General features: G+C 44.4%; 1 protein-coding gene and 2 pseudogenes across 2 annotated transcripts; all 3 read right to left on the bottom strand.

The window, feature by feature from the left end:
* Positions 1-7,398: 7,398 nt before the first annotated feature.
* On the bottom strand, positions 7,399-36,372 carry LOC102281961 (cytochrome P450 2B11-like; annotated as a pseudogene).
* Positions 36,373-36,521: 149 nt separating this feature from the next.
* Positions 36,522-53,583, bottom strand: LOC102282243 (cytochrome P450 2B4). Of its 2 annotated transcripts, XM_005890612.3 has the most exons (9): positions 53,370-53,578; positions 47,666-47,828; positions 47,368-47,517; positions 45,879-46,039; positions 44,250-44,426; positions 43,632-43,773; positions 41,909-42,096; positions 41,595-41,736; positions 36,522-37,623 (listed from the first exon to the last, which is right to left on the bottom strand). In XM_005890612.3, exons 1-9 carry the CDS (start codon positions 53,538-53,540, stop codon positions 37,433-37,435), a joined length of 1,485 nt encoding a protein of 494 aa, XP_005890674.1. In that variant the 5' UTR covers positions 53,541-53,578; the 3' UTR covers positions 36,522-37,432. The 2 variants fall into 2 exon arrangements, with proteins under 2 accessions (XP_005890674.1, XP_070243763.1); XM_070387662.1 differs by lacking the exon at positions 41,595-41,736 and having other exon boundaries at positions 53,370-53,583.
* Positions 53,584-106,441: 52,858 nt separating this feature from the next.
* The window catches only part of LOC102288061 (small ribosomal subunit protein eS26-like), a 20,139-nt pseudogene continuing 1,326 nt past the window's right edge, over positions 106,442-125,254 (bottom strand).

Genomic DNA, 125,254 nt, shown 5'->3' with positions numbered 1-125,254 from the left:
CACAGGCTATGTCCACCGGAGTAACCAAGGGTGAGAGCAATGTGTCCTTGGGCTGGGCTAAAATTTCGACTGCATCCTGTTGACCCACAGTCTCATGGGAAGGAAGGGAGCCCAAAGAGTTGCCTTGTGCGTGTGTGTGCCAAAGTTAATTACTGCTCATTAGTATTCATAGCTCATCTCTGAGTGCATAAACATCTCTGCCACATTGAATTTGGATGGTATTTGCTTTGTCCAGTGAAGTGAGGGCTCAGTTTTGCATGTCATGCTGTTTTCTGTGTCTAATATGTAAGATAGAGCCTTCATTAGCTCCCATTCTACAAGACTCTCATGGCCTGGGATGAGCATGCTGCATGTGCAGGAAAATAACCTTTTGATATTAAGTCACTGAGATGTTCAGAGTATTTATCACACCTTAGCCCTGCCCTGACCTCCGTAGACCATGGCTTCCTACAGGGCTTTAAGCCAGTCCCCTGTCCCCTGAGGTCTCTCTTGTTCCAGTTCTACAAGAAAGAGAATGATTCAACATGAAGACATTGACTATTTATTTAAGTGGTCAAAGGAAAATATAATTTGATCATTTGATAGGAGCTAAGAAAATCATTGTTAATACTCAGTATAACATCCTGGTAAAAAAAATTTTACAAGGAAGAACTTGTAAAATAGAAACAAGGTATTTCCTTAATTTGATTTACAATTGATAAAAACATATGGTAGAATAGCTGTAAAATATTTAGAATACATCATAGCCAGCATTAAACTTAATAGAGAAAATAAAAACATTCTCCTTAAAGTTAGGAATTAGAGGAGATTGCTCACTATCAGTACTATTTCTTCACATGATCCAGAAGTGTTAGGAAAGCATGACATGTGACTTTAGCCTAAGAAACATTTAAGTCAAAATATCATCATTTACAGATGTTAACACCATTTATTAGGAAAAGAAAAGAGAATAAATGAAAAACTGTTAATCATAAACATAATATAAGGAATTTGTTCAGTTAAGACAGAAATATGTACCCCAAAACTTCAGTGGATTTCTGATATACATATTAAAACAATTTAAAATACATTAGAAGAGTGCTCTGTACTGAAATGTGTCTTCCCCAAATTTATACCCCCAAGGGTATAAAGAAGACTTGATGCTTTTGAACTGTGGTGTTGGAGAAGACTCTTGAGAGTCCCTTGGACTGCAAGGAGATCCAACCAGTCCATTCTAAAGGAGATCAGTCCCGGGTGTTCATTGGAAAGACTGATGCTAAAGCTGAAACTCCAATACTTTGGCCTCCAATACTTTGGCCACCCTTTCTGCCATAAGGGTGGTGTCATCTGCATATCTGAGGTTATTGATATTTCTCCCGGAAATCTTGATTCCAGCGTGTACTTCTTCCAGTCCAGCGTTTCTCATAATGTACTCTGCATATAAGTTAAATAAGCAGGGTGACAATATACAGCCTTGATGTACTCCTAAAATTGAAAAACAAAAATAGAGTTACAGAACAAAACAAACATATGTTTACCAAGGAATAACAGGTGGGAGGGATAAATTGAGACTAGGATTAACATATACACACCACTCTAGATATGCTTCTAATGAGCAGTCATGTTTAAAAACAACTGGACTATATGATGATCTACTTTTATCTAATTTGTTTCACTTTTTCTATTTCATATCCAGTGCCCCCATTTCATTTTGTTTATGTTCTTCAATTTCTCCATCTGCTTTTTTATCTTTTTTCTCAAAGCTTATCAAGTGTAGTAGAAAAGCTTTTGTATGTGTATGTATATCTGTATAATATGTATACTATATTTATTTTTGAAAACTTGTGACTTTTTGCCTAAGTTAAAAATTATGGCATTTTGATTCTACTTGTTTGACTTAATATGAATAGAATGCTAGATTTCTAATTAAAAAATAGATTGCAAGAAGCAACAAAAGTTTACTGTATAGCATAGGGAACTATAGTCAATATTTTGTAATAACCAATGATGAAAAATAATTTCAAAAGCAGTATATGTGTATCTGTATAACTGAATCACTTTGCTGTGCACCTGAAACATTGTAAGTCCACTATACCTCAATAAAATATAACATATACACATTAGTATAAAAATAGATTGCTGGGGTCCAGCCCCGGCTGATCCAGGGTATTCAAAGGGGAGACGGCGTCAGCAAGGATCAGGATACAATAGCTTCAATTAGATATTAATTAGAGATATAAAGAGTAATAGAATGAGGATAGCTCAGTATGAAAATTCAGTGGAGAAAAGAGGCTGAGTAACTTGGTTTATGCGGGAGACCAATAAAACTTCAAGACAAGAAGTTTGCACCACTTACGTAGGCCGCAGGCATCCTTCTGTTCTCCCGAAGGAGAGGAGACACTGAGGCCTCCCTGGTCGGATCTTAGAAGCCCAGGCATAATTAGTAAGCATGGCGGGTTCCACGCTCCAGATGGAGACTCAGCCAGAGTTTGAGAGAGAGAGCGACATGGGGAGACCAGTCTTTCGAGGAACTGATCCCAACTCTTTATTTTCCAGGGTCTGTTTTTATACACTGAGGTGTTATACAAAAGTCACGTGGGGACAGCAGTCCTGACTTTTATTAAAGTCAGGTGCTTCATACAATTGTATACAGAGGTCTTAGGGGTGTGACATCATCTTCTGGCCAGGGGGCCTGCTGACAATTTATGACCCTCTCCTTGTGACAGCAGTCAGTCAACCAGAACACTTATTTCTCCAAGGGTGATTATTCTTAAAACAGACGCCACCTTCCAAAGGTACCAGATAAAGTTACATTCCTATAGGGTGAGGGTGTAGTGGGTTTTAATTAAGGAAAGAATTTGCTTAGCCTAAGGTCTAACGTGATTAATATCAAAGGTTAATACTTATTTCTTCTATATATTCATTAATGTGTATAAGGGCAGGGGATGTGGAGACTTAGCAGTAAACATTGGCTCAACAAATGAAAAACCCTTCACCAATACAATCTCTAATCAGCCCACTATACTTATACTAATGGTTTTCTAACTTTTCTAAGGAACCTGTTTTTAGAAGGTTTAAAGCATCTCATGCCTCTCACGGTTGGGAGGCTGTGAGCAATCACATGTGGCTGGACAAGCCTGTGAGGCAGGCTAGAGAACCTTCAGAGGAGTTTGTAGGTTGAAACACTCCTGTCACGCCCAGGAATTATTATTAACTGGAGCTCTAAGTTAACTCCTTCTCTGAAAGAGGTGGTGAGGGACAGCCCCCCGTAAAGTCAGAGGTGTAGGTGAGAGCACAAAGTAGTAAAGTAGGCAGGCTCTGGTTATGGGGGTAGATGCTCGAGAATTTCCAGGGGGACTCCTGAGGCTCGATCCCGCCTTTGCGTATGTCGAGCCTCCTTCCTCATGACCTTTGCCACGGGCGGAGTGCCTCATGCTGGCCCCCAACAATAGATAACTAATAAGAAACTACTGTAGAGCACAGGGATCTCGACTCAATACTCCATAATAACCTAACCTATTTGGAAAAAAATCTTAAAAAGAGTGGATATATGTGTACGCATAAGTGATTCATTTTGCTGTACAGCAGAAACTAACACAACATTGTAAATCAATTATACTTCAATAAAAATTAATTACAAAATACTGCACAAGAGGCATTAAGGATGAGTTCTTCCACCAGACCATTCAAAGTATTGATAATTATTATCGTCAATCTTTATTATGACTACTTTTGAACACTCATTTGGCATGTATTATTAAACTGTACTGGGGACTATATTAAAAGTCTTTTTTTAAAAAAAAAGAACAAGATACATGCACCCCAATGTGATTGTAGCAATATTTGCAATAGCCAAGACGGGGAAGTAACCTAAATGTGTATTGACGGAGGATTGGTAAAGAAGATATGTTACTTATATACCGAGGAATATTACCCAGCCATTAAAAAAAAAAGAAATAATGCCATTTGCAACAACATGGTTGAAACTAGAGATTATCATAGTAAGTGAAGTTAGATACAGTAAGACAAATGTGTAATAGCACTCTATAGAATCTCATTTTTTTAACAAATCATACAGATGAACTTATTTACAAACAGTAACAGAGTCACAGATATAGAAAACAAATTTATGGTTACTGAAGAGGAAACATGGGTGGTGGGATAGGATAAATTAGGAGCTTGGGATTAATATACACACACTAAAAAATACTTTCATACACACTACTATATACAAAGTAGATCACCAACAAAGACCTACTTGTATAATACAGGGAACTCGACTCAGTATTCTGTAATAACCTATATGGATAAAGAATCTGAAAAAGAATAAATATATGATATATATATATATATAAACTGGATCACTTTTCTGTACACCTGACTAATGCAACACTGTAAATCAATTATACTCCAATAAATTTGTAAAATAAAACCAGTACAATACTGTAAACCAGTTATCCTCCAAACAAAAATAAATAATTAAAGAAAAAAATTTTTTAATTTCTCTCTCCACCCAACCTTGTCTTCACTCCTTCTCATAAGAATTCTGGTGGCTTCTCTATCGTGTATCTAGGGCCAGATCATGGCTGGAAGAAGACAGTCCCCAAGGGGGCCTGGGAAGTCACACCCGAACTTGACCCCCAGGTCCCTTGCTTCCTCAGCTGTTTTCCATCCACCCACCTCCTTTTCCCCCACCCCCACCTGCCCTTTCCATCTACCATCTGCAATGACTTGAGGAGGCCCTTCTGATCCATTTGCAAGACGTTTCCCGGGAAGGGCAGAGGTCAGGGTCCAGGGGGGAGGTGGCCCTGGGAGGCAGGGCGGCCCCAGAGGAGCAGGAGGCCAATGAAGAGAATGAGGAGCAGGATGGTGGAGAGAGCCATGGTCCGTGCCTGCCTTCGATCCTGCTGTCTCTCTTAAAGGTAGTCTGCTCCACTGTTTGTTATTTTGCCCTATGGGTGGGGAAGGTGTGCCAGGATCCTACCTTGGCAGAGGTCCTGCTAACTCTCCAGAGACAAGAGGGAGCCCAAAGTTTGCAGGAGCTGCAGAGGCCATGAAGTTTATCATCTCAGCAGATCCTAAGCCAGCTCCCCACGGGCCCCTAACAGGCTGGAAGTGTCTTGGTGGGTGATGCCCTTGAACAGAGAGCACATCCCCCAAGATGGTGGGAGGCAGTGTCAGCTCCAAGAACATGTGGAGGCTGGGTACAGTGTGGTGGCACCACAAGGGCAGCTCTCAGACAGTTTTATGGGCTTGTGGCATTGCATCATGAGGGATGGAGGTTAGCTGGCCAGCAGAAGTGGGGTGTCCTGTGCCCGCTGAGGATGGGCATCTGTGAAGAGTGAGGTGTGGAGGAGGAGGTAGGGTCTGATGGGAGACCTAACTCTGTGTGGTCTGGGTTTGGAGGGTTGTATTTTTAATATATATATAATTTTATTTATTTATTTATTTTTGGCTGTGCTGGATCCGTTACTGCACTTCTTTTCTCTAGTTGCAGCGAGCAGGAGCAAGGGTTGGGGGGCAGAGGTGGCAGTTCAAGGGTCTTCTCACTGCAGTGTCCTCTCTTATTGGGGAACTTGGGTTTGAGGCATGCAGGCTTCAGTAGCAGTGATACGTGGGTTCAGTAGCCGCAGCTCCTGGGCTCTAGAACGCAGGCTCAGTAGCTGTGGTGCACAGGCTTATTGCTCCACCAAGGAGATTGTGGGATCTCCTTGGACCAGGGATCGAACCCACATCTCCTGCATTGGGAGGCAGATTCTTTTACCACTGAGGGACCAGGGAAGCCCCAATGGGTTTCTTGACTCATTCATTTTTCCCCATGGAAAATTTTATTTTATCTTATGTTATTTTGCCACACATCACGGCATGTGGGATTTTCCCCAGCCAGGGGTGTAACCCAGTCCCTTAGAGTGGAAGCATAGAATCTTAACCACTGGATCACCATGGAAGCCCACTCAGCAAATATTTTAGATGCCTGTCATCTGATACACACTACTCTAGGTCCTGAGAGTATAGTGATGACCAAGACAACAGGTTTTCCCTCAAGGAACAGGCATGGAGGTGTGAAAGAGAATTCTCACTTTTTTGAGGCTCTTTAGTGACCTGACAATAAACGGTTCACAACTAAGCTGGCAGGGATCATCACCTGCCCCAGGGATGTCAGGCTTCAGATTATTTGGGTGGCAGGGCATTAGGAGGGAAATACAGGCAAGGAGGTCAAACCAGTCAATCCTAAAGGAAATCAGTCCTGAATATTCATTGGAAGGACTGATGCTGAAGCTGAAGCTCCAATACTTTGGCCACCTGATGCGAAGAACTAACTCATTGGAAAAGACCCTGATGATAAAGATTGAAGGCAGGAGGAGAAGGGGACAATAGAGGATGAGATGGCTGGATGGCATCACTGATTCAATGGATATGAGTTTGAGCGACTGAACTGAACTGACAGGGACTCAAGATCCCTATATAGAGCTACACAGCTCAGGGGGCATGGGCTGATGGGGCCTTGATGGATGGAAGGAGGTGGGAGAAGCAGGCAGATGAATAAGTGGGGGGTCCACTCTGTGTACACCTATGGTCTACAGTGTCAGTGTACCGCAAAAACACCACACTAAGTGAAAGAAGCCAGACATGAAAGACCAAACATTTTATGATCTACTTATATGAAATGTGCAGAATAGCAAATCCATGGAGATAGCAAGCATTTGGTGTTGGCAGGGGCTAAGCGCAAGGGTAACTGGGGATTGACTACTAATGGGTACTGAGTCTTCTTCTGGGTGATGAAAGTGTTTGGAACTAGATAGGGCTGGTGATGGCCAGGATTGTGAATGAACTAAATGCCACTTCATTATGCACTTTAAACTGGTTTGTTACCAGAAGTGAACTTCATCTTCATTTTAAACTCTATCTTGGGCACAGAAAGGAGTTGTGTGAAGAGTTTGAGTTCAACAGCCAGGGACCCAGAGTGTGAATCTCGCATCTCCACTTACTAGCCAGATGACCTCTGGCTAGTTTACCAGTTTACTAGCATCTGTTTACTCATCTATATGATGGGCATGATCACTTTACCCACTGAATGGGGCTACTGAAAGGACTCAAGCGAGCTCATGGATGCACAGATCATGGAGCCCAAGAGTTGAGAAAGGGAGGCTGTGGCTATTCTCAAGAGGGGAGAAGTCACTCAGGGTGAACTGTAGCCTTGGAGACAGAAGTACAGAGAGATCCTGAGCCAAGTTGCAGAAAGACAGAAGGAGGTGAGACGTAGATGGGATTTCACCATGGAGGTGTCATCCATGGAGGGGAGGGATGCTGAATCACAGCACAGTCTCCTCAGAGGCAGGAAGACAGGGAGAGAGTCCAGCGGCCACTCTCTGCAGAGGTGGGGACACACATGACCCTGGTATCCTTGATCACCTTCCTTCAGCCTCTTTGACGGGGCAGGAACTGGATCTGGTAGACTGAGGACACTTTGCCCACTCCACTCTCCTGGAGAGTCTGGTTGATGTCCTCAGAGATCATGGGACTGGCCATGGAGAAGTTCTGGAGGGTGATGGTGAAGAAGAGGAATAAATCTGTGCAAGCAATGCCTTCACTAGCACAGAACAGAAGTTCACAATGTGGACACAGGATGCATGCACATTCTTTGCCCTGTCACACCCCAAAACCCAGACACCTCTGTCCATTGCAGTAGATTTGTATGGGATTAGCCTTTAACTCGCAGTTACAGTAGACTGGTAGAAGACTACCAAATCCTTTGAAAGCAGTTGCAAGTCATTGGGTGATGCACCTTGCTTATTTGTAACAGAGTTTGTAACTTCTGTTCAATTTTTGAAGAGTTCTGTGGCCCCACAGAATATAAGAAGATATTGCTGCTTGTGTGTGTGTATGTGTGCATGTGCATGCACACACATCTGCCTGCACATAGGTGTGTGTGTGCACTCTGTCATGTCCAACTCTTCACAGCCCCATGGACTGTAGCCCACTAAGCTCCTCTCTCCATGGGATTTTCCAGGTATGAATACCATTTCATTTCCAGGCATGAATATCATTAGAAAGTGGCAGGTTGCTGCCTAACTTCAGAATATACTACAAAGCTACAGTCATCAAGACAGTATGGTACTGGCACAAAGACAGAAATAGAGATCAGTGGAACAAAATAGAAAGCCCAGAGATAAATCCACGCACCCATGGACATCTTATCTTTGACAAAGGAGGCAAGAATATACAATGGAGAAAAGACAATCTCTTTAACAAGTGGTGCTGGGAAAACTGGTCAACCACTTGTAAAAGAATGAAACTAGAACATTTTCTAACACCATACACAAAAATAAACTCATAGTGGATTAAAGATCTAAACAGATCAGACCAGAAAGACCAGTTTCTTTACAGTAAGACCAGTTTCTTTATAGTAAGACCAGAAACTATAAAACTCCTAGAGGAAAACATAGGCAAAACACTCTCTGACATAAATCGCAGCAAGGTCCTCTATGACCCACCTCCCAGAGTAATGGAAATAAAGGCAAAAATAAACAAATGGGACCTAATTAAACTTAAAAGCTTTTGCACAACGAAGGAAACTATAAGCAAGATGAAAAGACAGCCTTCACAATGGGAGAAAATAATAACAAATGAAGCAACAGACAAAGAATTAATCTCAAAAATATACAAGCAGCTCGTGTAGCTCAATTCCACAAAAATAAACGACCCAATCAAAAAATGGGCCAAAGAACTAAATAGACATTTCTCCAAGGAAGACATACAGATGGCTAACAAACACATGAAAAGATCCTCAACATCACTCATTATCAGTTCAGTTCAGTTCAGTCACTCAGTCGTGTCTGACTCTTTGCAACCCCATGAATTATAGCACACCAGGCCTCTCTGTCCATCACCAACTCCTGGAGTTCACTCAAACTCATGTCCATCGAGTCGGTGAAGCCATCCAGCCATCTCATCCTCTGTCATCCCCTTCTCCTCCTGCCCCCAATCCCTCCCAGCATCAGAGTCTTTTCCAATGAGTCAACTCTTCTCATGAGGTGGCCAAAGTATTGGAGTTTCAGCTTTAGCATCATTCCTTCCAAAGAACACCCAGGGCTGATCTCCTTCAGAATGGACTGGTTGGATCTCCTTGCAGTCCAAGGGACTCTCAAGAGTCTTCTCCAGCACCAGAAAAATGCAAATCAAAACCACAATAAGGTACCATCTCACACCACTCAGAATGGCTACTATCCAAAAATCTACAAACAATAAATGCTGGAGAGGGTGTGGAGAAAAGGGAACCCTCTTACACTGTTGGTGGGAATGCAAACTAGTACAGCAACTATGGAGAACAGTGTGGAGATTCCTTAAAAAACTGGAAATAGAACTGCCATATGACCCAGCAATCCCACTGCTGGGCATACACAGCGAGGAAACCAGACTTGAAAGAGACATGTGTACCCCGATGTTCATCGCAGCACTGTTTATAATAGCCAGGACATGGAAGCAACCTAAATGTCCATCGGAAGATGAATGGATAAGAAAGCTGTGGTACATATACACAATGGAATATTACTCAGTTATTAAAAAGAATGCATTTGAATCAGTTCTAATCAGGTAGATGAAACTGGAGCCTATTATACAGAGTGAAGTAAGTCAGAAAGAAAAACACCAATACAGAGTATTAACGCATATATATGGAATTTAGAAAGATGGTAACAATGACCCTATATGTGAGACAACAAAAGAGACACAGATGTAAAGAACAGACTTTTGGACTCTGTGGGAGAAGGCGAGGGTGGGATGATTTGAGAGAATAGCATTGAAACATGTATATTACCATATGTGAAACAGATCATCAGTCCAGGTTCGATGCATGAGACAGGGTGCTCAGGGCTGGTGCACTGGGATGACCCAGAGGGATGGGATGGGGAGGGAGGTGGGAGGGGCGTTCAGAATGGGGAGCACAGGTACACCCATGGCTGATTCATGTCAATGTACGGCAAAAACCACTACAATATTGTAAAGAAATTAGCCTCCAATTAAAATAAATAAATACATTTAAAAAAAAAAGAAAATGGCAGGTTGCATTTTCTACTCCAGGGTATCTTCCCAACCCAGGGATAAACCTGCATCCCTTGCATCTTCTGCATTTGCAGGCTGATTCTTTACCACTGTGCCACCTGAGAATCCTCCACATATAGGCAGGTTCATATTTCTGACTTGACATTTTTGATGCCTGTCATGTCTAATGTGCGAAGAACAGCACCTATTTTGTAGGGCTATTATGAAGATAAAGAAGTTAGTGTTTGTCAAAATTTTTCGAGTAACACTTAACCCACATCTTCTAGGCACTTTTACAGGTTAGGATACATAAGCTCACGAATATTTGGAATGGAGCTCCCAGCTGGTTCACCTCCAGTAACTGGTTCTGCAACCAGGCTTTTCCAAAACAGCCTGACTTCTGCTTCCTCCTAATCAGTCCTCCCCATCCCTGGGGCTTTGCAACTGGACACCCTTTGGCTCTTTCTCTCTGCCGATGGCCATCTCCTCAGTATTTTTATATGGCTATACTTTCTGCCAGGCACTGTTTCTCTATCTGTCTTCTCTTGTTCCCTTCCTTGTTCCTCTTCCTTGTCCTCGCCAATCTTGTTTAACTCCCTTTGTCTGTCTGTACGGGTCTGATTCTCTCTGCAGTGCTCTCATTTTTCAGTATTCCTGTACAGTTCCCTCTTCTCTCCTTCAGTGTTTCTTCATTGCTCCTTATATCACTTTCTCTTTTCCTCTCTTTGTCTTACTCTGTTTCTCTACCTTTTATCCCTCCTCCACCTTCCATCTTGGGCTTCCCTTGTGGCTCAGCTGGTAAAGAATCTGCCTCCAATGCAGGAGACCTGGGTTGGATCCCTCGGTTGGAAAGATCCCCTGGAGAAGGGAAAGGCTACCCACTCCAGTATTCTGGCCTGGAGAATTCCATGGACTACACAGTCCATGGGGTTGCAAAGAGTTAGATACGACTGAGCGACTTTCACTTCGCTTCACTTCACCCTCCACTTTCTTTTATTATCTCATATTCACTCTCTTTCTGCCATCATTTGTCAGTCTCTTTCTGCCATCATCTCTCCTGTCTTTCTCTGTGTTCCTCACTCCTTTGTCCTTATCTGTCTGTGTCTGTTTATTTGCCACATCTCTGTCATTCTCTAAACTTCAGAAAGGACTCATGGATGGAGAAATTGACCCTCAGCTCCCCGACCCCACGTGTCGCCTGATTCTCATGAAGATGAAACGAGGGAAGAGGCCATTGCATTGCAAGGAGCTAGGAGTCCCTGGTCACTGAAGTCACCTGTGAGATTCAAGATTAGGGAAGTGATGCTGGGGTCTACCTTTCTCCCCAAGGAGAAAGACTCTGGGCATTGGGATTTTTTCTGGATGGGGTCAAAGAGTGGAGAATGGGGAGAGAGAGAAGCCAGAGCAGGTCAAGATCCTCCTGACTTCCCCCGATAATCCCCACCACCCCGCCTCCAGCTCCCCCTCCCCACCTCCAGCCCATCCCTGGCAGGCAGGACAAATCCAGACTCCTCCCCATGTCAAGGCCCCACCCAGCTGAGCTCTTCACTGCTATCTTCTCGAGAAGGAAATGACAACCCACTACAGTATTCTTGCCTGGAAAATTTCATGGACGGACTGAGAAGACTGGTAGCCTATAGTCCATGGGGTCGCAAAGAGTCGGACGCGACTTCTGTAACCGGGTCTTCCAGAGTTCTACTTTCTAAGATGGGCCATGCTGTGTCCACCTGCAGGCTCTGCCCTTGCTTCTCCCTCTGAAGGAACACCCCTTTCAGTGGCTGGTTGATACTCCCCATGATGTCATAGCTTAGAAGCCCCTGCTTCAGGTAAGCTTTTCCTCACCGATCCACGAGGGGGAGTCAGTACTTCCTATTTTATGTTCCCAAAGCCAGCTTTAGCGCACTTACCACAATTATGATTAATTATCTGAATAAGAGTTGCCCTTGGTCTTTCCTAGTGGCTTACTGGTAAAGAATCTGCCTGCCAGCACAGGAGACATGGGTTCCATCCTTGATCTGGGACAATCCCACATGCCTTGGAGCAACGAAGCCCATGCACCACAACTGCTGAGCCGGTGCTCTATGGCCCAGGAGCCGCAGCTACTGAGCCACCGTGCTGCAACTACTGAAGACCTTTAGAGCATGCAGTCTGCAACAAGAGAAGCCACCACAATGAGAAACTCGAGTACTGCAGCTATCCCCTGCTCGCTGCAACTGGAGAAAAGCTTGGGCATCAACAGAAGACCCAGCATGGCCAAAAAAAAAAGGAAAGAAAGAAAATTATTATTTAAAAAATGAAAAGTTAAAAAAAAAAAAAGAGTTGCCCTCTGAGCATGTACTTTAGCCAAGCAGTTTTAAACATATTGCAAGCAGTCGTTTAATTATAGGTTATTTTGTGACCATGAATTATGCTCATCTTCCCTACTGGACTGTAAATTTCCTGGGGCAAAAACTGTGTTTCGATGTGACTTACCTGCTGCACTACCTTCAAACCCCAATAAAATATTTGGGATCAGCATAGTGCTCAACAGATATTTGATACCAATGTGTGTGGAGCTTCCCAGGTGGCTCAGTGATGAAGAATTTGCCTGCCCAATGCACAAGAGACACAGGTTCGATCCTTGCGTCTGGAAGATACCCTGGAAGAGAAAATGGCAACATACCAATCAAGAGGTTAAAAGTAATTGCCCAAGGTCTAGCTTCCCAAGATGTGCTTTAGGATGTGGTTTCACTTCTCTAGCCCCCTCTAGGCTTGGAGTGAAGATGGGATGGGTGAATACAGGTAAAGCAACTGGTGTAAGCTAACTGCCCCATGAACTAAGACCTCTGTTTGTCTCAAGGAGACCATGGCACCTGTACTCTGGAATGCAGGTCCAGCCTACTTTTATTGGCATCCTGAATGTGGTCAGGGGGTCCTTATTGGCGGTTAAGACTCTACACTTCCAATGCAGGGAGTGCCATTTCAATCCCTAGTCAGGGAACCAAGATCCCATATGCCCCACAGAGTGACCCAAAAATTTAAGAAACAAACCCAAACAAACAGAAAGTGGTCAGGGTTGAAGGCATCTGGTTTTTCAAAGTAACCCGGATCATGGAGAGCAGAGCTCAGGATGGGATAGACTGCTGTGCCCTGAGGGGAGGGTCACAAGATTAAAAGACACTTCCGTTCCCTCTCCAACCCACCCCCAGACATAATGAAACAAGAGTGAGTGATCCAACCAGAAGAGTTGTTGTAGGAGGCTCACGCAAAGGAGATATGGGAGCCCAGTAAGGTGCTGTACCTTCAGGAGGATGTACCCTCAGAAATGAGCATCTTTAGTATCCATGTGGGACACGCCAATGGAGATGAGGTCCGCAAATCTCTGAATTTCATGGATGACTGTGTCTGTGTATGGCATTTGGGCTCTGTCATCCAGGGCTGGAGGGCAATATGAGCCAATTACCTGGTCAATCTCCTTGTGGATTCTCTCTGCACAGAAGCGTGGGGCGAGTGAAACTTGTTTATAGAGACATTTCTCCAGGAACACTGCTTTCTATGTTGGAACACAGTTCAGTGTTCTGTGAACATTAGCCCATTCATTTCCAGGCCAATGAAACCAGAAAAACCTATAGGAAATGGTTAGATTATTGACGCCCCTCTGAGTAACCAGCTTGTAACAGGAGGCGAAGTGGAACAATTGTAAATTTCTCACCTGTTGGTATCTAATGAATGCTATGGATACTCTCCCAACATGCACAGGCAAGCATGCACACACATGTGCACCCACGTTTTGCTCAGAATTTCAGACTGAGAACTCAAGGTATGAACCTGTAGAAACTCCTCCTCTAAGAAGAACTAATATTTATTGTGAGTGTATTATAGATGTGCCAATGTGCTAGGTCCTCAGGAATATAATAATAAAACAGATCAGTGAATTAACCCACAAACAACTGGAAAAAATAAATGAATACATCAATCAATCAAGCAGTGGGTCAATTCATGAATGGAAAGGCTGATGAATAGAAGAATGTTAATGAATGGATATATTATTTCCTTATCAAAGATCAATTAATCATTTATTAATAAATGATCCATAGACAAATAAATAAATGAACATGATTAGCCAGTAAACCACATGAATGGTGGATGGTTAAATTTATGGAAGAATAAAGTGAATGAATTGTTTTAAAGGAATAAATAGAGGAATAAGTGGGTGGTTAGATGGATTGAATAATAGATATATAAACAAAGGGAGAATAAAGGAGTCAATTACTAAGTACATAAATCAAAAGATAGATTGGGTGAAGGATGAATTGAAAAACTGGATGATGGAAGGATTAGGGTAGGTTACCTAGTTTTAGAAAACTATGTGGATGAATGAATGAATAAAGGGACCAATGTATCAATGACCATTCAGTGAATAATTATTTTAAAAGATCAACAGAGGAATCAATTATCCAAATAAAGAATGGAAGTGTATGTCCTTAGATGAATCATAGATGAAAGAATCAGAAGATGAATTAGTTTAATTGGTGAATCAAAGAATAGACAGATGGATAAATGGATGGGTCTATCCTTAAGTGATGGAGGAAAAGACATTGACAGCTTCTCTCTCTTTCTCTCTTTTTAGCCATGCTGTTCTGCTTCCAGGATCTTAGTTCCTCTGCCAGGGATTGAACCTGGGGCCAAGACAGTAAAAGCACTGAGTCCTAAACACTGGACCACCAAGGAAACCCCTACATTGGGAGATTCTTCATTCATCCATCCACCAACTAGGCTGGCTTAGTTTTGGAGTCATTCAGAACCTCCAGTGCTCCAGGACTTCCCTGGTGGTCCAGTAGTTAAGACTTTGAGCTTCCAATGCAGGGGGCATGGGTTCAATCCCTGGTGGGGGAAATATGATTGTCTTGCTATAGGGTACGGCCAAAGAGGGAAAGAAACCCTACAGTGCTCCTGGTATAAGAGGGGAACACTGCCTTTCTGGTTCACAGAAGACCACTAGACCCATTTCTGCAGCCCCCAGAGGGGTCAGAACGCCCCTCCCCCAAGTGGCTGTCCCCAGTCCGCCCACCTGCAACGTGCAGGTATGTGAGTATGAACAGGAATCCATAGCGGAGTGTGGTGCTGGTGGTCTCAGGGCCAGGGAAGAAGAGCAACAGAGCAGTGACGATGAGGTTGCGCTCGTGGCACTTGCTGTTGAAGTTGGACTTCTCCTGGGTCCAGAGGCACAGGGTTCATGTCAGGAGAGACTGGGGCCCTGCTGCACATACATGTCTCTGGGTCCCTCCACCTCTTTCTGGGTCTCACGTCGTCTGGCCCTTTTTCCTTCCTCTATGCTCAACCATCTCTCTCCTGCCTCAGCCTTGCTTGGTTGCAATCCATCTCTCCATCTCTTTGGTGTATTTGTCCCCCTTCCTCTCCCAGCTTCTTTCTGCCTCTGTAGCTCTTTTCACCACTTGCTAATGTTTTTCCCCTTCAGAATCTCCCCTCACCAGATTCTTCTACTCCTTTCTCCTCCCTTCTCACCCCGTGTCTTTTTCTCCTCCCCTCCCACCACCCATTGCCTCTCCAGAATCCCATTGTATCCAAGCAGAGCAGGCAGGAGTCGATGAGGTCTGGGAGGAGCAGGGTGGAAGTAGGGGGGCGCATTGGGGTCCAGGGTTTCATGGGTCTTCTCCACACCATGGTCGATGAAGGCGTTGACTTCCTGCAGGTTTTTGTAGACTTGCCTGTGAGCGCCAGGAAGGTGCTTCAAGAAGCCAGAGTAGAGCTTGAACCGCTGTGAGAAAGAAGGGGCTGTAAGGTCCTCCCGGGGCTGAGCTAGCAGGTCACAGGGAAGGCAGCCCTCCTGGCCCCCAGAACCTTCACAAGAGATCTGTCTCCCTCTGTCTCTCTCTCCATCTCTCTGTCTCGGTGTCTGTCTCCCTGTGTCTGTGTTTCCCTCTGTGTTTCTGAGCCCCTCACTCACTGTTTCTGTGTCTCCTTTGATCTCTTATTGTCACATTTTTCTCTTTGGGCATCTTTCCCCCTCTCCTCATGTCTTTTTGTTGGTCTCTGCCCGCCTCTCTTCCTCTCCTTTCCACCTCTCCTCATCTCCCTGTGTCTCCTTCTCATCCACCCTCTGCCCTGCCCCTCTCTCTGTCTCTTTCCACCTCTCGCATCTTCTTTGCTGTGTCAGATGTTGATAACATAATGATTACACAGGATAAATTTGCTGACTATTTAAGACAATTTATGTATTTAAGAGCATATCTCTGTGTTTGGCTTACAGAGAAATGTAATACCTAACATCAACAATTGCAAAAAAAGAATGCAAAATTGTATAAAGTCTGATGTAAAATTCCTCCTTCACCTGTCCTTCTAGACATAACCATGATTAACTGTTTAGCAGATCTCCTTCCAGACTTTTGATTCCCTGTGAGAGGAGAAAAATGAAACCATTGTTGGCCTTGTGCAAATACTCACCTGAACCTCCTTCCAGCTTTTCTGGATCTGACTCTCCACTAGGAGGTCATGGGAATTTTTATTTGCAACATTCATTCGTGTGACTCTGACCCGCACTCCCAGTTGAGAACAACAGCCAGTCAGACTTTTTCAAGTTTACCTTTCAGCTTAATGTACCATAGAGGTATTTCCAGGTTAGTTGAGAAAGAGAAGCTTTATCATTCTGTTTTATTTTTATTATTTCTTTACTTATTTTTGGTGATGCTGGGTCTTGCATGCTGTGCACCAACTTTTCTTTAGTTGCGGGAAGTTGGGGCTACTCTCTGATTGCGGTGCTCAGGCTTCTCACTGTGCTGGCCTCTCTTGTTGTGCAGCACGGGTTCCAGGAACTTGGCTTCAGTAGTTGTAGCGCAAGGGCTCCATAGTTGTGGCACACTGCCTTCTTTGCCCCAAGGCATATGAATCTTCCCAGAATAGGGATCAAACCCATGTCTCCTTCATTGGCAGGTGGATTCTAAACCACTGGACCACCAGAGAAGTCTCTATTATTTTGCCTTAAAAGAGGAGCATGTTGCTTTGTAATCTGGGAGGAAATTTTGTATGGGATGTTAGTTCCCTGTCCATGGATTGAACCTGTGCCCTGAAGTGGAAGCACAGAGTCTTACCCACTGGACCACTAGGGAAGTCCCCAGGAGAATTTTTTTTTTTTTTTAAGATATAGCACTCCCCAATTTAAAAAGCCATTTATCTTGTATGAAGCTGAAAAACAGGGCACTGCTCTGGGGGTCCTTGTACGAAAGCTAGAAGTTCCTAAGCCTATTGGCTATTTTTCCCAAACAACTGGATTCCATGGCCTGAGGGTGGCCTGGCTGCATCTGGGTGATAGCTGCCCCTGCTTTATTAGTGGAAGAAGCAAACAAGCCCACCTGTGGACAGCCACCGGAAGTCCAGACCCCTCACCGAGGACAAGGGATTCTGGAAATTAAAGGCCACCATTCGTTAGCTGGAGGCCACCTTACTGAATACCACGCTTTACTTCTTGACTTCCCAGATGTAACCTTCAAAACTTGCCACACCCTCAACCCAGCAACACTAACGCCTACTCAGGCCCCAGAACTAAGACATTCCTGCCTTGAAACCCTTGACTAGGTTTATGCCTACGGATCTGATCTTACTGACCAGGCCATAGAAAAACCTGAGGAGGAATGGTTTACTCATGTCAGTAGTTGCCTTAAAGATAGAGTTGGGAGGGCTGCTGCTGCTGCTGCTAAATCGCTTCAGTCGTGTCCGACTCTGTGCGACCCCATAGAGGGCAGTCTACCAGGCTCCGCCATCCCTGGGATTCTCCAGGCAAGAACACTGGAGTGGGTTGCCATTTCCTTCTCCAATGCATGAAAGTGAAAAGTGAAAGTGAAGTTGCTCAGTCGTGTCCGACTCTTAGCGACCCCATGGACTGCAGCCCACCAGGCTCCTCCATCCATGGGATTTTCCAGGCAAGAATACTGGAGTGGGGTGCCATTGCCTTCTCCATTGGGAGGGCAGGCCATGCTATTATGAACCCTTATACTTCGTAAAAGCAAAACCTTTATCAGTAATACTTCATCCCAAAGGGCTGAGCTAATAGCCCCAACTTGAGCCTTAACCTTAGGGGAAGGAAAGATTATAAATATATACAGAGACTCAAAATATGCCTTCCTTGTCTTATACATGCCCATGCTACCATATGAAAAGAAAGAGGATTTTTATATGCAAAAAATTCCCCTGTAAAATATGGACCTGCGATTTTACAGCTCATAGAAAGGGCTCAAAAGCCAAAACTAGTAGTAGTTATTCCCTGCTGTGGACACCAAAAGGAAAATTCACAAATTACCCAGGGGAACAAAAAACGGCAGATCGGGAGGCAAAGAAAACAGCCACAGACCTGATGACCATTAAAGATGTGTGTGTGTGTGTGTGTGTGTGTGCGCGCGTGTGTTTAGTTGCTGAGTCATGTCCAACTCTTTGAGACCCCATGGACTGCAGCCTTCCAGGCTCCTCTTATCCATGGGATTTCCCAGGCAAGCATACTGGAATGGTTGCCGTATCCTTCTCCAGGGGATCTTCCTGACTCAGGTATCAGTGGAAACAAACATGGAGAAAATTTGACAACAAGCTGCTAGGCTTCAGCAGACAAATAACCACCAATCCTGTTATTTAATATAGGAGAGAAAATTAGAAACTGATTCTCTACTTTGTTCTACAGGATCCTATGAGGTTTAACAAACTTGCTGGCAGCAGGTTTTCATTTTCTTATAACGCTTTTTCTTTTCCAGTCATACAAATTCATATTACTACGTATGTCTCATGCTCTGTTATCTACCCTACTGTGGTCAACCTATGACTAAGAATTTTTGGTCCAATAAAGACATCTGGGACCAATAGGTCCAGAACTTCCATTATAAAAATAGAGAAACATATTAAACTTGAATCTCGAGATTAACAAAAATATATACCAAAGCAGAGTGGCTTCTTGAAAGGGGTGACATCGCCTCCCCATCTGGTCAACGGTTAAGAAAGCCCTTCCAACGTTAATGTGGTTCCTTTCCTTTCTAGACCCTTCAAGGCTATTGTTGTTCTTCTTTTCAGCCCCTGTTTGTTTAAAGGTTAGGTTAAGTTTGTGTCTTCCAGGCTCCAATAGTTGGAACTAAACCTTATGATTACTCAAGGAAATCAGCCCATTCCAGCAGAGTGGTCCAGGTCCCTACAGGTCTGAGAATATTCAGTGAGGGATTCTATAAGCTAGGGAAGGCTAGGGTCTCTCCAGCAGAAAGAAGTTTCAGAAGAGGAGACAGTCAATCCCTGACCCCTTACGAACAACAGTTTAGAATGGGTCAGGGGAGATGAGGACGACCTGGGATCTGGATGCTTCACCTCAGGGCTTGCACTTGGGCACACCTCTCCTCCAGCAATAAAGTACAAAGTACCTATTTGTTGTTCAGTCACCAAGTCATGTCTGAATCTTTGCAACCCCGTGAACTGCACCACACCATGTTTCCCTGTCATTCATTATCTCTGGGAGTTTGTTCAAACTCATGTCCATTGAGTTAATGATACTATCTAACCACCTCATCCTCTTACACCCCCTTCTCCTCTTGCCCTCAATCTTTCCCAGCATCAGGGTCTTTTCCAATGAGTTGGCTCTTTGCATCAAGTGGCCAAAGTATTGGAGCTTCGGCATCAGTCTTTCCAATGAATTTTCAGGGTTGATTTCCCTTAGGATTGGGCTTCCATGATAGCTCAGTTGGTAAAGAATCCACCTGCAATGCAGGAGACCCCAGTTTGATTCCTGGGTCAGGAAGATCCGCTGGAGAAGGGATAGGCTACCCATTCCAGTATTCTTGGGCTTCCCTTGTGGCTCAGCCAGTAAAGAATCCCCTGCAATGCAGGAGACCTGGGTTCAATCCCTGTGTTGGGAAGATCCCCTGGAGAAGGGAAAGGCTACCCACTCCAGTATTATGGGCTGGAGAATTCCATGGACTGTATAGTCCATGGGGTCGCAAAGAGTCAGACACGACTGAGTGACTTTCACTTCATTCCCTTAGGATTGACTGATTTGGTCCACTGATGAAGGAATACATAAAAGTGGTTTTTCCACATAACACAATACTATTCAGCCATGAAGGAAATGAAGTACTGATACCTGCCAAAATGTGAATGAAACTTAAAAACATTAAGCTAAATGAAAAAGCCGAAACAATCACTTCATGTATAATGCCATTTATATTAAATTTCCAGAATTGATGAGTTCATCTGAAAAATAAAAGCCAAAGGCATAGTCATGGTTGTCAGGGGTTAATTGGAGGAGAGAATTGGGGACTGACATGTTAATGGCATGGAGGTTTTTATGGGGTGATGAAAATGTTTCAGAACAGATAAAATTGATGGTTACACAACATGATTGTACTAAATACCATTGAGGTGTACACCTTAAAATTGTTATGGTTAATGTTAAGATATGTGAATTTATCTAAAAGAGAGAGAGAGCAAAGGGAGAACAGATAGCCATTGGCCAGAGAGAACAGAACATTATTTTGGTCTCATGGGTTTTAAAGGATAAAATCAAAGAGGGGAGGGAGATATTTAGAAGTCACACAGGAAAACAGCACTGAGGGCTGGACTAGCCATTTCAGTTTAAGGAGAGAGGAGGAGGGCAGGGGTGAGCAGAGTAAATGAGACAAAGAAGGGAGGCAGCAAACCTGGTGCTGCTGCTGCTGCTCTGGGTAAGCTTGGGTCTAAATCTTGTCCTCCTCTGGGGCTTCAGTTATCCAGACTGTGCTAGCGGGGTGGTAACACTGATATATTGTAGGTATTTCTTGACCCTGAAATATCCTCAACAACACAGGCCATCTGGGGATGAGGGTGACTACAGCAGGCTGGATGATGGGGAGACCACAGAAGGGACTTTCCACAGGAGAGAGTGAGCAGGGAGGAGTCAGGAGCCTGCACATATTAATTCTGGACAGAGGGAGGGGCTGCATACAAGGACTCAGAGGGGATCTGAGCCTCTTCCTGCCTTCCCCCTCCCCTGCAGGGTAGAAAGCTGACCTGGAACACAGGGGGCAGTCTCCCCAGCCCATTCACCCCTGGTGTAAGGTCAATGTTCACAGGGGCCTTGGGAAACCCCAAGGAGAAATTCTGCAGCAAGAGGTAAAGATGAGGAAGGGCTGGAGCGGGCCAAACTCTCACCCAGACAGAGGCATTTTCCTGCAGGTGTAAGGGAGACAGTGTCAATGAGGAGAGCCCCACAGAGCACTTGGTTGCCCACTGTGAAAATCTAAGGATATTTGCATGCTCATTTACATAGATTTACATGTCAAGCACTTCTAATTCTATGTTGGTGATGGTTAGTTGCTAAGTTGTGTCCAACTCTTCACAACCCCATGGTCCTCCGTCCATGGGATTTTCCAGGGAAGAGTACTTGCCGGGAGCTGGCATATTGCATATTGAGTGCATATTGCATATTGAGTGCAGCACTTTCCACAGCATCATCTTTCAGGATCTGGAATAGCTCAACTGGAATTCTATCACTGCAGGGAGCCAGCACGAGGAGCTCCACCCATGACAAAGGTCTTGAGGAAGGAGGCTCGGCATATGCAAAGGCGGGATCGAGCCTCAAGAGTCTCCCTGGAAATTCTCGAGCATCTACCCCCAAAACCAGAGTCTGCCTACTTTCTGCTTTGTGCTTTCACCCACACCTCTGACTTTACGGGGGGCTGTCCCCCACTACCTCTCTGAAAAAAGAGTTAGCTTACAGCTCCAGTTAATAATTCCTGGGTGTGACAGTGTTTGAACCTACAAACTCCTTTGGAAATCCTCTAGCCTGCCTGAATAGGTTTTTCCGGCCACATGTGATTGTTCAGAGCCTCCCAACTGTGAGAGGCAGGAGATGTTCTAAACTGTCTAAACACAGATTCTTTTGAGTAGTTAAAAGATTGATTAGAAATTGTATTGGTGAAGGGTTTTTCACTTACTGGGCCAATGTTAGCTGCTAAGTCTCCATACCCCTTACCTACTGTGTCCTTGGCAGTGTATTGATTGATACAATGGGTGTATAGAAATGTAAGTAGTAGCCTCAATGTTTGTAACTTTGGACCCTTGAGTTAATTCTTTTCTTGATTGAGCCCACCTCACCATTGCCCTATAGGAACGCAGCTTTGTCCAATGCTTTTTTGGAGGCTGGTGCCTGACTTTGGAATAATCACCTTTAGAGAAATATGTTTCTTAAAATGTTAACAGGCCATGATGTAAATCACCTGAACTTTTGCATATGATAAGTTTGAAAGCCTGGCTTCAATTAGAACCAGGAACTGCTGTCCTTGCATGACTCCACCCCTTCCCCCATTATCCTCTATGCATAACTTATGGTATAAAAACTACTTTGGAAAATAAAGTGCGGGCCTTGTTCACCGAAACTTGGTCTCCCCATGTCGCGCTCTCTCTCACTCTGGCTGAGTTTCCATCTGGAGCGCGGAACCCACCATGCTTACTAATTATGCCTGGGCTTCTAAGATCCGACCAGGGAGGCCTCAGTGTCTCCTCCGGGAGAACGGAAGGACGCCTGCGGCCTACGTAAGTGGTGCAAACTTCTTGTCTTGAAGTTTTATTGGTCTCCCGCGTAAACCAAGCTACTCAGCCTCTTTTCTCCACTGAATTTCCTCACTGAGCTATCCTCATTCTATTACTCTTTATATCTTTGATAAATATTTAAATAAATAGGTTGCCTATGCCGTCTCTCCTTCGAATACCCTGGATCAGCCAGGGCTGGACCTGGGCAAGTACTGGCGTGGGTTGCCATTTCCTCCTCCAGAGGACCTTCCCAGAGAGGGGTAGAGGGGAGCTGAAACCTCTGGCCTACTCTGGTGTAGGTGGGGACTTGGCTGATCAAATACTGACCTACTTCTACCCAGTGGATACATGGTGCTTGCTCTAAGCTTCTGAGTGTCCACACTCTTCTGGTCACTTCAACCCTCCTCCCAGCACCCTGGTCCTGCCCACCATCAGCAAGCAACAGAGTCAGCCTCCCAGACTCAATCCCTACACCCCAACCCATGGAGGTACTGTCTAGTCATGCCCACATCATGCTTGATAGAGACTTTAAATAACACCCTGCCCACATTTGCACCCATTTTTCTGACTCTCATGACCACTCCTCACATCGTCCTGCCACACGGGGTCAACTATCACCAATGGGTCCATCTAGGTGGAACCCTGAATATCCTTGACCGACTTCAGCACAGGCTGTGTCCACTGGAGTATCCAAGAGAGGGACCAGCATGTTCCTGGGTTGGGCAAGAGTTTCAACTGCATCTTGTTGACCCACAGTCTCATGGGAAGGAAAGGAGCCCAGAGAGCTGCCTTGTGTGTGTGGCCAAGTTCATTACTGTTCATTCATTAAGTATTCCCAGTACATCTCTTGGTGCATAAACTTCTCTGCCACATTGAACTTGGATGAGATTTCCTTTATCTGCTGAAATGAGGTCTAAACTTATGCATGTCATACATTTTTCCCTGTTTCTTCATATGTCAGGAGAGAGTCCCCACTAGCCCCCATTTCTACATGACTGTTATGGTCAGGGATGGGCACGTAGCATGAGCAGGAAAATAATAACCTTTTAATTTTAAGTTGTTGAGATATTCAGATTATTTATTACAGCCTAGCCCCGCCCTGACCTCCGCAGAACATGACTTCCTACCGGGCCTTGAGCAAGTAACCTGCTCACCCTGCCAGCCTCTCTTGTTCCACTTCTACAACATAGAATGATTCAACACTGAGACAGCGACTATTTTTTAAGCGATCAAAGGAGGAAGACAATTTGATCCTCTTGACAAGAGCTGAAAAGATTATTGAGAATACTCAGTGTAATATCTTGGTTAAAAATTTAAAAAGAATTTACTGTAAAATATGGAGAAAAAAACATTTCCTTAGTTTGATTTACAGTTGAGAAAAATATATGGTAGAGTAGCCATAAAATATCTGGAATAGGCAATAGCCAGCATTCAGCTTCATAGAGAAAATAAAAATATTCTCCTTAAAGTTAGGACTTGGACAAGATTGCTCACTATCAGTGCTATTGCTTCATGTGATTCCAGAAGTGCTAGTCCTTGATATTAGGGAAAACATGACATGTGACCTTAACATAAGAAACAATTAACTCAAAATATCATCATTTACAGCTGCTAACATCAGTTATTAGGAAAATCCAAGAGAATAAAATGAAACATTATAAGGTATAAAAGTAATATAGGGAATTTGTTCAATTACGACAGACATACACACCCCAAAAGGTGAGTGGATTTCTGATATACTTAGTAAAACAATTTGAAATGCCTTTAGAAGAGTGCTCTGGACTGAAGCCTATCTTCCCAAAATTTATATGTTGCAGTCCTAATGCCCACGGCGGTATCTTGAGAAGGGATCTGGGAGGTAATTAGGTTTAAATTAGCTCATTAGGGTGGGGTCTCCCTGAGAGGAGAGCGTTCTTAGAAGAAGAAGTAAGACCACGGTCCCCAGGCTGCATGCGAATCCACAGCAAGATAGTGGCCGCATGCAAACCACGAAGAGACCTCACCAGAACCTGACCATGCTGGCTCCCTGATTGCAGACTTGTGGCTTCCAGACCTGTGAGAAAATAAATTTATTTTTTTTAAGCCACCCAGTCTACGGCATTTTGTTATGGCAGCCCACAGCTGAGCTGACAAAGAGGCCCTACAAACAATAGCCACAATCTTCTCCCATGTTTCTTAGGAATAAATTTAGCAAAAAATATGCAAAACCTAGTTTTAAAAAAGTTCAAGATGCCACCAGTGGTACAAGGACTAAATGAACACACTATCTTTTATCTGCTTCTGCTGCTGCTTAGGACATATCAAAAATGGGCTTCAGGTGGTGCTCATGGTAAAGAATCCGTCTGCCAATGCAGGAAACATAAGAGACACCTGTTAGATCCCTGGGTCCTGGGTCGGGAAGATCTGGAGAATGGCATGGCAATCCACTCAGGTCTACTTGCCTGGAGAATCCCATGGACAGAGGAGCCTTGCAGGCTACAGTCCATAGGGTCGCAAGAGTCAGACATGACTTAGTGACTAAACCATTACTATCAAAAATGGAGATTTGGCAAAGCATCAGAATCAAAATACAAATTTAGATTAATCCTAGTAGAATCCCAGTGGGATATTTTGGGACTTTGACAAAATAATTCTAAAATACACTCAAGAAAAATAAAATGTGTTACAAAAAAAAAAAAAGGAAGAGTAATGTCCCCTGGAAAATATTTAAATATATGTACAGATATAATATTAATAATTCAAAGAATATTATATAGCTGAAAAAGACAGATTAGAGAATCAGTGTGGATATGGATTATTACAAAAAAAAAAGAACCCCAAAACAGAAATAGACCTGAGGAGAATAACCACTTCAAATATGATGAATTTCAAGTCAGTGGCCAAAACTGAATTATTTCATAAGTGATGATAACAGAATAATCCTAGGAATGCATTTTGAATCAGGGTTAACCTAGGACTGAATATTCCTTACATTTCTGTGCCTTAAGTGTCTCATATATCTCACTCTAGTCTTGCTTGTATTTTTAAATATGAAATCAGCTAACAAGAAACAAATTAAGGAGTTTTCTTTCTTTTTCTTCCTTTCTTGTTACTTTTAATTAAGTTACCTACCTCTTATCTATTTACCTATCCACCACCTACCTTTGTGTGTGAGCAAATATTAATAAAACCATTAAAGGACATTCTCTGTAGTACTAATAGGTCAGGTTTAGTGATGAATTACGGACGATTTTCACTTTTACTTCATACCTCATTTTTTGTATAAAAATGAGAGAAATGTCATTATTTAATTTTGAAAGAAAAATTATAAACACCTTTCCCCATTCTTGCCACATAGGAGGTGCTCAATATTGGATCATTTATTTGTCTGTTCTCTGTGTGCAATTATGTTTCTCTGCCTCTCACTTTATCTCTATCACTGACTGAGTCTCCATCTTCCTTCCCCATCATACATCATCCCTATCCTTCCCCCTCACACTATTCTTATCTCTGAAGATGTCTTGCTTTCTCTTCCCTTTAGACTCCTCATCTTCTCCCAAACTGTTCACACAGGGTTTGGAGTTGGATCAAGAGAGTCACATACAGAGTGGGAGTGAGCAGACATTCCCATGGGGGAGAAAGAGCATGACTTACTTATGGAGAATGGAATGAAGACTTGTGGCTTCTTGAACTTCCCCTGAGCATCCAGGAAGTGGCCAGGGTAGAAGGCATCTGGCTTCTCAAAGTGGCGTGGGTCATGGACGGCAGAACTCAGGATGGGGTACACAGTAATGCCCTAAGAGGACGTCAAAGACAAATGGGCCCACATGGCCATCAACAAAGAGCGGCTGGATTTTCAGCAGATAAGGAGCTTCACTTACTGTGTGGCTCTATAGTTGGTGGCAGGAATGTTGAAATAATTCTGCCCTAGTTGGTCAATAGTGTCCCATCCCTCCAGGTATCCTCACCAACCACCCTGATTCCTTATCCCCAAGACCCCTGGGTCTTCTTTATGATCTGTCGACTGAAAGGTTCACATCTGACTCAACAGAGCCCTGTAAGAAGCTGTCTCCAGGACTTCACACTGGGGCCTGAATATAATCAGATGGGTGCTGTTCATTGGGCAATTTGATACTGTTCATTGGGCAAATTGATACATTATATCAACTTGATACACAAATATCAGGTGTATCTAGATGCACCTGATCACCTAGATATCTAGGTGATACACCTAGAAACACCAATACTCAGTAACATAATCAAGGATGAAGATAAGAGTTAGAACATAGGCATTGACCTGAAAAATATATCTACAGAGTATGGTTATATTTCAAAATGAAAGCCACACACACAAATTGCAAATTACATTGGTATGGACATAAAGACCAGAGGGGAAGGTGACATGAATGCTGGACACATAAATTGCATAGTAACAGATGCAGTAGGAACCAATCATTGTGTTTATAGGTATATATAAACATATGGGTTCATATAAAGGAGAGATTATAACACAGATTATAAAACCAGTCAACTGTATCAGAGCAGATCAGATCAGTCGCTCAGTCATGTCCGACTCTTTGCGACCCCATGAATCGCAGCACGCCAGGTCTCCCTGTCCCTCACCAACTCCCGGAGTTTACTCAGACTCAAGTCCATCGAGTCAGTGATGCCATCCAGCCATCTCATCCTCTGTTGTCCCCTTCTTCTCCTGCCCCCAATCCCTCCCAGCATCACAGTCTTTTCCAATGAGTCAACTCTTTGCATGAGGTGGCCAAAGTACTGCAGTTTCAGCTTTAGCATCATTCCTTCCAAAGAAATCCCAGGGCTGATCTCCTTCAGAATGGACTGGTTGGATGTCCTTGCAGTCCAAGGGACCCTCAAGAGTCTTCTCCAACACCACAGTTCAAAAGCATCAATTCTTCGGCGCTCAGCCTTCTTCACAGTCCAACTCTCACATCCATACATGACCACAGTCATAAGAAACGCTGGACTGGAAGAAACACAAGCTGGAATCAAGATTGCCAGGACAAATATCAATAACCTCAGATATGCAGATGACACCACCCTTATGGCAGAAACTGAAGAGGAACTAAGAAGCCTCTTGATGAAAGTGCAAGTGGAGAGTGAAAAAGTTGGCTTAAAGCTCAACATTCAGAAAACGAAGATCATGGCATCCGGTCCCATCACTTCATGGCGAATAGATGGGGAAACAGTGGAAACAGTGTCAGACTTTATTTTTCTGGGCTCCAAAATCACTGCAGATGGTGACTGCAGCCATGAAATTAAAATATGCTTACTCCTTGGAAGGAAAGTTATGACCAACCTAGATAGCATATTCAAAAGCAGAGACGTTACTTTGCCAACAAAGGTTCGTCTAGTCAAGGCTATGGTTTTTCCTGTGGTCGACTGTATAACAAGTTTCAATAAGTACATGGTACTTTTTTCAGCAAACATAACATCTTGTAAAGGTGAAAAAAGAAAAAAAATACAACAGAGCAAAAGGGAGAGGACTTTTCTATTTCTAAAATCTCCCTCCCTCCCACAAAAATCTGGAAATAAGAATTCTTCTTGTAGTCACGAACCTGACACAAACCATAAGACTGGAGGTGGCCAACACCTTCTAACCAATAGTCTGTGGCCCTCTGGTCTCACATTATTATTTGAGACCAGATTATATAATATATATAATGAGAGATAATAATTATCTCTCATTATTTGGGAAATAATATCCCCGGAAGTGAGTGTCCCTGATGACAGAGTAGGGTAGGCCAAGTGGGACAGAGTCAATGAATCTGAAGCTCATGGATGACAGCATCTGTATAAGGCATGTTTACCCGATCTTCCAGTGCTGAGAGATGGTGTGCACCAATTACTCTGTCGATTTCTGCCTGGACTTCCTCTAAGGATGGTTAGGGTGGGAGGAGGGTATGTCAATAAATATCCATAACAGTGGACTCAACCAAGTGACCTAAAAATGACCTGCAGCCTGATGGGAGGATCTTGTAAATTCTTTACTAAAGATGTTAGGCTACCATTCCTTCTTAATGAAAGCATCAAAAAGGAAGTTAGAAGCTTCTTTGAGGGAAGTCTTGTGTGATGTTTCCACTCTAGTTACAACATAAGGATAACTTGGATAAAGATGGGTGGGTGGAAATTCATTCAACACTTCAGGATGTGTTTTTTTCTTTTCAGCTAAAAATGAGTTGCAGGTAAAACTGGTGTCATCTCTTTTTGTCCCACTCACATGCTATGTAATTTTATATACGTCATTCCCCACTCTGGCCTTAAATTCATTCTTGTGAAATAACGGTGTCTGATCAGGTGAGAGCATCTCCAAGTCTGATCTGCAGACCATTAACTTGAATGGAGGGGCTCTTTAATTAATTGTAAATGGGCAATATACTTCAGAAAGTCAAGTTTTTTTTGTCAAACTCAAAGAGTAGCTGTCAAAAACCATGTACTTTCGTAAACTGGCGTAATCCACTTCAAATGCTTTGTGCTTTTATTATAAGCCCAAATAGCAGTGATTTTTTATTTTTCAGACTACTCAGGACAAAAGTTATTTGTCTTAGTTCATCAGACAACCACCTTCCAGTATGGCCTCAGGGACACTCAACCCTCCATCGTCCCCACCTCCCATAAGCCCAGCTCACCTAAAGACATCAGGATTTTTAAGGAGTAGAAACCCATAGCTGAGAGTGGCGCTGGAGGTCTCTGTGCCAGCAATGAACAGTGAGAGCACTGTGTTAAGGAGATTTTTCTGGTGAAACTCACTCTCAGGATCTGAGTGCTCCTAGAGACAGTGATGGACGCTTCTTAATGTCTCGCCTTGCAAAGATTTCACTTTTTAGAGTCTTCTTCCCTCTCTACCAGCACCACATTCCTCTGTGCCCATCATTCTTTTTCCTGGTCTGTTTTTCTCTAGCCAAGGCCAATAAGATACTAAAGGGTGAGCTCTGGAGCCAAAGCTCTGGATTTAAAACACAGGTCCTACTGTGTGCCTTTATGCAAGAAATAAAAATTCTATGTGCTTAGTTTATCAGGTGGGTTGTCATGATATAATGTATAATAAGCTCAATGGGCTTCCCTAGTAGCTCAGATGGCAAAAAATCTGCCTGCAATGCAGGAGACCCAGGTTTGATCCCTGGGTCAGGAAGATCCTCTGGAGAAGGAAATGGCAACCACTCCAGTATTCTTGCCTGGAGAATTCCAATCTGAGGAGCCTGGCAGGTTACAGTCCATGGGCTCACAAAGAGTTGGACACAACTGAACGACTAACACTTTTACTTTTCAAGCTCAATGAATGTAGAGTTTAAATTGTTGATATTGTTGTTCTCGTGTTGTTGTTTTTCTGTCTTTGGATGTCATTGCACTCCTGTTTGGCCCTTGCAGCTGACATTCCAGAGATGCGAATGAAGACATTTAACAACTGCCAAGCTTCCCTGGTAGCTCAGCTGGTAAAGAATCTGCCTGCAATGCAGGAGACCCCACTTGGATTCCTGGGTAGGGAAGATTCCCTGGAGAAGGGATAGGTTCCCCACTCCAGTATTCTTGGGCTTTCATGGTGGCTCAGTCAGTAAAGAATCTGCCTGCAATGCTGGAGACCTGGGTTGGGAAGATTCCCGCTGGAGGAGGGCATGGCCACCCACCCCAGTATTCTTGCCTGGAGAAGCCCCATGGACAGAGGACCCTGGTGGGCTGCAGTCCATGGGGTCACAAAGGGTTGGATACCACTGAGCCACTAAACACAGCACAGCACATGGCACATGCCAGACCAAGCAGAACAGCCACTGGTCTCTATCAATCTGCATATACGTGGAGCCTGACCAATCAGAACAGACTTGACTCTGTCAGAACTGGGGAAGGAGTGAGCTGTGTCTCAGAGAGAGCTTACTGGACACATGTTAACTGCTTAATTACCAGCTCTTTAAAGGCTGCTGGGAGGAAGGCTTGGGGAGGCATAGGAAAAAATGGTGGGAGATTATGGACCTTGGCTTTCTTGCTAATCCTTAGGGAAATATTTCAACATTTAAAAAACATGTAATCACATCCAAAGATATTAGTTCAATGTCAGTACAGTTTCCATCACTCCGTTTCCCATCCCCAATGCCCATCTGGGGCAGGTCTTGTTTTGTTCATGCAAAGCAGGAAGGAATCCTTGAAGTCCTTAGGGCCACTGGGATCCAGCATCTTCTGGTGCCTCTCCCTGTTCTCAGTGATAAAATATTTCACCTCTTGAATCATGCTGTACAAGCATGTGTGTGTGCCAGGAAAGTGCTTTAAAATTCCCCGGGGAGATTTCCAACACCTACAGGGTGCAGACAAGGTCCCAGAACCCATTATACTCGCTGGACTGGTTCTGTGAGTGTTGATGTTCTGAGCTGCACATGTAGCAACAACAACAAAGGCTATTATTTACCCTGCAGACTTGGAAGGTGTGCCTCCCACCTGAGCATACTCACTCACACACATACACTGACACTCACACACACATTCATACACACACACAGTGCTGCATGGACCTCTGCATCCAGCCCCAGTCACCGTCTCATCTGCTGAGGTTTCTTCTCTCGAAGCCCATCCTTGTCCAAGGCCTGATTCTGACACCCAGACTGACGGATGGCTTCACCTGGGAGGGGTCAGGGCTTGGAGTGTGCACATAAAACTGATCTCTCAATGCCTTCTGCCTTTGGTGATCAGGACAGAAAGCATCTGACCTCTTCCAAGGGTCTACCCACCCTGATTCCTGGCCCACCGTGGAATCTTTAGCCTCACCTGGCTATGGAAGGAGCTGATAATGACAGAGCTTTCATTCATTAAATGTAGGAGCTGTAATAATTGAGGGGCCTGGTAATTAAAGTGCTTGCCAAAGACAATGGAGGAGATGATGTTCGCAGGGATGGAGTTCAAGAAGAAGTGGGGATCCAGGTAGGTCCCTGAGGAGAAGAGGTCTGTCATGGGGGTGCCCTGTATTGTCCTTCCAGGAGACTGACCTGACTGGTGCCAGCCTAGCTTGTTTGATGGTTTTCCTCTTTTTTTCTTTGCTTTCATTGTTCCTCTCTGTCTCCTATTTTTCTTTCTGGGAATGTCCACATCTGTGTCTCTTGTAGTTTTTCTTGCTCTCTGTCTTGGGCCGACTTTCTCTGGTCTTATCTTTGACTCTTTATTTCAGGCTCACCCCTTCTTCTCCGTTCTCTCTCCAACTCCCCATCTACCCTTGACCTCACTGACACTCCATGTTCTTCTGACTCTGTATCTCTCTTTACCTTTATCTTTGTATGGCTTTTTCTTGCAGTTTCTGCTCCCAGATTCATTTTGCCAGTGTCCTCAGTATCTCTGTCTTTTGTTTTCTCTCTGTCTCTGGTCTCTTGTGCTTCTGGCTGCTTTCTCTGCCTGTTTCTCTCTCTGTCTCTGCTAGTCTCACTTTGTCTCTCTCTCTACCATTTTCTGTTTTTCTGTCTGTGTCTCCTTCTCTCTATTCCTGAACCTGTCTCCGCATTTCTCTCTTCTTCTTTCTGTCCCCATCTCACCCCCACCTCCACCCAGCCCGCACTCACCCTGGGATTTCCGAAGCTCCTCCACCAGACACTGAGACTCCTCCTTGATTCATTCCTCAATACTGTGCTTCCCCATCCCAAAGTCCTTCATGGTGGTTACAGAGAATCACTGTAGAACCTTCCAAGACTTTCCATTGGCAAACCCACACCTGATGGTGGGGCATGAAAGAAAGGTTTTGAAGGCGCATGGGATGTTCCCTCCTCCCCTCCCTAATCCTCACCCTCGTCCCCCACTCACCTGATCCCTGGAAGACAGGGTCAAGGATGGTGACTTGCACTCGGCCAGAGAACGCCTTGGCCTGATCCACCAGGGCCTCCCTCATCACCTCGTACCCCTACAGGATGACAGCAGGCCGAAACCCCAGGTGAACGGTAAAGACATCCCCGTATTTCTCCTGGAGCTGTGAGGGCAGAGTCCAGGTCTCACTCTCTAACTCAAGAGACGGATCTCCACCTAACCCCTGGATCACACCTCCCAGTTAGCCTACCCTGCAGGCTGCAGCCGCATCAGGGAAGAGCAGAGACTGGAACTCTGTGGTCTCCTCCGAGCCTCACATATATTACCTGACCCCGAGTATCCTCCTCTCTTGGCTTTTCCAAGAGCCCTCCTAGCTTTGCTTTTAAGAATTACAGAGACTGCTACATCCAAGCTATAGAATCTCTCCTTCTCAGCCCACACGGGACCACAGCTCAATGTCTCAAGTCTATCAGAATCTCTCTCTTCAAAGGAAACCCTCCTACACTGCTGGTGTAGCCACTATGGTGCAGCCACTGTAGAGAACAGAATGGATGTTCCTCAGAAATACTAAAAATAGAGTTTCCATATGACCCCGCCATCCCACTCCTAGGCATATGTCTGGAGAAAACCATAATTCAAAAAGATACATGCAGTCCAGTGTTTACTGCGGCACTATTTACAATAGCCAGGCCATGGAAGCAATGTCCATCCATAGAGGAGTGGATAAAAAAAGTGTGGCACATATATTCAATGGACAATTACTCAGCCATAAAAGAGAATGAAGTAATGCCATTTGCACTGACACAGATGAACCTGGGATTGTCAAACTGAGTGAAGTAAGGCAGATAGAAAAGGCAAATATATGGTGTCACATATACGTGGAATCTAAAAAAAATGGTGCTAAAACACCTAGACACAGTAACTGAGTCACAGATGTAGAAAACAAACTTATGGTTACCTAGAGGGAAAGTGGGGAAAGATAACGTGGGAGACTGGTTTGACATATACTCAGGATAATATACAAAATAGGTAACTGATACGAACTTCCTGCATAACACAGAGAAGTCTACTCAGTTCTCTGTAATGACCTATATGGGAATGGAGTCTAAAAGAGAGTGGATATATATGTGTGTGTGTGTGGCTGATTCACTTTGCTGCACCAGAGACCAACACGCCATTAGAAATCAACTATTCTCCAATAAAAAATTAATTAAAATTGTGAAACAGAAATTGTCACACAAAAAACATACTTACAGTAACCAAGGATAAAAGAAGGGAGGGATTACTTGGGAGATTGGGATTAACACATATACATTAATAGACATAAAATAGATAACTAATAAGAATTTACTGTACAGCACAGGGAACTCTACTCAATACTCTATAGTGACTTATATGAGAAAAGAATCTTAAAAAGAGTGTGTGTGTGTTAGTCACTGAGTCATGTCCAACTGTGATCCCATGGACTGTAGCCCACCAGGCTCCTCTGCCTGTGGGATTTTCCAGGCAAGAATATTGGAGTGGATTGCCATTCCCTTCTCCAGGGGATCTCTCAACCCAGAGATTAAACCTAGGTCTCCCACACTGCAGGCAGATTCTTTACTGTGTGAGCCATCAGGGAAGACCATAAGAAGAGTGGATATATCTACATGTATAATTGATTCACTTTGCTAGACAGCAGAAACTAACAAAACATTCTAAATCAACTATACTCCAATATAAAGTGAATTAGAGAAATGATACAGGACTTCTCTGTGGTACAGTGGGTAAGAATCCTCCTGCCACTGCAGGGGACACAGGTTTGATCCCTGGCCCGAGAGGATTCCACATGTTACAGAGTAGCTAAGTCCATGTACCACAACTACTGAAGTCCGTGTGCCTAGAGCCCGTTCTCCTCAACAAGAGAAGCCACCACAATGCGAAGCCCACACCCTCAACTAGAGAGTAGCCCCTGCTCTCTGCAACTAAAGAGAGCCCACAAGCAGCCTCAAAGACTCAGCTCGACCAAAAATTTTAAAAATTTTGTTTAAAAAAGAAGGTCTTAAGAAGCAACTCTTTCACTGCACCTTCCAAAGTACTAATGATCATTATCTATCCTTACTATGACTACTTTTTGAAAACCCATTTGGCACTTGTTATTAAACTGTACAGGGAACTGTGTTAAAAGTTTTTTTTTTTTTTAAAGAAAAGATTCTGGCACCCTAATGTTGACTGCAGCACTCTTCACAATAAGGAAGAAACAGAAGCAAAGTACATGTCCATTGACAGAGGCTTGGGTAAGAAGATATGGTGTATGTATACAGTGAAATATTACTTAGCCATAAAAAAGAACAAAACAATGCCATTTGCAGCAACGTGGATGGACCTAGATTATCAAATGAAGTGAAGTAAGAAAGAGAACAAGTATCTTATGATGTTGTTAATATGTGGAATACAATTTTAAAAAATGATATAAATGAACTTATTTCCAAAATAGAAGAAAGAGTCACAAATGTAGAAACAAATTTATGGTTACTGAAGAGAAAATATAAGGCAGAGAGGCAGGACAGGATAAATTAGGAGTTTGGGGTTAACATACACACCCATCTATATATTAATATAAAACAGGTAATCAACAAGGACCTCTATATAGCAGGGAACTCTACTCAATATTCTGTAATAACCTATATGGGCAAAGAATTTGAAAAGAATGAATATATGTATATGTTTAACTGAATCACTTCTCTGTACATCTGAAACTAGCACAAGAGTGTAAATCCACTATACTCCAATAAACTATTTTAATTAAAAAAAACAAAGATACTTCTTTCTTAACTCAACCCATCCTCCACTCCTTCTCGTAGGAATTCTGGTAGCTTCTCTATCCCATATCTAGGGCCAGATCATGGCTGGAAGAAGACAGCTCCCAAGGGAGTCTGGGGAACCCCATCCAAAGTTGACCTGCCTCCCTGAGCTCCCTTGCTAACTGGGAGCTCTTTCCCATTCATCCACCTCTTGCTTTCCACCCCCTGGTGCCCCTTCCATCTCACTGCCTACAATGACTTGAGTAAATCCTTGGGGTTCATTTTCAAAATGTTTCCCAGGACGGGCAGAGTCCAGGGTCCAGTGGGGAGGTGGCCCCGGGAGGCAGGGCAGCCCCAGAGGAGCAGGAGGCCAGTGAAGAGAATGAGAAGCAGGATGGCAGAGAGAGCCATGGTCCATGCCTACCTTCCATCCGATGTTCCTCTAAAAATGTAGATGTCTCTGTTCTTTGTTATTTTGCCCGATGGGTGTGGAGGTTGTGCCAGGATCCTGCCTTGGCAGAACTCCTGCTAACTCTCCAGAGACAAGACAGAGCCCAAAATTTGCAGGGGTTGCAGAGGCCATGAAGTTTTATCATCTCAGCAGATCCCAAGCCAGCTCCCCACGGGCCTTTGATGGGCTGGAGTTGTGGCCTGGTGGGCGATGCCATTGAACAGAGAGCACGTCCCCCACGGAAGAGGGGTGGTGCCAGCTGAAGGAATTTGTAGGGGCTGCACTTAGGGTGGTGGCCCTGCAAGGGTGGCTCTCAGACATTTTATCTGTGAGTTGCATTGGAACATAAGAGATTAAGCTTAGCTGGCCAGCAGAAGTGGGCCTCCTGTGCCCACTGGGGACAGGGGGTGTGTCTGCGCATCTGTGGAGCATGAGGTGTAGAGGAGGAGGCGGGGTCTGATGGAAGACCTAACTCCGTGTGGTCTGGGTTTAGGGGTTCATTGCTTTTTTCATTCATCCATCAGCAAATATTGTAGATACCTGTCTCCTACCACACACTGCCTCAAGTGCTGACGGTGGAGTGTTAAACAAGACAATAGGTTTTCCCTCAAGGAACAGGCATTGAGATGAAGCAGTTCTCACCTTCTGGAATGATCTCCAGTGATCTGACAATCAATGAGTCGTCTATAAGCTGGCAGGGATCACCACCAGACCCAGGGATGTCAGGCTTCTGATGTTTATTTGCAACTTGGGGCATTGGAGGGGGGATGTCAGGGAATCCAAGACTCCTGTATAGAGCCACACAGCTCAGGGGCCGTGGGCTGAGGTCCTTCATGGGAGGAAGCGGGTGGGAGAAGCAGGAAGATAAATAAGAAGGAGGACCACTCTGTGTAACCCATGGTCTACAACATGGATGTACCTCAAAAACACCACACTAAGTGAAAGAATCCAGACACGAAAGAACACACATTGCATGATCCGTTTATATGAAATGTGCAGAATAGCAAATTCATGGAGACAGCAAGCATTTGATTTTGCCAGGGGTTGAGCACAAGGGAAAATGGGGAATGACTACTAAAGGGTACCAGGCTTTCCTCTGGGTGATGAAAATGTTTGAAACTAGATGATGGTGATGGCCAGGATTGTGAATGAACTAAGTGCCACCTTGTTACACACTTGAGATTGGTTAGTTACAAGATATGAACTTCATCTTCATTTTAAACTCTATCTCAGGGACAGAGAGGAGCTGTGTAAAGAGTTTGGGTTCAAGAGCCAGGGACCCAGAGTGTGAATCTCGCTTCTCCACTCATTAGCCAGGTCACCTCAGACTATGCTGGTCATTGCATGGCCTCTGTTTACTCATCTGTACAATGGGCATGATCATTGTACTCACTGCATAGGGCTACTGGAAGGACTCAAGTGAGCTCATGGATGCACAGATCATGGAGCCCAAGGTGTGGACAAAGGGAGGCTGTGGTTATTCTCAAGATGGGAATAGTCACTTGGGTAAGCTCTGGCCTCAGAGGCAGAAATGCCGAGAGATACTGAGGCAAGTTTTCATTCTTTGCCTCATTTATTTAGCCATATATATATATATATATATATATATATATATATATATATATGTATACATCACTTGTGTAATTCTATTAATAGGTGAAAGGAAGACACCTCCTTGAGTTTAGAAGAGCTGCAGAAGGACAGAAGGAGGTGAGATGCAGATGCGACTTTCCCATGGAGGTGGCATCCATGGAGGGGAGGGATGCTCGCTCAGAGCACAGCCTGTCCAGAGGCAGAAAGACAGGGAGAGAGTTCAGGAGCCACTCTCTCCAAAGGTGGGGACACACGTGACCCTGGTATCCTTAATCACCTTCCCTTAGCCTCTTTGACGGGGCAGGAACTGGATCCGATAGTTTGGGGGCACGTTGCCCACTCCACTCTCCTGGGGAGTAAGGTCGATGTCCTCAGGGGCCACGGGGCTGGCCACGGAGAAGTTCTGGAGGATGGTGGTGAAGAAGAGGAATAATTCGATGCGGGCAATGCCTTCACCAAGACAGATACGCTTCCCTGTGAGGACAGAACAGAGGTTCACAATGTGGACACAAGGCACAGAATCTCGGATCACAGTGTACATCGGGAGCAGATACACATACTTTGCCTTGTCACACCCCAAAGCCCAGACACCTGTGTTCATTGCAACAAAGTTGTGTGGGATTAGCCTTTAACCTGTAGTCACGGTAGACTCTTAAGGGATTTCAAAACTCTCTGAAAGCCAGTGACAACTGTGAGGTGAATGTACCTTGCTCATTTTTCTGGGACAGAGTTTGTAAGCTTCTGTTCAATTTCCAGAGAGTTCTGTGGCTCCAGAGAATGGAAGGATGCTTGACTGTATGTGTGTGTTCATCTGCCTGCACATACAGACTGGTGCATATTTCTGACAATATTTTTCATGTCTGTCATACCTAATATGGGAAGAATGGTACCTATCTAGTAGGGCTCTTTTGAAGATAAAGAAGTTAGTGTTTTCTAAAATTTTTAGAGGACCTGACCAGTTCAGTTCAGTTCAGTTCAGTCGCTCAGTCGTGTCCAGCTCTTTGCAACCCATAGACTGCAGCACGCCAGGCCTCCCTGTCCATCACCAAGTCCCGGAGTTTACCCAAACTCATGTCCAACGAGTCGGTGATGCAATCCAACCATCTCATCTTCTGTCATCCCCTTCTCCTCCCACCTTCAATCTTTCCCAGCATCAGGGTCTTTTCATATTAGTCAGTTCTTCTCATCATGTGGCCAAAGTATTGGAACTTCAGCTTCAGCATCACTCCTTCCAATGAATATTCAGGACTGATCTCCTTTAGGATGGACTGTTACTAAAGGCAAATGTAGTGAGTACCTGCGTTGGTTTCTGGGTGTGTGTAGTGGGGAGTTTGTATGCCAGGTGTGTCTCTGGCCCTATGTATATTTACATGTCTCTGTGTTTTCTCCTTATCTCAGCCTGGGAGCCATGGGCTCCAGGAGTTCTAAAAAAAAAAAATGTAACATTGTGTGCAGGACTGATGGTCATGGGATGTGAGTGGACAGCTTCCACGAGATTCTCAGAGGGATATGGATCCCCCCCACCACAGTTCTAAACCATGAACTTGGAGGGAAGTGAGAACGGAAGGAGCCAGAAGAAAGGCTGAGACCCTGACAGCCTCTCTCTTTTTAAAAAAATTTAATTTGATTTGATTTTTTTTGGCTGCACCGAGCGGCCTTTGAGAACCTCAGTTCCCTGACCAATGATCGAACCTTTAGTCCCTGCTGTGGAAGCCCAGAGTCAACCCCTGGATGACCAAGGAATTCCCCCTCAAGTCTTCCAAGTGGTTAGACTTTATGCCCATTGGAGGTAACTGGAGAAGGGTCTACATCTTCTAGGCTCATTTAGAAATTAAGACACAGGAGCATAACAATACTCAGAGTGGTGCTCCCAGCTGATTCTTCTCCTGTAACTGGTTCTGCAACAACGCTCTTCCAAGAACAGTCTGACTCCTGCTCCCTCCAACCCACTCCTTCCCATTACTCAGGCTCTGCAACTGGACACCCTCTGGCTCTTTCTCTCTGCCCATGGCCGTCTGCCTCAGTCTTTTTCTCTGTCTATACCTTCTGCCAGGCACTGTATTTTTCTTTTTCTCTTCCCTGTTCCGCCTTCTTGAATCTTATGTAACTCCCTTTCTCTGTCTATTTGAGTCTGATTCTCCCTTCAGTGCCCTTGGTTTTTTCAGTCTCCCTGCACAATCTCTCCTTTCCTCTCCTTCAGTGTTTCTTCCTCGCTGCTTATGTCACTCTCTTTTCCTCTCTCTGTCTTACTCTTTCTCAGCCTCTTCTTTCTCCACCTCCCTCTATTACCTCATATTCACTCTAAGTCTCTTTCTAGTGTTATCTCTCCTGTCTTTCTCTGTCTCTCTCTCTCTCTCTGTTTCTCACTCACTCTATCTTTATCTGTCTGTCTGTCTCTGTTTTTGTTTGCCACATCTCTGCCTCTCTTAAAACTTAGGACAAGACTGTTTAATGGAGAAACTGACCCTCACCCACCGCCCAGACCCCACAGGTCCCCTGGCTCTCACTGAAGAAGAACTAAGGAGGGAGGAGCCACCCCTGCTGATCCAGTGGACAAGACTCCAAGCTCCCAATGCAAGGTAACTAGTTCGATCCCTGGTCGGGGAACTAGTAATAAGATTCCCACATACCGCAATCGAGCCTGTGCAGCAACTACTGAGTCCACATGCTCTAGAGCCCCTGCAACACAACACCCAGCGCAGCCAAAAATTTAGAAAGAAATGAGAGAGGAAGCCATTGCACTGGGCAGAGCTAGAGGCCCTGAGTCACTGGAGTCACCGGTGCGATTCAAAACTAGGGACTTGATGCTGGGGTCCACCTTCCTCCCCAAGGAGGAGAACCTGGGCATTGGGATTTCCTCTGGTTGGGGTCAAAGAGCAGAGAATAGGGAGAGAGTGAAATCAAAGCAGGTCAAGACCCTCCCTGGCTCCCTAGTTCCAGCAGAACAAATTCAGTCTTCCAGTCTTCAAGGCCCCACCCAGCTGAGCTCTTCACCCTTCTTGTTCAGTTGCTAAGTCGTGTCCAGCTCTTTGCGACCCTACAGACTGCAGCATGCCAGGCTTCCCTATCCTTTACCATCACTGAGAGTTTGCTCAAACTCATGTCCATTGAGTCAGTGATACTATCCAACCATCTCATCCTCTGTCGCCCTCCTCTCCTCCTGCCTTCAGTCTTTCCCAACATCGGGGTCTTTTCAAATAAGTCAGTTCTTCTCATCAGGTGGCCAAAGTATTGGAGCTTCAGCTTCAGCATCAGCCCTTCCAATGAATATTCAGGGTTGATTTCCTTTAGGATTGACTGGTTTGATCTACTTGCAGTCCAAGGGACTCTCAAGAGTCTTCTCTAGCATCAGAATTCAAAAGCATCCATTCTTCAGTGTTCAGCCTTCTTTATGGTCCATCTCTCACATCCATACATGACTAATGAAAAACCATAGCTTTGACTATATGGATCTTTGTCTGCAAAGTGACGTCTCTTATTTTTAATACACCGTCTAGGTTTGTCATGGCTTTTCTTCCAAGGAGCAAGCATCTTTTAATTTCATGGCTGCAATCATCATCTGCAGTGATTTTGGAGCCCAAGAAAATGAAATCTACCAGTTTCCACTTTCTCTCCATCTATTTGCCATGAAGTGATAGGACTGGATGCCATGATCTTCATATTTTAAATGTTCTTTCACCCTCATCAAGTGGCTCTTTAGTTCCTCTTCACTTATCTCTTCTTTGCCCTTCTCTTCTGTAACCCACATCCCAGTCTTCCTGAGTTCTTTTTCAGATGAGCCATGCCATCTCCACCTTCAGGCTCTGCCCTTGCTTCTCCCTCTGAGAGAACATGCCTTCCAGTGGCTGGTTGATACTCCCACATGATGTCATAGCTTAGAAGACACTGTTTAGGGTAAGCTTTTCCTCACAGACCCACCAGGAGTAGTCAGTATTCCCTATTTGATGTTCCCCAAACCCCCATTACAGCAGTTATCATAATTACGATTCGTTACATGAATAAGAGTTGACCTCTGAGCACTTACTTTAGTCAAGGAGCTCTAAGCCCACTGCAACATTTATTCATTTAATTATAGATTTTTCTGTAACCTTATGACCCATGCTTATCTCCTTTGTTGGACTGTAAACTTCCTGGGGCAGGAACTGTGTCTCTTCATGACTTGTCTGATGCGTTATCTTCAACCTCTGATAAAATGTTCCGTTCATAGTGGTGCTCAACAGATTTGATGCCTGTGTGTAGAGAGGTGTAATTGTGTCCCTTACAGAGCTGTGCCTTTGGGATGTGATCTTGGTTCTCAAGCCCCCTCTAGTGTTGGTGTGAAGATGAGATGAGTTAATACAGGTAAAGCAACTGGCACAAAGAAACTGCTCAATGAACAAAGACCTCTCTTGGATTGTCTTCAAGAGGTCACGGCACCTGCAGTCTGGAATGCAGGCCCAGCTTACCTATGGAGAAGGGCATAAAAGCATCATTTTTCTTCACTACCCCGTTGGCATCCAGAAAGTGGTCAGGGTTGAAGTCATTTGGTTTCTCAAAGTAACACGATTCATGGAGAGCAGAGCTCAGGACGGGATAGACTTCTGTGCCCTGAGGGAGGGTCACAAGATTGAAAGATATCGCCATTTCCTCCCCAACCCACCCCTACACATAATGAACCAAGGGTGAGTGATAAAACCAAAAAGAGGTCAATGTTGGCAGATGAAGGAGAACCCAGGAGACCCACACAAGGTAGAGATGGGAGCCCAGTGAGGTGTTATACCTTGGGAAGGATGTACCCTCGGAAATGAGTGTCTTTAGTGACCATGTGGGGCACACCAATGGGGATGAGGTCCGCAAATCTCTGAATCTCATGGATGACTGCGTCCGTGTATGGCATTTGGGCTCTGTCATCCAGGGCTGGAGGGCGATATGAGCCAATCACCTGGTCAATCTCCTTTTGGATTCTCTCTGCACAGAAGAATGGGACCAGTGAACCTCATTTATATTCCTATGTTGGAACACAGTTCAGTGTTCTATGAACATTGGTCTGTTCATTTCCAGGCCAATGAGCCCAGAAAACATATAGGAAATGGTTAGGTCATTGGCACCCCTCTGAGTAACCAGCTTGGGGTAGGAGGAGCAATGGGAAAACTACAAGAATTTTCACTCTTTAATATCTAATGAATATTATGGATTTTCTCCCAACATACACAAGCAAACACACACACGTGAACCCCAGTTTTGCTCAGAATTTCAGACTAAAAACCCAAAGCTATGAACCTATCAAAGTTCCTCCTCTAAGATGAGTAGAAAATGAACTAATATTTATTGTGTGTATCTTATAGATGAGGCACTGTACTAGGTCCTCAGGAATATAATTGTAAAACACATCAGTGGATTAACCCATGAACAACTGGATAAATAAATAAATACATCAAGCAGTAGATCAATTCATGAATGGAAAGACTGGTAAATGGAAGAATGCTAATGAATGGATGTATTATTAACTTATCAAAGATTAATTTATTACTAAATGATCCATAGACAAATAAATAAATGAACTTGATGAACCAATAACTCATATGAGTGGTTGGATGGCTAAATTTATGGAAGAACATTGTGAATGAATACATTTAAAGGAACAGGTAAACAGAGGAATAAGTGGGTGGTTGGATGGACTGAATGATAAATGTATAAATCAAGGTGAATAAATGAGTGAATTATTAAATAAATAAATGAAAAGATAGATGGATGAAGGATGAAGTGAAAAACAAGCGATGGAAGGATTAAGGTAGGTAACCTAGTTTTAGAAAAACAGATGGATGGATGAATGAATGAAGGAACAGATGAATCAGCGACAAACAGTTCATTCAATGAATTGCTATTTCAAATGATCAACAGATGAATCAGTTTGTCCAAATAAAGCATGGATATATATATATCCTAGATGAGTCATAGATGAAAGAATCTGAGTGCACAGGTTGACTGATGAGTTGAAAGGACAGATGGATAAATGATGGGTCAATCTTTAAATGATAGGAAAAACAGTGGGAAAACAGATTGACAGATTTTTTTTTTTTTGGTGATGCTGCACTACTTGCCAAATCTTAGTTTCCTGACCAGGGATTGAACCCAGGGCCATGGTAGTGAAAGCACTGAGTCCTAACCACTGCACCTCCAGGGAACTCCCCAAATTGACAGATTCTTCATTAATCCTTCTACCAACAGGGCTGGCTTAGTTGGGTAGATCATTCAAGACCTGCACTGCTCGGGGGACTTCCCTGGTGGTCCAGTGGTTAAGACTGCACACTGCCACAGCATGAGGTGCGAATTCCATCCCTGGTCAGGGGCCAAGTGAAAAACAAAAACCAAAACAACCCTCAGGGCTCCTGGTATAAGAGGGGGATGCTGCCTCTCTCATTCACCAAAGACCTCTAGCCCCATTTCTGTACCTGCAAAGGGGTCAGAACCCCCTCCCCAGTGTCTGCCCCCAGCTCGCCCACCTGTGATGTGGGGGTATTTGAGCATGAGCAGGAACCCATAGCGGAGCGTGGTGCTGGTTGTCTCCGTGCCAGCAAAGAAGAGAGACAGAACAGACATGATGAGGTTCTGATGATCGAACTGGCTTTGGGGGTTGGACTTATCCTGAAACCAGATGGGTGGGGTTCACATCAGGGGAGGCCGGGGGCCCTGCTGTCCACCCCTCTTCTCTCCGGGTCCCTCCACCTGGTTCTGGGTCTCACACCGTCTGGCCCTTCCCCCTTTCCTCTATGCTCTGTGTGTCCCACCATCTCTCTATCTCGGTCTCAATCACTCTTCGCTCTGTCTTGCTCTGTTTCAATCATCTTGCATCTCTTTGGTGTGTTTGTCCCCCTTCCTCTCCCAGTCTCTTTCTGCCTCTGTGACTTTTTCACCAGCTGCTGTAGTTTTCCCCCTTGTCCTGTATTTCCCGTACCTCTGTCTCCTCACTACCATCTCCCCGCTCTTTCCTCTCTCCCTCTGCTCCCTTCCGAATCTCCCCTTCCCTCTCCCTCCCGCCACTGCTCTACTCCTTTCCCGTCCCTTCTCACTCTGCATCTTTTCTCCTCCCTTCCACCCCCATTGCCTCTCCCAAATCCCACTTTTTCCATGCGGAGCAGGTAGCAGTCAATGAAATCCCGGGGGGCGTTGGGGTCGAGGGTCTCACGGTGCTGCTCCACACTGCGGCCAATGAAGACGTTGATTTCCTGCAGGTTTTTGTAGATTTGCCTGTGTGAGCCAGGAAAGTACTTCAAGAAGCTGGAGTAGAGCTCGAACAGCTGCAGGAGAGAAGGGGCTGTGAGGCCCTTGCCGGGTTGAGCTAGCCAGTCACAGGGAGGGACAGCCCTTCTGGCCCCCAGTACCTTCACAAGGATCTCTGTTTTCCTGTCTCTCTCTCCATCTCTCTCTGCCTCTCTGGGGTATCTTGGTCTCCCTGTCTCTGTCTCTCTCTCCACCTCTCAGCCTCTGTCTCCCTCTGGCTCTTACTCTGTATCTGAGCCCCTCACTCACTGCTTCTGTGTCTCCTTTGTGTAAGAGATCACATTTTTCTCTTTCTGCATCCTTCCCCCTCTCCTTGTGTCTTCTTGTTAGTCTCTCACCCACCTGTCTCTCTCTTTTCCACCTCTCCTCATCTCCATGGGTCTCCTGCTCATCCACCCTCTGGCCTGTCCCTGCCTACCCCAGCCATTTTATCTGTTCTGCTCAAACCTCTCTCTGTCTCTTTCCACCTGTTGCATCATCCTTGCTGTGTCAGGCGTTGATATCATGATGCTTACACAGAATGAAGCTGCTGACTATTTGGGAGCATATGTCTATTGCTTTGCCTAACGAGAAATGTAACATCTAACTTGTTGCCAACAATTGCAAAAAATGCAGGATAGTATAAATTATAATGTGGAATTCCTCCTTCACCTATCCTTCTAGAGATAACATAGTTAACTGTTCGGCAGATCTCCTTTCAGACTTTTCCCCTCTCTGTGGTTCTCTGTGAGAGGAGAAAATTGAAACCCCATGTTGGACTTGTGCAAGTACTCATCTGAAGCTCCTTCCAGATTTTCCAGGCCTGACTCTCCACTAGGAGGTCATGGGAATTTGTATTTTTGATATTCGTTCCTGTGACTCTGACCTGCACTTTTGGTTGAGAACAACAGCCAGGCAGACTTTTCTGAAGTTTCACTTTTTAACTTAACATACAATAGGGGTGGGGCTTCCCTGGTGGCCCAGAAGGTAAAGAATCTGCCTACAATCTGTCTGGGTTAGATCCCTGGGTCGGGAAGATCCCCTGGAGGAGGAAACGCAACCCCTTCCAGCATTCATGCCTGGAGAACTGCACGGACAGAGGAGCCTGGCAGGCTACAGTCCTTGCGATCACAGAGTCAGACACGACTGAGGTACTAACACTTTCACTTTTCACAATAGGGGTATTTCTAGGTTAATTGGGAAAGACAAACTTTATCATTTTGTTTTAAAAGAGGAGCATGTTCATGTGTGTGTCTTTGATTCCTCTTTCTGTTTCTCCCTCCTCCATTACTCCCTTTTCTTCCTCTTACTCTCTCAGTTCTTGTCTCACCATCTCTCCCTTCCCCCAGGTCTCTGTGTCCCTGTCTCTCTCTCTCTCTCTATGTGTTGTCTTTGCCCCTCTTCTGGCTGGAAGCTGCATTTCCGGTTCACAAAAGCAAATCACCCCTCTCCCCTGCCTGGATGTCCACTTGAGCTCTGCCCTCTCAGACCTGGCTGGACAGGGAGCTGATGAGCACGAAAGATTGGAATAACAACTCCAGCAGCCTCAGGAACTCAGGATCTCTGTAATCAAAGCGTTTTCCAAAGACAATGGAGCAGATGATGTTGGCGGTGATGGAGTGGAAGTAGAAGACAGGATCCTGGAGGGCTCCTAGAGGGAAAGGAGTGGGTGACAGGGCACAGACTCAAATGCCTGGGGAGCTGTCTCTGTGTGACTCTCCTCTGTCACTCAGTCACAATGAATAAAGGGAAACACACACACACACACACACACACACACATCATAACAGCCAACACTCGCTAGCCTGGAAGTTGTGCCAGGCCCTATTCTAAGCACTTCACATATTATTGTATTAAATTCTCATCTCAGTCCTGTGAAGAAGGTGCAGAGCAGGTGTTCAATCAATTACATGTGCCATTTACAAAGCTCTGTTCTCCTGGTTCCTTAACTGTCCACCCTGCACCCCACCCCCTGCCATCTTTTTTGTCCACCTCTAGAGTTCTCTGGTCTTTTAGGAACTGTTCTGCACTTGATTGTTGATGTTTAGATGTGCCAAGCTCACCCCAGTCAGAGGGAGGGTGGGCTGTGCACCCAGGAGTGTCAGGTCAGTGCAGTCTCCCTCCCTGGGTCTCGCCTGGCCATCATCTCTTGTTCCCTTGCACACCCTTTCCTGAGCCTGTCTGTCTCTCTCTAACCTTCGTGCCTCAGTTTCTCTCTGCCGTTGCTCCTTCCTGCCTCTCTGAGTCTCTTCTCTTTTTGGCTCAGTCCCTCCATCTCTCTCTTTCTTCCTCTCTGTGTCTCCATCTGAATCCCTCTGTCTCCTCTGGTCTCCCTTCTGAGTCCCTCCGTCCTTATACCTCTATAGCTCCCTGTGGCTCTGCCTCTTCTTCCCAAACTCTCCATTTATGTCTCAAAATCTCTTAAGAAAGCATCTTGTCACCTCTATATCTCAGACACACGTTTCTGAGGAATCCTAAACCCACCGGAAGTGCCCACCTGACTTCCTAAGAGCAGAAAACCCTGACTGCCCCTCTTGCTCACTGCCAGTTGTTCACCCAAAGAAAGGAAAACACAGTTTGTCCTTTAAAAAAAAAAAAAAATCTGTAGTTTTCTCTTTTTCTCTCTTTACTTTCTTTTTACTGAAGTCACATTTTGGCCCTTGACAGATACAATCAGACCATGAACTGGTTCCCTTGAACACAGGCAATTAACGTGCTATTTACTGTCTGAGTCGTCTTCGAGTTCCTCTTGACACTACACTTCCGTATCTCTCCTGCCCCTGCATTTCTCACCTACCCACCTCTGCCCCTTCTCTCTGCCCCTCTCTCTGTCCCTGCTCCTCTGACCGTCTCCCAAGCTCTGTCTCTTCTCTGTCTCTACATCTCTCTCTCTACCCAACTATACCCTCTGTCTTTGGGCTACAGTCCTCTCGCAGCTTCCCGTGTTTCTCTCCTGCCCACCCCCGCCCCAGGGCTCACCCTGGGATTTCCGAAGCTCCTCCACCAGACACTGAGCCTCCTCCTGAATCCGCTCCTCCACGCCCCGCTTTCCCATCCCGAAGTCCCTCATGGTGGCCAGAGAGAATCGCCGAAGGGCCTTCCAACGTTCCCCATTGGCAAAGACAACACCTGGGGTTTAGGAGAGGCTTGGGTTGCAGAGGAATTTTCAAGGAGACTCTGGGTCCCGCTCCACCCTTTCCCTTCCCTTCCCAGCCTCATGCACCCCAATCCCCATCCTCCATCCCCTGTCCCTTCCCAGTGGCCCTGAGGTCCTTACCGTATCCCTGGAAAATTGGGTCAACAACGGCGATCTTCGCTCGGCCAGAGAAGACCTCGGCCTGGTCCACCAGGGCCTCCCGAATGGCCTCTGTCCCGCATATTATGACCACTGGCCTTGGCCCCAGGTACACCGTGAAGACATCCCCATATTTCTGTTGGAACTGCCAAGCACACCCACAGCCAGTGTTGCTATTAGTCAGTATGCACCTCTGTCGCCATCTCCAGTTTTAAACCAGTAAAACACTTGTGTGTGTGTGTGTTAGTCAGTTGTTTCTGACTCTTTGTGACCCCATAGACTGTAGCCCACCAGACTTCTCTATCCATGGAATTCTCCAGGCAAGAATACTTGAATGGGTTGCCATGCCCTTCTCCAGGGGATCTTCCCAACCCAGGGATCAAACCTGGGTCTCCTGTATTGCAAGCAAACTCTTTACCATCTGAGCCACCAAGGAAGCCCTAAAACACTTATATATAGATTGGTAATTAAACACTTGCATATAGATTAATAACTAGCCACTGCCCCAAGACCTTACACCCTAGTCTGCCTTTTTGCTTCCCAGAACCCAGCGATTAAAAGATTAACCCATGATCCAGCCCAGTCCACAGTGTTCGGCTTGGTTGGTGTCTTAAGCAGCGTGTGTGTGCTAAGTCACTTCAGTTGTGTCCAACTCTTTATGATCCTATGGACCATAGTCCGCCAGACTCCTCTATCCATAGGATTCTTGAGGCAAGAATACTGGGGTGGGTTGCCATGCTGTCCTCCAGGGGATCTTTCTGACCCAGGGATCGAACCAACGTCTCTTACATCTCCTGCATTGACAAGTGGGTTCTTTACCACTAGCACCACCTGGAAAGCCCCCTAAGAAGCACAGATGGTTAAATATTCCTATTAATAATTTCACCCAAGCCCAGGTGGAGAAGGCAATGGCACCCCACTCCAGTACTCTTGCCTGGAAAATCCCATGGATGGAGGAGCCTGGTGGGCTGCAGTCCATGGGGTCGCTGAGAGTTGGACAGGACTGAGCAACTTCTCTTTCACTTTTCACTTTCATGCATTGGAGAAGGAAATGGCAACCCACTCCAGTGTTCTTGCCTGGAGAATCCCAGGGACGGGGGAGCCTGGTGGGCCGCCGTCTATGGGGTCGCACAGAGTCGGACACGACTGAAGTGACTTAGCAGCAGCAGGTGATATTAGTTGAATCTGGTGAGATCTCCCTGGCATCTCAACTAAAGAATCATCCTTCTTGGAACTTCCCTGGTGGTCCACTGGCTACGACTCCGAGCTCCCAATGCAGGGGCCCATGTTCAATCCCTGCTCAGGGAACTGGATCCCACTAAGCTTTTGCATGCTGCAGTGAAAAGCAGCTAAGACCTAGCACAAGCAAAATAAATAAAATATTTTTTAAAAAACCATCCTTCTTGTGACCCACCTTCAACCCCCATCTGCCTCCTGGCAATTTGCCCAGAGAACCACCCAACCACTTGGGAGGCATGAAGGTAAAGTGATGGCCTTCTGGGGGTTATCACGAAATTTGAAAAAGTCATAACATCAAGTCTTGCCACTGGGCCAACAGCTCAACAGTATTTATTGAAGCTGGAGGCATGTATGCTGAGTAACTCAGCCACTTCATTCCCAGAAACACACTCAACTAAAATGCATACAAGTGCTCAGCAAAATAAAACACAAGGAGATTCATAGATGCCTTATAATAAAATGCTCTGCAACATAGGGAATAAACAACTAGTGATGAATTCATATCGTGGACTACTATGCAACCATGAAAATGAACAAACCACTGCTGCAAGCAACAAGAATGAAACTCACAGATGTAATGTGGAGTGAAAGCAACTAGACCCAGAAGAGTTCCTATGCCATAATTGTATTTATATGAAATTCAGAAACAGATAACAGGAACTTATGGTGTCAGAATAATAGGAGGGTAGTGACTGGAAGGGGGACTGAAGAAGGTTTCTGGGCATGAGCCAAGTTCTTACGTATCTGTACGTCAACTCTATTAGTATCTTCATTTGAGAAAATTCACTGAACTGAGCACTTAGGATTTGTGTACTTTACCCTAAAGGTTAAACTTCAATTACAAATTGACTTACAGAAGAAGAAAGACAAACAGCATATGATACCACTTATATGTGGAATCTAAACTATGACACAGTCAGGGAACTAAGACTCTGCATGCTGCACAACGTGGCCAAAGAAATAATAATTAAATTAAGGTAACAGTGTAAAAAAGAAAGAAAAAGTGACACAAATGAAACAAATATGACACAAATGAACATCCCTAGGAAATAGAAACAGTTGTTGTCGAGGGGGAGGCCATGTGAATGGAGTGGGAGGTGGGGCATAGCAGATGTAAGCTTTTACATATGGAATGGATAGACAATCAAGTCCTATTGTATAGCACAGGGAACTATATTCAATATCCTGAGATAAATCATAATGGAAAAGAAGATTTTTAAAAAGGAATGCATATATATGTGCAACTGAATCACTTTGCTCTACAGCAGAAATCAGCAAAACTTGGTAAATCAACGATACTGCCATTTCAAAAATTGATTTAAAAAGTTGACTTAAAATTATAAAAAGGTTAAGTGTATTGAAAACTCTCTCACAGTGATCTCTGCAAACTTCCTTTCCTGTGTTACCCACAATCCTTTCACTACACACCCCACCCTATCTTGAAACCAGAGCTGTCTGATTAAAAGGTAAATTGATTAATATCCCTAACCTGTGTCAAACCATCTAGCACTCCTACTACCCTGAAAGTAAGACCTGAAGTTTCCCCATAGTGGACAGAGCCCCCATGATGTTGCCCCATTACACCTCTGATATCTCCACCCACACACACACAGATCCTTTGATTGCACAGATCCAGGTTCCCTGTGGCTCCCCAAACATGCTGAGCTTGCTCCTGCTTCTGAGTTTTGGAACTGATACCTGTCGCTCATTGATATCTTCCACAGGCATCTTTCAGGGTGTCTGATCAGCAACAAGGCAAGATGGAGCCTTTCCTTCGCCACTCATTCTAAAGTAGCTTCAAGGAACTCCTGTCACTTTTAAAATATATATATTTATTTTTAATCAGAGGATAATGACTTTACAACATTATGTTGATTTCTGCCATATGTCAACATGAATCAGTCGTAGGTACACCTATGTCCCCTCCCTCTTGAACCTCCTTCCCACCTCCCGCCCCACCCCACTGCTCCAGGTTGTCACAGAGCCCTGGTTTGTAGCTCCCGCCACTCTTGAGAATATCACCTTGCTTTATTTTAATCACAGTTCTTACCAACCTAATATGTCCTTCTCTGTTTGTGTGCCCTAATGCCACACCACCAATGCCCAGAACATTTTCTGGCACACAGAAGGTGCCCAGTAAGTTACCATTGAATGAATGAATAGATTGAGTATTAATGAGCACTTGCTGTATACCAAGCTCTATGCACTGTCTAGTCCTCACAACTCTCTTATGAGGCAGGCATTCTTATCATCACGACCTCATCTTGCTGAAGAGAAGCTAAGATTCAATGAGTAAGAGTTGAATCTGGAACACAAACCCTCATCTGTCTGACTCCAGAGGATTTGGAAATAAATCATGACACCTACTAACCTACGACCTCTTTCTCTCCCTCCCTCCATCTGTCTCTCTCAACCTCTCTCTCGCTCTCCAAAGACGCAATGAGAATGGAGGATCATGGGGAAATTCCCTGGTGGCCCAGTGGTTGGAATTCCAAGCTCCCACTGTAGGGGGTACGAGTTCAATCCCTGGTTGGGGAATTAAGATCCCACATGCCCACATGACAGGACCGGGAAAAAAGAGGATCACGGACACACAGAGGATCCTTGCGAGGACTATAGAAGAGATTTAGGGGGTCTGGAGCTAGCAAAAATTTATGCAAAATATCTGTGAATATTTGTGGGGGAGGGGATCCATCGTGCCTTAAACTCCCGAAGGATTTAGTGATCCCCAAGTTGTCAGGAGACCCAGGAGAAGGGGTTTTGATCCCTGGGTGGGGAAGATCCCCTGGAGTAGAACATGGCAACCCACACCAGTATTCCTGCCTGGAGAATCCCATGGACAGAGCAGCCTGCCAGTCTACAGTCCATGGGGTCACAAAGAGTCGGACACAACTGAGTATGCATGTGATAACAATAAATAAAATAACAAAGTGTTAGGCACTTCCGTCTATGAAGGAGAAGAAAAGGCCTCCATGCTGGACTCGCACATCCCCTCTGTGAAGTCCCAGGGTGTAAGTACGGACCAGTGCCTTCCCTGGGCTGCCCTCACTATCTATTTCTCTAAGGTGAGGGCGACACCTCTTCTGGCCCACGAGGTGCTGTAACCGAGACCTGATGAATTCCCTCCACGATACAAATAAATCCTAGCCACATAGTTCTGAGTGAAGAAACTAAGTCCAGGTGTTTCCACAAAAGTCGTGGTGTTTACCCTTGTGATGAAAATGAAATAATACCCACTTGGGGGCTCCACGTCTGTGATAAAACACTCTCCCTTAAAATCAAAGGGTGGTCCAGTGGTTAAAAATCCAGTTTCCAATGCAGAGGACACAGTTTCGATCCCTGGTCGGGAAACTAAGATTCCACATGCCACAGAGGAACTAAACTGGAGGGCTGCAACTAGAGAGCGCTTGAGCTCTGAGCCTGCACACTCTAGAGCCCATGGGCTACAGCAAGTGAACCTGGCACACCACAACTAGAAGAAGTTTGCACACCACAACAAAGAACCAGCGGAGCTCAGCAACAACAAAAATTAAACAGATGACAAGCCCAAGACTCAGGAGTGTGGTCACTGCAGGGTTGGGGGGAGGGGACAGAGGCACCTGGGGCTGCTGGAAGTTACTGTCAAGTGTTCCCTAAGCCTAACCTGTTGGGGTTGGGCTCACAGGCGTAGATTACATGGTGCATGTGCTCGGTTGCTCGGTCACATCTGACTCCTTGCAGCCCCATGGACTGTAGCCCCTCAGGCTCCTCTGTCCATGGAATTTTCCAGGCAAGACTACTGGAGTGGGTTGCCATTTCCTACTCCAAGGGATATTCCCAACCGAGGATTCGAACCCACTGACAGGCAGATTCTTTACCACTGCACCACCTGGGAAGCCCATGGATTACATTATTAATACATAAATAGATCATCAATCAGGAAATCATGCCTAGAGAGCAGTGATACAGGACCTGGTAAACACTCCAGTGTCAGCTACTCATTGCACATTAATGTTTATGATTAGTAAGAACTTTGGACTTGGCCTCTCGTTCCATTCTCCCTCCCTCCTCCTCTTTGTCTGGCGCTGGCTGGGACTAATCTTTGTCAGCTTTTGTTGCCAGAGGAGAAACCTATTGACAGGTACTACCACCTCTTTTCTCCCTCTCTCCCAAGTCTCTGCCTTGGGAGAAGGGGACAGAGGAGCAGGGATTTCTATACCCCTGGCTCACACCCAGACACCTCTTCATGCCTGCCTACCCTCTCCAGGGACAGTGCCCACACACTTCCATATGAGCAAGGGACACCTCTGACTGCCTGATCCACCACACTTCAGCTCCACATCCCTTCCTCACCGAACTTCCCACAGCCCACCCCTGAGCCTAGAAGGATGCCTCACATCTGCTGGTGAATGATCCCCAAGGACGGAGGCAAGGAGCCACCCTCAGATCCCGCCCACCTGAGTCTCACCCTCAGGAAGGATTTGAGCAGGCCTTTTCTGTCCATCTGCAGAAGGTTCCCCAGGAAGGGCAGAGGACGGGGGCCAGGCGGGAGGCGGCCATGGGCCTTTGGGCGGCCTCTGGCCAGGAGGACCAAGAGTCCGGTGAGCAAAGCAAAGAGAAGGAGCACGCTGAGCTCCATGGCCGAAGTCCCACGGTCTTCCAACCTGCTGGGCTTCTGGCTGAGCCTTTTATACTAAGCCTGCGCCAACACCCAGTTATGTAACACCATCCATTCCCTGGTGTCCTTCGAGAGTCTGAACTCAAAAGAGAAGGAGCACACACTTCCTGCTCTGACAGTCAGCTGACCTTCTCCCCTGATACCTCTACAGCCCTTCCCTAGATGCTGGCAGAGACACCATGGTAGCAATAACAAGGTCCGCATAAGCCTGTTTACTTTGTGGGTATGGAGAGAACTCGTTGTCTCCTTGCTTTAGCTGTGTTAGTGGGTTTGTGTTTACATACTTTGGTACATACCTGCTTGCGTGATTCTTACACATGAAAGAGGGTTTGTATTTATGTGAACATGCCCATGTGTGTTTCTGTACATGAGTGTGAGTGTGCTTACTCATGTGTCTCTGCACGTGTGTGGACTTGTATGTATTTGTGTGGTGTCTCACACCTGAAAGTGTGTCTGTGTTTTCATGGTGGTAGTGGTGGAGTGGGTCCGTGTGTGTGAGTCTGTGTGTATGTGTGTGTGTGTGTCCGCATCAGACAGTCCCTGTCACTACAGGGCTTGCAGACACTCAGCCTTTACCTCTCCAGCCCCGCTTCCTTCACCCTCCCTTCTGTGAGAGCCGTAGATGGGAGAGGCAGGAGAGGAAAAACAATAGGGGGTGAGAGACAGTTCTGGAGTCTTCAGATCTCTGATTGCCCTGAGTTTTCTCCCTGCCTCCTGCTCTGTCTTCACAGTTGCAGAACTTTTTTTCTGTCCCTCGATGATAGTCTATATGTGTGTGTGTGTCTCTCTCTCCTGCTATCTCTCTCTGTCTCTGTGTCTCTGTTTCATTCCTTAAACTCTGAGCTCCAGGAGCACAGAGACTGCGTGCAGTTTGATCAATGCCCACTGAGCTTGCCTGTCTCCAGAATTCCCCTGAGCTTTTGGTAGGCTCCATTCGTATTTACCAAATATGCTAATGATTGTGTCTGTGTCCACTTGTCGTGGCCTGGGTCTGGGTTTCCACCTCTCTCTGTCTCTCCTCTTTAGACGGAGGGTGGCAGTCTCTTTCTTGCAATGTTAGGCAAACTTCTTGAGGAACCAAAACTCTGATCCCAGCAGTTGAGTCAGACTCCTCCAACCCAGTGTCCCTTGATCTCTTGAAGAGATGGGACCTGTACTTTCCTGACCTTGGAGAGAGGCCACCATGAACTTTCCTCAACCCAGGTCCTGGGTTCTGTTGTGCTGTGTGAACTGGCACTGAACTTGGGTCCTTATTCCAGGACCAGGAACCACTGATGGGGAGACACGAAATGCTTTACATAGAGGAAATCACCTGATCCTCACTCCGTTAATGGAGTGAATCACAGAGAGGTTAAGATCTTGCCCAAAGTCACACAGCCATCCTGTGGTAGCCTCAGGAGTCAAACCCAGACAGTCTAGCTCCAGAGTCTGTTCTTCCAACCATTTGACTAGGCTGCCTTTCTGAGAGAGAGGCAGAGATGCAGAGCAAGATAACAGACAGAGAGAAGCAGAAGGAAAAAGAAACAGAAAGGGTGAGAGGCAGAAGAGGGCAGTACGTTCTAAGGGAAAGAGTTCTCTGGGTAAGTAAGCAAGGGAAAAGCTTGGTTAAACAAACTGCTTTCTTTCCTACAGGACTTCTCAGAGCCCTTAGATTGCTAACATGAGCTGTCAATAACTCATCAAGAGGGGAGGGGACTTGACAGGAGCTCCCAGTCTATTTGGAGGACACATCACAATCTCTTGGGCAAGTGTTTGCTCATCAGGAAAATGTGGATACCTAGCCTATAGGATATTTATGATAATGAAAATGAGACCCAATGTGCAGGGGGCCTGGCCCATAGTAAGTGTTCTATGAATGCACTGTAGCCACAGCGAGAGACACAGAGACTGATGAGACCAAGACTGAGGAAGGTAGAGAGACAGACCCAGAAAGAGAGACTTGAGACATGACTGAGAGAGACACCCAAGACAAGACTATGGTGAGACCTCAAAGGACACAGCAAACATTTACTCACTCACTCAATAAGCCATTATTGGGTACCTACTGTGTGCCAGGCCCTGTTTTAGGCACTGGGGACACAGCAGTGAACAAAACATGGATATCTTCGCTCTCACAGAGCTTACATTCTAGCAGGAGGATCAGATAACAATAAAATGGTGATACAGTCAGTAAATTCACATAGTGACAGGTAATACACAGGCATCAAGCCCTGGGCTGTCCTTCCTGGTTATCTTATCACCTGTGCGCATTCTGTTTGATCAGCATCCACCTCCACTGGGTAGATTATCTACACTGGGTAGATAATCACCCTGGGAGTGTGACAAGTTTTATTGTCAGGAAAGAGGCACACAGGTGGAAATGCTTATACCTGAGATTGTGAAACGACAGGTATGGCCAAGAGGCAGGCACAGAGATAATGAGACATGACGAGGGAAACACAGAAGCCCAGAGACAGAAGGACAGAAAGACAGACATGAACATGGGAGAAATGAAGGCACTTGTTGCTGTAGCTGTTTAGCTCCTGAGTCATGTCCACCTCCTTGCGACCCCATAGGCTCTAGCCCTCCAGAGTTCTCTGTCCATGGGATTCTCCAGGTAAGAACACTGGAGTGGGTTGCCATCCCCTTCTCCAGGGGATCTTCCCGGCAAAGGGATCAAAGCCATGTCTCCCGCATTGGCAGGCGGGTTCTCTACCACAGAGCCACCAGGGAAGCCCTAAATGAAGGCACACAAAGAGACAGCAAAGGACAGACGTGTATCCTGAGAGAACTGGTGAGAAGCTGAGGGAACTAGAGAGGGGGCCAGCGAGGGGACTAGTGGCAGGACTAGTGAGGGACGAAGAAGGGGCTCTGGGCTGAGGGAACCCACAAGGGGCTCGGAGAACTAGTGAGGAGCTGATGGAACTGGTGAGATTCTGAAGGGAAGTCAGGGGCCACCTGAGGCAGACTGAGAGGCTGAGGGTAAAGCAAGGTGACACTCAGGATCAGAGACATAGAAACACAGAGACACGGAGAGACCCAGAAAAGAGGGCAACACTGTGCAATGGGGACCCAGGGCAGCCGCAGCGACAACTGCCTGTCCAGAGACCACGATGGACAGACACATGGGTGGTGGTCTCTCGGGCCACCCCCTGTCACCACAGCTGAGGGCCTGGCAGGGGCCAGTGTTCACGGGGCTCCTGTGCCCAATGCCCACGGTCATTGCTGTATGGCTACCAGGCAGTGTGAGGCCCTGCTGGAGAGGTGGATGCCTTCACTGGGCACACTGGGCACAGCCATCGCCCAGAGGACCCCATGGGTCGGTGGTGAGGTGGGGGCACCCGGCTCAGGGGTCACTTCACACCCAGCAGACCGCCTGCAAGATGCAGCTCAGCCCAGTCGTTAAGTTAGGGCTCAGGCCCTAGAGTCAGAGGTTGTCATTGTTTAGTCACTCAATCGTGTTCAACTCTTTACGACCCCCAAGACTGAGGCATGCCAGGCTTCCCTGTCCTTCACCATCTCCCAGAGTTTGCTCAAACTCACGTCCATTGAGTCGGTGATGCTATCCAACCGTCTCATCCTCTGTCATCCCCTTCTCCTCCTGGCTTCAGTCTTTCCTAGAATCAGGGTCTTTTCTAATGAGTTGGCTCTTCATGTCAGGAGCCAGAGGACCCGAGTTCAAACCCCAGCCCCACCAGCACTGTCTATATGCTGGCTGGTTCTCGAACCCCTCTGTGCCTCTCTTCCCTCACCTGTAAAATGGGGATAATGTCCAACCCCATCCCCAGGGATGTTGTGAGAGTTCGGTCAGGTGTTATACCTACACTTGGTATATACCCTGGTGGTCCAGTGGCTAAGACTCTGCGCTGCCAATGCAGGGGGCCCAGGTTCCATCCCTGGTCAGGGAACGAGATCCCACATATCGCAACTAATGATCCCCCATGCTGCAAACTAAAGATTCTGCATGCCACCACTAAGACCCAGAACAGCCAAATAAATAAAAAGTAGAAATAATTTTTAAAAAAGAAAAAGCAACTTAGATAGATTCTAGCACGTAATACCCATTACACACTTGTTTTCCTGCTAACGTCAATTGAAACATCGAGAGGTTTGCTCCAAATCCTCTTTTGCCCATTCACACGTGAAGGTGCACAATGGTTTCAGAATAATGCTTTTAACTGCATAAGGTTAAATTCCTTAAAGAAGTCAAGCACACGGTGTGGCTGAGTCCCTTTGCTGTTCACCTGTTAAATTATTATTAACAACATCGTTGTTAATCGGCTATGTGCTACGCTTAGTCGCTCAGTCGTGTCCGACTCTTTGTGACCCCGTGGACAGTAGCCTGCCAGGCTCCTCTGTCCATGGGGATTCTCCAGGGAAGAATACTGAAATGGGTTTCCATGCCCTCCTGGTTTTTTGGCTATATCCCAATACAAAATAAAGTTCAAAAGAAAAAAAAAGGCACTTTTTAGGATATCTAATATTCTTTGTATACCATTATAAAGTCTTTTTAGCATAAATAAATGTCAAACCAGAAAAAGAAGAAGTCAATCACACAAAGTCACACATTGCACATGATTCCATTTACATGAAATATCCGGAACTGGCAAATCTGTGGACACAGAAAGCAGATCAGTGGTTGGCAGAGACTATGGGAGGGGAGAATGGGCTGTGCCTACCTAATATATACAGGGTTTTCCTTTGGGGTGATGAGAAGTTTCTGGAACTAGACAGTGGTATGGTTTTACATCGTGTGTGTACTTAATGCACTCAATTGTACTTTTAAAAATAGTAAACCTCATGTTGTATTTGCTTTACCATGATAAAAAAAAAAAAACACCTTAATTCATAAGATCCCCACAAAAATCAATTTTATTAAAAGTCAAAAATAAACCAAATGTGTGATATAGTGCATTCTTCTCAGAAACGTGTTCAAAAACAAGGTCTAGGGGCATCATCTTAGACTGGTGACAAGTCTAAATGATATTTCCAGAGCTGCAATTGAAACGTGCTGTGAAAATATCTGTGGTTTCTGGGACTTCCCTGATGGTCCAGTGGTTAGCACTGCAGCAGGAATGCAGCAGGACTGAATGGGTTCCATTCCAGGTCGGGGAAATAAGATCCCAAATGTTGCAGGGTGTGGCCAAAAAGAAAAGAAAATGTCTGGTTTCCATTAGTGACAAAGCCACTGTTACTGCTGACATGACTGCAGTCTGCCTTCATAATTGGGAAAAAGGCTAAATTTCAGAATGAGTTTAGTGAAAAAGATGCAATTTTTGTTTTCCATCCAAGTTCCTGGGGCCCCTGAAATCTAGGGGTGCCTGGACGTCAATTAAAGACCTCCAGGTCTAGAGGCTTCAAATCTAGACCCTGGAGTCCTGTAAGCCTGGATTTCAACATTGTCTCTGGCACATATTAGCTTTGACAAGTGACTGTCCTCCCTAGGCCTCCATTTTGTCATCTGTAAAATGGGGAGTTTTTATTTTTTTCTCATCATTTTTAAAATTCATTTATTTTCAATGGAAGGATAATCGCTTTACAATATTGTGTTGACTTCCACCATACATCAACATGAATCAGCCATAGGTATACCTATGTCCCCTCCCGCTTGAACCTCCCTCCCACCTCCCACCCCCATCTCACCCCTCTAGGTTGTTACAGAGCCCAGGTTTGAGTTCCCCGAGTCATAGAGCAAATTCCCAATGGCTATCTATTTTACATGTGGTAGTGTATATTCTTCCTTGCTACTCTCTCCATTCACCCCACCCTCACCTTTCTCTTCCCACCCCCACATCCCCAAGTCCATTTCTATGTCTGCATCACCACTGCTGCCCTACAGATAGATTCATCAGTACCATCTTTCTAGATTCCATATATATGCGCCAGTATGCGACATTTGTTTTTCTCTTTCTGACTTACTTCACTCTGTATAATAGGCTCTAAGTTCATCCACCTCATTAGAACTGACTCAAATGCATTCCTTTTATGAGTGAGTAATATTCCTAAAATGGGGCATTTTAAAATTGTTTATACACACTGCATCAAGAATGTGGCTACTCAGTGAATCACACAGGTCACACTGCACAGTAGGAACCATGACCTGGGGTCAGGAAAGTCCATGGTGGCACCTCTCCAAGGTCAGGAAAGTGCATGTTTCACCCCTGTGTTCAAATGCACCACAATAAGACCAACAGGAAACAAAGGTCAGGAAGCAGAAGAGTTTACGATATGTAACTCCCAGTCCCTGTAGGGCACAGATTGAATGTATCTGGTGTTTCCAGTGCCCAGTTGGATGTTTGGGTCATGGCAGGGGCCCAGAAGAATATTGTGACATGAATAACAATTTTCTGGGGTTTAACTGTGTCACCCCCAAAATTGATACATTGAAGTCCGACTCAATGGACATGAGTTTGAGTAAATGGGAGCTGGTGATGGACAGGGAGACCTGGTGTGCTGCGGTCCATGGGGTCGCAAAGAGTCGGACATGACTGAGAGATCGAACTGAACTGAATTGAAGCCTTAACCCCCAGTACCTCAGCATGTGACCTTATTTGAAGATGCATTCATTCATTGCAAATGTAATCAAGTTAAAAAGAGGTCCTTAGTGTGGGCCCCAATCTGGTTCAACTGGTGTCTTTAAGAAAGGGGTAGTTCAGGACACAGACACATCCCAGGGAAAATACCATGGGAAGATGAAGGCAGAGATCAGGATGATGCTTCTAGAAGTCAGGGAACATCAAAGATGGCCAGCAAACCACCAGACATGAGGGGAGAGGCCTGGAATAGATTCTTTCCCATGGCTTTTAGAAAGAATCAACTCTGATGACTCCATGATCCTTGTTACAGCAGACTTAGAAAACTAATATAGACTGGGATGACCCCAGATGGAAAGTCACATGATATATCAGTTTCCTACGGCTGATATAAAAAACGATCACAAACTCAGTGCCTTCAAATAACACAAACATACTATCTTACAGCTTATTTATTTAGCTGTATCATCTTACAACTTTTTTATTTATTCTTATTATCTTACACGTCTTCAGTTTCTAGATGCTGCATCTCTTGGTTCATAGCCCCTTCCTCAGTCTTCAAAGCCAGGAGCGTAGCATCTTCTTTCTTCTCTGACCTCTGCCACTGTCCTTAAATCTTCTCTGTGTCTGATCTTTCTGCCTCTTTCCTTTTTTTTTTTCCCCAGGGGGACACACCATATGGCTTGCAGGATCTTAGTTTCCCAACCAGGGATAGAACCTGTGCCTCCTGCAGTGGAAGCATGGAGTCCCAGCCACTGGACCACCAGGGAATTTGCTCTGCCTCCCTCTTATAAAAACTCTTAATGTTACCTTGGGTCCATCCAGATAACCCAGGTTAATCTCCCCACCTCAAGATCCTTAATGTCATCCCATCTGCAAAGCCCCCTATGCAATGAAAGATATTTTAACATATTCTCAGGTTGTAAAGGTTAGGATACAGAGATCCTTGGCACAAGGTGGGGAGATACTACACAGGACTTTGCAGGCTGGGTCCATGGGAAGTGACCCTGAGATGGACATTCATGCATAAGACCCCTGTTGGTTCTCATCACCAACTCAATGGACGTGAATGCGAGCGAACTCCAGGAGACAGTGAAAGACAGGGAAGCCTGGCATGCTGCAGTCCACAGGGTCACAAAGAGTCAGACACAACTCAGCGACTGAACAACAACAAATTCCTGAGGAAGGTCCTAGGAGCCATGGAATGGCTTTGAGCAGGAGAGTGAGATGGTCAGATGTGTGCTTGGAAGGGATCGTGCTCTGGCTACCAAGTGGAGAGTGGCTGGGAGAACAGCTAGCCTCTCTTGACCTTGGCACAGATACATCCTTTCACCCCACCTTCCTGATTTGCTGCTTGGTCTCCAACATCATCTGTTCCATGATCTTTGACCATTGTTTTGACTCCCAGGATGAAGACTTCCTAGGGCTGCTTGCTGAAAACCTGCAGCAGGTGGACAATTTTGGGGTGAAGGTGCCTGCTGAAGCCACCCCAACCCCACTCGCACAGCCCTTCCTCCAAAGTCTCTTTTTTCAGTTCAAACATCTGCCAACATAAATAAGCCTGTATGCATGTTCAGCTCTTGGTTGGATACTGGTGACACACCAGGAGCCAAGATATACCTAGCTGTGTCATCATGGGGCCACAGTCCAGCGGGGTAGACAGACATGTCACCAAACCTGATAGCCCAGAGGGATCAGGACCATGACAGATTTAACAATCATTCAGTCCATGCTCACTGAACCTGCTATCCTGTGCCAACCTGCACTGACCAACCTGCAGAAGACAAAAGGGTGGCCCAGATAGCCATAGTGGCCCTGACCGGTAACCTTGAACTTTTTTTTTTTTTATTGTTGTAGATGGTTTATTAGTTGACTATACACATACAAGTTTGTTAAGTAAAATGAATGATACTGTATTTTTTTGTGACAACATAATAAAAAAGTATATCTTGACATAGAAAATCCAGCCAGTCATCAGTTTTTTTTTTTTTTTTTTTTTGCTACATTGATAGAACCTTGAACTTTTTAATCAATATAAATTGACTAGAGACCAGAGGAGAATTTCAGGCAAGGCTTTTTGGGGGGCTTAGGCTGCAATTGTTGCGGTAGTTTGAGCATTCTTTGGCATTGCCTTTCTTTGGGATTGGAATGAAAACTGACCTTTTCCAGTCCTGTGGCCACTGCTGAGTTTTCCAAATTTGCTGGCATATTGAGTGCAGCACTTTCACGGCATCATCTTTCAGGATTTGAAAGAGCTCAACTGGAATTCCATCACCTCCACTAGCTTTGTTCGTAGTGATGCTTTCTAAATGTTCCCTTGATATCTCTAATTTTCTTGAAGAGATCTCTAGCCTTTCCCATTCTGTTGTTTTCCTCTATTTCTTTGAATTGATTGCTGAGGAAGGCTTTCTTATCTCTTCTTGCTATTCTTTGGAACTCTGCATTCAGATGCTTATATCTTTCCTTTTCTCCTTTGCTTTTCGCTTCTCTTCTTTTCACAGCTATTTATAAGGCCTCCCCAGACAGCCATTCTGCTTTTTTGCATTTCTTTTCCACAGGGATGGTCTTGATCCCTGTCTCCTGTACGATGTCATGAAGCTCATTCCATAGTTCATCAGGCACTCTGTCTATCAGATCTAGGCCCTTAAATCTATTTCTCCCTTCCACTGTATAATCATAAGGGATTTGATTTAGGTCATACCTGAATGGTCTAGTGGTTTTCCCTACTTTCTTCAATTTAAGTCTGAATTTGGCAATAAGGAGTTCATGATCTGAGCCACAGTCAGCTCCTGGTCTTGTTTTTGCTGACTGTATAGAGCTTCTCCATCTTTGGCTGCAAAGAATATAATCAATCTGATTTCGGTGTTGACCATCTGGTGATGTCCATGTGTAGAGTCTTCTCTTGTGTTGTTGGAAGAGGGTGTTTGCTATGACCAGTGCATTTTCTTGGCAAACTCTATTAGTCTTTGCCCTGCTTCATTCCATATTCCAAGGCCAAATTTGCACAATTGCACTCATTTCACATACTAGTAAAATAATACTCAAAATTCTCCAAGCCAGGCTTCAGCAATATGTGAACCGTGAACTTCCTGATGTTCAAGCTGGTTTTAGAAAAGGCAGAGGAACCAGAGATCAAATTGCCAACATCCACTGAATCATGGAAAAAGCAAGAGAGTTCCAGAAAGACATCTATTTCTGCTTTATTGACTATGCCAAAGCCTTTGACTGTGTGGATCACAATAAACTGTGGAAAATTCTGAAAGAGATGGGAATACCAGACCACCTGACCTTCCTCTTGAGAAATCTGTATGCAGGTCAGGAAGCAACAGTTAGAACTGGACATGGAACAACAGACTGGTTCCAAATAGGAAAAGGAGTACGTCAAGGCTGTATATTTTCACCCTGATTATTTAACTTATATGCAGAGTACATCATGAGAAACTCTGGACTGGAAGAAACACAAGCTGGAATCAAGATTGCTGGGAGAAATATCAATAACCTCAGATATGCAGATGGCACCACCCTTATGGCAGAAAGTGAAGAGGAACTCAAAAGCCTCTTGATGAAAGTAAAAGAGGAGAGTGAAAAAGTTGGCTTAAAGCTCAACATTTAGAAAACGAAGATCATGGCATCTGGTCCCATCACTTCATGGGAAATAGATGGGGAAACAGTGGAAACAGTGTCAGACTTTATTTTTGGGGGCTCCAAAATCACTGCAGATGGTGATTGCAGCCATGAAATTAAAAGACGCTTACTTCTTGGAAGGAAAGTTATGACCAACCTAGTTAGCATATTCAAAAGCAGAGACATTACTTTGCCAACAAAGGTCCGTCTAGTCAAGGCTATGGTTTTTCCTGTGGTCATGTATGGATGTGAGAGTTGGACTGTGAAGAAGGCCGAGTGCCGAAAAATTGATGCTTTTGAACTGTGGTGTTGGAGAAGACTCTTGCGAGCCCCTGGATGGCAAGGAGATCCAACCAGTCCATTCTGAAGGAGATCAGCCCTGGGATTTCTTTGGAAGGGATAATGCTAAAGCTGAAACTGCAGTTCTTTGGCCACCTCATGTGAAGAGTTGACTCATTGGAAAAGACTCTGATGCTGGGAGGGATTGGGGGCAGGAGGAGAAGGGGATGACAGAGGATGAGATGGCTGGATGGCATCACTGACTCGGTGGACTTAGGTCTGAGTGAACTCTGGGAGTTGGTGATGGACAGGGAGGCCTGGCGTGCTGTGGTTCATGGGGTCACAAAGAGTCGGACACAACTGACCGACTGAACTGAACTGAACTGAACTAGGCTGCAATACCAAACAGTGAAAATAGGAAACAAGTTCCTTTGCTCTCTCCAAGGTGCGGCAAGCTGGTTTCTTAAACGGGGTGAGGATAGGGGTGGATAGGTGGATTGGGCAAGAGGTATAGCTTAGGTGGTCTACCCACTCCCTTGGTGGTGCTGTGGGCAGGACGGATCATGCACAGTACCCTGCTGTGCGCCTCAGAAGTGGACCTTGGTTTGTGGCCTCTCTGTATCTTTTTCTTCCTAATTGCCCCAACTGCACATGCGTTCAGTTATTTTCAGCAGCTGCTAGTTTCTTTGTTTTCTGTTGCTCCCGGAGATGTTTGTCCAAGAGCTAGCACTCCAGTAAAGAAAGGGTCCAAGATCCCAGCCAATCTCACTGGGACGTGCCCTCACAGAACTCTCATCCCAGAGGGGGAGACAGAACAGTAACCAGACAGTGACATGTCAGAGTGTAGGGGGCAGGGGGAGCTGATGCTCACGCAGCCGTGGCAGCACAGAGAAACTGCTTGTTATTGTCTGGAGGTCAGGGAAGGTTTTCTGGAGGAGATCACATCCAACATGAAACCTCAGTGATGAACAGGAGTAAGCCAGCAAGAGTGAGAGGAAGGATGGGGAACAGGATTTCAGGCAGAGGGAATAGCATGTGCCAAGACACATTCTCTCCAGGGCTTCTTTTCCCCCCAAGATATGTAGCCTTTTCCCTGCTTTTCTGAGCCACTTTCCTGGTCCACACAGCTGTCTCTTTGAGGTCTTTGAGAAACAGAAGGAGCTTATGGCTGGAGAATTGAGGAAGCATGAGGTCTCCTTGGACCCAGCTCAGTCCCCGGGATTTCATGGATGCCTTCCTCACTCGCATGCAGTAGGTGAGACTTGGAGCAAGATGCAGTGCATTCTGGGATCTATTGGAGCTAAGGGTCTTGGGGTCTGAGGGTCTCATCTTTGGATGAGACTCAAGAGACTTGGGTCCTGGATTTCCCACTCTGCATTTCAGTTTACTGTGTGAGAGGGTACAATTCCCCCCACATCTCTGAGCCTCTGGTTTTCCATCAGTAAAATAGAAGTTCTGATGAGGCAGCCTTTGTTCTAGGTCTGGAACTATAAACGGCTTCATTTTGGGTGTCAACTTTGTTCATCTGAGAAGGATTCTGAGGTTTAGTATCAAAGAGTTCTGTGATTCATTGGTGATGCCTGCTGTGGTCAGAGAGTCAGGAAGAAGTGTAATCAGGGATCTGAATAGATCTTTTGGCTATCTGAAAAGTCTCTTTTGGCTCCTCTCTAATTCCAGCATTCTGTGTTTTTGCATGTAGGAGGAAAGGGAGCCCCCCACTCAGAATTTAGTGAAAAGAATTTGCTCAATTGTGCTCTCAACATCTTTTTTGCCAGGGTGGAGACAACCAGCACCACCCTCAGATATGGGCTCCTGGTCCTCCTGAAGTACCTACCGGTTACAGGTTAGGACCAGCCCTTTCTCTTCTGATGTTGTCAAGCTGGATCAATTTCTAATAACACCTTGCTTGGAGGCTGCGGGAGTGGGGTGGAGTGGAGTACCCATTTTTTAAATTTACTTTTGGCTGCCCTGGGTCTTCCTTGCTATGCATAGGTTTTCTCTAATTCCAGCAAGCAGGGGCTCCTTTTTCTTGCAGCATGCGGGCTTCTCTTTGTGGTGGCTTCTTTTGTTGCCAAGCATGGGCTCTAGGTAGTAGTTGTGGTGCACAGGCTTAGTTGCCTGTGTCATTTGGAATCTTCTTGGGCCAGGAAAATCAAACCCATGTCCCCTGCATTGGCAGGTGGATTATTAACCACTGGACCCCCAGGGAAGACTGGATATCCATTTTAGAGCATGCAAGATGACTGCCATTAATGCAATCCTGGGCTTGAAGCCTGGGAAGTTGAGGGTAGGGGTGGGTGCCCAGGATGACAAGTCTTCCCAAGGTCAGGACTTCCTTTTTCCCACCCTTTTCTAAATGGAGCAGAACTCATACAGCAAGAGATTGACCATGTGGTGGGGCCAGAGAGGTGGCCCTGCCAGGGGTACATGGCCCAGATGCCGCTCACAGATGCTGTCCTCCATGAGATCCTGAGGTTTGCTGTCATCTTACCTCTGGGCATGCCCCGTGCCACCACCCAGGACACCCAGTTCTGGAGATACCGTATGTCCAAGGTACAGACTGAGTATGAATCCTCTGGGTTCAGCTGGTGTTTCCAGTCTCGTAGGTAGAGATGCAAGACTGGGCCTCTCAGTATAAGGTTCCTGGATCCATCCACAGCTTGACCTCCCACCCCAACCCAAGGGGATCTGGGATTGCCAGCTCCCTGATGGAACACCAAAGCACAACCGTTGAGAACTAGGCCTCTGGAGTCACCTAGAATCCCTGCACCTCCACTGCCCAGCTGTTCAATTCTGGGAAAGTGACTCAACCTCTCTGAGCCTCAGTCTGCTCTATGATCCAATGGATATAATAATACTATCACAATACTCTGTATGGTTGTGAGGCTTCAGTGAATTGATGGTACATAGTAAATGCTCAAACATGTTTGCTATTTTGGTTATTTTTCCATCTATCGTCAACACCAAAGCCAGAGTAGCCTAGTAAGTTCAGTTCAGTTCAGTCACTCAGTCATGTCCAACTCTTTACGACTCCGTGAATCGCAGCACACCAGGCCTCCCTGTCCATCACCAACTCCGGGAGTTCACTCAAACTCACGTCCATCAAGTCGGTAATGCCACCCAGCCATCTTATCCTCTGTCGTCCCCTTCTCCTCTTGCCCCCAACCCCTCCCAGCATCAGAGTCTTTTCCAATGAGTCAACTCTTCGCATGAGGTAGCCAAAGTACTGCAGTTTCAGCTTTAGCATCATTCCTTCCAAAGAACACCCAGGACCGATCTCCTCTAGAATGGATTGGTTGGATCTCCTTGCAGTCCAAGGGACTCTCAAGAGTCTTCTCCAACACCACAGTTCAAAATCATCCATTCTTTGGTGCTCAGCTTTCTTCACAGTCCAACTCTCACATCCATACATGACCACTGGAAAAACCATAGCCTTGACTAGATAGACCTTTGTTGGCAAAGTAATGACTCTGCTTTGCAATATGCTATCTAGGTTGGTCATAACTTTCCTTCCAAGGAGTAAGCATCTTTTAATTTCATGGCTGCAATCACCATCTGCAGTGATTTTGGAGCCCCAAAAAATAAAGTCTGACACTGTTTCCACTGTTTCCCCATCTATTTCCCATGAAGTGATGGGACCAGATGCCATGATCTTCATTTTCTGAATGTTGAGCTTTAAGCCAACTTTTTCACTCTCCTCTTTCACTTTCATAACTCCTGTTAAGTCATATCCCTCCTCTGCTTAGAGAGCTTCCCTGATGGCTCAGTGTGTAAAAAGAATCCCACCTACAATGCAAGAGCCACAGGAGACTCGAGTTCAATCCTTGGGTCAGGAAGATACCCTGGAGAAAGAAATGGTAGCCCACTCCAGTATTCTTGCCTGGGAAATCCCATGGACAGAGGAGCCTGGTGGACTATAGTCCAAAGGGTTGCAAAGAGTTGGACACAACTGAGTGATGAAGCACTCCTCTGCTTAAAACTCCCCCATGGCTCCCATCTCTAAGCAAAAACCAAGTGACCCTGCATCGGATGCCCTCCAGTCCCCTCTGTAAGCTCACCTCATGCATTGTCTTCCTAGCTAACTCCAGCCCACTTGGCCTCCTCATTGTCCTTGCATGTTCCGGGGCTTCTCTCATTTCAGGGCTTTGCACCGGGGAAATGCCCTTCACTCAGAGACCCTCATGGCTCACTCTCTCCTCTCCTAGAACTTGCTAGAAGTTACCTTCTCCAGAAGGCCTTCCCTGGCCCTCAGATGAACAAGCGCACAGTGTAGAGAGAAGTGTCTGTCTGATCTCATCCACACAGCGCATTTGCCTCAGTCACTGTGAAGGAGAGAGGAGGCTCATGGGAAGTTGTGTTTTGCCCTGGAATTGCCTGGAGTGAGAAGTCCCAGGTATACGCCTACTCTTGTTGCTGAAACTCAGCCTGTGTTCACCAGTGCCGAATAGAAACATGGAGACGGAATTTGGAGGGAAGTAGAAAAGAGTAGCTTCAATTTCTTTGCCAGGCAAAGGGGGCCACAGTGGGCTAATGCCCTGAAGACCGTGTGGCCCACCCTGGAGCGGGTAGTAAGGAGTTTTATAGTGTTCAGGGAGCAGGATGTGATCAACTCATGGCCAGTACTTGGATTGGTTGGCATCAAGGTAAGTTTCAAGCATCATCAACCTTCTGGTTTCAGCCAGTCTAGGGTCCATGTTCTTGTGGTCGGCAGTTTTCATCTGGGCGGAGGGTCTTCTTTTTCATTTGGGGTGGGGGGAGGTCTTCTTCCTGTAAAAACAGAAACAACATATGAATGTGTGTCAGGCTTTATCTATGTCTTTCAGAGAACCGGGAGTTCGGTGACTCTCTTACATGGCTGAGTTACCATCTAAATTGTTACAGTTCCTTAGCCCAACAGCTGTCCTTTGTTTCTACAGCTTCACTTTTCCCAATCATTAACTCTTGAGTCAGTATTTTGCTTCAAAAGACAAGGGCACCAGGGTCTTGAAGACAGTTTCACTGTTGTGAGCACAGCATGTCTGATGTTGGTTTCCTAGAAATAGACGGCAAGATGGAGATATGCATGCAGGAGTTTCACCAGGGAAGCCTCCAGGGAGTGACCCCCCTGGGGAAGCTGGGGTTGCAGGATGGGGAGCAGGTGGTATTGGACTGGGACACAGCTGCATAGAGGCCCCGGTCAGTCCCATCGGGGGCTCTGGGACTGTGGGGCCCACAGAGCTGTCCCAAACCAGAGCAAGGGGCTGGCTTCATACTCCTGCATCAACAGTGGCTGGCCATGGCTTTCTGCGGGGAGGGGCTCTGACCAGGGCAAGGTAAGCTCCCTTTGTCAAAGGCAATTCTTGGAAAGGAATCAGGTCTGAGTTGTTAGCAGCAGATGTCCCCAGGAGCTAGAACTAAATGCTTCAGTCCTGAAGGAGGTGTGGGTGGCCACCATAGTGTCCACTACGTGGGGCAGGACACCAGGGGAGGTCCAACCTTCTCTAAGTATGTGGAGATGAACTAACAACCATCAGGTAAAGCATGCTTCCTCCTCCTTCCCTTACAGAGAGAACTCCCCAGTGACGTGAAAAGCAACGTTTTATCTGGATATTCTCAGACTTCCTCAAAGGAATGTGACAGTTCCGGGGAGAGCTAACTCTGGCCCAGACCCCCACCTACCTCCTTTCCTTCCCACTTACAGCTCCATCGTACACCCCAGCCTGAGTGAGCCAAGCTCCATCCACACCCATATCCAGCCACCCCTTTATTGAAACCCTTTATCCTTGCTTCTCTTTTATGGTTATTTGTTTTGTTTAGTCACTAAGTTGTGTCTGACTCTTTTGTAACCCACCAGGCTCCGCTGTTTGTGGGATTTCCCAGACAAGAATACTGTAATGGGTTGCCATTTTCTTCTCCAGGGGATCCTCCCAACCCAGGGGTTGAACCCAAGTCCTGCTTGGCAGGCAGATTCTTTGCCGCTGAACCACCTGGAAAGGTTATATGTCCCTAATAATTATCCCATCTGTCTGATGGTTAAAAAAAGAAAATGAAAAATGACAAAGAACTAAAACAACTAAGGCACAAAGGCAAACTTCATTAACATTCTAGTAAAAAGTTTACTACGTCAATAGTGAAAGAATTAGATAAAATTAGGATTTAATGGCTTCAATGATCCTTTCAATTTTATTATTTTTAGGCATCGAGATTACTGTATTTTTTTAGAAGGAGAAATTTGCTTTAGGAAAATTGGGCACTGGGTGGTATAGACCATTATGTTCAAGCTAGACTGGGTCTTGTTCTAAAATCAATTATCTGTGTTCAACTTACCATCTTATTAAGTTGCTTTAAGTCTCAGTTGCTTCATTCGTCACACATGGATAACAAATTATTTCAAAATATTGTTGTAGGAACTAAATAACTTTATGTATAACCTACTTAGCTTGCAGTTTCTGTCATGTATTACAACAGTTCAGAGCCAGATGCCTGCATCTGAACCCTGGCCATGACTCAGAATATTCATAACATTGGAACAGTTACATAATATAGTTGAGCCTGAATTATTTTGTGTGTATAAAAGTGAGGACAATAGTATATGCTTCTTGGAGTTTTTATGATATTAAGTAGGGTATAAATAAAATATTTAAAATAGAGTCTAAAACAAGGTAACAATAAGGAAACGCTAAGCACTTTTTTATAGGTAGTAATATCAATAAGTGTTTCTCTTTACTTCCTCCTTGTATTAGAAAATAGAGTTTTAGAAAACAAGGGTGGTCAGAAATCATAGAGTTCCCAGGTGACTCAGTGGTACAGAATCTGCCTGCCAGTGCAGGAGACTTGGGTTCGATCCCTTAGTTGGGAAGATCCCCTGGAGGAAGAAATGGCAATCCATGCCATTATTCTTGCCTGGGAAATTTCATGGACAGAGAGCCTGCTGGGCTGCAGTCCATAGGGTCACAAAGAGTCAGACACATCTGAGGGAGTTGGACATCAAATCAGAAACCAGTGCCTCGTCCACCTTTTCTATTTTAGGGCCACTGCTGCTAAGTTGCTGCTAAGTCACTTCAGTCGTGTCCGACTCTGTGTGACCCCATAGACGGCAGCCCACCAGGCTCCCCTGTCCCTGGGATTCTCGAGGCAAGAACAATGGAGTGAGTTGCCATTTCCTTCTCCAAAGCGGGAAAGTGAAAAGTGAAAGTGAAGTTGCTCAGTCATCTCCCACCCTCAGTAACCCCGTGGACTGCAGCCTTCCAGGCTCCTCCGTCCATGGGATTTTCCAGGCAAGAGTACTGGAGTGGGGTGCCATTGCCATAAGCTATCACTAATAAGTGTTAAATAAATAAGTAGGGGCTTCCCTGACAGTCCATTGGTTAAGACTTTGCCGTTCAGTGCATGGGATGCAGGTTGAATTCCTGGTCAGGGAGTTAAGATCTCACATGCCTTGTGGCCAAAAAAAAAAGAAAAAAGAAAACAAAATAGAAGCAATAGTGGCTTCCCTGGTGGCTCAGGAGTAAAGAATCTGCCTGCCAATGTAGGAGACATGGGTTTTGGTCCCTGATCCAGGAAGATCCCACATACCTCGGAGCAACTAAGCCTGTATACCACAACTATTAAGCCTGTGCTCTAGAGCCCGGGAGCCACAACTCCTGAAGCCCGCATTCCCTAAGTAGAGCCTGTGCTCTGCAAACAAGAGAAGACACTGCAATGAGAAGCCCTTGCACTGCAGCTAGAGAATAGCCCTCACTCTCCCCACCTAGAGAATGCCCACAGGCAGCAATGAAAACCCAGCACAGCCTAAAACAATAAATACAAAATTTTTAAAATAGAAGAAATAATGTAACAAATTCAATTGACTTTCAAAATTCAAACATAGACTTAAAAAAAAAACTGTAAAATAAATAAATAAAACTATTCCTGAAAATAAATCTCCCTAAATCTGAGGATAGATCTACCTGCATACACCACTTTTTATGTATGGAATGGAGACTTTCTTCCCCCTTCAATAGCAAGTGGTGAGTAGTGCTAAGGAGGAGAGAGGCTGCCAGGGGAGTGCCTGAACCTTGGTCCTCAATGGCCTGAAAGTTACCGAATGTCCTTAGTGTTGACTGGAATGTTTGCTTCTTTGCTTGAATTAATGACACATGTACTCTTGGGTGGAGAGGTTAAGAAATCTATGACGTTGCTCAAAAGCCAACAGAATAGCTAAATACAATCTGAAACACGTGAGTATTCTCACCAGAAGCTGAAATCTGTTTTTGTGGTCAGAAACCATATAAGTAACACCAGATGAGCCACCAGCTTTTATAGTGCATCTTTGTGATAATTAAAAAAAAAAAAAATCTTCTCTGAGCAAGTGGCCTGTGGATTGCATGGTATGAAGAAAAAGGGCCCTTCTGGGATTTCAGTCCTGCTGTGGTGATACCCATGTGATTGTTGTTGTTTAGTCGCTGCTAAGTTGCATCCAATTCTTTTGCAACCCCATTGACTGTGGCCCACCAGACTCCTCGTCTGTGGGATTTCCCTGACAAGAATACAGGCACAGGAGTGAGTTGCCATTTCCTTCCCCAGGGGATCTTCCCCACCCAGGGATCAAACCCAGGTCTCCTGCTTTGGCAGGCAGATTCTTTTCCACTGAGGCACCAGGAGAGCCCAGTCCATGTGATAGCCCTGAGTAATAATAGTCATTTATTGAAGATTTAGCATGTGCCAACTGATTTCTCACTATTTCATGGACTCTTGTGAACAGGTGCTATTCTTATGCCCATTTTGCAGATGGAGATACTGAGGTTCAGGGAGAAGTTGCTTGCTGGGTCTCCCAGGTGGGAAGTGACAGAGCTGGGATTCGAGCCCAGGTCGAATGTTGTAGCAGTCTGATGGCAGGTTGGAAAAGATTGTCCAGACATGGAGCATTTCAGAAAGGAGTGAGTTTATTAAGGACAAAGAACAGAGATAATGAGAGCACTGCAAGCACAGCAGACCATCCTTCTGACAGACAGAGAGAGCCAACACTGGGCCAGCTCAAGGGAAGAGTCGATGCCTTTCGTGAGCTATTAGCCAGTTTTTATAGCCTCAAGATAAAGAAAACTCCTGCTGGAAGGGTGGCATTAGGTGATTGATTGGGGCACTATAGGATGAGAACAGGGATGGGCATTTTACCTAATATGAGGTCAGGAAGCTGGCCGGTAAGGATTGGGAGGGCTTTTGGCAACCATTACAATGGGGTTCAGTCAGGCAGGACTCCACATCTATGGTCTTGGTGCAAGGTCTCGCACCTGTGACCTTGGTTTTGGGCTCCACAGACCCCAAAGTCCGCAGTCTCCCCACCCTGCTATTCCCCAGGGCTGAGTAGACCAGGGGTTTGGGGTCAACATGTGAGAAGCCCACCTCTGGTTGCTTTTCTGGGTATGGCAGCCATGAACATCTGGACAGACTCCCTTCACAGGGCACCACGGTGTTCCCACTGCTCCACTCCATTCTCCACAACCCTGACCAGTTCCAGGATCCCTCTTCCTTCCAGCCCGAGAGGTTTCTGGATGCCAACGGAGCTTTTCAGAAGAGCCCCGCCTTTCTGCCCTTCTCTGCAGGTCAGTGTCTATGACTTTGTCCAGGTCAGGGGCTGCTGTGTGATTCCAGGGAGAATCCCTTCTCTCTCTGCACCTCCCTCTTTAACACTAACCAGTAATTTTGTGATTGCTGGTGTCAACTTAAACACAACCTAAAAGTTGTAACACACCCTATAAAGTTGTATAGACACAACCTAAAAGTTGAGAGTTATGTTTTATTTGGCAGAAATTTTTAGTACTTAAGCCCGACAGACAGCATCTCAAGTAACCCAGAGAACTGCTCATAGGAAGCTAGGGGAAGAGCCGGATTATATAGAAGTTTTACAACAAAGGGCAGGTAGCCTGAACAGTAAGAGATTATTGTTAATTAAAGGAAACCAGATATCCGAAGTTAAAGAATTTAGTGCTTTTCTATGTATGGGAAAGTGCAAGAGTCTGGGCTCACTGAAATCATTCCTTTCATATGCATCTCCCCTATTGGGGGCCAGTATCTTGTGTTTATTCACATCCTGAGTTCCTCGGAGTTTACCATAGGGAGTGGCTGCAGCCTAATGGCTGTGGGATCGCTGGTATTGTTCTCCTTCCTGGGTCTCCTCAGGGCTCAGAAGTTCACATTTGGAGGGCTGCAATTGCTGATGACTGTGACATCCTTGTTTGCCAATTTGGCAAGAAAGTACTCCATTTCTCATTGGTTTGGAAAACACATACTGGAGACCAGGCTCAGGCAAGAAGGGTAGATGGGAAGCACAGAGATACCCTAGCCACGGTTAATCCTGAGGTCAGTTCTCACTCAGGAACTATAGATTGTGCCAAGCCTGTGGAAAACAACCGAAAGGTTTTTTTTTTTTTTTTTTTTTTTCCCATTTGCTAAATAATAATAATAATAAAAACTAATTAAACATAATCTTCTGCCGGGGTCCAGCTCCGGCTGATCCAGGGAATTAGAAGGGGAGACAGTGTCAGCAATTAATTTAAATATTCATCAAAGATATAAAGAGTAATAGAATGACGATAGCTCAGTAGGAAAATTCAGCGGAGAAAAGAGGCTGAGTAGCTTGGTTTACTCGGAAAATCAATATAACCTGTGACATCAGGTTAGCTCTGACCACGGAGGCCGCAGGCGCCCTCTCGAATACCAGAAGGTGCCCCACCTTAGGCACCTTCTCGAGTGGGTCTTACAAGCCCAGGCAAATAAATAGTTGCAGAGAACCTCCGCACTCCAGATGGAGACTCAGCCAGAATGTGAAAGAAAGAATGACATGGGGAGACCAAGCTTCGGTGAGCAAGGCCCGTAGCTTTATTTTCAACAGGGGCTTTTATACCATAAGTTGTACATAGAGGATAATAGGGGGTGTGAAATCATGCAAAGTCAGCAGTCTTTGATCCTTATCAAAACCAGGGTTTCTTTCCTGCAAATTTATCATATACAAATGGTTTAGGTGATTTACATCATTTTCTGGCCAGAAGGCCTATTAACATTTTATGACTCTTGACAAAAGTTTGTCAATCCATAAGACTTATTTTCTCTAAGAGTAATTATTTTAAGGTTTGGCGCCATCCTCCGAAGGTGTTAGATAAAGTTGCATTCCTATAGGGCAGAAGTGCAGTGGGTTTACAACAAAGGAAAGAATTTATTACCTTAAGGGTCTAAAGTTGCTAACACCAAGGCCACTACTTATTTTTTCTACATACCAACTATATTAATTAATACACATTCAAGGATACAATACAGGGGATGTGGAAACCTGGCAGCAAGCATTGGCTCATCAATGAAATACTAGTTTTATTCTGACAGTTTCTAACTCTCTGAGAGGCTCTAAGCTATTTGAATATCTTAAGCTTCCTGTGCCTCTCGAGGCTGGGAGACTGTAAACAATTGTATGCATAGCTTTAGGAGTCCAGGTAAACTTGTCAGGCGAGTTAGAGAGCTATCTGAGGGGTTTGGATTTAAACACTCCTAATGCCCAGGAACTTTATTAACTGGAGCTGTAAGTTAACTCTTTATCAGAGAGAGCAAGATGGTGGTGGGGGACAGCCCAAGTAAAGTCAGAGGTGAGAGCACAAAGCAGTAAAGTAGGCAGACTGTGGTTTTTGGGGGTAGATGCTCAAGAATATCCAGGGGGACTCCTGAGGCTCGATCCCGCCTTTGCGTATGCTGAGCCTCCTTCCTCATGACTTTTGCCACGGGCGGAGCTCCTCACTCTGGCTCCCGGCAATCCTCCAACTTCTTGGTAAAATAAACAGCACATTTAATTCAAAATACAAAATGCTTTTAAAATGATCAGTTTTGTTAGAGTTATCTAAAAATTATACAGCTTTGTAAACACTGGCTAATCATTTTATTTAAACTACTTTTTAATTATACATGTAAAGTGAAAGTCACTCAGTTGTGTCCGACTCTTTGCGACCCCATGGCCTATACCGTCCATGGAATTCTCCAGGCAAGAATACTGGAGTGGGTAGCCTTTCCCTTCTCCAGGGATCCCAGGGATCCCGACCCAGGGATCAAACCCAGGTCTCCCACATTGCAGGCAGATTCTTTGCCAGCTGAGCCACAGGGGAAACCCAAGAATACTGGAGTGGGTAGTCTATCCCTTCTCCAGCAGAACTTCAATCCAGCAGATCGAACCAGGGTCTCCTGCATTGCAGGTGGATTCTTTACCAACTGAGCTATGAAGGTAAAGCAAACAGTTAATAAAAAATTAATCCTGCAGAATGAGAGTATATAAAGTGAGAGTATGGCAGTTCCCCTGGCAGTCCTATGGTAAGGACTTGGCACCTTCACTGCCAGGGCCCAGGTTCTGGAATCCCTGGTCTCGAAACTAGGCTTCTGCAAGACATGAGACATGGTCTAATTAATTAATTATGAATTAATAATAAAATGAAAATAAAGTCCTCCTCCCCATCGTATTCCTAGATCACAAGCTATAAACTTAGTGACAAGCATGGCTAATGATTTCTTACACATCCTTCAAATTTTGTTTGTTCAAATGCACACATAAATATGAATCTATGTATATGTTTTACAAAAATAAGTGCTCTTAGCATCCCATTGTGGACTTTCTTTAGCCATCCATCTCGGTTATTATACCTTTGCAGCATGCAGAGTTCTAACTCTTTCTTCTTAATGTTTGTGTGGCTTCTATTGTTGAGACACCATGATGTATTCACTCATTCCCATATTGATGTGGATTGTTTCAAGTTGTTTTTTTTTTTAGTTTGCTTTTTTTTAAATTTATTTATTTTTAACTGAAGGATAATTGCTTTACAATATTGGTTTGATTTCTGCCAAACATCAACATGATGTTTCGAGTTTTTCTGTTTGTTGTAGTGTATACTGTTCTACATGGGTCTCCAGCCTGCCCAGAGAGTGTTACTGAAGGAGCAGTCCCTAGGAGCAAACTCTTGAGTCATACGCATTCATTGAAGAAGCTACTGCTTTCAATTTCTGTACAGCTGAAACTAACACAAACCATAAATCAACTACAGTTCAATAACAGAAGCTATCACCTGGGCTTCCCTGGTGGCTCAGTGGTAAAGATTCTGCCTGCCAATGCAGGAGACACAGCTTCAAGCCCTAGTCCAGGAAGATCCCACATGCCAAGGAGCAGCTAAACCCGTGTGCCACAACTATTGAGCCTGTGCTCTACAGCCCAGAAGCCACAACCACTGAGCCCCCGGGCTGCAGCTACTGAAGCCCATGCACCCTAGAGTCCATGCTCTGCAGCAAGAGAAGCCACCGCAATGAGAAGCCCGAGCACCTCAACTGGAGAGTAGCCTCCTCTCGCTGCAACTAGAGAAACAGTAACAAAGACCTGCCCAGTAACAAAGACCCAGCACAGCCAAAAATAAATAGATAAAATTATTGCTTTTAAAAAAGAAGTAATTGCCTGATTCTTTGGGCTGCTCAGTTCAGTTCAGTTCAGTCGCTCAGTTGTGTCTGACTCTTTGCGACCCCATGAATCACAGCACGCCAGGCCTCTCTGTCCATCACCAACTCCCAGAGTTCACCCAGACTCACGTCCATCGAGTTAGTGATGCCATCCAGCCATCTCATCCTCTGTCGTCCCCTTCTCCTCCTGCCCCCAATCCCTCCCAGCATCAGAGTCTTTTCCAATGAGTCAACTCTTCACATGAGGTGGCCAAAGTACTGGAGTTTCAGCTTCAGCATCATTCCCTCCAAAGAAATCCCAGGGCTGATCTCCTTCAGAATGGACTGGTTGGTTCTCCTTGACGAAAGGATGCAGACCCAAGGATGATTTTAAGCAGGGCTAATCCATCATTTTCCCACCCGACTTTTCAGTGTATTTGAAACATGGTTGATTCCTGGGGTCTTTGAAAGTCCCACAACTTCACTTTCCCAGTATCTCTGGGAAGATACTGAAATGCCTCAGTCTATCTTCTCCCCAAACCCAGGGGCAACTTTGCTTCTCAGATGGAGCTGTCCACACTCATTGAGGTGATCACCTGGGATGCACCTGCCTTCACGGGTAGACGAGAGTATGTGACATCTTGGCTTATGGGAGAATGAAGTTTCAATGTTCAAGGAGGAAATCAGGAAAGATTTCTGAGCTGAAATCCCAATCTTAAACCATCAGTGGCTCAGACAGTGGCTCAGAGGTCATCTCTGACCTGTCTCTCTCTCCAGGTCTCCTGTTACCTCTAATCTGTGCTTCCCACCCACTTCTCTCTGTCTCTCCCTCCTCATCTCTGACCTCAGTCTCCCTGCTCCCCTTGGGTGCTGAGTATACCCCAGAGAGTTTCTGGCCGGGACTGAGCTCTTTCTCCACCTGACGTGGCTGGTACAGCTCTTCTCACCCACCTCTCCACTGCCTCCTGTGGTTCTGGACCTATGGACCCAGCACAGCTTTCCAGCTCATCCTACAACCAGGACAGCTCCTGCAGAGCCAAGCCCACTTCCAACACTGAGCCCCTGTCCCCTGGCTGGGACCCTGTGCCTTCCTTCCATTGTCTGGCCTCAGTTCCCCTACACGCACAACACTAGTGTCCACAAAGAGGCTCTGGGGTCTGACACCCTGGTTTGGGGCTCCCTTCAATCACTGGGAGTTCTATCCCCAGCTCCCAGAATGGCAGCTGGCATACAGTAGGTGCTCAATAAACATTTGCTGCATTAATGCAGGGGGGTTTTGCTTTGCTTTTGCATTTTTAAAATCTACTTTATTCAAGTGTAGTTGATTTACAATGTTGTGTTAATTTCTTCTGTACTTCAAAGTGATTCCGTTATACATACCTTCTTTTCAATTATGGCTGATCAAAGAATATTGAATGTAATTCCCTGTACTATTCAGGAGGGCCTTGTTGTTTATCCATTCCATGTATAATAGTTTGCATCTGTTAACCCCAAACTCCCACTCCTTTCCTCCCCCACCTTCCTTTCTTTGGCAACAGCAAGTCTGCTCTCTGTGTCTGTGAATCTGTTTCTGTTTTGAAGTAAGTTCATTTGTGGTTATATTTTAGATCTTCCCTGGTGGCTCAGACGGTAAAGCATCTGCCTGCAATGCGGGAGACCTGGGTTTGATCCCTGGGTTGGGAAGATGCTCTGGAGAAGGAAATGGCAACCCACTCCAGTACTCTTGCCTGGAAAATCCCATGGATGAAGGAGCCTGGTGGGCTACAGTCCATGGGGTCGCAAAGAGTCGGACACGACTTCACTTTCACTTTCTTTCTGTAAGTGATACATGGTTTTGTCTTTCTCTGTCTGACTTAACCCACTTAGAATAACAATCTCTAGGTTCATCCCTGTTTCTATAAATGGCATTATTTCCTTCTTTCTATGGCTGAGTAATATTCCATTGTATGTATGTACCACATCTTTATCCTGAATGAATATGTTTCTTAAATAAGTCCCAGCTCTGACACTTTCTCTACTGTGTGACCTTGGTCAAGTGATTTTCCACCTCACAGCCTCAGTTTCCTCACCTGTAAAGTGGGGTAATAAAAATACTTACCTCACAGACCATTCAACAAATTATTTATCAAACATCTACTACATTCTCAGCTCTGTGCTAGGTGCTGAGAATACCACAGTGGACAAACAGGAAAAGGTACTTATATTTGTGGAGTTGACATTTATGTGTGTTGAGGGAGGGAGAGGGGATAGATAATAATTAAGAGACAAGAAATAACTAAATGGTATAGGATGCTTTCGAATTGTGGTGCTAGAGAAGACTCTTGAGAGTCCCTTGGACTGCAAGTAGATCAAACCAGTCAATCCTAAAGGCAATCATCCCTGAATATTCATTGGAAGGACTGATGCTGAAGCTGCAGCTCTAATACTTTGACAACCTGATGCAAAGATCTGACTCATTAGAAAAGATGCTGAATCTGGAAAAGATTGAAGGCAAAAGAAGGGGATGACAGAGGATGAGATGGTTAGATAGCATCACTGAGTCAATGGGCATGAATTTGAGCAAAATCCAGGAGATAGTGGAAGACAGAGAACCCTGGCGTGCTGCAGTCCATGCAGTCACAAAGAGTCAGACATGACTTGGTGAATGAACGACAGCAACACGGAATGTTTGAAGGTGATGTAAAAAGCTGTGGGAGAATAAATTAGAGGGGCAGGAGTAGTTGATGGGGCCAGCTGTGGTTTTCAACTCAGTGATCTGGAAGACCATGCTAAGAAGGGGACTTCAGAAGAGAAATTTGAAGGAAATGAGAAAGCACTGATGCAGATATCCGAGTGAAGAGTTTCAGGCCGTGGGAACAGCCAGTGAAAAGGCCCTGGGGCAGGAATGTGCCTGGAGTTTGGAGAAGCAACCAGGCGGCCAGTGTGGCTGACAGGATGAGTGAGCTTGCCAGTTACAGGAGAGGTGATAGGACTGATGGCAGAGGACTTTGGTTTTTTCCATGAAAGATATGGAAGCCGTGGAAGGTTTTTGAGCAGAGGAGGGAATGTGGTCTGACGTATTTTAAAGAATCCCACTTGCTGCACACCTGTATGTCCTCAGAGTGCCATCTCCTCTGAGGCATGTGCAGATAGAGGCAGGGCCCTGGCAATCCTTTTCTCCAACTCCCAGCCAACACCCAGACCCAGCAGGGGCTGGGCCCCAGGGCTGGGTTTCCACTGTGTTCTTGCCTCTGAGCCACAGCCTGTACTGGGGAGAGGGCTCATGTGCTTCCACCAGTCTTTGGCTTAACTCTCAGTCCTTGAGTAAACTGAGGATGCAAAGAAAACTTGCCAGGTGGGTGAACCAGTGAGCCCTGTTTGGTAACATCACTCAAGAGACATGCTTTCTGCTGCCTTCTGTGGAGGGATGTTATGCAAGGATGACTCTTGCCCGGGATGGGCTGGGGATAGTCCGGTTAACTGCCTCTTGTCCTGGCTTAATTATTCTTTGAATTAATTCATTCTTTTTTTTGGCCATGGCATGTTCTTTGGCCATTCTCGGTTCCCCGGCCAGGAATGGAACCTGTGCCCCCTGCACTGGGAGCCTGGAGTCCGAACCACTGGACCACCAGGGAAGTCCCTGGCTCAGTTACTAATATCACCTCTTGCACGCTCAAAGAAATTTGGGTGTAGCAATAAATTATAGGGTCTCTAGTTTAAGTGATTCTACAGCCCAGTTATCTGGCGGTAGAGGGTGAATTTAGGGGCTATAGAAATAAAGAAATAATATTTATTTTTATCATATTTATCATAAATAAATGTTGGAATCATGAGTTCTTCAAACAACCAGAATAGCTGGCCTTTATTAACCACTCCCTCTGTGCCAGACATGTTGTAAATATTTTACAGTTATTAAGTCATTCCATCCTCTCATGACCTCAAGAGTAGGTACTGTTATCTCCATGTTACAGTGGAGGAAACTGAGCCACTGTGGTCGCCAGCTGGTAGGTGGGAAAACCAGGACTTGCCATGTCCCACATCACAGTGCTATGCTGTTTCTCTCATCACAGAGCCACCACAATTTAGAATTCTCCAGCCATGAGAACCACAACCTTTATTTATCTGCTGCTTACATGGACCATCTTACTGAAGCTTTACCACAAGCCTGTGAAGTAGATATCATGAGCCCCCTATCAGGTTTTTTCAAATTATTGATTAATTTATTTTTAATTGCGATAAAATATGCATACCATAAAATTTACCACTTGGAAGTGGTATAACATAAAATTAACCGTTTTTAAGAGTGAAGTTCAGTGGCATTAAGTACATTCATGTTGTTGGTGCACCCGTCACCACCATGTATCTGCAAAGGTGTTTTTCATCTTGCAAAACTGTTTCCATTAAAAAAACAAATCCCCATCCTCCATTCCCCCCAGCCCCTGGCAACCACCTTTCCACTTCCTGTCTCTATGAATTTGGCTGCTCTGGGTACCTTATATAAGAGGAATCATGTAGCATTTGTCCTTTTGTGACTGGCTTACTTCATTTAGGGCTTCCCTGGTGGCTCAGCTGGAAAAGAATCTGCCTGTAATGTGGGAGACCTGGGATTTGATCCCTGGGTTGGGAAGATCCCCTGGAGGAGGGCATGGCAACCCTCTCTGGTATTCTGGTCTGGAGAATTCCATGACCTGTGTAGTCCATGGGGTCGCAGAGAGTCGGACACAACTGAGTGACTTTCACTTTCACCTTTTACTTCACTTACCATAATGTCCTCAAGGTACATCTATGGTATGCTGCTAAGTCACTTCAGTCGTGTCCGACTCTGTGCGACCCCATGGACGTCAGCCCACCAGGCTCCACCGCCCCTGGGATTCTCCGGGCAAGAACACTGGAGTGGGTTGCCATTTCCTTCTCCAATGCATGCAAGTGAAAAGTGAAAGTGAAGTTGCTCAGTCAACCCCATGGACTGCAGCCTACTAGACTCCTCTGTCCATGGGATTTTCCAGGCAAGAGTACTGGAGTGGGCTACCATACCCTCCTCCAGGGGATCTTCCTCACCGAGGGGTCAAAACTGTGTCTCCTATGTCTCCTTTATTGGCAAGTGGGTTCTTTACCACTTGTGCCAGCTGGTTGGTCACTCACAATCTTTGCAATCCCATGGGCTGTAGTACTCCAGACTCCTCTGTCCATGGAATTCTCCAGGCCAGAATGCTGGAGTGGGTTTCCATTTCCTTCTCCAGGGGATCTTCTTGACTCAGGGATAACCCAGATCTTCTGCATTGTAGGTGGATTCTTTACCATCTGTGCCACCTGGGAAGCCAGATATATATATATATATATATCTGAATCCCCTTGCTGTACAGTAGAAACTAATACAACACTGCAGATCAAGTATACTTAAAATTTAAAAATACAAATCAAAAATATATGGTATATCAGATGGTGATAAGTGCTGTGGTCAAAAATAGAGCAGAGAGAGGACAAAGCAAATGCTAGGCAGAGGGGGTGGTAATTTTAAATAAGTGAGGAGAGGCTGCCCTGAGAAGGAGAGTCTTTGAGCAAAGACCTAGATGGGATGAGAGTGGGAGCCATCTGGATATACTGGGGGAGAGCATTCCCAGCAGAAGAACCAGTGAATGCAAAGCCCCTGAGGTTGATGGGCCTACTGTGTTCAGAAACAGAGAGGGAGCCAGTGAGTTTGGAGCAAAGTGAAATATCAATAACCTCAGATATGCAGATGACACCACCCATATGGCAGAAAGTGAAAAGGAACTAAAGAGTCTCTTGATGAAAGTGAAAGAGGAAAGGGAAAAAGTTGGCTTAAAACTCAACATTCAGAAAACTAAGACCATGGCATCCGGTCCCATCACTTCATGGCAAATAGATGGGGAAACAGTGGAAACAGTGGCTGATTTTATGTTTCTGTGCTCTAAAATCACTGCAGATGGTGACTGCAGCCATGAAATTAAAAGACACTTACTCCTTGGAAGGAAAGTTATGACCAACCGAGACAGCATATTAAAAAGCAGAGACAGGCCTTAGGTGTTGCGGGCCTCTAGCGCCCGCCGCTTTCCGCCGGGCCGGCGGGGCGACGGCTCTGAGCGCGGGCTCCGGCGCCCGGCTCTCACCTTCACCTATTGCGGGCGAGCCGCTGCAGAGGGAGCTCCAGGCCCTGGCGCAGTGCGGGCTCGCGCAGCAAGTGAGCGCCGAGGTCGCGAAATGGGTCCGAGTGAACCGGAGACCCCGAAAACGGAAACGAAAGGACAGAGAAGAAGTGTTTGAGAAGCTTCTTCCAGACCAACTGGTCTTGCTTCTGGAGCATCTGTTGGAGCAGAAGACTGTGACTCCACGAACTCTGCAGAGCCTTGAGAGGATATACCGCCTCTCAGAGCAGGATGCCGAGGTTCGCCATCGCTGGTGTGAACTCATTGTTAAGCACAAATACACAAAAGCGTACAGAGACGTGGAGAGGTTCCTTCAGGAGGATCAGGCCATGGGCATCTACCTCTACGGGGAGCTGATGCTGAGTGAGGATCCACGGCAGCAGCATCTCGCCCGCAGGTGCTTTGAGCTGAGCAGGGAGCAGATGGACAAATCCTCAGCCGAGGTGGTGGCTGAGATGTTATTTTAAAGAGGAAAGATCACAGCGAGAATCTTTTTCATGCATCTGCTCGTAGCCCCTGTGGGCCCAGGCTTGCATGGACCCTGGACATCAAAGGAAGAGCGATGGGGCTGCTGAAGCCGGCAGTCAGTGGCCGCCCACGCCTTGTGGGGTGACCTCCCCAAAGGGCCTCACCGCAGAGCTGGTGTCAAGAGGCGCACCCTCATCAGCAGTCTCCATGGGGCCGTGTGACGCCTTCGTGCCCATCCTGGATGAACCATCTCAAGATCCTGAATGTTAATTGAGTCTCCCCTTTGAGTTCAAGTCAGTTCTTCCATCCAAACATGGAAGGTCCCTGAGGCACATGGGAAAACCCACTGCACCTCCTCCACCCGTCCCTCAGCATGTGGATCTGCATTTCTGCACTCCCGGAAAGCCAGAGCTTGTCTGCCAGGCCCAAGGAGCTGCTGCTCCCCACCTCCACAGAATTACATTGATTGATCTGTCCATTATTTAGATTTTCCAGAGTTTTAGTAACTTTTGGTAGAAGTGCAAGATAAGATTCTTTAAGATTTGTTCATAATGTAATGGATTCATGGGTTTTTTTTTTCTTTCTGTTTACTTCTGAATTTAATACTTAAAAAAAGAGAGAGAAAAGGGTGTAGTGTCCGCATTCTTGTCTCCTTTTCTTACCTCCATGGTTCCTCTAGTGTTCACAGTGGTGCTGATACTCTGGGGGAGGGGGGCGCGTGCCTCCTGCGCGTGATAAAGGCATGTCGGGCACTGTGGGAACCTGTGGCGACGGTGCTCCTCTTTCCCACAAACGTTTGAAGTTAAGAATAGAAGCTAAGCTTCTAATCCCTCTGGGATTGCCCAGAGGGAAGGGTGGCACCACCCTGGTTGGTGCAGCACTTGGCCTTAAAACACCTCAGAAGCCACCCTGGTTGGTGCAGCATGTGATGGATGCGTGAGGCTCAGCTGAGCGGGCGTGGACCCGCCCGCCTGCACCAGTGGCGCCTCGGGCCAGCCTGGGGGCGATGGGCAGCTCAGCACAGCCCTTCATTAGAAGCTCCTGACCTCAGAATTATGCACCAGTGACTTTCCGTTTTAGAAAGTCTCCCGGGGGTTGCTCCTTCGCTCTCACGTGTGCTTTGCATGTGTTGCTTCTGTGTGCTTTGTTTACCGTGATGATATAATAAAAATGTGATTTTTGAAAAAAAAAAAAAAAAGCAGAGACATTACTAGACGGACAAAGGTCTGTCTAGTCAAGGCTATGGTTTCTCAAGTAGTCATGTATGGATGTGAGAGTTGGACACCGGTACACCCATGGCAGATTCATGTTGATGTATGGCGAAACCAACACAATACTGTAAAGTTTAAAAAAAAAAAAAGAAAGAATGACAATTTCATAAATAAATATCCCAAGAAAATAGAAAAAGAAAAAGAAAGCTGAGCGCCAAAGAATGGATGCTCTTGAACTGTGGTGTTGGAGAAGACTCTTGAGAGTCCCTTGGACTGCAAGGAGATCCAACCAGTTCATTCTGAAGGACATCAGCCCTGGGATTTCTTTGGAAGGAATGATGCTAAAACTGAAACTCCAGTACTTTGGCCACCTCATGTGAAGAGTTGACTCATTGGAAAAGACTCTGATGCTGGGAGGGATTGGGGGCAGGAGGAGAAGGGGACGACAGAGGATGAGATGGCTGGATGGCATTACCGACTCGATAGACATGGGTTTGGGTAAACTCCGGGAGTTGGTGATGGACAGGGAGGCCTGGCGTGCTGCAGTTCATGGGGTCACAAAGATTCGGACACGACTGAGCGACTGAACTGAACTGAGGAAGAGAGAGAGAGGGAGCCGAGGGAAGAGAGACTTTGCAAAGTGGCAAAAGGCCATTCTCAAGGTCACAGCTAGTAGGTGGCTGGCCTGCCACTTAAACAGGATCTGCTGATTTCAGAGCTTGAGTTCTTAACCATGGCATTGTTTTCTTCACAGATTTGTTGTTGCTATTCAGTTGCTAAATCGTGTCTGACTCTTTGCAATCCCATGGACTGCAGCACACCAGGCTTCCCTGTCCTTCACTATCTTCCAGAGTAGACACAAACTCATGTCCTTTGAGTCAGTGATGCAATCCAACCATCTCATCCTCTGTTGCCCCCTTCTCCTTCTGCCCTCAGTCTTTCCCAACATCAGGGTCTTTTGCAATAAGTTGGCTCTTCACATCAGGTGGCCAAAGTATTGGAGCTTCAGCTTCAGCATCAGCCCTTCCAATGAACATTCAGGGTTGATTTCCTTTAGGATTGACTGGTTTGATCTCCTTGCTGTCCAAGGGACTCTTAAGAGTCTTCTTTAGCACCATAATTCAAAAGTATCAATTCTTCAGTGCTCAGCCTTCTTTATGGTCCAACTCTCACAACCATACATGACTACTGGAAAAACCATAGCTTTGACTATACAGATCTTTGTCGACAAAGTGATGTCTCTGATTTTTAATACTCTCTCAGGTTTGTCATGGCTTTTCTTCCAAGGAGCAAGCATATTTTAATTTCATGGCTGCAGTCACCATCTGCAGTGACTTTGGAGCCCAAGAAAATAAAATCTGCCACTGTTTCCATTTCTTCCCTATCTATTTGCCATAAAGTGAAGGGACTGGATGCCATGATCTTCATTTTTGGAATGTTGAGTTTTAAACCAGGTTTTTCACTCTCCTCTTTCACCTTCATCAAGAGGCTCTTTAATTCTTCGCTTTCTGCCATGAGGGTTATATCATCTGCATTTCTGAGGTGGTTGATATTTCTCCCAGTAATCTTGACTCTAGCTTGAGCTTCATTCAGCCTGGCATTTCACATGATGTACTCTGCATAGAAGTTAAATAAGCAGGGTGACCATATACAGCCTTGATGCATTCCTTTCCCAAATGTAAACCACTCCATTGTTGCGTATCTGGTTATAACTTGCTTCTTAACCCACATACAGCTTTCTCAGGAGGCAGATGAGGTGGTCTGGTATTCCCATCTCTTTAAGAATTTCCCATAGTTTGTTGTGATCTATACAGTCAAAGGCTTTAGCATAGTCAATGAAACAGAAGTAGATGTTTGTTTGGAATTCTCTTGCTTTTTCTGTGATCCAATGGATGTTGGCAATTTGATCTCTGGTTCCTCTGCCTTTTCTAAATCCCCAGTGTTTTTCTGGCCTCAGGCTATCAATAAGCAGTGCTTGTGGTTGGACTGGCCCTTGGTGTTTTTATTATGATTGCAAGATGCCCTTCAGCAATAACCATCAGGAAACTTTGAGGAAAAAAAATAGAGATTTATTATTTACAAGACCTAAAAATTACATAGCACAGCTGGAGCCTCTCAGTGACGTCTCTGGTATAGATGAGGTGGCAGGGTGGGGAGTGCAGAGGGGTGGGGGGCAAACCTGGGATTCTGCTTTTATTGGTGTCAAGAATGGGCACCTAGGGTTTCACTGGCCCACTCCTCACTGGTGAATTCAAAACAGAAGAGCATGAATTTAAAGTGTGGGAAGACAGGGGACTTCCCAGGTGGTCCAGTGGCTAAGACTCTGCGCTCCCAATGCAGGGAGCCTGGGTTCGATCTCTGGTCAGGGAACTAGATCCTACAGGCCGTAACTAAAGATCTCAAGTGCCGCAACTAAGATCTGGTGCTGCCAAGTTAATTGATTTAAAAATCAAATGAAAATAAAGTGTGGAAAAATAAATGAAGTGTAAGAAGAGAAAAAAGCAAGCAACCCAAATGATCTAAAGTTATCGATGTCAACCAAGAGCTCTAAAACAAAGGGCCTCAGTGGGAGAAATGGGTTGGCTCTTCACCTAGTCCTGTAGCCAGTAATGTGTTTATTTGAGAAAGGCACCTTCGAAGCAGATACCTCTGAAATGGATGCCTCTGACAATCAAAGCTTATGTCAAGCAATTGCATTACAAAAAGAAAAAAGCAAACAAAACAACTGTCAAGGTTTACACTAAACCCAGGAACAATCTCCAAGAAGTGATATTTGTTTGGGCTAATCCTGGGCTCATACCTTATAGGTATTGTCTCATTTTACACACGGCAAAACAGAGGCTCCAAGAGATGTAGGAACTGGCAGGGGCAGAATTAAAGACAGGTCTCTGATTATGATGAATGATTATGCTTAATCATTCAGTCATGTGACTCTTTGCAACCCCATGGACTCTAGCCCTCCAGGCGCCTCTGTCCATGGAGATTCTCCAGGCAAGAATACTAGAGTGGGTTGCCATTTCCTCCTCTAGGGAATCTTCCCAACCCAAGGATTGAACCCAGGTCTCCTGCATTGCAGGCAGATTCTTACGAGCTACCAGGGAAGCCCAGGAATATTGGAATTGGTAGTCTATCCCTTCTCCAGGAGAATCTTCTCAACGCAGGAATCAAACCAGGGTCTCCTACATTGCAGGCAGATTCTTTACCAGCTGAGCTACCAGGGAAGCCCCATAAAGACAGGTCTAGCTGAAGCTTAAGTCCATGCTCTTCCCTGCTGCTATCACACTGACACATGGAGCTGGAGTTCTTAAATTAGAGACCTTTAGCATTTTAGTATCTTGGGGCCAGGACTGACAAGGCTATAATATTGATAAAATATCTAAATACTTCCTGGACTTCATGGTAAATAGCCACTGCCCTGAGGGTCTCCTCTACTGCTCCCACGTGGCCTTGGCCACCCCAGAATCCCCCGATCTCCCCAGAAAACAGTACCTAAAGAGTTAATGCTGGACTCAGCAATGAGCCTCCCTACCTTGCTCCTGCCATATATCAGGTATCTATTCTTATTGTGTAAGTGTAAGAGCCTTGTTGGAACTATAATGCAACATTCCTGGGAGGAGGTGGAGTCTTCAGCTCAGAGAATTCACATCCAGTTAATCCAGCAAGGATATGGAGAAAGAGGGCAACGATGGGGTAGTTTGGGGAGGGGGTAAGGGTGGGGGTCTTCTCAGTTGACATTTCTGAGCACTGGCCTCATTTGAACCTGCCTCTAGCACTTCCCAGGTTGCTCAGTGGTAAAGAATCTGCTTGCCAATGCATGAGACATGAGTTCGATCCCTCGGTCTGAAAGATCCCCTGCAGGGGGATATGGCAGCCCACTCCATTATTCTTGCCTGAGAAATTCCAAGCACAGAGGATCCTGGCCAACTCCAGTCCACGGGGTCACAAAGAGTCAGACGCAACTTACACAACTTAGTGACTGAACATGCACTCACTAAAAGCAAATACATACCACAGGCAGTAAGCCCTCAATCGCCAGAAGAATTCTTTCTGGAACAATAGCCTAAGATGAGAGACCATGTGCTCCACCTTCAGTTAAACTTTTGTTATAATGTGATATGCTTCCTTTCAAGAATATGAGTTCATATAATCCATCATCCAATCTCATTAGTTTCCCTGTGATGATCTCTAAAGGAAACCAGTGATGTTTCTATCAAAGGGTGTAGATCTGAGGTTGAGAAGGGTCAGTAGAATGGACTTAGCATCTACAGTTTTAGCCAATTGGGTTTTAATTGTTCCAGCTGGTTCCATTAACCCAAAAGACTGAGGAAAATCACCATGGAAATGCTCCATAGTTGGCCAAATCTTAAAATATTCTTAAACAATTTGTCCAGTAAAATGAGTTCCTCTATCACTATGTATGTTTTTTTTTTTTAATGGCTATGTATTTCTGAGGGAAGAGGGTGCTTCCCTGGTGGCTCAGATGGTAAAGAATCTGCCCACAGTGCCGGAGACCCAGGTTCGATCTCTGGGTTGGGAAGATCCCCTGGAGGAGGAAATGGCAACCCACTCCAGTACTCTTGCCTGGAGAATTCCATGGACAGAGGAGCCTGGCAGGCTCCATGAGGTCACAAAGAGTCAGACATGACTGAGTGACTATCACATTTCTGAGGGGACTCCCTGAAAGAGGGTCACCCTTTTGAAAATGAGTTTCCCTACTGATTGTGCTGTAGGCTGTCTGCATGAGAATGCTTCAACCCAATGTGAAATATACAAATCATAACAAGAGTGTGTTGTTTACCTTGAGAGGGAGACATTTGTATAAAATCCAGCTGCCAAATTTCAAAGGGACCTGCAGGTAAAGGAAAATGTCCTTGAGAACCATACAATGGCTTCCATGAGTAACATTTTGGGCAAATGGTACATATTTGAAGAATAAGCCTTCTGAGCTGTTGTAAAGGATGCCTTCTGTTGGAGTTTTCTCTCGGGACTTGGAAACGGCGAACCTGAAAGAACAATGCTTGGACAGTCTCTGCTGCTGCTGCTGCTGCTGCTAAGTCGCTTCAGTCGTGTCCAACTCTGTGCGACACCATAGACCGCAGCCCACCAGGCTTCCCTGTCCCCAGGGTTCTCCAGGCAAGAACACTGGAGTGGGTTGTCATTTCCTTCTCCAATGCAAGAAAGTGAAAAGTGAAAGTGAGGTCGCTCAGTCGTGTCCAACTCTTAGCGACCCCATGGACTGCAGCCTACCAGGTTCCTCTGTCCATGGAATTTTCCAGGCAAGAGTACTGGAGTGGGGTGCCATTGCCTTCTCCGCTAGGACTGACAAGTTTATTTCTGCAGTCAAGCCTTTTTATAGGAGCAAGGAACAAAGAGCTTAGAACATATGGCCAGCAGAACACGTACAAGGCTAGGATATAATCAGTAAAAGATACTTCAAGGAACAGCGCATTCTTAACAACCCATGTATTTATCCATGACCCATTTTCTCAAGCAATGTCTTTAATGTTTAATTGTTAAATCTAGGTGCCGAGCATAGCCAAAGGCAGGAAATGTTCTTCAGCAATCAGTACACAATGCCTGGGTACTTCTGGCACTTTGCCATTTTCCCCCCATGGACCTTCTCCTTCAAGGCTATTTTGCACTGTGCCTCCCAACATATCCTCCTTTTGTTTTTAGTTTAAGCACAGCAGCTGTTAGTTGGACTCCATCGTAGGAGGCACGGAGTTTTGAGTAGAGACATCTGTATAGAATTGTGTAGTGCCATACCAGATAGGGTTCCTACTGGAACAAGAGATATTAGACAAGAATGCCAGCGATAATCCATCCTATTATGCGCCTTTGACCTCCTTAAGCCATATTTGAGCAAAACTGAGAGAAATACAGAGTCGGTCCATGGTTCTGTTAGGTTAACAGGAAGCCACAAATCAGATCTTTGCTTGACTATTGCAATGTTGACATAATGATATGAAATAGTATGGTTTAAACACATATACAAGGCACATGCTGTACAGTTAACAATCTTAGCACAAAGATCTATATCGAAGTTACCTACAATAAACATGTACAGAAGGTGCACACAAGATTGGATATAACCTGAACTATTGTATAAAAAGGTATAGTTTTGAGGTTTTTAAGGCTTTTGCAGTCCCATACACACTGGCAAAGTGCTCCAATGCAGCAGGAATCTTCCACACATGCCATTGCTCAGGTCCTACGTTAGGGGTTCAGATGTTGACGTTTTCTCTTCGGCTTCTCTATGGTCATTGACGAGACCCTTCGTGTCAGCTACATCACCTGTCGGGGGAGTCTGGTCTTGGGGTCCTTCTCGGTAATGGACATGGCAAAGTGGAACCCAGATTTCTTCTCCATCTGCAATGACAAGACCGTAACCTCTGCCTAGGAGTCGTAAGATTCCTGGCAACCATTGATTAAACTGCTTATACTATATTGGTGTGTTGGCTTCTAACAGTTTCTTACTGTTTTCCTCTGCAAAATGTCTGTCTGCATGAGTATCAGAACTATCTTTTAGTAAATTTTAAAAATTTAAGGAATAAAGAGTTAAAGATAATAACAATTGAGGGTTCATAGGATAAGAAGTATATCTCCTCTTCCATATTCCCCCTTTCTGTTTTAATAAATGAGTTTTAAGAGTACAATGGGTTCTTTCGATAATTGCTTGACCTTAGGGGTTGTAGGGTATCCCCGTGATGTGTGTTATATTCCATTCCATTAGAAATGAATGAAACGAGTGAGAGGTAAATGCCAGCCCATTATCTGTTTTTAAGACCGAAGGTATTCCCATAACAGGGAAGGTGAGTGAAAGTGCGGAAATGGCATGTTTGCTGGATTCTAAAGAGACAGGCACTGCCCATACAAAACCTGAAAATGTATCAATTGAGATAAAAAGCAAAGAAAACTTTCCTAAGGAGCAATGAGTGAAGTCAGATTGCCAAAGGGAGTTAGGCTGTTGCCCACGAGGATTAACTCCTGAAACTGTGGTACGTAAGTGCAGAGGAGCTCAGACATCACAGGATTTAATGATATGTCTCGCTTCAGTAAGGGGAATATGGTATTTAGAGTGCAATCTTTTAGCGTGTTCGTCCATAACAGATGTAAAGACAGGAGCTATGAACTTATCAACAGCATCATTTCCTGCTGCCAGGGGGCCAGGTAAACCTGAATAAGCACGTATATGTGCAATGAAGAAAGGTTCCGTACGTGATCGAATTAAGGCTTGAGTCTTTGAAAAAAGAATATATAATTCTTTATCTAGGTTGTATAGAAAGGCGGTAACAAAATCAGGGAAAAGGGAAGCAAGGTATTTGGAATCAGTATATACATTGTAGGATAATGGTTGAAGAGACAAAAGAGCATATAAAGCATACAATTAAACTCTTTGTACTGAAGAATAGGTAGTGGGTAATTTCTCTTTGATATCAGGGCCAATAATCCCAGCTATGCCTTCCTTGTTGCCATCAATGAAATAGGTAGGTGCATTTGAAATAGTCTGGGAGGCAATGATATTAGTTACTATAAATTTAGTAAATTGTAGGAAGTCCCATAATTTTCCTTTCGGCAAATGGAATGAGATAACGTTCTGAAAGTTACTTAATGCTATTTGCATGGTCATGTTATACTGTAAGGCAATTTGTAATTCCTTTTTTGTCAAAGGGACATGTATTGCATATGGATCAAATCCAGTTAAGGTTTGTATACGGCTCCTTCTTGATACAATTATTTGCCCTATTTTCTTAATGTATGATACGATTTTCTTTGACTGCTTAGTATGTAGATATACCCATTCTATTGGGCTGTTTTGAGCTATGATTGCAGTAGGTGAATGTTTGGTGGGAAATATATATAAATAGACCAGTTGGGTATGGTCCAGCCGAGTTGAGAAAGATTGTTGAATGTATTTTTCAACAAATTTTAATTCTTCTTTCGCTTTTTTTGTTAGCTGTCTAGGACTATTAGGGTCAGGAGGTCCCTCTAAAATTTTAAATAAATTTTGTAATGCATAGGTGGGAATGGCAATAGATGACTAAAGCCAATTAATATCTCCTATCAATTTTTGAAAATTGTTTAATGTGCATAGAGAATGCACAGAGATTTGAGTTTTTTGAGGCTTTATCTTAGACTCTTCCATAACATGTCCTAGGTAATTAAAGGGTGCTTTCAATTGAATTTTATCTGGTGCAACAAGTAGGCCATGATTTTGAAGAGTGGTGGTGACTTCATCATATAACTGTTGTAAACAAAGTTCAGATTCCATGGAAAGGAGTATGTCATCCATATAATGAATTATGAAGGCAGTAGGATATTTATCTCTACTGGGTTGTAATAAAACAAATATGAGATATTGGCAAGTGGTAGGAGAGTTCATCATCCCCTGAGGTAAAACCTTCCATTGAAATCTTTTAACAGGAGCCATGTGATTTATAGAGGGAACTGAAAAAGCAAAACGTTTTCTATCTTTAGGATGCAAAGGTATAGTTAAAAAGCAGTCTTGTAAATCAATAATAATTATAGATTAGCCTTTTGGTACCATGGAAGGGGAGGGCAATCCAGGTTGTAATGGCCCCATAGGAATCATAGTATTATTAACATTTCTTAAATCTATCAACACTCGCCATTTTCCTGATTTCTTTTTTATTACAAAAATGGGAGAATTCCATGGGGAAAATGAAGGCTGTATATGATTTTTCTGTAATTGCTCATTCATTAATTGTGTGAGAGCTGCGAACTTTGCTTTAGTCAGGGGCCATTAAGGTGTCCATACTGAGGCACCAGATTTCCAATCAAGAGGCAGCGGTGTTAACTCAATGGCCCCCATCAAAAAAGGCTCATTTAGAGAAATTGTGGCTTTCATTTGTTTGAGAAAATCCCTTCCTCATAAATTAATAGGGATATTGGTAATATATGGTTCGATATAAGCTACAATTTGATTAGGACCATAAGCATGTAAATAGGATGTATTGATGACAGTTTGTGTAGCATCAGCCTTATTTACCCCCAATAGTCTGGAAGGAGCCATAGTCTTACCCCATTCAAGGGGCCATTCTTCAGTTGTAATAATGGAAATGTCAGCTCCTGTATCCAACATACCTGTGAAATTTTTTTCCCATATCTTTAGAGTAAGCATAGGCTTTTGATGTTCCTTTAATAAGGTAGATAGTGCAGTGGTCAGATTGGTGCTATCAAAATCCCCCGGCCTAATTTTATCAGATGCCCTCATTGGTTTGACATATGGCAAAAGTAATAATTGTGCAAAGTGTTCCCCTTTTTGTAGATATACATTTCTTAATTTTATGACATTCACCATGACATGTATCTCTCCTTCATAATCTTCATCCACAACTCCAGTCAATACTACTAAACCTTTCAATGTACAGCTGCTACGTCCCAAAATTAGTCCAACTGTTCCGGGTGGGATCAGACCATAATATCCAGTGGGGATTTTATGAGGATTGTATAATTCTATTAATTCCATATCATAAGGACTAGGTGCATCAGTGCAAGCACTCTTAGATGTAGCTGCTTGCAGTGTCATAATGTTGGGTCCTCCTTTTGTAGTGGGGCTAGAGGATAGCCCCTTTATTAATTTCCCTGTTGTTTTTGTTGTGCCTTTGGTGTCAATGCATTTCCATCCTTATCGAATTTGGAACGACACTCATTCAACCAATGGAATCCCCTTTTACATTTTGGGCAAACTCCCGGGGGCCTTTTTTTTATTAGAAGTAAGATTATTTTTAGCTGTTTGCACTGGCATGCAGCATTGTTTTTTCATACGGTTGGCTTTCTTGCAGTTAAAACATTTAGCATTAGCAGGCTTTTGCATATTAAAAGTTTCTAGTGCTATTAATTTTGTTCTATGGGACATAGACTTGATATCTCTATAAGTTTTCAGATATTCCATAACAGAACTAGTTTCTTAAATTGGCCTCAGCATGCATTGACATTTTTCATTAGCATTTTCAAAGGCAAGTTGCTTTAAAATAATATTTTGTAAGGTTTCATCTTTGATAGATTTTTTGATGGCATCCTTTAATTTTTCTATAAATTGGGTATATTCTTCTTCATGTCCCTGGGTAATCTTGACAAATGAGCCATGAGAGTTAACATTATCAACCTTTGCCTACGCTCTGCAAAAAATTTCTCTAATGAAATGCAACATCTGAGGGGTAATATTAGCTAATTGTGCAGTCATATCGGCCATGGTTCCCATGGTTCCCATATCATAAGTTAAATTGGCAGGGTTACAATGAGATTGCTGGTCAATCATCATTTGTTGGGCTTCTTTGTTAACCCATATTTGCCATTGAAGTAATTGTTGAGGATTTAGAATCATCTTTGCTACTTGAAAAAAAAAATCATATGGCATCCAATGATCAGCCCATCCTCTGAGGAATTCTACACAGTAAGGAGAAGTAGGTCCATACAGAGTGCATGCTTTCTTAAAGCTGGACAACATACCAAAATCTAGACCAGCCCAAGCATTCTGGCCTTGGGCAGGCTGATCAAACTGTATTGGGAAAGCGAAAGCGCAAGCAGGTATCTCCCAAGGAGGAGTGAAATGATTAGTACGAGTAAAGTCAGCAATTGCTGTTACAGGCGGAGCAGAAGGAAAAACCTCAGATTTGGGCTGTTCGTTGAATGAAATGACCTCCGCTCTAAGTGGCTTCAGTTTTGACACATCCTGTATACATACGTCTCCAAGCTGTTTCTCCAGGGATTGTGTCTGATTAAGCATAACATTCTTATATTTCAAAGCACCTTGCATATCTTGTTCCTTAAGCTCATATTCAAGACCGAACAGTAAAGACCCTTCAATTTGTTCTACCCATTTGAGTGACCAAATCAACATTGATGCTCCTTCAATTTGTTCTAAAACATTCTTCTTATTTGATATGTGACCAAAGTAACCCACCATTGAAACCATGGGTTCAGTAATATGGACTCAATTGCTCGATATGCTCTTGAACATTCTTCTTAATTTTTTAATGTCTTTAACGTTTAATTGTTAAATCTTGGCGCCGAGCATAGCCAAAGGCAGAAAATGTTCTTCGGCAATCGGTACACAATGCCTGGGTACCTCTGGCCCTTCACCATTTTCCCACGGACCTTCTCCTTCAAGGTTATTTTGCACTGTGCCTCCCAACATATCCTCCTTTTGTTTTTAGTTTAAGCACGGCAGCTGCTAGTTGGACTCCGTCGTAGGAGGCACGGAGTTTTGAGTAGAGACATCTGTATAGAATTGTGTAGTGCCATACCAGATAGGGTTCCTACTGTAACAATAGATATTAGACTAAGAATGCCAGCAACAATTCATCCTATTATGTGCTTTGACCTTCTTAAGCCATATTTGAGCAAAACTGAGAGAAATACAGAGTCAGTCCATGGTTCTGTTAGGTTAACAGGAAGCCACAAATCAGATCTTTGCTTGACTATTGCAATGTTGACATAATGATATGAAATAGTATGGTTTAAACACGTATACAAGGCACATGCTGTACAGTTAACAATCTTAGCAGAAAGATCTGTATAGAAATTACCTACAAGAAACATGTATGGGAGGTGCACACAAGATTGGATATAACCTGTACTATTGTATAAAAAGGTAGAGTTTTGAGGTTTTTAAGGCTTTTGCAGTCCCATACACATTGGCAAAGCGCTCCAATGCAGTAGGAATCGTCCACACATGCCATTGCTCAGGTCCTACGGTAGGGGTTCAGACGTTGACGTTTTCTCTTCGGCTTCTCTATGGTCATTGACAAGACCCTTCGCATCAGCTGCGTCACCTGTCGGGGGAGTCTGGTCTCAGGGTCCTTCTCGGTAACGGACATGGCGAAGTGGAACCCAGATTTCTTCTCCATCTGCAAAGACAAGACCGTAACCTCTGCCTAGGAGTCGTAAGATTCCTGGCAACCATTGATTAAACTGCTTATACCATATTGGTGTGTTGGCTTCTAACGGTTTCTTACTGTTTTCCTCTGCAAAATGTCTGCAAGAGTATCAGAACTATCTTTTAGTAAATTTAAAAAATTTAAGGATAAAGAGTTAAAGATAATAACAATTGAGGGTTCATAGGATAAGAAGTGTATCTCCTCTTCCATATTCCCCTTTTCTGTTTTAATAAATGAGTTTTAAGAGTACGATGGGCTCTTTCGATAATTGTTTGACCATGGGGATTGTAGGGTATCCCGTGATGTGTGTTATATTCCATTCCATTAGAAATGAACGAAAGGAGTGAGAGGTAAATGCAGGCCCATTATCTGTTTTTAAGACCGAAGGTATTCCCATAACAGGGAAGGTGAGTTAAAGTGTGGAAATGGCATGTTTGTTGGATTCTGAAGAGACAGGCAGTGCCCATACAAAACCTGAAAATGTATCAATTGAGGTAAAAAGCAAAGAAAACTTTCCTAAGGAGCAATGAGTGAAGTCAGATTGCCAAAGGGAGTTAGGCTGTTGCCCATGAGGATTAATTCCTGAAACTGTGGTACGTAAGTGCAGAAGAGCATAGATGTCATAGGATTTAATGATGTCTCATTTCTTTGAGGGGAATATGGTATTTAGAGTGCAATCTTTTAACATTGGTATGAAGATTAGGGTGTTCGTCCATAGCAGATGTAAAGACAGGAGCTATGAACCTATCAATAGCATCATTTCCTGTTGCCAGGGGGCCAGGTAAACCTGAATGGGCACGTATATGTGCAATGAAGAAAGGTTCCATATGTGATCGAATTAAGGCTTGAGTCTTTGAAAAAAGAATATATAATTCTTTATCTAGGTTGTATAGAAAGGTGGTAACAAAATCGGGGAAAAGGGAAGCAAGGTATTTGGAATCAGTATATACATTGCAGTATATACTGCAAGGAGAACCAATCAGTCCGTTCTAAAGGAGATAGCCCTGGGATTTCTTAGGAGGGAATGATGCTAAAGCTGAAACTCCAGTAGTTTGGCCACCTCATGCGAAGAGTTGACTCATTGGAAAAGACTCTGATGCTGGGAGGGATTGGGGGCAGGAGGAGAAGGGGACGACAGAGGATGAGATGGCTGGATGGCATCACTGACTCGATGGGCATGAGTCTGAGTGAACTCTGGGAGTTGGTGATGGACAGGGAGGCCTGGCATGCTACGATTCATGGGGTCCCAAAGAGTCGGACACGACTGAGCAACTGATCTGATCTGATATACATTGAAGGATAATGGTTGAAGAGACAAAAGAGCATATAAAGCATATAATTTAATTCTTTGTCTTGAAGAATAGGTAGTAGGTAATTTCTCTTTGATATCAGGGCTGACGATCCCAGCTATGCCTTTCTTGTTGCCATCAATGAAACAGGTAGGTGCATTTGAAATAGGCTGGGACACAATGATATTAGTTACTATAAATTTAGTAAATTGTAGGAAGTTCCATAATTTTCCTTTTGACAAATGGAATGAGATAACATTTTGAAAATCATTTAATGCTATTTGCATGGTCATATTATATTGTAAGGCAATTTGTAATTCCTTTTTTGTCAAGGGGACATGTACTGCATAAGGATCAAATCCAGTTAAGGTTTGTATATGGGTCCTTCTTGATACAATTATTTGCCCTATTTTCTTAATGTATGATACTATTTTCTTTGACTGTTTAGTATGTAGATATACCCATTCTATTGGGCTGTTTTGAGCTATGATTGCAGTAGGTGAATGTTTGGTGGGAAATATATATAAATAGACCAGTTGGGTATGGTCCAGCCAAGTTGAGAAAGATTGCTGAATGCATTTTTCAATAATTTTTAATTCTTCTTTTGTTTCTTTTGTTAGTTGTCTAGGACTATTAGGGTCAGGAGGCCCCTATAAAATTTAAAATAAATTTTGTAATGCATAGGTGGGAAGGCCAATAGATGGCCGAAGCCAATTAATATCTCCCATCAATTTTTGAAAATCATTTAATGTGCATAGAGAATGTACAGAGATTTGAGTTTTTTGAGGTTTTATCTTAGATTCTTCCATAATATGTCCTAGGTAATTAAAGGGTGCTTTCAGTTGAATTTTATCTGGCATAACAAGTAGGCCATGATTTTGAAGAGTGGTAGTGACTTCATCATATAACTGTTATAAACAAAGTTCAGATTCCATGGAGAGTAGTAAATCATCCATATAATGAATTATGAAAGCAGTAGGATATTTATCTCTAGCAGGTTGTAATAAAACAGATATGAGATATTGGCAAATAGTAGGAGAGTTCATCATTCCCTGAAGTAAAACCTTCCATTGAAATCTTTTAACAGGAGCCATGTGATTTATAGAAGGAACTGAAAAAGCCAAATGTTTTCTATTTTTAGGATGCAAAGATACAGTAAAAAAAAAAAAAAAAAACAGTCTTGTAAATCAATAATAATTATAGATTAGCCTTTCAGTACCATGGAAGGGGAGGGCAATCCAGGTTGTAATGGCCCCATAGGAATCATAGTATTATTAACATTTCTTAAATCTATCAATATTTGCCATTTTCTTGATTTTTTTTTTATATAAAAATGGGAGAGTTCCATGGGAAAAATGAAGGCTCTATGTGATTTTTCTGTAATTACTCATTCATTAATTATGTGAGAGTTGCCAACTTTTCTTTAGTCAGGGGCCACTGAGGTGGCCCATACTGGGGCATCAGATTCCCAATCGAGAGGCAGCAGTGTTAACTCAATGGCCCCCATCAAAAAAGGCTCATTTAGAGAAATTGTGGCTTTTGTTTGTTCGAGAAAAATCCCTTCCTCATAAATTAATAGGGATATTTGTAATATATGGTTTAATATAAGCTACAATTTGATTAGGACCATAAGCTTGTAAATAGGATGTATTGACGAAAGTTTGTGTAGCATCAGCCTTATTTATCCCCAATAGTCTGGAAGGAGCCATAGTCTTACCCCATTCAAGGGGCCATTCTTCAGTTCTAATAATGGAAATGTTGGCTCCTGTATCCAATATATCTGTGAAATTTTTTCCTCATATCTTTAGTGTAAGGATAGGCTTTTGATGTTCCTTTAATAAGGTAGATAGTGTGGTGGTAAGATTGGTGCTATCAAAATCTCCCTGCCTAATTTTATCAGATGTCCTCATTGGTTTGACATATGACAAAAGTAATAATTGTGCAAAGTGTTCCCCTTTTTGTAGATACATTTTTCTTGATTTTACAATATTAACCATGACATGTATCTCTCCTTCACAATTTTCATCTATAACTCCAGTCAACATTATTAAACCTTTCATTGTATAGCTGTTATGTCCCAAAATTAGTCCAAATATTCTGAGTGGGATCAGACCATAATATCCAGTGGGGATTTTATGAGGATTGTATAATTCTATTAATTCCATATCAAAAGGACTAGGTATATCAATGCAAGCACTCTTAGATGTAGTTGCTTGCAGTGTCATAATGTTGGGTCCTCCTTTTGTAGTGGGGCTAGAGGATAGCCCCTTTATTAGTTTCCCTGTCGTTTTTGTTGTGCCTCTGGTGTCAATGTGTTTCCATCCTTATTGAATTTGGAATAACATTTATTCAACTAATGGCATCCCCTTTTACATTTTGGCAAATTCTTGGGGGCCTTTTTTTATTAGAAGTATTATTATTTTTAGCTGTCTGCATTGGCATGTGGCATTGTTTTTTCATATGGTTGGCCTTCTTGCAGTTAAAACATTAACATTAGCAGCCTTTTGCATATTAAAAGTTTCTAGTGCCGTTAATTTTGTTCTATGGGACATAGATTTGATATCTCTATAAGCTTTCAGATATTCCATAAGAGAACTAGTTTCTGGAATTGGCCTAAGCATGGATTGACATTCTTCATTAGCATTTTCAAAGGCAAGTTGCTTTAAAATAATATTTTGTAAGGTTTCATCTTTGATAGATATTTTTATGGCATTCTTTAATTTTTCTATAAATTGGGTATATTCTTCTTCATGTCCCTGGGTAATCTTGACAAATGAAACATCAGAGTTAATATTATCAACCTTTACCCACGCTCTGTAAGAAATTTCTCTAATGAAATGTAACATCTGAGGGGTAATATTAGCTAATTGCGCAGTCATATCGGCCATGGTTCCCATTCCAGTAAATATATCATAAGTTAAATTGGCAGGATTACTATGAGATTGCTGGTCAATCATCATTTGTTGGGCTTTTTTGTTAACCTATATTTGCCATTGAAGTAATTGTTGAGGATTTAGAATCATCTTTGCTACTTGAAAAAAAAAAATCATATGGTATCCAATGATCAGCCCATCCTCTGAGGAATTCTACACAGTAAGGAGAAGTAGGTCCACATAGAGTGCATGCTTTCTTAAAGCTAGATAACATATCAAAATCTAAACCAGCCTAAGCATTTTGGCCTTGGGCAGGCTGATCAAACTGTATTGGGAAAGCGAAAGCACAAGTATCTCCCAAGGAAGAGTGAAATGATTAGAACAGGCAAACTTAGCAATTGCTGTTACAGGCGGAGAGGAAGGAAAAACCTCAGATTTGGGCTGTTCGTTGAATGAAATGACCTCTGCTCTAAGAGGTTTCAGTTTTGATACATCCTGGATAAATATGTCTCCAAGCTGTTTTTCTAAGGATTGTGTTTGATTGAGCATAACATTCTTATATTTCAAAGCACCTTGCATATCTTGTTCCTTAAGCTCATATTCATGTAAAGACTGAACAGTTTTTACTTCCAAATCAACATTATGCCCTTCAATTTGTTCTGTGATAGCCCGTTTGAGTGACCATGTAACCCACCATTGATGGGGAATATGGACTCCTTGCCAATATGTTTGCAAAACATTATTCTTAACCCTTTTCCATATGTCTAGATTGAGTGTCCCCTCTTCTGGGAACTATGAATTATGTTGCAGTAAAATATGATAGCAGTCATTCAACTGATCTCTTGAAACATTAATACCATTTTGTTTCAGAAAGTGAAAGGAATCTTACTGCTATGTTGTCCCATCCTGCTTACCTCTTTCTGCAGGGCTCACCGCTTTGTTCAGTCTTCCTATCAAGTCCCTGTTCTTGGCGCCACTTGTTGGAGTTTTCCCTCCGGGACTTGGAAACGGCGAACCTGAAAGAACAACACTTGGACAGTCTCTGCTAGGACTGAAAAGTTTATTTCTGCAGTCGAGGCTTTTTATAGGAATGAGGAACAAAGAGCTTAGAGCGTACAGCCAGCAGAGCATGTACGAGGCTAAAACATAATCAGTAAAAGATACTTCAAGGAACAGTGCATTCTTAATGACCCATGTATTTATCCATAACCCATTTTCTCAAGCAATGTCTTTAATGTTTAATTGTTAAATCTTGGTGCCAAGCATAGCCAAAGGCAGAAAATGTTCTTCAGCAATCAGTACACAATGCCTGGGTACTTCTGGCACTTTGCCATTTTCCCCCCATGGACCTTCTCCTTCAAGGCTATTTTGCACTGTGCCTCCCAACAGCCTTCCAAAATTATTGTTTACCTCATAATACCATCTTGTCTGGGTTCCAATGAGCTAGCTCATGAATATATTATAAAATAAAGTATTGAGCTCCAGACAGAAGGATGAGCTTCCTGTTTGGTCCTATCCAAAGCTCTTCGTTGGGATCAAATCTCCTTTTTTGACTCCCAGGAGTCTTTTTCTTTTCTTGTGCCATGCCACCAGAATATGTGTGTGCCAGGGCAGGGTGGAGGGTAGTGGCACAAGAAATTCTGGAGGGATTTTGGAGGGATCCCACCAGAAGGGATCAGGTAGAAAGAAAAAGATAAATGTTTTGGGAATTCTCTGCTGGTCCAGTGGTTAGGACTTGGCACTTTTACTGCCCGGATTCAAGTTTGATCTCCGATTAGGGCTTCCCTGATAGCTCAGTTGGTCAAGAATCCTCCTGCAATGCAGGAGACCCTGGTTTGAATCCTGGGTTGGGAAGACCACCTGGAGAAGGAAAAGGTACCCACTCCAGTATTCTTGGGCTTCCCTTGTGGTTCAGTTGGTAAAGAATCTGCCTGCAATGCAGGAGACCTGGGTTGGGAAGATCCCCTAAAGAACGGAAAGGCTACCCACTCCAGCATTCTTTTTTTGTTTTTGTTTTTGTTTTGTTTTCCACTCCAGTATTCTTGCCTGGAGAATTCCATGGACTGTATAGTTCATAGGGTTGCAAAGAGCAGGACATGCCTGAGCGACTTTCACTTTCAGGAAACTAAGACCCTGAAAGCCATGCAGCAAAAAATAAATAAATAAATGTTTCATCTTTATTTACAAAGATATCGAATTGCTGCAAGTTCTAGTTACCTCAAGAGGAAAGATTCCTTATGTCTGGAAAACAAAGATTAAAAAAAATTAGTAATATTTCAGACAAAAAGCCACAAAAATTATAATCATTCCTCAGTCCATTCAGTCTTATGTAACTAATTCTTGATCTTTGGTTAGTAGTTTTATGAAGCCATCGGTTTCTTCATTAGAGTTCTGTAAATTCGTACCCAGCTCAAAGGTATGGTCTGAAAGTTTATCAGCAGTTTGTTCTTGTCAAAAAGTCCTTCCTATGAACTTTCTTGAAGATGTAGCATTTTTTCAAATGCATGAGAGTAAAATGTTAACTGTCTGTAAATGACAAAAGACTTAAAATGGCATGGTAAAGATCTGACTATAATGTAATTGACAAAGAAAATTTGGTTATTTCTGTGATACACATTTTAATGTAATAACTAGAATTATGAATGATGACATTAATACTAACATATAACAGATTTTAGGAATTCCATATAATTTTAGAACACACATTATTAACATTTACCCATGCAATATGACCTAAGTAGGTTATCACTTATTTGACAATGGTTCCCATGTAATTTTATGTACCAAATAAGCCAATTAATTTAATATCTCTCTGAGATGTTTCAGGGGCCCTCTGAAAATCTCAAGGTTACTTAGATAATAAGGGGATTTCATTTAGAATTTTATTTGAGAAAGTTTGATGGATATATCAAAAGGTTTTAAAACACTTGGTCAAGTTGAATCATAGGTCACTGTGAAACAATGCTAATTTGCTTAACCAACATGACAATCAGTTCAGTTCAGTTCAGTTCAGTGGCTCAGTCATGTCTGACTCTTTGCAACCCCATGGGCTGCAGCACACCAGGTTTCTCCGTCCTTTGGTATCTCCCAGAGTTTGCCTGAACTCACTGTTGAGTCAGTGATGCGATCCAACCATCTCATCCTCTGTTGCCCCCTTCTCCTCCTGCCTTCAATCTTTCCCAGCATCAGGGTATTTTGCAATGAGTCGGCTCTTCACATCAGGCGGTCAAAGTATTGGAGCTAGCTTCAGTTTTAGTATTAGTCCCTCCAATGAATATTCAGGACTGATCTCCTTTAGGATTGACTAGTTTGATCTCCTTGCAGTCCAAGGGACTCTCAAAAGTCTTCTCCAACACCACAGTTCAAAAGCATCAATTCTTCGGCAAACATGACAATAAAATATTTCAAAAGCAAATACAGGAAGTTACAACAGATTACTTAAAAGGTTAAAAAAAACAACAACTTCACAATCTGTTATCAAAAGCAGATCAATACTCAAGAAAACTTTGTCCTCTTAACAGAGCAAAAAGACAAAGTTTAATTTTGCATTAGCTTACTCGTTAACTTAAATTCATTTTCATCTTAGCCAGTCCTGGCCACACTTAAAATTCCTTTCTAAAGATTCCTTTTTTCTCACAAAAACAAACCTTTTACATCTTTCTATGTCCATTTTAGTTTATCCTTTATTTTCTTTCTCATTTAGAAATAACCAGCTTTAGGACAAAATTACTTTCTTTCCCTTAACAAATTCCATTTCCATTCTTTGTACTTTTTTTTGGTCTTACACATGAAGATGTTTTCTTTATTAACTTTGTAGTAATTTTAATTGCATATGTTAATTAGAATCCTTGACCTTTAAGATACTTAAATTCTAGTGCAAATTAAGAAGTAAGCAATTTTACATTAAGAAGTAAGCTAATTTTACATTCAGTTCAGTTCAGTCACTCAGTCGTGTCCGACTCTTTGTGACCCCATGAGTCGCAGCACGCCAGGACTCCCTGTCCATCACCAACCCCAGAGTTCACTCAGACCCAAGTCCATCGAGTCAGTGATGCCATCCAGCCATCTCATCCTCTGTCATCCCCTTCTCCTCCTGCCCCCAATCCCTCCCAGCATCAGAGTCTTTTCCAATGAGTCAACTCTTCGCATGAGGTGGCCAAAATACTGCAGTTTCAGCTTTAGCATCATTCCTTCCAAAGAAATCCCAGGGCTGATCTCCTTCAGAATGGACTGGTTGGATCTCCTTGCAGTCCAAGGGACAACACCACAGTTCAAAAGCATCAATTCTTCGGCGCTCAGCCTTCTTCACAGTCCAACTCTCACATCCATACATGACCACTGGAAAAACCATAGCCTTGACTAGATGAACCTTTGTTGGCAAAGTAATGTCTCTGCTTTTGAATATGCTATCTAGGTTGGTCATAACTTTCCTTCCAAGGAATAAGCATCTTTTAATTCATGGCTGCAATCACCATCTGCAGTGATTTTGGAGCCCAGAAAAATAAAGTCTGACACTGTTTCCACTGTTTCCCCATCTATTTCCTATGAAGTGATGGGACCGGATGCCATGATCTTCGTTTTCTGAATGTTGAGCTTTAAGCCAACTTTTTCACTCTCCACTTCCACTTTCATCAAGAGGCTTTTGAGTTCCTCTTCACTTTCTGCCATAAGGGTGGTGTCATCTGCATATTTGAGGTTATTGATATTTCTCCCGGCAATCTTGATTCCAGCTTGTGTTTCTTCATTAGCATTCTGTAAATTAGCAAACTCATAAATACCATTTATAGCTTCCTAAAACATGTGCTTTCTTATAGAAACTTTCTCAGTGTGGCACCAAGTATATTTACCAGTAGTCCTAAATATCTTCATTTTCTCTGTAAAAAGAATCCCTCACTCTGCTAGCTTCCTCCCCATTTTTAAGACACCAACTTAAGCCATTTGCCAGGCTGAATTAATCAAACACAGATGCCCTAATTCCTCACCCCCACCCCTAAGCTATGCAAACTGGGGAGACCAAAGACAGAAATAAGATGTTACAAAGCCTACTCCATCTGGCAACATATATTCAACATGCAACATAAAGTATAATTTCTATTTTATTGTCTTTTCAGAGAAACCAATATTTCTTCAGTCTTTAAGGACTTGGATCCTTACATGGGCTTTGGTGGAGGACGTGGGGCAGCACCCGAGGGTCTAAATCAGGGTGAAGGTGTTCGGTCCTTCCGGGCTTCCCGAGAGCGATTCCTGACAACCTTGCTGTGAATGGCACAACTCACGCAGCAATGTAGTTTCACATACAGCTTGGGAAGCACATAAGTGTCGAAAACACTCGCTTCAGAAATGTCCCTGACAGCTGCGGCCTCTACGATGTTCCGAATGACCAACTTCTTAATGGCCTTATCCTTGGGCACGCATCGGGCACAGTTGGTGCAGCGAATAGGCTGCACATGGCCGCAGCCCTTTTTTTGCACGACCGTTGTTCCTTCTTTTCTTGGTCTTCTTGGAAGCGCAGAGGCGAGAGAGCGAGAACAAGGTCTTTAATGGGAGAAGGAAGTTCTTGAAGTAGTATTTGTAATATCTTCTTGTTCTTTGTTTAATTCATCCCTCAAGGGATTATCAACTACAAATTGGCTATCAACATTAGCCATCTGCCTCTGCAAAGACTGAATCCTGTGCTGCTGCAGCTGTCGACATTTGATGCACTTTGAAATGAGTTAAGTGTGGAGGATGAGGCACTCTATGCTCCAGGGAAGCTGGTGGAACAAATCTTTACATAGTTTGATGTTTTCAGGAGCTCATTTGATTATCCCAATCTTTGCATCTTCTCATATCTAGCGAAACACCAGATCCCTTCATGGTTACATCAGCTCCTTGGGACTAGCAGAAAACCTTTTGTAAAATAAGTGCTTGATTGCATTGAACTCCCCTTTCACCAAAATCATATATATTGACCTTCTCCCACTACCTCTTTGGAACTACTATAGTTTCTCGGAGCTATTTGGGATGCAGTCCTCCCAGGCTGCAGTCCTCATTTTGCCCCAAATAACACTTAACTCACAATTCTCATGTTGTGCATCTTTTTCACTCAGCAGGATCCTCTTCCTGTCCAGTCTTCTTATTTTGACTAATCAAATACTTTACATCCAAAATTTTATACTTTACCAAAAGACTGTGCTGATCCTCTGGAATTTTACTAAAATTTTTGCACTTACTTTTATGCCAATTAAACAGAGGTCTTTTACAAACTAGTTTTGGTAATACCATTCAGAGATAGAAAAAAATATTATATCTATAATGCACACAAATAGACATATAGACAGACATAACCACAGATCTCAACTTTCATTTTAAAACTTTAGTCATGAATTTTAAAAATAGAAATAAAAATGAAACTTTAGTCATGGATCAGATACAATATAAAATTAACTCGTTTATAAATCAGATCAGATCAGTCGCTCAGTCCTGTCCGACTCTTTGCGACCCCATGAACCGCAGCACGCCAAGACTCCCTGTCCCTCACCAACTCCCGGAGTTCACTCAGACTCACGTCCATCGAGTCAGTGATGCCATCCAGCCATCTCATCCTCTGTCATCCCCTTCTCCTCCTGCCCCCAATCCCTCCCCAGCATCAGAGTCTTTTCCAATGAGTCAACTCTTCGCATGAGGTGGCCAAAGTACTGCAGTTTCAGCTTTAGCATCATTCCTTCCAAAGAAATCCCAGGGCTGATCTCCTTCAGAATGGACTGGTTGGATCTCCTTGCAGTCCAAGGGACAACACCACAGTTCAAAAGCATCAATTCTTCGGCGCTCAGCCTTCTTCACAGTCCAACTCTCACATCCATACATGACCACTGGAAAAACCATAGCCTTGACTAGACGAACCTTTGTTGGCAAAGTAATGTCTCTGCTTTTGAATATGCTATCTAGGTTGGTCATAACTTTCCTTCCAAGGAATAAGTGTCTTTTAATTCATGGTTGCAGTCACCATCTGCAGTGATTTTGGAGCCCAGAAAAATAAAGTCTGACACTGTTTCCACTGCTTCCCCATCTATTTCCCATGAAGTGATGGGACTGGATGCCATGATCTTCATTTTCTGAATGTTGAGCTTTAAGCCAACTTTTTCACTCTCCACTTTCACTTTCATCAAGAGACTTTTGAGTTCCTCTTCACTTTCTGCCATAAGGGTGGTGTCATCTGCATATTTGAGATTATTGATATTTCTCCCGGCAATCTTGATTCCAGCTTGTGCTTCTTCCAGTCCAGGGTTTCTCATGATGTACTCTGCATATAAGTTAAATAAACAGGGTGACAATATACAGCCTTGACGAACTCCTTTTCCTATTTGGAACCAGTCTGTTGTTCCATGTCCAGTTCTAACTGTTGCTTCCTGACCTGCATACAAATTTCTCAAGAGGCAGATCAGGTGTTCTGGTATTCCCATCTCTTTCAGAATTTTCCACAGTTTATTGTGATCCACACAGTCAGAGGCTTTGGCATAGTCAATAAAGCAGAAATAGATGTTTTTCTGGAACTCTCTTGCTTTTTCCATGATCCAGCGGATGTTGGCAATTTGATCTCTGGTTCCTCTGCCTTTTCTAAAACCAGCTTGAACATCAGGAAGTTCACGGTTCACATATTGCTGAAGCCTGGCTTGGAGAATTTTGAGCATTACTTTACTAGCATTTGACATGAGTGCAATTGTGTGGTAGTTTGAGCATTCTTTGGCATTGCCTTTCTTTGGGATTGGAATGAAAACTGACCTTTTCCAGTCCTGAGGCCACTGCTGAGTTTTCCAAATTTGCTGGCATGTTGAGTGCAGCACTTTCATAGCATCATCTTTCAGGATTTGGAATAGCTCAACTGGAATTCCATCACCCCACTAGCTTTGTTCGTAGTGATGCTTTCTAAGGCCCACTTGACTTCACATTCCAGGATGTCTGGCTCTAGGTCAGTGACACACCATCATGATTATCTGGGTCGTGAAGATCTTTTTTGTACAGTTCTTCTGTGTATTCTTGCCATCTCTTCTTAATATCTTCTGCTTCTGTTAGATCCATACCATTTCTGTCTTTTATCGAGCTCATCTTTGCATGAAATGTTCCTTTGGTATCTCTGATTTTCTTGAAGAGATCCCTAGTCTTTCCCATTCTGTTGTTTTCCTCTATTTCTTTGCATTGATTGCTGAAGAAAGCTTTCTTATCTCTTCTTGAGATATGTTAGGTTTGCTCACTCTGAAGGCTAAAGTCTTGTACTGTTTTGTGGAGAAGACACTTAAAATTTTGAGTTTTAAAAGGTCTATTTTTTCAGTTTTAAGAATTATCTCTCTTATTAAAAAAAAAGTCTTTATTTATTTGACTGTGCTGTACGCAGGATCTTTGCTGCAGCAGGCAGGATCTTCAGTTTAGTTGCAACATGTGGGATATAGTTCTTTGACTAAGGATGGAACCTGGACTCCCTGCATTGGAAGCACAGTCTTAACCATGGGACCACCAGGGAAGTCCTGGAATTATCACTTACATAAAAGTTCCTTGAGAAAAGCAGGCAGAACATTTACATCCCAAAGGCACCTGAAGAGGAATGCAAGCTCCTCTTAGGATTCTTATGGAGTCCAAGCTCACTCTGCTTGCCACAATAGGCCAACGAATCCAAGAGACACAGTGTTGAGGCAAGGAATAGGACTTTATTCAGAAAGCTGGCTGACCAAGAAGACAGCAGACTGACATCTCAAAATAACCATCCTGTCAGGGTCTGGATGCCAGGTTTGTTTATGAATTAGAAGATGGGGCGGGGAGGTGAGGAAACAAAGTGGAAAAGGCCATTAGTCTTGCAAATATCTCCTAGTGTTAGTCACTCAGTTGTGTCTTGACTCCCTGTGACCCTGTGGACTGCAGCCTGCCCAGCTCCTCTGTCCATGGAATTCTCCAGGCAAGAACACTGGAGTGGGTAGCCATTCCCTTCCTCAGGGGATCTTCCTGACCCTGGGATCAAACCTGAGTCAGGTTAGGTTTTAGGTGTCCAACTCTTTGCATTCCCATGGACTGTAGCCTGCCAAGCTTCTCTGTCCATGGAATTCTCCAGGCAAGAATACTGGAGTGGGTAGCTGTCCCCTTCTCCAGGGGACCTTCCCAACCCAGGAATCGAACTGGGGTCTCCTGCATTTCCGGGGGATTCTTTACCAGCTAAGTACCAGGGAAGCCCTGGTAAAGAATACCAGGGTCAGGGTTAAGTCAAAGAGACAGGTCTAGCATGGAAAAGTCAATACTGACTCTTCCATCTTACAGGACTTCTGTTCCCTTAGAGTCAGAATTTTGCGGGAGGCGGGGGAATAGTTTTTTCAAGCGGGCTTTCTCTAGAGTTTACACAGAGCAAACAATCTTAGAATGACAAAAGAGCCCCATCTTGGCCATTTCACAGTGAGATCTCCTATAACATAGCATTCTCATTTAAGCAAGTACTTTCAAGTATAAGCTCCACGTTTGTGCATGTACCTGGCTGGAGTGTTATTAATAGCTATGAAGGTTGACTCTCTGGTGCCCTTTTTTTTAATGATTTGGAGGCCTTGTTTCCTATTTCAGGGTCAGTTTGTCAGGAAAAGAATACTATTGCAAACGGTGTGATGGGCCATTGTGTTGTTTGTGAACTTAACCCCTCTTACGCAAGTCACCCTGGAGTTGTTTCAACTCTTTTTTTTTTTTTTTTTTTTGTGAGTTCCTCTATTGACTTCTTACTATGTCTCAGACATTCAGCTTTTCAATCTTTAGCTATTTAATGCTTTTGACAATCCTCTGATATATTGATAGATTCTGTTTTCTGCCCCATATTCTTCAAACAGGAAAACAAGTATAAGTGGTTAAATGAGATGGCCCCCAGATTGAGTATCTTCTAAGTGGAGATACTTTGGTGGTAAAATGGACAGGATTTGGTGGTAAGGCGCATACAAGGGAAGATGTGGGGAAGATGAGGCTGGAGCTGGGATGGTGGCTGGGACAATGGGTGGATGGGAAATTCCCAGATACACAAAGGGCTGGGGTTGCTCTGATCTTGCTGCTATTCCAGACAAGCAGGTTGGGGGCTGAAGCACCCTCATTTGGGAGGAAAGCCGTCCAGAGGAATTGATGTGTGCAGGGAAGAGCCAATTCTAACTCCATGTTGGAAGTGTTCCTTTAACTTGCTTTATGTTGCTTTTGTTATTATAATCATGTATAATGGCCTGCCTTAGGGAACCCTTCCCCTCTGCTTGACTTGTAGGGGTAGAATGCCTGTGTTCAGCTCATAGTGAGATCATCTGACCCTGCCTACCTGTGAATGGCTTCAGGAAAGAGGAGACTGACACATTCCCCTGCCCGAAGTTTGCCATTCTAGGAGATACAGGCAAGATTAATGGGCTTTTTACCTTGTTTCTTCACCTTCCTTCACTTCTGTTCTATGAAAGAACCTGGCATCCAGATCCCGTAAGATGGTTATTTTGACACATCAGTCAGCCAGCTTCTCAGCTGGTTTTCCAAATAAGAGTGAGCCTGGACTCAGTAATAGATGCACCTGGAAGGGTGGGTGCAATGCTGAGGGATCTTAGAATCTCAGGATAATAGTTAATGTTGACAGAGTTTTTCTTAGTCCAAACTAGCTTCACACTGAGCAATTTACATTCATGAAATTACATGATTGAACCCTTTCATCTTCTGAGTCAGCTATCCCTGTCCTCTAGATGAAGAAACAGCTCAGACAGGGGTGGTGGTCTCTGGTCAGGGTTAGAATGCAGGAGAGATGGATTTGACCCCAGGTCCACCCAGCTCCAAAACCCTCAAACAGGACTTCCCTGGTGGTCCAGTGGTTAAAACTCCATGCTTCCCAGTGCTTCTACGTCACGGAGCACAGGTTCAGTCCCCAGTCAGGGAAATAAGATCCAACATGCCACGTGGCAAAAAAAAAAAAAAAAAAATTAGCAAAAAAACCCTCAAACAATAAGCCTTCCTTGCAATGATGCCAATGTTAACATTTCTGACCGAAACGTTCATAATGACAAGAATGCTCTTATCAGAGAGCCTGCTGTGATGTGAGTCAGCACTGCCTGACAGTTTGACAGGCCAAGCCTTATGTCATTTCACCCCCACTTCACAGAGGAAAATCGAGGCTCAAGGTCGCCATACAGCAGAGATGTGGCTTGAACGCAAGCTGTTTTTGCCTCCAAAGTCTATCCTAGAGCTCCTCACTTATACTAATTTTTGAAAATGAAGGAACTGGGACTTCCCTGGTGGTCCAGTGGTTAAAACTTCACACTTCCAATGCAAGGGCCAGGATTCGACCCCTGGTCAAGGAACTAGATCCCACATGCTGCAACTAACAGTTCACGTGCCGAAACTAAAGATCCCACATGCATATATGTGTGCTAAGTCGCTTCAGTCGTGTCCGACACCGTACGACCCCGTGGACTGTAGCCCACAAGGTTCCACTCTCTATGGATTCTCCAGGCGAGAATACTGGAATGAGCTGCCATGCTGTCGTCCAGGGGATCTTCCCAACCCAGGGATGGAACCTGCATCTCTTAAGTCTCCTGCATTGGCAGGCGGGTTCTTTACCACCAGCACCACCATACCACAACAAAGATACCGCATGCTGCAACTAAGACCCAGCACAGCCAAATAAATAAATAAATACTTCTTTTAAAAAGAAGAGAAGGTCAGAGAAGGAAGGGTCTCATGCAAGTTTCCCCAGCAAAATGCAGCCAAAGAAAGGGCTGCAGTGAGGAAGAGGAGGTGGGAAGTCTGAATAAGAGACCTGTGTTTGCAGACATTCCTGTGCATAACTCTTTCATGCCCTGCTTGACAACGCTATAAACAAAGCAGGCATGGGCCCTTAACCTCCTGAGGAATTCTTTTAGAACTATTCTGCTGCCTCTCCCACTCTGTGTACTCTGCCTGCCAAGGCATGTGTGTCCTTCAGGTCAAGCCCAGAATGGCCCCAGGTACTTCTCTCTGACTTCTGAAGAGGAACCTAGCCCTGCCTGACCAAGGTTCTCACCAAGCCCTTTCCCCTTATTGCACCTCAATTTCTCCAGCTGTAAAGAGAGATCATATGGGGTCCATACATGGGGGAGTCGATTTGAAATCGCTCTCCTGAATCCAAAGCTGTGTGACCTTGGACAAATGTCTTGGCCTCTCTGCCTCTGTTTCCTTATCTATAAAATGAAATGAGAAAAGTACTCATTGCACAGCGTGGTTTTGAAGCCTCCATGAGGATGTGGGTATATTAATACTAAGTTTGGCAGTCAAGTTGCTTAAAAATTTTTACCTCTGGGACTTCCCTGGTGGTCCAGTGGCTAAGACTCCATGCTCCCCATTCAGGGAGCCCAGTTCCATCCCAGGTCAGGGAACTGGATCCTCATGCCTCAACTAAGAGGATTGACTAGTTTATCTCCTTGCAGCCCAAGAGACTCTCAAGAGTCTTCTCCAGCACCACAGTTCAAAAGCATCAATTCTTCAGTGCTCAGACTTCTTAATGGTCCAGCTCTCACATCTATACATGACTACGGGGAAAACTGTAGTTCTCTGTTCAGATCTTTGGCAGCAAAGTGATGTCTCTGGTTTTTAATACGCTGTCTAGGTTTGTCATAGCTTTCCTTCCAAGGAGCAAGCGTCTTTTAATGATGGCTGCAGTCACCATCCACAGTAACCAACATAGGTGCCTCTAATCCTCTTCTCTGAGGGTTAATTCTCCACCTTGTCTTCCTTGTCTAGCCTGAAGGGAGTGTAGAAGAGATTTCCCTCCTGGGGTTGTGCTGCTTTATTTCTTCTTGTTCACGGATCTTAAAATTGCCTCGATCGACCACAGACTGGGGCTTCCTTGCTGGCTCAGTTGATAAAGATTCTAGCTGCAATGCACGAGACCCTGCTTCGACCCCTGGGGCGTGCTTCAATTCTTGGGAAGGAAACCAAGTCCCCCTAAAACTGAGTTCCCTTACCACATTTATGATTTAATTCCTCTTTCCAAGACTTTCTTCCCTTGCGTGTCTCCTCAAGCCTCAGTCCCATCCTCACCCCCTCTAACCTCAATCCTGTGCTGTTGTTGCTGTTCCATTGCCAAGTTGTGTCTGACTCTTTGCGACCCCATGGGCTGGAGCGCACCAGGGCTCTCTGTCCCTCCCCATCTCCCAGAGTCTGCCTGACTGAACACTGCTGCTGCTACTGCTAAGTCACTTCAGTCGTGTCTGACTCTGTGTGACCCCAGAGATGGTAGCCCACCAGGCTCCCCCGTCCCTGGGATTCTCCAGGCAAGAACACTGGACTGGGTTGCCATTTCCTCCTCCAATGCATGAAAGTGAGAAGTGAAAGTGAAGTCGCTCAGTTGTGTCCAACTCTTAGCAACCCCATGGTCTGCAGCCCACCAGGCTCCTCCATCCATGGGATTTTCCAGGCAAGAGTACTGGAGTGGGGTGCCATTGCCTTCTCCAACACTACTTCACCACAACAATCAGATGACTAAGATTGCTGTTGTCATATCATTAGTGCACTAAAACTGCTCTTAAAGATATACTATAAGCTCAGGTGGTTTCCCCAGGGCAAAATGAACTCAGGGATCCCTAAGCCATGGGCTACTTGGCCAAATAATTGTTAACTGAAGATATCCTGATTCCTGGAACTATGATAAAGAAAGATCAGAAGATGATGCTCAATCTTTTCTGTCAATCTTCCTCTTTAAAATATCCTTAACTTGAAGACCAGGTTCAAGTGGATCTGAGGTTTGTCTCCCAGTTCCTTGCTTGCTGTCCTACAAATGCATGCATGTTAAGTCTCTCAGTCATGCCTGACTCTTTGCGACCCCATGGACTGTAGCCCACTAGGCTCCTCTGTCCATGGGATTTCCCAGACAAGAATACTGGAGTGGGTTGCCATTCCCTTCTCCAGGGGGTTTTCCCTACCCAGGGATCGAACCTGAGTCTCCCACATTGCAGGGAGATTTTTTTTTTACCATCTGAGCCACCAGGAAAGCCCCACAAATAAAGCTTTACTTTGTTGCAAACACCTGCTATCAGAGGTTGACTTTCTCTGCTGTGGGCATATTAGCCCTCACTCAGTTACAGAACTCCACAGAGCTTGTCGGTAATACCAGAAATCTTGACAACTCCTGGTTCTTGAATCTAAGCTCAGGGCCAATGGGGTGCCTTTGTGTTCATCAGAAAAAGGCTCTCCCTCTAGATGGAAGCAAGATCTCATCTGGGCAGAGCCATACCTCAAAGTGCAAAGTTTGGCGAGCAATGCTTTCTTGGGAAAAACAAAACAAAACAAAACTGCCCTCCTGTGGTTGGATGCAGCTCTGCTTCAAGGTGTGTGACTTGGCAGGTGAAGTGTAAGCAGGCTGCATTTGCTGCTCACTCCGTGTGCAGGGAACAGCCTGCACAGCCACACACCCATTCACTGTTTGGACCCCACCCTGGAGGGTGTGCCTCTCAGCAACAGTCATCAGAGTGCTAGACACCTGATGGAGTCAACGGAGCTGGTCATCTATAGACAAATGTCAGCCATGTTACTGACTGTAGATGGGACCTAAGGTATCCATCAGAACATTTCCAAGAAGAAAGCCCAGGACTCCCCTGGTGGTACAGTGGATAAGAATCTGCCTGCCAATGCAAGGGACATGGGTTCAACCCCTGGTCCAGGAAGATTCCACATGCTGCACAGCAGCTAAGCCTGTGCACCACAGCTCCTGAGCCTGTGCCCCTAAAGCCTGTGCTCTGCAACGAAGAGTAGCCCCTACTCGCTGAAACCAGAGAGAGCCTGTGTGCAGCACCAAAGAGCCAACACCACCAAAAATAAATAAATAAATAAGATAAGAAGGCCCAGAGAAGGTCTATATTAATGTAAAGGCCAAGTTGCTATAACTGTAAGATCCTAAAATACAATGGTTTAAGTAAAACAGAAGGTTCTCATTCTCTTTCGTGACCCTCCTGAAGTAGGCATGTTGTCTAAGATGGCAGGTGGCTCCCCTCCATGTGGTCAGTCAGGGACACAGCTTCCTTCAGTCTTGTTGCTGAGATCACTAGCATCAACATCACCTGAAACCCGTTAAAAATGCAGATTCTCAGGCCAGACCCTGGACCCACTGGATCAGAAACCCTGGGAGTGGGTCAGCGACCTGCGTTTCAACAAGGATTCCCACTGACCTTGATGGACAATTAAGGTGGAGGTGTTCATGGTCAAAGGGAGGGTTTTGTACTTCTTGAATCACCCCTTCCTATCCAGGAGGTGGCCAGGATGGAGGTGCTCTGGCTGTTCAAAGACCTCAGGTCCAGAAGAAACTTGACTTCTGGGCATGCAAGGTGGTTTAAGAGGAGGAGGGTGGCTAGACTAGCATAATAGTTAGTGGTTTAGATTCTGGAGACAAGCTGCTACTGCTGCTGCTAAGTCACTTCAGTCGTGTCCAACTCTGTGTGACCCCATAGACGTCAGCCCACCAGGCTCTCCTGCCCCTGGGATTCTCCAGGCAAGAACACTGGAGTGGGTTGCCATTTCCTTCTCCAATGCATGAAAGTGAAAAAGTGAAAGTGAAGTCGTTCAGTCGTGTCTGACTCTTAGCGACCCTATGGACTGCAGTCCACCAGGCTCCTCCATCCATGGGATTTTCCAGGCAAGAGTGCTGGAGTGGGGTGCCATAGCTGCCTGCGTTTAAATACCAAAGTTGCTGTGGTACCAGCTGTGTGACCTTCAGCAAGTAACTTTACCTCTCTGAGCCTCAGTACCTTCTCCTATAATACAGGGATCATTGCTAATATTAATATCTGTCTCATGATGTCACTATGGGAATCACAGTGTTACTATGTGCCCTACACATAATAAGCTCTCAAAATGTTAGCTTAATCATCTCAGTATCTTAATAAAAGCTGCTTTTTATTTTATTTTATTTTGGCCATCCTGTGAAGCTCATGGGATCTTTAGTTTCCTGACCAGGGATTGAACCTAGGCCCCAGCAGTGAAAGTGCCAAGTCCTAAACATTGGAAACCAGGGAATTCCCAAACGCTGCTATTTATTCCGTGTAGCATCATATTGAATCTTCATGATACTATTGTGAGAAGTATGTTTTACATATAGATATTCATTTTATAAAGGAGAAAATTGAGGGGCAGACTGGTGAGATAACATAGGTTACAGGTAATAGAATGGTAATTCTAACTCAGGTCAGATTCTTACAGACTCAAATGTAAATCGCCTCTCAAAAAATCTGGGGGAGGGGGATATTTGCCATCCAATTAAAATAAATAAAAGTTTTTTAAAAATTAAAAAATGGAGGGGGGAGTGGATTTCTAAAACTTCCTGTCTTATAGGAAGACTGTGTTGTTTGTGGCTGGAGGGCTGATCTGTAATAGCAATTCATGCCAGGAACTTCTCTGACAGTTCAGTGGTTAAGACTCCACACTTCCAATGCAGGGGTCTTGGGTTTGATCCCTGGTCAGGGGACTAAGATCCCACATGCTGTGAAGCCAAGCAACAACAACAATGAAAGGACTGCATGTGGTAAGGCTAGGGGAGAAATCTCTCACTTTGTTTGTAACCTCTCCAGATTCTCCCAATCACTTGGGCAGATGGACAGTCCCCTAAGGAGAGATGAGAAACACTGCCCAGGGCCAGATCCAGCCCCAGAAAGAGGTGCCTGGAAAGGTATGCACCAGACAATGCATCAGACACTTTACATCACTGTCACTGAACCAGCCTATTACTGTCCCCACTTTAGAAATAAATAAAACAAAATGCAGAGATAGTAAATGTCCAAGATCTTAGCCAGGAAGCAACAGAGTGGAAGTCATTCTCAGAGCTGAGCGTCTCTTGCGCCTGACTCCCTATGAAGCTGTGAGACAGCGCCACCTGGTGGTGTTCTGTTGGAACTGCTTCTGGAGGAAGAGAGAACAAGATAAAAAGGGGCTATTACAGAGGACGACAGAGGGTAAGATGGTTGGATGGCATCACTGACTCAATGAACATGAGTCTGAGCAAGGTCCGGGAGATGGGGAAGCACTGGGCAGCCTGGTGTGCTGAAGTCCATGGGATCGCAAAGAGTGGAACACGGCTGAGCAACAACGACAGTTCAGTTCAGTTCAGTCGCTCAGTCGTGTCCCACTCTTTGCGACCCCATGAATTGCAGCACGCCAGGATTCCCTGTCCATCACCAACTCCCGGAGTTTACTCAGACTCACGTCCATTGAGTCGGTGATGCCATTCAGCCATCTTATCCTTTGTGGTCCCCTTCTCCTCCTGCCCCCAATCCCTCCCAGCATTAGAGTCTTTTCCAATGAGTCAACTCTTCGCATGAGGTGGCCAAAATATTGGAGTTTCAGCTTTAGCATCAGTCCTTCCAATGAACACCCAGGACTGATCTCCTTCAGAATGGACTGGTTGGATCTCCTTGCAGTCCAAGGGACTCTCAAGAGTCTTCTCCAACACCACAGTTCAAAAGCATCAATTCTTTGGCGCTCAGCTTTCTTCACAGTCCAACTCTCACAGCCATACATGACCACTGGAAAAACCATAGCCTTGACTAGATGGACCTTTGTTGGCAAAGTAATGTCTCTGCTTTTGAATATGCTATCTAGGTTGGTCATAACTTTCCTTCCAAGGAGCAAGTGTCTTTTAATTTCATGGCTGCAGTCACCATCTGCAGTGATTTTGGAGCCCCCACAAATAAAGTCTGACACTGTTTCCACTGTTTCCCCATCTATTTCCCATGAAGTGATGGGACCGGACGCCATGATCTTCGTTTTCTGAATATTGAGCTTTAAGCCAACTTTTTCACTCTCCTCTTCCACTTTCATCAAGAGGCTTTTTAGTTCCTCTTCACTTTCTGCCATAAATAGTTAATATATAGCATTTAAAATGGGCTAGGCACTGATCTAAATGGCTTACTTAGATTCCATTCAAATAACTTGTTTAATACCTCCTCCTAACAGACCTTCAAGGCAGTTAATTAATAATAATTTCCACCCTTCTCCACTTTTATTTTATTCTTCTTTCTTTGGGAAAAAAAATCTTACTATGGAGCATTCAGGCATACCCAAAACTGGATGATGGGGCTTCCTTGGTGGTTCAGTGGTAAGGAATCCGCCTGCGAATGCAGGACACACAGTTTGATCTCTGATCTGGGAAGATTCCACATGCCACTGAGCAACTAAGCCCATGCACCACAGCTAGTGAGTCTGAGCTCTAGAGCCCAGGAGCCACAACCACTGAGCCCACGAGCCACAGCTGCTGAAGCTCTTGCACCCTAGGGCCCATGCTCCGCAACAAGAGAAGTCACCGCAATGAGAAGCCTGTGCACTGCAGCCAGAGAGTAGCCACCAGCCCACCACAACTAAGGAAAAACCCGAGAAGCAAAGGGGACCCAGCCCAGCCGAAAATACATAAATAAATTGATATATTTTTTTAAAAAACTGGTGATGATGTATCCATCATCCTGGTTCAACAATGATCAACTCATGGCCAATCTTGTTTCATCCATACTCTCAACAATCCCCTCCTCCTACACCCCGCCAAATCAGAATTACTTTGAAGCAAAGTCCAGACGTTGTATCGTTCTCACTGGTAAATACTTCCGATTATGTATTCCTAAAAGTGTCCCCATCTTTTTGTTGAGGAATCTGATCAAGGCCACTTTGCTGGATCACCCCCAGGGGTCTGGTTTCAGGGCTTTTGCCACTGGCTGTTGTGATGCCTCTGGAGTGTGGATCACTCAGACAACAGCACAACTCAGCCTCAGCCACTTTTATTTTTCTTTTTGGCCTTGTGGCTTCTGGGATCTTAGTTCCCCAATCAGAGATTGAACTCAGGCCCTCGGCAGTGAAAGCACACCGGGAGGACCAGGGATTCCCCAACTTCTTTTTTCAAAGTTGTCAATTGATTCTCAAATTGACAAAGTTGGAATATAAAGAGTAGAGATGAAAGTATTGTATCAGTGTTAACTTAACATCACTAAACTTGATAACCAGACTGCAGCTGTATGAGAAAACATCTCTGTTCTTAGGAAATATACACTGAAATATTTAGGAGTAAAAGGCCATGTTGTGTGCAGTCATGTATCCTGAATGATTCAGGAAAATGTTAGATAGATATGAGACAAAGAGAGAGAGGAGAGTCAAATGATATTGGAAATGAAATAAAATTTTAACCCGATGCTAATCTGGATAAAGAGCCACCAAATGGATGTTATTTGAATTATATTCATTTTTGAAACTTTTCTGTACATTTAAAACTGTATTGCCCCCAAAGTTTTAAAATTTAGAAAAAGAATGCATACTACATATCACACGTGGCTCCATTTAGGTGAAGGGTTGTTTAAATCTAATAAAAGGACTTTCATCCAGAATTTATTAAGAGCTCTCAAAACTCAGTAATGAGAGAACGTATAACCCAATTTAAAAGTGGACAAACAATTTGAATTTAGGTGAAATTTTGAAACAGGCAAAAGTACTCTAGATAAAGTCAGAACAGTGGTTCCACTCAGTGGCTATCACTGAGAAAGGGCAGGACAGAGAGGTCCAGGGTACCAAAAAATTCTTTATCTGTTATGAACATGTCTCATTAAGCTGTCCACTTAAAAGCTTTGTTTGCACTTTACTGTATGTAAATTATACCTACATAAAAATGAAGGCAATAATAATAATAAAGGCAAAAGACCAAAACAGGTACATTGCCACAGTCATAAAATCAATTCCTATAAAGCAAGAAAAATGAATGAACTGCAGTTTCACACAATAAAAAGGATGAGAGAATTCCCTGACGGTCCAGTGGTTAGGACTCCTCACTCTCACTGCCCCGGGGCCTGGGTTCAATCCTTGGTTGGGGAACTAAGATCCCACAAGCTCCACCCATGGCCAAAAAGTTTTAAAAATTAAATTAAGTTAAAAATGTGTTCTCTTTAACAACAACAGCAACAGGAAAGAATCTCAAAAACATAACTTTGATAGTGGAACTATATGTAACCTTGTTCTCTATTTTCCAAGTCTCCTGTAAATTTGTTATCATATTTTTTTTAAAGTTAAAAGAAAAAAAAAAACATAACTTTAAGCAAAGAAAATACAAAACTATATGTACTAAATGTTTTATTTATGCAAAGTTCCACAAAAACAGGCAGGTAAGTAGCCCTACTTAGGAGGTAAAAGGCTAAACACACTAAAACTCCATGAACGTCAGGAAAATGCTTTTCTTTGGGAAGAGAGAGGCAGGAGTCATGGGGAGGGCCAGTAGAGGGGTATCAGGGATGCAGGCTACGTTCTGTCTCTTAACCTGGGTTTTCACTTTTTAACAATTCATTGGGCAGATACTCATTTGTTGTGGGTACTTTTTCATATGTATTGAAACAAAATATACATAATTTTCCATCACATCTAAATCATGACAGACTAAGGCATAAATCTGATAAAATATGTGTAAGACCTGTACACTGAAAACCACCTAATATTAGTAGGGTAACTGAGTAAGACTGAATCAATGAGACATACGTCATGTTCAAGAATCAGATGAATCAAGATTGCTGAAGTGTCAGTGCTCCACTGATCTGTAGAATAAAGAATTCTGAACACAATCAAAATCCCATCAAGCTTTATTTTTTGTCGAATATTTCATATTTTTGTCAAGCTGAGATGAAAACATCCCCTGGAGAAGAGAATGGCAACTCACTCCAGTATTCTTGCCTGGAGAATCCCATGGATGGAGGAGCCTGGGGGACTACAGTCCATAGGGTCACAAAGAAAAGAAATATATAACTGCTTCCACTTTTCCCCCTTCAATTTGCCATGACATGATGGGACTGGAAGCCATTTGTTGTTATTGTTCAGTCGCTGAGTCGTGTCCAACTCTGCGACCCCATGGACAGCAGCACACCAGGCTTCCCTGTTCTTCACTATTTCCTGGAATTTGCTCAAACTCATACCCATTGAGTTGCTGATGCCACTGAGTTACTATCTCGTCCTCTGTCATCCGCTTCTCCTCCTGCCTTCATTCTTTCCCAGCATCTGGGTCTTTTCCAGTGAGTCAGTTCTTTGCATCAGATGGCCAAAGTATTGGAGATTCAGCTTCAGCGTCAGTCCTTCCAATGAATATTCAGGACTGATTTCCTTCAGGATGGACGGGTTGGATCTCCTTGCAGTCCACAGGACTCTCCAACACCACAGTTCAAAAGCATCAATTCTTCAGCGCTCAGCCTTCTTCACAGTCCAACTCTCACATCCATACATGACCACTGGAAAAACCATAGCTTTGAGTAGACGGACCTTTGTCAGCAATGTAATGTCTGCTTTTTAATATGCTGTCTGGGTTGGTCATAGCTTTTCTTCCAAGGAGCAGGCATCTTTTAATTTCATGGCTGTAGTCGCCGTGATTTTGGAGTCCAAGAAAATAAAGTCTGTCACTGTTTCCATTGTTTCCCATCTATTTGCCACGAAGTGACGGAACTGGATGCCATGATCTTAGTTTTATTTCACACCACACCCAAAATTAACTTAAAACGAATCATAGTACAAGCATGTATGAAATATGATACAGCCATATGATTCTGATGCATAAGTAGATATAGATGATACACTGAAGATAAAGCAAATAGATAAGAATCAAGATCTTCAGCTTAAGAGGAGGGGAGCCCCCAAAGTACAGTTTTATTTTTAAAAAGCAAAATAAATGCTTGATTCTTCCCTTTATATATATCAACTTTCCCCCAAAATGAATTTATTCCTCAGTATCCTTCCAAAGTGACCCATGAGGTTTTTAGTCTCATGACGATTCACTGATATGCTTGATCACAGTGAAAGTTTCCTGGTTATGTCAAAATCTGGGGATCAAATACTGGCCAGTGCTTAGAAAAGTAAACAAACAAAAGATAAAGCTGTTATCAATATTAAGAAAAACGCCTGCAGGAGAAAGAACATGTAGCTATAAGTCATTACATGGCCCAGCTGTGAACTCTATTACACAGTCCTGATAATGTAAAACCCAATGTTGATTTAAGAAGAAACGGTGATAAACTCAACAGAGGAACTGAAGGGAGGAAGAGAGTGAGTGCAGAGGGAAGTTCTAGCCAAAGGAATCCCATGATTTGATTCCTGAAGGAATTCTCTAAGAGACTGAGGTCTCTGGATCTGCTCCGTCCCAGAGCAGGACGCTGAATAACAGCCCCCTCCCCCAAAGATGGGCTTCCCAGGGTAGCTCAAAAGGTAAAGAATTTGCCTGCAATGCAAGAGACTGGGGTTAGATCCCTGGCTTGGGAAAATCCCCTGGAGGAGGAAATGGCAACCCACTGCAGTATTCTTGCCTGGAGAATTCCACAGACAGAGAAGCCTGGTGGGCTACAGTCCATGGGGTTGCAAAGTTGGACATGACTGAGCAACTTTCACTTTCCCCAAAAGATGCCCCTGCCCTCATACTCAAAATGTGCTCCCCTTACCTGCTAAAAAAGACTTTGCAGGTGTGATTAAATTAAGGATCTTGAGATGGGTAGATTATTCTGGATTCTTCTGGTGGCCCATTGTAATCACAGTGGTCCTTATAAGGGGTGACAGAAGGGTCAGAGTCAGAGACGGAGATTGCAATAACAGAAACAGATATTACCTGATGCAGCCATGAGCCAAGGACCATGGGCAGCCTCTAGGTTCTGGAAGAGGCAGGGGACAGATTCTCCCCTAGAGCTGCCAGACAGAAGCAACTTAGTGGACACTTTGATTTTAAACCCCTGAGACTCACTTCATTTTTTTTTTTTAAACTCTGTCATTATCCTCATCCTATTTTTCTTTAATCTATCAGATTTTTTCTTTTTTATTCTTTTATAGTGAGAAATGGAGTATCTCCTACCATATCAGTACTGTATCAGCAAACAAGGATGTCACAGTCATCAGGGATTTCAGCCCTCCAATAGGAGCCAGCAAGCCCTAAGGGCATGCAGGAAGGAGAGGAATACCTGCCATTTAGCAGCCAAAAACTGCTAGTTTTTCCAGTGGTCATGTATGGATGTGAGAGTTGGACCATAAAGAAAGCTGAGCACCAAAGGATTAGTGCTTTTGAACTGTGGTGTTGGAGAAGACTCTTGAGAGTCCCTTGGACTGCAAGGAGATCCAACCAGTCCATTCTGAAGGAGATCAGCCCTGGGATTTCTTTGGAAGGAATGATCCTAAAGCTGAAACTCCAGTACTTCGGCCACCTCATGCGAAGAGTTGACTCATTGGAAAAGACTCTGATGCTGGGAGGGATTTGGGGCAGGAGGAGAAGGGGACGACAGAGGATGAGATGGCTGGATGGCATCACCGACTTGATGCACAAGAGTTTGAGCAAGCTCCAGGAGTTGGTGATGAACAGGGAAGCTTGGCATGCTGCAATCCATGGGGCTGCAAAGAGTCCGAAACGACTGAGCAACTGAACTGAGCAGCCATCAGACTGCAGCCACACCCTACGATGAGCCCCAGGACAGCTCAAGATGTGAAACACAGGATACTGGCCCTAAGATAGCTGAGGTGCATATGAAAGGAACGATTTCATTGAGCCTGGACTCTTGCACCTTCCCATACAAAGAAAAGTGCTAAATTACTTAACTTAGGATATCTGGTTTTCTTTAATTAACAATAATCTTTTAATGTGCTCTTTGTTGCAAAACTTTGATATAATCTGGGCCCTTTCCTCACCTCCTTAGAGTAGTTCTCTCAGGGTTACTTGAGATGCTGCCTCCTAGGAAGCCCTCCCTGATCCCCACTACTCCCAGGCTGGGGCAGGCACATTTTGTGGATTCCCACAGTCCCCGGTACCTTCCCCATACGGGGTCTGACCCCTCTGCCTATACCACCCCCGTCCCAGCCCAGACCACACTGGGCAGTCAGCGTGACTGATCTGACTACCCGACTAGAGGGCAAAGCTGTCTATGTTACCACTGTGACCCCAGCATGGCCCAGCCAGGCCTGAGCACAGAGCTAGCTGGCATCCACTCTGGAGTTAAGAGGGGGAG

The sequence above is a fragment of the Bos mutus genome, chromosome 18, assembly GCF_027580195.1.
Source record: "Bos mutus isolate GX-2022 chromosome 18, NWIPB_WYAK_1.1, whole genome shotgun sequence".
Lineage (NCBI taxonomy): Eukaryota > Metazoa > Chordata > Mammalia > Artiodactyla > Bovidae > Bos > Bos mutus.
The sequence above is the reverse complement of the archived record's forward strand: the minus strand, read 5'-3'. Positions and strand labels throughout refer to the sequence as shown.

Coding starts and splice junctions, on each gene's coding strand:
- LOC102282243 (XM_005890612.3), bottom strand. CDS start 53,540: ATGGAGCTCAGCGTGCTCCTTCTCTTTGCTTTGCTCACCGGACTCTTG. Junction 47,829..53,369: donor TGCTCAAATCCTTCCTGAGG/GTGAGACTCAGG, acceptor TGTGCTTGGCAG/TTCCAACAGAAATATGGGGA. Junction 44,427..45,878: donor TCAGCTCCCTGTCCAGCCAG/GTCTGAGAGGGC, acceptor TCTCTCCTGCAG/CTGTTCGAGCTCTACTCCAG.